The sequence below is a fragment of the Emys orbicularis genome, chromosome 12 (assembly GCF_028017835.1).
Source record: "Emys orbicularis isolate rEmyOrb1 chromosome 12, rEmyOrb1.hap1, whole genome shotgun sequence".
Taxonomy (NCBI): Eukaryota; Metazoa; Chordata; order Testudines; family Emydidae; genus Emys; species Emys orbicularis.
Genome location: NC_088694.1, coordinates 2,050,111 through 2,194,289, shown reverse-complemented (window position 1 = coordinate 2,194,289; position 144,179 = coordinate 2,050,111). Strand labels below are relative to the sequence as shown.

Genomic DNA, 144,179 nt, shown 5'->3' with positions numbered 1-144,179 from the left:
AGTAATGCTACCTTGTCTTTCATGAAGCCTGGTGTTCTGTTCCTCAGATATTTTGTGACATGGCATGGTGAGGGACCTGTGTCCAAAAAAAAAAAATGCTCCAATGGAAAAACCCTAAGCATTAATTCTCTTCAAGCCCCTCTCACTACACCCACTCAGCAGTAAGACCCAGCTCTACAAAGGTATTTAGGCTCCTAACTTATATTGATATAAATAGAAGGTTGAAGCCTAAATACTTTGAGGAACTGGGCCTAAATTCTTTGGTCAAGGAAAGTAAGATTGGAAGTGCACGCAGTCCCTAATTTTTCTCATGAGAGAGAAGTAAAGAGAACCACAGTGGTCAAGGTTATATAGCAAGATAGCTGCAAACCAGCGCTTGTGTTATTTACATTGCTTGAGAGCCTTGACATCTACAGGACAGCAATTCAGCTGATTGTAGAAGATAAAAGAAACAAGTGTGATGAGGAGAAGGTGTCTTGGAAGCACTGAATACAACCCATCACTAAAAGCAACTGCAAGCTGGCCTTGAGAGTTTGTTATAGCAGGAAGACTTTGTGGTACCAACCACTTAGTTAGAGGGCCATGTTTTTACAATTTGTAATATTTATTTTACCTTTTGAGTTTTGTTTTAATTGCAAAAATTTGAGTTTTGATTATGTATTTATAGCAACCTAGTGGATCACAGAATATAATTAGCACCCAAATAACTATATGCTGTTAATCTGTTGTATTCTAGTTAAATACTGTGGTATCAGTCAAATATTCAAACTGTTTCTCTTCTCTCCTGCCTCACCACTCCTGCTTCTCAAAGGGCATGAGATAGAGAGAGGCTTTATGTTATAAGATTACAGGGTACCGAATATATGACTAAATCAGTTCTTTAAAACAAAATTGTTTGCTTTCAAATTGTTCTTCTGGTACTTTTTCTCCTATTACTTTAACTGTTGACTTTTGGCATTGGAAGTTGTGATTTTCACCGCTTAGGGGGAAAAAATCTCACTTTTTAAATGAGAACAGGAAAAACATGATTTTTTTTTTGTTAAATGAAACAAATTTAATCTACTTTGTAAGCATATTTATTCCTCAAACATAAAAAGACATACAAAATTAAAAGCTTCCAGTTCTATAAGTAAAACACAAGGGCATATTTGTAATCTGCAGTCTACTGTTAATGTCTGTCATTTTTTTGTATCTAATCTTAGATATCAAACATACATTTCCCAACTTATTTGCTATTTTAGGACCTAGCTCATTATGAAGTTTTGATCAAACCTATGTGAATGAAGCTCTTACTGATGCTGAGTTGGCTGACCAGAAGTGCAGATCCTCAAAAAAAGGATTGTCAAAACACTGATTTCAACTGTCCTGTCTCCAATGATTTTATCTCCACAAATTTCCAACATTTTGGTGCAAAAACCTGTGACCCATCCTCCTTCACAAGTGACTAGGGACAGAAATCTGTACCTAAAATTTTGTATACTAAAAGAAAGGAACCGAGGATTACATATACTCAGCAACATTTCAACCTTTTCTTCTAGTTCTGGGATAAAGGTACAACCTATTTGGGATCGATTATGTTTGATAAATAAAGGAAAGGGTTCAATAACATCTCTGAGGGGTTTTTTTGTTTGTTTTATTTTATTTTATCTGTGCAATTCTAGTCCATCAAGCCCGATTCCACCAAGACTGCAACACAGTGCCATTTGCCTGTACTTTGTGAAGTCCCTATGAAACCACCTTCCTTTGGCTTGATAAATATAGTGCCTCTCAGTTGAGTGTCTCATTCTGCAAAGCACTTGCTCTATAAAGTCCTCCTCATATTCATCTTAAGATACTTGGACACAATATTCTATGATTTTCTCTTGTAAGGGGAATTGTTCTTTGTCACTAATGTAAGAAAACGTTATTGCTAGAATGTCCTTTTTAAACTTTGAGTGCCAAAGTCTTTCACCATTACTCTTCACTTTCCTTGGGACCAGAGTTGGAACACAAGCCTTTAAAAGACAGAGCATGTCTACACTAAAGTGCTAAGGCAACACAGCTGTAGCTATGCCACTGTAGTGCCATAGACGTTTCCTACATTGATGTCTGTGGTGGGGAGGGTGTTCACACGAGGGTGGATAGCCCTGAGTGGGGGTGTTCACACGAGGGTGAATGGCCCTGTGTGTCTGTGGTGGGGAAGGTGTTCACACGAGGGTGAATGGCCTGAGTGGGGGTGTTCACACAAGGGTGAATGGCCCTGTGTGTCTGTGGTGGGGAGGGTGTTCACACGAGGGTGAATGGCCCTGTGTTTCTGTGGTGGGGAAGGTGTTCACACGAGGGTGGATAGCCCTGAGTGGGGCTGTTCACACGAGGGTGAATGGCCTGAGTGGGGGTGTTCACACGAGGGTGAATGGCCCTGTGTGTCTGTGGTGGGGAAGGTGTTCACACGAACGTGAATGGCCTGAGTGGGGGTGTTCACACGAGGGTGAATGGCCCTGTGTGTCTGTGGTGGGGAAGGTGTTCACACGAGGGTGAATGGCCCTGTGTGTCTGTGGTGGGGAGGGTGTTCGGTACTTAGGCCTGGGATGGCTCCTAGGAGATCCTGGGGTCAGGGGAGGGAGCGGCTGGAGAAGGGGGCTGCCGCCGCCTCCCATCGGCGTAGGGGACAATGGCCGCCCCGGGGCACGGAAGCCGGGCACAGCGGGGCCCTATCAGCTAACGTGGGCAGGGCGTCCACAGCTCAAGCCCAGCATGCTTCACGACACCGGCACCCCTGCCCTTGGCGGCCTGGTGCGGGAGAGCCTGCTGGGAGATGTAGTCTCGGGGCTGGAGCGGCCCGTTCGCTGTTTGCGCAGGGCCGCGGTGGGACTACAATTCCCATCAGACCCTGCGGTTTGTTTTCCTTCAAACGGAAAAGCTACCCTCCCCCGTCAGAGCCGAGCGCGGGGGTTGGATTGTCCTGCCGAGGCCACCGTTGAGGAGGTCCCTCCCCCCCCACCTCGGAGCCCTTTGACCCCGTTGTTATGTCGGGCTTGAGCCGCCGCTGCTGCTGCATTCCATAGCGCCCGGGAGCTACGCCCCCCCCTCGCCTCGCGTCCTCCCTGCCCGCCGGCCGCGCGCCAGCCCCGCCCCCCCGGCTAACGGTCCGCACCCGCACCGCGCGCTCCCGCCTCCGAACCCCCGCCCGCGTGCCCGTGCCCCGGCCCCCAACACCTCTCTCCCCCCCACCCCGGAGCAGGAGGAAGATGAAGGAGATGAAGCAGCGGAGGAAGAAGGAGCGCACGTGGGCTGAGGCCGCCCGCCTGGTGAGGGGGAGATCCCCCCAGGAACGGGGGCGGGGAGGCCCCGCGGTTGCAGGGCTGGGGAAGGACCCTGTCCCCATAACTAGAGGGGCCCCTCTGGGTAGGGAGGGACCCTGCGGGAAGGGTTGTGAGGAGAGAGACCCCTGTGTACAGTGGGGAGGGGACAGAGATCGCCTTCCTTCGGGGCGAGGTGAACATCCCCCAGCAAACCCCGGAGGGAAGATGGGGTGTCTCCCAGAGAGGGGCCCGGGCACGTTGGGGGGCTCCCCAGTGCAGCCAGGGGAGTGGTCGCTCCATGGGCTGGCGGAGTCACAAGGGGGCTGGGCGCAGGGAAGGACACCTCACCCTGTGAGCAGAAGGGACCTGGCCCAAAGGGAGAGCTGAGAGACACCTCATGATATTGCTTAGCACTATCTGTATGAGTCCCCATCGTGGACCAGGACCCCATTGTGTTAGGTGCTGTGCAAACAAAATAAAGAGGTGGTCCCTGCGCCAAGGATCCTACAGAGAGGCCAACATCCCCCTCTCACCCCCTGCCCCCCAATAACCAGGGAGGGTAGCAGTCAGTGGACATTGCTTCTCCCATACAAGAAAAGAGAGAGAGAGCAACCTTCTCCCTATCTTCAATATGAGATGGGGAAGAGCTTCTAGAGCACAATAATACCTCCACACACATCCACCCCAACATAATCACAGGGTGAGTTCCTCGGTGGAAAGGTGGAGAGTCACAACTCCCACCATTATAACTCTTCCCGCTCCTTTTTCTGCCTCCATCCCTCAAGAGAAAGAGAGAAATTGCTAGCCTCTTTTCTCTGTATATTACTGGGAGGAAGAAAGGGAATGATTCTAGTCCTAACACATGCACACTCTGTACTGCCAGCAGGGTCTTCATTCCAAACTACAGCAGTGCTTCCAGAAACACTACCTCTACAGTATCATCTTGAGAGACTGTCATATTACATGGGGGAAGGGGCTACTGTCAGATATTTCTCCCATCCAGATTGCCAGGTTTGGGGGCTTCTTGAGAGGGTGAGAAACAGATCCTTTCACATGCTCTCACACATATTACCAAGGGGAGGGAATGGGTCTTCTAGAGAGAGAGTCTCCTTTAACCATGGAAAGAGGAGGATTTTCTCTTTGAGAAAGGTGTGAGCACACACCCTATTTATGGTGATTGAATAAGGCATTTTTCTGGAGAGGCCTTCGGCAGTTTGTAAGCATTACTTTAAGACAGATACTGAGAAACTAAGCATCTTCTCAAATGGTATGAATAGATAGTCTGATGAGGCATTGACAAGGTCTGAGGTGATTTCTTCACTGTAGAAAATGGTACTGTTTGTTACACAGCCTTTAATGTTTCTGCTTGGGTCAGTTTTACTTACAGGTCAGCAAAGTCTAAGCAGTATGGTAACCATTCTCAGTTTTGTCAGGTCCTACTTTTTATTCTGCTTTCCCTTAGATTTATTTAAACCTCCCTGGAAGGGATCCCAGCCTTCTGAGAAATGCCAGGTTGGAGGTCCAGAAAACATTATTGTCAGGAATTTCCTTAGTGGCAACAAGCTTCTCCCTGACACCACTAGTCTGGGGAAGCTAGGCATTGTAAGGGATATGGTGTTCAAGCATACATGAAAACATAAATCTCCCTCCCATCTACCAAAGGGCTTTTACTTGCTTAGTGTCTTCATGGTCAACATTTTCATTTGGTCATAAGCATGTTCTTAGTACCAAATCTGGTATGTGTGTGATGAATCTTGTGGCATATATTTTCATCAGTTTTTTTTTTAAATTCCATTCATTCAAGCGGCAGATTTCTAGAAGAAATACCTGCTTTGGTTATAAGAACATAACAATGGCCATGCTGGGTTAGATCAAAGGTCAATCTAGCCCAGTATCTGGCCTTCTGACAGTGGCCAATGCCAGGTGCCCCACAGGGAATGAACAGAACAGGTAATCATCAAGTGATCCATCCCATCGCCCATTCCCAGCTTCTGGCAAACAGAGGCTAGGGACACCATTAGTTATGTCCATTAATACCATCCTGTTGGAGCCCTGTTGTATTCTGTTGCCCATCACCATGTGGGACAAACCTGTCTTTTATAAAATAACTAAGGCCAGATCTTAATCTGGAATCCAGATGTTGACTGTAAAATCTAAAATGGAAACAAACTTTTAAAAAGTCTGTACCAAATAAGAAAATATAAACCCACCAATAAACTACAATCAAACTAAATTTTTTAAAAAAGGAGGAAAAGACAGGGGAATATGGGCCAACTGATCCAAATGAAGATTGAACTCTTCAACTATTGTCTGAACAGTTGGTGCCTTTAATACCCAGCCCCTTAACTCAGTTCTTAACACTCTCCATTTCAACTCTGTTGGAGTGGGAGAATAGTCACATTGCAAATGACACACTCAGCTTTTTGCATGCTTTATTGTGTCGATTGTTGCTGCTATCTACTTTTAATGCTGATTGGAAAAAGCTTGTTTGTTTTGTTTTGTTCCTCCAGGAACCAAAATTTCTTCACAATAAACTTTTTAAAAATAAAATCTGTGAATGCAAGTGACCAGGGAAGGCAGAGTGATCCTGCCATCTCCATATGGATACTGTTTGAGCCAAAGGCACTTGATCATTGATTTACTGGCACAAGGGCATACTTTGTGTGTAGTATATTGGCATCTATATAAATAATAAATAAATGCGTCTTGGGTTTTTTTGTTATGTGTTTTATGTGTCAAGGTTATGTACCAGACCTTGTCGACATTTAATGAGAGCTGGATGATTGTCTTGGGTCCATTCGATTTGGGTTAGCGTCCAGTGGATTCTAGTAGTTATTCTAGCTTTTTCTGAATAGGACTTGCTTGAACGCAATAGGAGATTCCCAGGGCTGACCAACAAAGAGAACATGAGAATGTTCTGACCCAGTATGGCCAATGGTCCATTTAGCCCTGTATCCTGGCTTCTGATAGGGCCAATGCCATATGCTTCAGAGGGTATGAACAGAACAGGGCAGTTATCGTGTGATCTATCCCCTGTTGTCCAGTCCCAGCCTTTGGCCATCAGAGTCTTAGGGACACTCAGAGCAGGGGGTTGCATCCATGACCATCTTGGCTAATAGGCATTGATGGATCTTTCGATTTTTCCTCCATGAATTTACCTCATTCTTTTTGGAACCCAGTTACAGTTTTGGCCTTCACAACATCCCCTTGCAACAAATTCCACAGGTTGTCTGTGTGTAGTGTGAAGAAGTACTTCACTATATAACCTATTCAGACTAGAATGTCTGCCTTCTGGTAGCTTGCATTGTCCTTTGCGTGAAAATTATTATTTTTGAGCTCACTTGACTTTGACTTTCGCTCTTCTCCTGCTCTTCAAGCTAAAAGTTGCAGTTGGAAAAAACTAGTGCCAGGTTCATCCTCCGAAGTGCTTCAGCCCGCAGCTCCTGCGCGGGTTCTAGTCTTGTAGGTGGAATCCTTCAATGTAGGCACTTAGGCTGCGCTGCTGGCAGATGACCCTGAGTGTGGGGCGAAGACTACGGTTCTATGTGCACTAGACATGCTACAGCTGTACCACTGTAGTGTAGACTCTTCCCCTAGCGAAGGAATGGGTTCTTCCATCGCTGTGGGAAATCCACCTCTCTGAGAGGCGGTAGCTACATTGAAGGAAAAATTCTTCTGTTGACCTAGCACTGTCTACATTGGGGTTTAGGTCAGCTTAACTACATCTCTTTGGGGTGTGAATTTTTCACCTCCACCTCCCCCTGAGAAATTTAGCTAGATCGACCTAACTTTCTAGTGTAGACCAGTGCTAAGTCTGCTTGCATAATTTTTCTTGTCACCCAACACACTGAACTCTATGGTAACTCACTGCTTATTGGCTGTCCAAAAAGTAAGTCTGCAACTCATCTACTTTGGCAACTCATCAGTAGTCATTTAATGGCATAGCACCCATGCTAGTTAATCCTTGCTGGCATCTGGTCTACCAGTGAATCTCTTCATGGATGTCGTTTGTTACCTTCCTCTTGGTTGGGCCTCTCCCAATGTGTATTAAGTGTATGAGGTCTCTAAACCCCAGCTTCATCTTTGTTCTATTTCTGGTTTGTCATTGGCTCAACCTCATACCAGATTATCCTCTTAGGGAGACCAAGCCTTTCCTAGCTGTTCTGGGTTGTGGGGCTCCTTTCAAGCTGATCTTAAATCCATTAAAAATAGATGTTTGTTTAGTACTAGGCTTTACCACACTCCTCTCAAAGTGCTTTTAATTTGACTCTGTTAGTATCTGTTACATTTTTTATTCCGTTAGATGCCTTCATGGATGGGAAGGAAAAGAACTTTTTGGAGCGTCCTGTCCTGTGGAGTGAATGCTTTGCACATTCTGTTTACAAAAAACAAAAGGATTTTGAGATTTAGTGTAGTACATAGAGCCACAGGGAATATTGAACAGGTGTTCTGAGGATTATATTGCTAGTCTAGTAGCAGGGTAATTGGAGGAGTAGCATAAAGGTTCACAGTTAGGGTCTTTGGGAAGGCAGGAAATGGAAATATTACAAACAACACATTCAGTTTCTGGAGGAAGTATTGTCTTATCCCAAGACATTCTTTCTGGCCAGTGCTCAAAGCTGCATTAATAGGTTCCTAATGGAGCCATGATGTCCTGCCATAATCAGCCAGAGGAGGTGTTGCTTCAGTGCATGCAGGGCCTTTCAGGGTAGGTGAAGGAATGAGAGAGAATCTTGTTGGATGCTTTCTCTTCCAACTCTGACTCTTAAAAGTAGTCATACATCTGATACAGTTGGGGGCTAGGAACTGTTCTGAGCTGGGCTTTTTATTTCTGATAGAAGTATTCATTCTCCATTGTGGGCTGTGGTTTATTTGGTTGTCATTGAGTTCAGTGTTTTCCAGATGCTTTATGGGCTGTGAAGGTTTTTCTTGATTTGGGAAACATGAATGTTCCATTTCATGCTTCTCACAGTTGACTATTGAGTGATGTGTTCTCCACATCAGATGCCCATTTCATTTGGGTGACGAAGGGTGATAGTGTCTGATGATGCACTGAAATATTGTACCCCAAAGAAAACTTGATCAGTGTGTGAGACTGTAGTGGAGCTGTACTGCCTCCAAATAAAAATGGTTTATTCCATTTAAATATAGCTTATCATACTGCTTGCAGTTCTGGCCGTCCGATCTCAAAAATATATTAGAATTGGAAAAGGTTCAGAAAAGGGCAACAAAAATGTTTAGAGATATGGAACAGCTTCCATACGAAGAGAGATTAAAAAGTCTGGGACTGTTCATTTTAGAGAAGAGACAACTAAGGGGGGGGGATATGACAGGTCTACAAAGTGAATAAGGAAGTATTATTTGCCCCGTCACATAACACAAAACCTAGGGTCACTCAATGAAATTAATAGGCAACAGGTTTAGAACAAACATGAGGAAGTACTTTTTCACACAGCACACATTCAACCTGTGGAACTCGTTGCCAGGGAATTTGGGAAGGCGAAATCTAGAACTGGGTTCAAAAAAGAATTAGATAAATTCATGAGGGTTAGGTACATCAATGGCTGTTAGCCAAAAAGGCCAGGGATAAAACCCCATGCCCTGGGTGTCCCTAAACCTATAACTGCCCCAAGCTGAGACTGAACGACCAGGGATGGATCACTCGAAAATTGCCTTGTTTTCCCGCTGAAGCTTCTGACACTGGCCACTGTCGGAAGACAGGATACTGGGCTATAGATGGACCATTGGTCTGACCCAGTCTGGTCATTCTTATGTTCTTATTTCTTGGGCTTTCATTGCATTTAACCATGGGATTCACAATTCCAAACTTCCAGTCCGCTGGCAGGCTAATGCTATAGTGCTTTGTGTATTATTTTCAGATACTTAAATGTGACATGGTGGATATGATTTGGTTTTGCTTTTCTTGAGAAATGTAGGTAGACTTTTAATTGCAGTACAACACAATTGGGGGGGAGGGACAGCTCAATGGTTTGAGCATTGGGCCTGCTAAACCCAGGGTTGTGAGTTCAATCCTTGAGGGGGCCACCGAGGGATCTGGGGCAAAATCAGTACTTGGTCCTGCTAGTGAAGGCAGGGGGCTGGACTCGATGACCTTTCAAGGTCCCTTCCAGTTCTAGGAGATAGGATATCTCCATTAATTTATTTATTATTTTATTAACACTGGAGTGTGTCATTCAGTTTGGGCTTTTTCTAGCCTTTTGGAGGCTGGGAAGTGGGGGTGATAGAGATGGTGACCTGCACTGTTTTCTTGCAGACAGTCCTGCTACTCTACCTTTCAAAGGGAAACTTCAGTCATTGGTCCCTGACATGATGCTGCAGTGACTCAGTTCTAAATGTTGCTGACATAAAAAGGCCATTCATTTTCTTCGCTCACTACTTGTACTAGTTGAAAGACAGAATCTCATTGCCAACTTCTATAAAGTACTGTCCCTGCTAAAATCAGAATTGCATGTCACTGTGGCCATTACGTTAGGGGAATTTATTAAATGATTGCCAGCAGAATATCCCAGACAGAATATCTGTTGCCATGTCTCTCTCAGGTACGTTAGGCCATATAGTGAAATGTATTTTTACATTGGAGTTGCTATATTGGATCAGACTAGTGGTCCATGTAGGCCAATATTCTGTCTCTGACAGTGCCCAGTATAAGTTGCTTCAGAGGAAGGTGCAAGAACTCCTGCAGAGTAGGCAGTTATGGAGTAACCTGCCCCTAGGGAAAGTTTCCTCTTAAATCTGAATAATTAAAGGTTGGCTTCAGCTCTGAAACACTAGGGTTTACATCTCTTCTGAAGCTTTGTTATTTTTAATATTTACTATTATAATTCTGATTATTCCTGTTATCCATATAAATGCCCAATTATTTTTTTGAATCCTGCTAAGCTCTTGGCTTCAATGATATTTTGTGGCAGAGTGTTCCACAGGCTTATTCAGCATTGAGTAAAGAAATATTTTATTTTGTCACTTTGAATTTGTCATCTTTCAGCTTAATTAAATGTCCCTTTGTTCTTGGATTATGAGACAGATGAAGAGAAGCTCCTCATCTACCTTCTCTAGACCATTCATTTTATACCTTTGTCATATCCCCTCTTACTCATCTTCTTTCTGAGACAAACAGTTCCAATCGTTTAAATCTCTCCATGCAAAACATTTTCCATGCCCCTAATCATTCTTATTACCAGTCTCTGAAACCCCTCTGTTTCTTCTGTATTCTTTTTGAGATGGGATGATCAGAACTGAATACAGTGTTCCAGCTAAGGGTGTACTATTGATTTATGTAATGACATTATTATTATTATTATTATTATTTGTAACTCCAACATGTTAGATGCTTCACAGATAAGTATGAAGAGAAAGTCTCTGCCCCAAAGAGCAAACAGTCTATATCTACTATGTTAACGTCTATTTCAGTGGAAGCCTTTGACTGTTATACATATATTAAAGGTTGTGTGCAGTAAGGGCTTTGTCTGATGTTTACGAAAGTCAGTGGGAAAGCATCCATTAACTTCAGTGGTGCAGGATCAGTGCCTAATTCCCCAGCTCTCCCCTTCTCCCCATGCTTGCACAATTGCACACTTAATTAGAGACCTGATGAAAAAACAGGGCAAGCCATTTGTAGCCCTAGAAAAAGTGCAGGGATCATGGATATATACCGTAGTCTGCTCTTGGGTTAACCTGAATTTTGTAGCAGGTTTTCTTGTGGAGATACTGACTTTTAGCAGACATATTCTTGTATTTGAATCCCAACCTAGGAAACAATTCAACGAATGTGAATAGAAAATGTAGAATGAAGCTTTGTATTTATATCTTTTCAGGTGCTGGAAAACTACTCTGATGCTCCTATGACCCCGAAACAGATTCTGCAGGTCATAGAGGCTGAGGGACTAAAGGAAATGAGGTTAGTATTGATCTTCTTGTCTATAATAAAGTGTGTGGAGTGTGGGGGAGGGTGGGTAAAAAGGGCAGGATTACTTAGTGGAGTTCTCCCTCCTTTCTCTAATCCACCTTTCTTTTCTCTCTCTCTCTCCCTCTCTTTCTGTAGCCCAATAATTTGGGGTAAGAATATACTAGCTGTTTTTCTTTATTGCTCCTGGAGGATTTCCAGTTTCTTGTAAACACAGAGTGAACATCTCTGCCTTTCAGTGGAGTTGTAGGACTTTTGTAAAATATTCTAAATGCCAAATCACGAGTCTGTCTCCGATATAAATGCTTCTCCTTTGTGTGTTTCTTCTACAAATAAATAACTACTACTGGTCTTCCAGTGTTGGGCCTATATGTAATGAGTCAACTCAGTCCTCTGTAGAGCTTCACCTCTAGAGCAGAGACTGCTCCTTTTTCTGGGGTCAAGTAATAAGTTTCCCTTATATATGTAGTATACTGCTCTTTCTACATATTCTACCATACCACAGTGTTAATGCTGCTGTATTTTTTGTGGCCCTTGATATATATCTTACAACATAGAAGAAGAGCTTGCACAGGAATTTAGGAAACTACAGGGATGGATGGAACCCCAGGTGTTGTCTTAAATTAATTTCCTGGAATTTCCATCTACTTTTGTTGAATCTAGGAGAAAGGAGATACAAAATACCTTGTAGGTCAAAGGAAGTAGATGTTTGCTAGCCATCATGCTGCAAACTCCTTAACTTGGGTTACAAGATGAAAGTTCCCAAGTTTGACTGCACACAGTAAATCAAGCTATCTTTGGCAGTTCAGCATTCATTAACTTACATGTGGGATCTTAACTCTATGCTGTTCTAACTATGCTCTGTTTTTCTTTTGGGTTTTATGAACTGTCTTCCACCATGTTGCCTGTATCCCTGTTGAACTGCTGTATAACTATAGAAGGTAAATGAATCCCTTTGGGACTGAAGCAATTCAGAATGTTAACTTGTTTCTCATCTCACTATCCCTGAAATTAGGAAACAATCATGACGGTTTGAGTAGCGAACAACTTCATAATTCAGAGACAGAGGTATAATGTGTAGGAGTTACCATTGTTCAGAGAGGGACTGTGCCAGCATGCTTTGTTCCCTTGATAGCAGAGCTGTTTGAACACCCACTCGATACTGAGGGTTCCTAACAACTAGGTTTATAGTGGGAATGGACTTGGGTGATGGTTTCACAGCATGGTATGTAAAGAGTGGAATAAGGATGGGCTTATAATGAAAAGCTCCATATTCCTTCTCTTTTAATCAGATATTCACTCTGCACTGACCTACTTTCTTTGATCAGTCCTTTTACCTAGAGAGGTATCTGCACTGTTTGAGGGTCTGTGAGCACTAGGCTGTCCTCTACTAATGGCAATAACAGGGTGTCTTTTCACTAGTGCAAATTTTCTTGCTGTCTTCCAAGCTTTGGCTGGTAACTTATCAAAATAAGTATCTAAAACCAGGCTTCTCTGCGTGTGTGAAGTTAAATCCTTCAGAGCTAAAAATCATTTTTCTAGAGATTGGTGTTTCCCTCCAGGTATATCTGCTTCCCTTCACCCAATTGTTAATTTTCTGCTTTGGGGAAAGATGGCTTTCTTACTTTATCGTATAACTGAAAGGAGCAAGTATTGTTCATAAACCCAGTGTTAAAATACAAACTGTCCCCCAAGCCTGTGATCTTGTCTAGCTAAATTGCATTGAACATTTTCAATATTTATGTGGGGCGCTTGCAAAGAAAACCTAAGTCCTGAAGGAAGTAGCATGATGACTCAAGGGACACTCTGAACTAATGCCACCCTGATTCTAGGAAACACTTAGTAGTTGGAGTGCTGTCTTCCTGAAGAAGTGCAAAATAGTGATCCCCAGTGATTTATGCAAGAGCAGAGATGTTGGGTCCAGTCTCATGGCTAAATTGTAGCTCCAGTAAATGTTTGGATGTTTCTTTTGTCTACGGTTTCAATTAGGGAAGTTAATCTTTTCCTTTCCTAAAACTTGTCCTGTGGCTGGTAATTTACTTGCAGCGTTCTGCTCAGTGCAGAGGGGGAAATGATGTGTAATTTACGGGAGAGGGAGTTGGGATTTTTCTGTGGTGTATAAAATGACACATGGTAACTTTGGCTACCTCCAAGGCTTGCAAAGAAATGCCAAAAAGCAAATCAGCAGCAAAACAAACTTAATCAAGATTAACTGAGAAGTTATTCTAAACCCAGTTTTCGAGAAGTTGAGACTCAGTAGTTCGAGCTTTTGAGACTGAAACATTGCACTTAAACCAGTTTTCAGTTTCACTTTTAATAATAGTGAACTCTTACATTGCTTTAATAACGTCCCTTGCAGGCACTAGAGGTAATGTTTTATATGTGCATGTGTGATTATGTGGAAAATCTGATGATGTGGTATGTCACAAAGGTTTCATTAGCATGAGTGTGGGTTGGATGATTTACTTACAAATGACAAACAACCACTGAGTTATGTGGACCATCCCAAAAGAGTGCTGTTAAACCCTTTATGCTACACTATGCTAGCATGTATTCTCTTTGTAATATGTATATTGAAAGAAAACTATTTCAGAAATATTTGAGTTTGTAAACATTTTATTGATAGGGTTTTTTTGTAGTTCTCCACCTATAAAGTAACGCTTCCTTAGTACCTTGAGTCCAGCTACAAAGAATTCAGAGAGAGAGAGAGCTCTCTCAAATGATAAACCTCTACAAATGACCTAGAATGGCTTGAACGTTAGTGTAAGATGCTGCTTTTCTATTATCTGAGACTTATCTCACTATGATGTGCCATGGTGGTAAGCAGCTCAGATAGGAAAGCTATAATAGTGCTCAGACTGGTTGAGATACTGTACCCTAAATCTCGTCAACATCCCTTCTACTACCTGCCCTTGATTTAAAGAAAAAAATTCTGTAGGGTTTTGTGTATTATTTAAAAATTGGCATTTAGATAAACTAAACCTCATCTCCCTTTTTCTCTCTGGTTTCAGTGGCACTTCGCCCCTGGCCTGCCTCAATGCCATGCTACATTCCAATTCAAGGGGAGGTGATGGACTCTTTTACAAATTGCCTGGACGTATCAGCCTTTTCACACTCAAGGTAAATTGTGAACTCCTGTCTTCCATGCTGGGGATGAAGTGCGAGTTCAACTTGTTACATATTGCTGTTATTGTTAATCCATCACTGGTGATCGCTGTATGAGTTTAGCATACTACCCTTGGTAACATCATGCGAAACAGAGTCTCTGGGATCCACAATTCTATACGCGGTGGTTCTTGTGCCTATAAGCTATGTAATACATTTCTGTTTTTTAACTTTTATAATTCTTAAATTACACAAGCAAGATAAACTTTCTTCTTCCAGTACATGGAATGTCAGTATTTAGTTCATGCAACCATAAAGGATAGCGCATCATCAAAATAATGAAACCTGTATGTTTCCCTTATACAGTATACTCCCGTTCATCCAAAATCCTATTACCTGAACCTCTGCATTATCCAAATCTCTTTCTTGTCCCCCATGTATCTCATGCTGGGAGACAAGAAAGGGAGGTTTGTATAATAGAGTAGAGACTCCTGGTCAGGAGTGCAAGGAGAAGGAGGACAAGCCTCTGGCTGTGGGGAAGGCCACTCTGCTGTTTAATGGATACTGCAGCAGTGCGGGGAGGCCTCTGCAGCCCCGCTGTCATGAAAGTGAGTGAACCTGGCCGTGACAGCCTCCCTGCACTGCCGCAGGTGCAAGGAAGGCTGAGGTCGTCCTGGCAGAGCTGAGCAGAGTCCTGGCTGGGGGTCTGTGCTTTGTCCTGCACCTTGCACCTGCAGGAATCAGGTTTCACTGGCCCGTGACAGTGCAGGAACCCTCTGCAGCCCCACTGTGAAGAGAGTAAGTGGGGAAGAGCAGATTTCCCCTTCCTCCTCCCCCGGCCAGGACTGTGAGGAAGATGAGAAGGTTGAGTCCCTGGCTGCAAGGGAGGCCACCCTGCTGCTGAATGGCTCCTGCTCCCTCCATTATCTGAACAAAAGCCATGTACCCATTGCTTTTCGGATAATCCGGAGCTTATTGTATACCAATCTCAAAGGGATGCAGTCAGTTTACAGATAACATTTGTCTGAAAGTTTTATATGGACAATAGTTACAAGTAACACCTAATATTACTATAATTAGAAAGTTAACCAAAAATCATTTTTCAGTTTGTTTACTCTGTGTTTGACAGCAATCTGCATAGTTCATTCTCTCCTCCTTATAGTCTGTTAGTTTGTGCTGAAAAGACCCTTAAAAACATCAACCAAGAAAAAGGAAAAAATATATAACTTTTTTGTGTAAGGAATTTTTTTTAAAAGTCAAGACATGCTGTTTAAAGAGGCTTTACCTAACATAGGTTTTTTAGTACAAGTTGACAGTCCCTTTAATTTGAAATATAGAAAAATATGCTTCTGCTCCTATATTTTTTTTAGTGTCTCAGAGATGTTCCTCCTCTCCCACCCTACCTCCTCAAATGCACCTTTGAACCTCTCTCTTCCCCCAAAAGATGTCTTGTGTTAATGTGTCATTCTGTGTTTGAAAATAGACTGAATTCCAAAATATTTTTATTTGCCATTTATATAATCAATTAAAATGAACATCACAAGTGTGGCATCTCTGCAGCCGGTTGCTGTTTGACACTGTTGTCTCTTTATCTCTAGGAATAAAAAGTGTCTAAATATTGTCGCACAGCTTCTCAGCCCAAGAAAGAATAATTATTCTGAATATTTAAAAAAAAACACCTCCATAGTTATGCATGCACAAATATGAGCAAACTGTTTTATTTTTCTCAAGTGTGTTTGAGTTACACATCTGAGAAGGGTCCACAGAGCATGCCAGTAATTCAGTTCTACTATTTGAAAAGATGGTGTGCGAGTTAACTTAATTAAAATGAACGGTGCTGACTTCTGTTCTATTAGGAGCTTGAATCTATTGAAGTCCCAGGGGATTAAAATATGGAGGTGAAAAAATCAAGTAAAAGCTGCAAAGTCTGCACTGCTGCTGTCTGTGTTGGCAAAATGGTATGAGACCAGACTAAAACCAATGGATCCTGCCAGGAAGTGGTGGGACATTGGGCCTACAGTTAGGCAAAGGCAAGGGCAGTAATGACTGCAGGAAATAAAACTGCCTGCTAGCACAGAAACGGAAGAGCAGTCATTCCTCCCACTGCTCATATTTGTGTGCTCACACACACTGCTGCTTTGCGAATTTAATTGTGGAAGAACACTGGATTTTAGACCTTAATGTACATATGAAATGTTATATCAATGCATGAGTTTTTCTCTCTTTGCAGGTCAAGGATTATCTCATATAGCCCTCGAGTTCTAGCTCCATAATTCTTGCACGCACACATTGTGCAACATATCACAGTTGGACTGTTAAAAGATATGGGGGCACTTATATGATTATGAATTCTTTAAGTTAATTCTTGCTTGAAATTTTTGATGGTTTATAATTAGGGCTGTCAAGCGACCAAAAAAATTAATCATGATTAATCGGAACATAAGAATGGCCATACTGGGTCAGACCAAAGGTCCATTCAGTCCAGTATCCTGTCTACTGACAGTGACCAATGCCAGGTGTCCCAGAGGGAGTGAACCTAACAGGTAATGATCAAGTGATCTCTCTCCTGCCATCCATCTCCATCCTCTGACAAACAGAGGCTAGGGACACCATTCCTTACCCATCCTGGCTAATAGCCATTAATGGACTTAAATTCATGGAGGTTATCTAGTTCTCTTTTAAACCCTGCTATAGTCCTAGCCTTCACAACCTCCTCAGGCAAGGAGTTCCACAGGTTGACTGTGCGCTGTGTGAAGAAGAACTTCCTTTTATTTGTTTTAAACCTGCTGCCCATTAATTTCATTTGGTGGCCCCTAGTTCTTATATTATGGGAACAAGTAAATAACTTTAACTTATTCACTTTCTCCACACCACTCATGATTTTATATACCTCTATCATACCCCCACTCGTCTCCTCTTTTCCAAGCTGAAAAGTCCTAGCCTTTTTAATCTCTCCTCGTATGGGACCCGTTCCAAACCCCTAATCATTTTAGTTGCCCTTCTCTGAACCTTTTCTAATGCCAGTATATCTTTTTTGAGAGGAAGAGACCACATCTGTACGCAGTATTCAAGATGTGGGTGTACCATGGATTTATATAAGGGCAATAAGATATTCTCCGGGATAGCTCAGTGGTTTGAGCATTGGCCTGCTAAACTCAGGGTTGTGAGTTCAATCCTTGAGGGGGCCATTTACAGATTTGGGGCAAAAATCTGTCTGGGGATTGGTCCTGCTTTGAGCAGGGGGTTGGACTAGATGACCTCCTGAGGTCCCTTCCAACCCTGACATTCTATGATTCTCTATCCCTTTTTTAATGATTCTTAACATCCTGTTTGCTTTTTTAACTGCCGCCGCAGACTGCGTGGACATCTTCAGAGAACTATCCACGATGACTCCAAGATCTCTTTCCTGATCAGTTGTAGCTAAATTAGCCCCCATCATATTGTATGTATAGTTGGGGTCATTTTTTCCAATGTGCATTACATTTATCCACATTAAATTTCATTTGCCATTTTGTTTCCCAATCACTTAGTTTTGTGAGATCTTTTTGAAGTTCTTCACAGTCTGCTTTGGTCTTAACTATCTTGAGCAGTTTAGTATCGTCTGCAAACTTTGCCACCTCACTGTTTACCCCTTTCTCCAGATCATTTATGAATAAGTTGAATAGGATTGGTCCTAGGACTGACCCTTGGGGAACACCACTAGTTACCCCTCTCCATTCTGAAAATTTACCATTTATTCCTACCCTTTGTTCCCTGTCTTTTAACCAGTTCTCAATCCATGAAAGGATCTTCCCTCATATCCCATGACAACTTAATTTACGTAAGAGCCTTTGGTGAGGGACCTTGTCAAAGGCTTTCTGGAAATCTAAGTACACTATGTCCACTGGATCCCCCTTGTCCACATGTTTGCTGACCCCTTCAAAGAACTCTAATAGATTAGTAAGGCATGATTTCCCTTTACAGAAACCATGTTGACTTTTGCCCAACAATTTATGTTCTTCTACGTGTCTGACAATTTTATTCTTTACTATTGTTTCAACTAATTTTCCCGGTACTGACGTTAGACTTACTGGTCTGTAATTTCCGGGATCACCTCTAGAGCCCTTTTTAAATATTGGCGTTACATTAGCTATCTTCCAGTCATTGGGTACAGAAGCCGATTTAAAGGACAGGTTACAAACCATAGTTAATAGTTCTGCAATTTTACATTTGAGTTCTTTCAGAACTCTTGGATGAATGCCATCTGGTCCCGGTGACTTGTTCCTGTTAAGTTTATCAATTAATTCCAAAACCACCTCTAGTGACACTTCAATCTGTGACAATTCCTCAGCTTTGTCACCTACAAAGGACGGCTCAGGTTTGGGAATCTCCCTAACATCCTCAGCCGTGAAGACTGAAGCAAAGAATTCATTTAGTTTCTCTGCAAGACTTTATTGTCTTTAAGTGCTCTTTTTGTATCTCTATCGTCCAAGGGCCTTACTTAAAAAACATTTTGTTATTACCTTTTGAGTTTTTGGCTAGCTGTTCTTCAAACTCCTTTTTGGCTTTTGGTTGAACAAGAAATAGGACTGAGTGGACTTGTAGCCATGATTATGTATGTTCCTGTCAGTCTAGCTCATAAAGCTCCAAAGGGAAGGACTCTAATCATGTATGTTCTGCTTGGCCCTTTTAGAAGGATGCCTTGCAGTGGTCTCGGAACCTGTCTGTGGCAGAGGGAGAGGAGCTGGATGATGCAATAGATGCAGAAAGCTGTGGGTCCAATGAAGCCAGCACTGTGAGTGGTGATAATGATGGTAAGTGTCAAATAATATTAATATTAGACCAGGCTTCTCAAACTTCATTGCACCGCGACTCCCTTCTGACAACAAAAATTACTACATGACTTCAGGAGGGGGGAGCAAAGCCTGAGCCCCGCTGCCCTGTTGGGGGCAAAGCCAAAGCCTGAGCCCCACCGGCCCAGGCAGGGAGCCAAAGCCCAAGGGCTTCAGCCTCAGGCCGTGGGGCTTGGGCTTCAGCCCCAGGTCCCAGCAAGTCTAATGCCAGCCCTGGCGACCCCATTAAAACAGTATCAGGGGATAGCCGTGTTAGTCTGTATCTACAAAAACAGCAAGGAGTCTGGTGGCACTGTTAGTCTTTAAGGTGCCACCAGACTCCTTGTTGCCATTAAAACAGGCTTGCGACCCACTTTGGGGTCCCGACCCACAGTTTGAGAACCGCTGTATTAAACTACAAGCCTCTTCTTCAGGGTCTGATCATGTGCTTTTTCCTTCCAGTGTCTCTTGATGAAACCTCTTCAAACGCCTCCTGTTCCACTGAATCTCAGAGTAAGAGTCTCTCCACTTCCAGAGAGAGCTGCAGAGCAGCCTCACAGGTAGGGGTGAGTGTGGGGTTAATGGCAAGGGGCAAAGCCAGGAGTGTTTATTCTTGAGGAGAAATCTCAGTGCCACATGAAGGCTGGGTGGTAGGGAGAGGGATTAGAGACCCATCAAGGTGGTCTTCCCAAGCAGGGGCAGAATTACAGAGCCACCTCATGGAGTTGGAATGAGTCTGAGCGAAAGCTGCAGCGAAAGCAGATCTGTGGTATAAGGGCTTGATTCCATGGCGGGTGGGTGGGCAGGCATGTGGAGGTGGTGCAGGGTTCTCTGCTGTTAAAGATACGTTTAATACGTGAGTACACTTGAATACTTGGCTGGTAGTTCATTTGTGGCCAGGTGGAGCTGTGTGTCTGAATTCAGCTAGGAAGAGGTGCAGTTTAGAGGGTGACCTACATGTACTTTAGCACCCTAAATAGTTTGTATCTTGTTTTTCTCTGGAACACAGACAAGCAAACAAAAGAAAAAGACTGGTGTGATGTTGCCCCGAGTTGTCCTCACTCCACTGAAAGTAAATGGGGCACATATGGAGTCAGCCTCAGGTGAGCATTTGTTGCACCTTGACTGTTTTCAGACATTTGCATGGCATGGCCCTTCAGCCATGGTTCTATACAGCTATCCACATAAGCTCTTCCTAGGCCAGGACAGGAGAAAGATTTATTTAGTGCTCACTAAACATACAAGTGATTCTAATTAATTTGTGCGATGCTACCTTATTGGATAAAAATTGTATTTAATATAGTATCTTCAGTCACCCAATCAGAACTGTCAGTGATGGAGCAATGACCTAATTTTGTTTATCTAAAAATGGGTCTGTTGTAAGCAGATCATTGTCATGTGCTAAAACCTCTCCCCCAATGGACCTTCTGCTACTCATCCATGAACCTGTGACAAATGGCTTTGCCTTTAGGTTTCACAGGAAGGCATGCTGATGGAGAGAGCAGCAGCACTTCCAGCAGCAGCAGCTCCTCTTTGGCCCTGTTGAATGCCACCATGCGCAGTAGGACAGAAATCACCAGGGATCCTCCACAGCTGCTGAGAGGTATCCGGAAGCCAGCAGCTGGTACGTGCTTCTGAATAAAGTTGTAAGAACTGGCCATAAAAACTGAAGCAAACATCAGGTGTGTCCAAGTCTGTCCCCTTCTTATGGAAGAATTCCAAGACTTTTATCCTTCTCAGTGTCTCTTCCAATGTTAAGGCTCCTCAGTATCAAACAACTGCCTCCTCACCCTGAGTGAGGAGGCAGGTACCTCCTAGATGCTATTTGCCTAATCTGAAATGTAGCATCCGGGGCCTTGGTGGTGTATATGTGAGAGCATGCATACGTAATGTGGGGTGTTAGAGATGTACTTTCCAAGTCTTTGGGAACAAATGTTTTTTATAAAAAACATTGTGATTGAAGCATAGTTTTCATCATCAGTCATTTTGTGTATGTTCCACTATGCTGCACGTTTTTATCCATGTAGTAATTCATAAGACACATTGGATTCAGTGACGTGATGCATCCAGAAATAGTGCAAATCCCTCACCTCTATAAATGGTCTAGCCAGGTGCACTGGAGAGTGATCCTTTTGGAAACTCATTAGTCCCATCTTTTGACTCTATCACAAAGATACAGGAGTAGAGAAGCATTGCCTCTTTAATGCCATTGGCCCCATGAGCACAGAAGATGCAGGGTGGAGTCACTAGCTCTTATATATTAGTTCAAAAGTGGTCTGACTGCAGGAACCTTGGAAAGGATGGTTCTGAAACATACAAGAGGATTGTGTTTGTATGCTGTGATTCAGGTATTCAGGGAACTGGTCTCTGAGGCCAGCTGATTTATGACTAACCTAATTGCCTTCTATGATGAGATAACTGTCTCTGTGGATGAGGGGAAAGCAGTGGATGTGTTATTCCTTGACTTTAGCAAAGCTTTTGATACAGTCTCCCACAGTATTCTTGCCGCCAAGTTAAAGAAGTATGGGCTGGATGAATGGACTGTAAGGTGGATAGAAAGCTGGCTAGATCGTCGGGCTCAACGGGTAGTGATCAATGGCTCCATGTCTAGTTGGCAGCCAGTTTCAAGCGGAGTGCCCCAAGGGTCGGACCTGGGGCCGGTTTTGTTTAATATCTTTATTAATGATCTGGAGGATGGTGTGGACTGCACTCTCAGCAAGTTTGCAGATGACACTAAACTGGGAGGTGTGGTAGATACACTGGAGGGTAGGGATCAGATACAGAGGGACCTAGACAAATTAGAGGATTGGGCCAAAAAAAACCTGATGAGGTTCAACAAGGACAAGTGCAGAGTCCTGCACTTAGGACGGAAGAATCCTATGCACTGCTACAGACTAGGGACCGAATGGCTAGGTAGCAGTTCTGCAGAAAAGGACCTAGGGGTCGCAGTGGACGAAAAGCTGGATATGAGTCAACAGTGTGCTCTTGTTGCCAAGAAGGCTAACGGCATTTTGGGATGTATAAGTAGGGGCATTGCCAGCAGATCGAGGAACGTGATCGTTCCCCTTTATTCAACATTGGTGAGGCCTCATCTGGAGTACTGTGTCCAGTTTTCGGCCCCACACTACAAGAAGGATGTGGAAAAATTGGAAAGAGTCCAGCGGAGGGCAACAAAAATGATTATGGGTCTGGAGCACATGACTTATGAAGAGGGGCTGAGGGAACTGGGATTGTTTAGTCTCCAGAAGAGAAGAATGAGGGGGGATTTGATAGCTGCTTTCAACTACCTGAAGGTGGGTTCCAAAGAGGATGGAGCTCGGCTGTTCTCAGTGGTGGCAGATGATAGAACAAGGAGCAATGGTCTCAAGTTGCAGTGGGGGAGATCTAGGTTGGATATTAGGAAACACTATTTCACTAGGAGGGTGGTGAAGAACTGGAATGCGTTACCTAGGGAGGTGGTGGAATCTCCTTCCTTGGAGGTTTTTAAGGCCCAGCTTGACAAAGCCCTGGCTGGGATGATTTAGTTGGGAATTGGTCCTGCTTTGAGCAGGGGGTTGGACTAGATGACCTCCTGAGGTCCCTTCCAACCCTGATATTCTATGATTCTATGTTATTTGAAATCAAGTTATCTAAGAAGGGCACTCTTATGTCAAAACACTAGCCATCTCCTTTCTCTCTTAAATATGCTACCTAGTTATGTAGTAAAATATGAATTATTTGTTTAAAGATGTTTGAGAGATCCTTCCTTTGTCCTGGAGTGCCACAGCCTGTTTTCTTGTAATTTGCTCATTTGCAGCAGCACATTCGTTTATGAAATGTTGTCATAAATAGTTTTGATTTTATTTTTTATTTGGTTTTCTGAAAACTACAGGGCAAATGAAGCGAAACAGAGGTGAGGATATAGATTTTGAGACACCTGGTTCCATTCTCGTCAACACAAATCTCCGAGCACTGATAAACTCCAGAACCTTCAATGTACTCCCCCCACACTTCCAACAGCAGCTCCTCTTCCTCCTGCCAGAAGTTGACAGACAGGTACAGGCACACAACAATCACTGTGCATCTCGTTGCTTGTTACGTTGTATCATCCCTGTTCCCAAAGAGCTGCTCTATGTGCTTTTCAACTGTTCTACTTTTGTCCTCCATAGATGGGGGCAGATGGGCTGATGCGTCTCAGTGGCAGTGCTCTCAATAACGAGTTCTTCACCCATGCTGCTCAGAGCTGGAGAGAGCGACTGGCTGATGGTGGGTAGATTTGCTGTTTTGAATGATTGGGAGAAGCCTGCTGTGTACCTTATTTGGTAGAAGAAAAATAAACTCTGGAGTTTGATTCTGTACCAGCTTTGGAGTCTGTTTGGCTACATTGCCGCTCCCCCCCTCCACCCACCCCCCCTTTTTTCTTTTTCTTTTTTTTTTTTTTAAGATTTACCGTACACTTCTCTTAGGTGCCCAGAGGCCTTAAAAACAAAGTGCCAGCTAGATTTGTGTGGTCTCTCTCATACTGCCTCTATTGGGTGGAATATGACTCTCAGACCTGTTCAAGTGTCTGTGATCACGTTGCCCTTTAGTGGCTGCAGTGTGCAGAAGCTATAATCCCTAAGGTAGGGGAAGGAAGAGGGAGGATAGATGATAAGGCAGGGAATCTACCTCTAATGTAACTTTTCTCAGGTCCTAGCTACCATTAACTTGTTTTTTAAATGTTGTTTTGGGGTTTTTTGGTTATGGCACTTTAAAGATGTCTTTTTTTTTATTATTAAATTAACTACTCAACCTTACTGTATTAAGTTGGGCTTCAGTTATTCTAAATTGAAAGAAAAATAAACAATAAAGAAACTTAACTGGGTTCTTTTTTCTCACATTTTCTCTCTGGTAGTTAATGTATAAACTGAACACTGACCTTCTTATTGTGTGACACATACATAGTGCTTATTAATCCAGGGGTTCTCAGGCTTTTCCAGATAATGGGCTCATGTTACAACAGAAAAAAATGTTGGGACCCTTTTCCCTATCTAGTCATAAAGAAAAGGTGGGTGATCAGGACCTCCCTGGGCTGTTTGTGACTCAGTTGAGAATCCATGCTCTAATCTGTGCATCTTTACTATGTTCATCTCTGTGGTATATGAGAACTTAATCTTTTCTTCCTTCCTCGCTCCCCCCAGTCGTTCCATCACAAACAGTTACAGTAAATGCCCTGTAGGAAGGGAGAATGCATATCCATTGGTGGTAATATCCCAGTCCAACTCCCTATGTACTCTATGGCAAACTGGACACCAATTTTGTAGTAAGCTCCCTGGTTTCTGTGATATGGCTGTAAATTGTGTGGCAGCTTCTGGTAAATTTAAAAATGGAAACTTACTGAGTTAAGTATAAACATGAATAATACATGCAATACAGTATCCCTGCTGCTGTTTTTTATATTTAATGTAATTAACATTGCTTGTATAATTTCAATGTCAGAATTCATCTCTAATGTGACGAGTGCGAGAATTTCACACCGCTCAAAGCTATTGTTTCAGGCTCTCTGAATTCTCAGGGAGAGAGACATCCCTGCATTGGTTACACTCATTTTACATTTTGAAGGTTTTCTGTACAACTCTGAGGGCTAGAAACTTTTTTTTAAAGGAATGAAAGATTTAGAATTTCTTGCACAAGTACAAGGGAGGATTCTGTGGCTGAGTCTACACTGCACTTCAAGGGACTACAGGGTTGTGAATAACAGTGAGCACCAAAGCACTGCGCTGTAACTCCCCCGTGTGGACAGTGAGGGCATGAACTAAATGGTTCCTAGTTCACATTAATGTTGTCCTCTCAAACAGAACTGCATTCATGCAACTAGGAAACTTTTAATTCATGCCCTCACTGTCCACAGAGGGGAGTTACAGCATAGCACATTGATGCACACTGCTATTCACACCCCTGTTGTCTGAATGGGGTAGTGTACATGCCCTGTGACAACTTCTATGGCCCCTGAATCATCAGGTTTTCTTTTGGTTTTTAATGTTACTTAATATGGTCAGATGAGGGTCATTTCTTGCAATATAGTTAATCTCTAGGGGTGAAATCCTGGCTCCACAGGAGTCAGTGGGAATTTTGCCATTGACTTGAGGCCAGAGATTCACCATAGGGGTGGGGACACTTGCTGTCAGTTGCATAAGTGTTTGGTCACAGCTGAGTATCACTCTGGAGAGGACGGAGGGGCCTGATTTTTTTCCCCTTAAATAGGTGATTTGGTGCTTTGACCACTAGCAGTATTTAACATGCCAGAATATCCCATCAGGATATCTAGAATTTCAAAGGGTAGCAAATGTACTCTCTAGCAGGCACAGAATGTGTACTATGCATGCTCTGAGTGCTGTGGAACTGACGAGTTGGCTTTGGATAGTAATGAAACTTGCATTTGCTTGTTTCTCTGCAGGTGAATTCACTCATGAGATGCAGGTTAGAATACGACAGGAAATGGAGAAAGAGAAGAGGGTGGAGCAGTGGAAAGAGAAGTTCTTTGAAGACTACTATGGACAAAAGTAAGGAATGCTACCTCATTGGTCTTGTTTTATTCAAGTCAGGTGGATAGGGAACTTCCCTTTGGTAGCTAGCTGCTCTCTGAGAAGAAGCAACTCCAGAATTAGCAACTCTTTTTGGAGTGCTAGTTATGGAGTGAATCATTCAGATTATCACTGCAATGGAATACCAAAAATTGAATTCTTTTTGTTTCCAAGACTAGTAATATTAGAGTCATGGGACTGGAAGGGACCTCGAGTGGTCATCTAGTCCGGTCCCCTGTACTCATGGCAGGACTAAGTATTATCTAGACCAGGGATTGGCAACCTTTGGCACGCGGTCCGACAGGGTAAGCACCCTGGCGGGCCGGGCCGGTTTGTTTACCTGCTGCGTCAGCAGGTTCGGCCGATCGCGGTTCCCACTGGCCGTGGTTTGCCGCTCCAGGCCAATGGGGGCAGCGTGAAGCGGCGCCCAGCACATCTCTCGTCCCACGCCGCTTCCCGCCGCCCCCATTGGCCTGGAGCGGCGAACCGCGGCCAGTGGGAGCTGCGATCGGCCGAACCTGCTGACTCGGCAGGTAAACAAACCGGCCCAGCCCGCCAGGGTGCTTACTCTGGCGGGCCGCGGGCCAAAGGTTGCCGATCCCTGATCTAGACCATCCCTTACAGTTGCTTGTCTAACCTGCTTTTAAAAATCTCCAATGATGGAGATTCCACAACCTCCCTATGCAATTTATTCCAGTTCTTAACTTCCTAACTGTCAGAGTGGTTTTTCCTAATGTCCAACATAAACCACCCTTGCTGCAGTTTAAGCCATTGCTTTTTGTCCTATCCTCAGAGGATAAGAAGAACAATTTTTCTCCCTCTTCCTTGTAACAACCTGTATTTATGTACTTGTAAACTGTTATCATGTCCCCTCTCAGTCTTCTCTTTTCCAGACTAAACAAACCCAATTTTTTTTTTCAATCTTCCCTCACAAGTCATGTTTTCTAGACCTTTAATCATTTTTTTTGCTCTTCTCTGGACTTTCTCCAATTTGTCCACATCTTTCCTGAAATGTGGCACCCAGAACTAGACACAGTACTCCAGTTGAGGCCTAATTATCACAGAGTAGAGCGGAAGAATTGCTTCTCGTGTCTTGCTTACACCACTCCTGCTAATACGTCCCAGAATGACGTTCGCTTTTTTTTGCAACAGTGTTAAACAGATGACTCCTATTTAGCTTGTGGTCCACTATGACCCCCAGATCCCTTTCTGCAGTACTCCTTCCTAGGCAGTCATTTCCCATTTGTATGTGTGCAACTGATTGTTCCTTCCTAAGTGGAATACTTTGCATTTGTCCTTATTGAAATTCATCCTGTTTACTTCAGACCATTTCTCCAGTTTGTCTAGATCATTTTGAATTATAATCCTATTCTCCAAAGCACTTGCAACCCCTCCCAGTTTGATATTGTCTGCAAACTTTATAAGTGTACTCTCTATGCCAGATTAGTTTTAGATTGTATTCTACTGTAATCTATTACAGATTAGTTTTAGATTGTAAATCCTGACATCATTTAATCGTTTTCTTTATTCCCTGTGACAGTTACCAGAAGTAGTGAATACATAAGATATTTCTTTGTAGATTGATTGAGTGAGATGAGTATCTACTTTGTAATCTGTAACGCACCATGTACTGCTCTGGTAGTACGTACTGTAACTAAACAACAATTTACATCCTTCCCAGGAAATGAAATCAGACCCAACAAGCTTGCTCTGGCCTTTAAATAATTCTGTGGTTGCTTTGCAGGTTGGGTTTGACTAGAGAAGAATCACAACAGCAGAATTCAGTGCAAGAAGATGCTGAGAACAGGACTGAGTTGTCTGTTCAGGGAGAAGCAGCAAAGCCACAGCACGGTCCTTCCACACGTCAGCGAGATGGACACTTCAAGAAACGCTCTCGGCCAGATCTGCGATGCAGAGCAAGGAGGAGCCTGTATAAAATACGTGAGCCCGACCAGACTGAGACCCCCAAAGAGACTGTGTCTGTGGGACCAGATTCCTCCTTCCATAAAGAGACTAAAGCTGAGGTGGATTTGGGAGGAGAAGATCTGACAGGCTCTTCGTCTGCATTATTGAAGCCAGAGAGTTCAGAATTGCTGTTTTCTCCAGAGGCTTCCAGACTGACCAGTAAAATGGAAGATGTGTCATTTGCAGCTGCATCTGTAAACAGAATTCCCAGTTTGCCCCAAGAAAACTTAGATCGGGAGTCAAAGGACCAGAAAAGGAAATGCTTTGAGGAGGCTGCCTCTACCTCCTTCCCCGAAAAGAAGCCCCGGCTTGAAGATCGTCAGTCCTTTCGTAACACAATTGAAAGTGTTCACCCAGAAAAGCCACAGCCTACTAAAGAGGAACCAAAAGTCCCACCCATCCGGGTAGGAGAGACACTTATACCCGATTATTACATTAGGGACTTTGTGCCCAGTAGCGCCAAAGTAATATGAAAATGTCATGTCATCTTTTTCAAAGAGGGGAATGGAAGAGTCTCTCACTGATAGTGCTGGCTAAGATCTAATTACTGCAGTGTGTTGTCTTGTTTAGACAGCCAGAGAGTAGAATGGAAAATTATTCCAAGGTCTCCTGGACAAGAATGCAGAGTAGCCTCTTTTATTATACAGCTCATTTGTAGTTTTGTGGGTGCAGATATGGCTATTCCTGAAATGGGCTGATTTAATGCAGTCAAGATTTTCAAACCTTCTCATTGTAACCTTGTAGACTCCCCACCTTCCTCCATGTGGGATGGAATCCTCCTGTCTACACTTCTACTCCCCTGGAGGTGGAATTGCAGCTCTGCCATCCTACTAATTTCAGCGAGAATGGATCACGCTTGACAAAAATCAAAACTCTCTCTTCTCCAGAGTCCAGATTCAGCTAGTGTTTAAGCCATCAGTTTAATACTTGTCTGGTGGCTAATGACATAGATGATCTCACTATAAAGTGGATTTTAAAAGATACCATGATATGGAGCCTGAGTAGAAACCTCTTGAGGACCTCATCAAGAGGCTAAGGGCAGCAGCACTACCACTGTGCCAAAAATCACTTCCTTTAGGAATCTTAACTAAATATATTGAATTTCAGTGAACTGATTTAAACTATTTTGCTTTCTGAGACTATCAAGTATTAGATTAACATCTTCTCTTCTGATTCTTTTTCAGATTCAACTTTCACGTATCAAACCACCCTGGGTGGTTAAGGGTCAGCCCGCTTACCAGATATGCCCCAGGATCATCCCCAACACGGAGTCCTCTGGTCGGGGCAGAACTGGTGCCAGAACACTCGCAGACATTAAAGCTCGTGCTCTGCAAGCCCGAGCCCAGCGAGAGGCCGCTACAGCTGCCATTGGAGGTGGGGGTGGGCCAGGAGGAGGAGGGAACAGCACCGATAAAGGAGGTGGTGGAGGAGAATCCAGTAGCCATACAGAGTACAGGAGATCAAAGAGAACTCATGGAAAATGTGCGTCAGATCTACAACGAACACAATTACTGCCGCCTCTCCATCTAGATGGCGAAAAGACTAACTTTGCTGAGGTAGCTGTGCAGGTAGCTAAAATAAATTTATCTGTACCTGCAAAACGGGACCCTTACACTCCTAATGGTGAGGGAGCCTTCATTCTTGAACATGCTGCAGATGTTATCTCAGGTGGAACAGAAGATGTTGCTCAACATACTGACGGTTTAGCTAACAGCCAGCTTGGTGATGCTTTGACTGGGCCATCTTTTGACACTGCAGCTTCTCTGGGGCAGGAGGAGAACTTTGAGCAGCGCCTCCATGACATAAGAACTGAAAATGCACCTCATATTGCCTCTCAGGAAGGGCAGAGTAATAAGAAAGAATGCAGAGTTCCTCCTGAGAATGGTCTGTTTTGTTCTCAGGTACAGGAGTCTGCAGTTTATCTCATAGATGATATCAATGTTGTACCAAGAATTGAAGATGTAGGCACTCCCATAGAGTTGAATTGTAATTCTCCTACGAAGGAAACTTTCTCCAATAATTCTAGCCTTACCCCAGAATTTTCATCAGATGGTAAAGAACCACATGAGCCAGAAATTGAAGCTAGATTTAATGGATCAAATCCACCCAAAGGAAAATGTGTAACTGATCATGATGATTCAAAAACAAATACTATTGGAATGGAGAACATGGGCTCAGAGTTACATGCCTTCAGACACCTACAGACAGGAAAACAGCATGAAAGTTCACTACAGAATGGAGAACAGAATAAAGGGTCTTTGGTGAAACCTTTTTCACTTGGTGGCTTAACTGTTCAGAATGGAATAGGTACCTCTGAAAAACTTCCACATCTGTGGGAGAGGCCATCAGGAGCAAACACAGAAAACGTGTGTCAACGCATGAGAGAGACACAAGGATTTAAGACAAATGGAGATGACGAAATCCAGAGTACGCATAGCGAAACAACAGATACCGCTTCAGATTTTGAAGCTGATCTAACTGATGAGAATGTGGAGGTGGATATATGCTTCAGGAATGTCCACCTTAAGGAGGCTACAGGAAAAGGAGACGCCACCCATAAGTGCAACACTGAGAGAGATGAAGGGATTCGATCGGACTCTTCTGTGAAAACGGAGAGTCTCCCATACGTGGTGGACTTGCCGTCAGTAACAATGGTGAGCAACATGTCTCAGCCTCAGAGATGGGCACCACACACACCTCTTCCTCAAAAACCTTCTGAGAGTCAGAAAAAGCCACCAGGCTCCACTCGGCCCATATCCTCTATTGAAGCCAACAACCCTCTGGTGATGCAGTTACTTAAGGGGAACCTTTCTTTGGAAAAGGTTCTACCAGTATCACATGCCAGCATCAAGTTGGAAATTATAGAGTCACTTCTGGACAGGCCATCAGAAAACCACTCATTACAAGTGGAGAGAAGTAGCAATTGCTGCTTTGACCAAGAGTCTTCCCAAGATGTGGGAATAAATACAAGTGACCTAAGCAGAAGTGATGATTTCCACTCTCCGAGTGCTTTAAGAGATCCTCAGAAAACACAGTGCAACTCTGGGACAGTACTGCCCAAAACAGAAAGCATGGAGAACCAGCCTGATGTTCCAGACAAGCATTCCAAAGTTGGCCCTAATTTGAGCTCTCCAAACCAACTGGCAAGTATGGTGAGTGGCTCTCAGAAACCTAAAGAGTTGGGCCCTAGAGAAAGAACATCATCTTCCTGTAGCTTTGAAGATCAAAAAGAGTTGCCCCTAGTCCATGGTGTCCCACAGCATAATCCACTAACAAATACTATTACAAGTGAAAGCCCTGAAAAGCTAAATCCACCTGCAGCACCTAGGTTTTTATCTCCAAATGTAACCTCTCTTGGTCCAAATCGGATCGGTGGAGCCTCAATTAATAAAAGTTGTGTTGGCATCCAGGGCAAAAAGCTCTTTGGTTCTGGTTTTCCCTGCAACACTGCTACTAGATTGCATCATCCAAGAGCTTTGGAGCACATTGCAACCATGGGAACCACGTCCCCCAGCAAGCAGATTCCACTAAATAAGAGCTCTGCATCTGGAGAAGGAGCACCAACTGTCAGGGAAGACTGGCCTTCAAAGCAACATGCAAACACCCTAGGAGGAATAAAAAATGAGAATGTACTGGCCTGTGGAGGCCCAGCCAAGGGTAATGTGAAGAACAGGAAGGATGTTGCACACAACCCTGTGGAACTGATGGAGCATTTGCAGAGTGTTCCCCTTGTTATGGACTTGCCATTTTTCAAGTTACCAAGGGAACCAGGAAAAGGACTCAATCAGCCCTTGGAGCCTTCTTCCATCCCCTCTCAGCTCAATATCAAACAAGCATTTTATGGGAAGCTTTCTAAGCTGCAGCTTCATTCCACCAGCTTTAATTATTCATCCAACACAACTCCAGCTTTTCCCAGAAGCCTTGCTGGAAGCGTGATGCAGCTAAGCCACAAAGCGAACTTTGCTGCAAACCATAATACGTCCCTTTCTGTGCAGATGTTTGCTGATAGCAGCAGTGTTGAAGAAATATCGCTCAAATGTTCCTGCAGCCTTAAAGCCATGATTATGTGTAAAGGATGTGGGGCATTTTGTCATGACGACTGTATAGGACCCTCGAAGCTTTGTGTATTGTGCCTTGTGGTGAGATAATAAATTATGGCCATCAGAAAAATTGTATATTTAGTGTGTGTATTTTGATAACTGACCCTAAAACCTGTACACACAATATTATTCAGTTTATAATAGAGACAATATTACACTTTAAGTTTTGGTGAGAGAGTTGATTTGCCTTCCCACTAAAATTCACAGTGCAAAACCTGTTCTTCTTACTCACAGTTACACTCCCCCATCTGTGGGTTGTGCCCTACTGGAGCGATCTTCTGCTTAACACCATCATGGAAATGTTGATTTGTGCTCTGGGCCCACATGCTGAGGCTACCACCTGACTGAGAGGCAGTTTGCTCTGGGAATCCATGGACCTTTTCTAAAGGAAACCTTTACATCCAAAGGAACTGGAACAGAGTGCTCTCTGTTTTTAAGGGCTGAGCTAGGTTAGTCCCGGCCATGCCTTAGCAGAGCAGAATACAGTCTTCCACTCTCCGTTCCCTGTCTGTGTGGGAAAAGTACTACTGTACAATAAATGTGGACATGAAGCTTCTCTGTGGGTGGTGGCTGTGCAGTACTTTGAATGCTACAGCAGAATCAAGTAACCAGTAAAACACTCAGCAGGTGGCTGAAGAGCCATATATGGGTGATGGCGCATTGGATGGAGCCAGTTAAGGGAATGAAAGAAGCAAATGGTAGTGGCTGCCAGCTTCAATGCCTTCTGTTGGACTGAAGGAAGATGTGTAGCCTGTGGAACTGTGTGCACCTGACTGAACTGTTGGACCAGGCTGCCTCTTCTGGCCAAACGTTGCTACAAACTTGTATGAAAAGCCAAGGAGTTCATTAGTGTGGCCGGTAACCTCCCCATATTACAGCCCTACAATGAGAACCTTGCCATGCCAGCATCTGACCACCTGCAAGTGTCTGGCTGTGCATCTGTGTGTGATGGTCATTTTACATTCTAAACGGTGTTTCCTTTTTTTTTATATATTTTAACTTTTCATTCTTGGATGTATAAAGTGAATTATTTGATTCTTGTAAGTATCCTCTATGCATCTGTTTGATCATGTATTTATATGTTGTACACAGTACTGGCCAATTCTGTAAATGGATGTAATGTACATAGAACATAAAGGGGTTTTTTGTTTCTTTATTTTCAGACTCTACAGCAGTATTACATTAAAGTGGTGTTAGTTACTAATCTACATCTGTAGTCAAAGCCACTGTATTCTGTGCTGCCTAATGTGAGGCTGAACCTGCAAAGGGGTCACTCTTGGTTCAGATTGCCTCCCTTTCTGCCTACATGGCATTGCTGTGGGCAGATAGACTGCAATGTGCAATCTCAAGGATGACCTGCCCTGATTTTCTGAGCTGGATGTATTTTGCTCCTCGCTCTTCTAAAAAATATTTCTATAGCAGTTACTGGTCATTGTCATAACTGGTGAGTCTCCATGAGCAGTGTTTATAGCTGCAGTGCAAAGGTGTGAAAGCCTTTACCTATCCAGAATTGATGCGAGCAGAAAAATGGACCGACCCTCCTTTGAGCGATTGCCTCTCGGGAATGGGTTGCTCTAAGTGGGGAAGAAGCAAACCTACAGTTTCATTTACCAGCTTTCTCCCACCCCAGTCCTAGCTCCTACCTACCTCTTTCTTGACTATGCTTTTTTTTTTAATTGTAGACCTCCCTGTTTGAGAGCTGTAGAGAGTGTAAAATCTGTGGGCTGCAGAAAGCTTCTTCGTCTCTGAAATGGTTTACCCATAACCCATGTGGCAGCTTGATATTGTGAAATGGGAGAGAGAGAGAGAGACGGGGGTGAATTGAAATGCAGTATTAGTGAAGTCTTGAGGGGATGGTGTGAAAACCTGCTTACCAAAGATAGGGAGCAGAGCTGGGGCAGTCTGGCTCTGTATCCTTTGGGGCCACTGTAGGGTACAGATTGAAGCTGGTCTGGTCTGCAGAGCTCTCCAGCGGGGCCCTGCTCTTGTATGTCCCTTGTGGTATTGGAAAAATAAACATTCTGTAAAACCTGCATGTGTGGTTTCAATCCTCTTCTTCTGAAATGGGCTTGGTGTTCTGGGCTCGGGAACTTACCAGTTTGATGTCATCTTGCCATAGAACACTTGTTTTTCCAAGGCAAAGTTTTTCCTTTTTGCCTTGGCAGTGTCCTCACAAGCTTTAAGCTGAGCTGATCAAAAGGGGACTGTCATTCTTGTCTGAACTTCAGTATGCCATTTATACTAACATAATTGAAGACACTGCATCAACTGCAAGTAATGTATATGAGCCAAGTGAAGTAAAAGTACTTACGGCACAAAACAAGTAGTTTGGGTTGTTGGACTTCTTGCCAGAGCAAAGTTCACTGCTGTACAAGCCCTTCTGCAATGGCATTGCTCCCGGATATTCACCTTATTGGTGGTAATGCACCACACACAGTAGAACCTACCTAGGGAATTCCTTAAGTATTCCTAAGCAGGAATATGGTCTTTGCTATTATATGGCATTTTCTTCTAATGTCTGGTTAAATTGTTGGATTAATGGGATTTTAAATGCTGATTTCAAAGCAATGCAATGATTTGGTACCAGTTACAACACTTGAAACTAGCTGTAAGCTTAGATTGTCAATACATTTGTTTCTCTTCTAGGCAGTGATTTTGGGGGGTGGGTGGAGGGAAGGTTAATAAGAGCTTTTACACTGAGGTCAGCTGTTGGATCACACGCCTCTATTCAGTAGATCCAGCTTTCACTGTAGTGGAATTTCAACAAAGCGAATGATCTGATAACTCACCTAATGCCACATTTGGAATAGATACAGATACTGCAGTACGGAAGCTAACTCTATGATTTACATTCTACAGTGCTGCTGTCTTCTGGTGGCTCCTGCACCTAATTCACTCCTAGGTAACTGCGTATGTTAGTTTCGCAGTAGTGGATTCATTCTTGCCTGTAGCTTCTTTAGTTTGCTTGTTAGAAAAAACTAAAACCAACCAGGATAGGAGGAAAGAGGAACATAGCTGAGCTTTTGCTGCTATTGCCTAATATGAGGATACATCATGTTCTAAGTGGGAAAGAAGGTTCATGTTTTAAATTGTAGATTAGTCTCACAGCACATTGTGTTGAGATAGAACTGAGGCTTACATATAGATCAAACGACAAAGCAATCCCTCCAGTAATATGAACGGAACTCTGATAGGAACCCGTTGACCTTAAATATCCTCTAAACTCTGTAAAAAGCAACAGAGGGTCCTGTGGCACCTTTAAGACTAACAGAAGTATTGGGAGCATAAGCTTTCGTGGGTAAGACTTGCATCTGAAGAAGTGAGGTTCTTACCCACGAAAGCTTATGCTCCCAATACTTCTGTTAGTCTTAAAGGTGCCACAGGACCCTCTGTTGCTTTTTACAGATTCAGACTAACATGGCTACCCCTCTGATTCTAAACTCTGATGCTTTGGCAATGTAGTGTTCTTAAAAGTCAAGTGGTTGCTTATGACAAGTTTTGTTGTGTTGTTTTTGCCATCAGTTGAAGTTCTTTGTAGCTGAGCAGGCCTAGAAGCATGGGTGCGCTGACATGGGGCCGTCCGTTAAAACAAAACTTGATCTAATTGTGAAAAATCCATAAACTCACCATTTAGACATGTTAAATATAATGGCTGAAAAACTGAGAAGTCAATCGCTTGTGTTTCTGATGGTGCAGTGTCTGACAGTAGCAGAGTTAGCTGTCTCTGGAGTAGCAGGGATCTGGGAGATCTCACAGTTGGTTTTAAGGTAAGCCCTAATATTTTTTGCTGGAGTCTCACATTGGTCTAATATGAAGAATACTTAAATATTTTCTCCATAATGTTTTTCTAGTAATAGAATTTACTTTTCAAAAAAACTGAACACCTCCTACTTGCCTTTTGCATTCAGCTGAGCAATGCTCCGGTGTGTAATCCTGTCGTAATGGGATGACTGACTAGCTGGGAAGTAACCGCAAAATCCATCACTTCCTTGAGTCAACAGAACCATTTGCAGGTGTGGAGATACTGAAACAATGACAGGTATTTTTAACTGTTCTCAAAACTCACTTGTATACACGCACAGTAGGACCCTGCTAATCCCCACACCCCATAATTAGAATGGTTCTTCACTACTCAGTGTAGATTTAAGAGTAGAGGTCTAGTATTACTAAGACTTCATTATGCTTTCAAAACACACAATAGAACATACTTACTAGTGTATATATTATGAAATATCATGAATAATTACAACTAATATAGAATTGTTAAATACATTTTAGGATGTCCTCTCCTTGCTATTTCTTATAGACCGCTTATTAATGTACAATATTCAGCCATTCACAATGGGTCTCCTGGTCACTCCCTTGCAAGCGTCCGTCAGCCAACTTCTTGTCTGTCGCTGGGGAAGCTCTGCCCATTCTGGAATCAAAGGTAGGGCAATGGAAATTATTGTTTTAGCATACAATCTGACTCTTTAAAACCTGTCATACCTGTCTTTCCTAGGCCTTCTGCCTCTGTCACCAGATCACTGATGTGAATTAGTGAGGTTTAACTGTATTGTGGTTTGAGATCCTTTAGTACAGAGGTACCATGTAAATGCAAAGTATTTATTTATTTATTATATGTAATTAATAGAGTTGGTCAGGAAACTATTTTTTATAGACAATACTGAATTTCATTTAAAAAAAAATTTTTTTTCATTGGGAAAAGCAAAAATTTTTTCCATGAAAGCAGATACTTTTAGCAAAACATTTCATTTTGTCAAAAAACAGCTTTGACAGTCCCAGTAGTGACTAGTAAGGTAGCTATCTAAAATCTAAGACTAGCAGCAGCTGATTGTTAAGGAAGAGACAGCACAGCTTGTTTTAAGGTACCTGAGTGATGAAGGTACTTTATTTATTTATTTTTTAAAACACCTAAATTTGAAAGCTGTTCTTGGTACCAGTAACAATCAAACCGACGTTCCATGTGTTAGGTCACAGACTGACACTGGGTTGCAAATCTGAGATCTCTAACGGGAACTTGGGAGACAGCTGGTGCCATATGTCTCAGTTGGTGGAAAAAGCCTTACAAGCAAGAGGTAAAAGTGACCCATAGCTGTGTTTGACACTGGAGGTCTGAGTCCTGTTTGTTATACAGTGTTTATTAAGTAGATTCAGTCTTATATATGATATACAGATTCAAAAGAAAAAAAGGATTCCACATACTTATGAAATCAGTGCATTTAGCAAGTAATACCATGGAAATAACAGCTTGATTAACAGCTCATTGGTCTTTGTTAAGTGAGGGGGACAGGGAGTTGGCCTGTGCTAATCATTCCACAAACAGAACAGAATTAAGTTGCATCACATATAATAGACACACATTCTAAGAATTAAAATATTAAGCCACACTTACTGGAAAAATCCACAGTATATAACACAAATTTTTATAGAGCTTATTGAGGAGGAAGTGCTCATCTGCTTAAAAGAGCCACATTAAGTTGCATAGGTGCCTATCTGCAAAAATATCATTTAGAAATGAATCAATTGATTAAGCAATAAAGTGTCACCTTAGAAGCTGGATTCTCTTTCCATGGTGGTTTAAGTGCCATATGCTCAGTATCTGAGCGCGCCCCCCTCCCGCCCCAATGTATTAACTTTCTAAACAAGCTGCCTCCTACTCCATTTAGGAGCTCCCGTGTCTCTAGAGAGAATACTCTCCTAGCATTTTTATTTGAAATTAACATCTTAGATGATTTAATCATGAATCAGTAAAAATGTGTTCAATTGTGCTAAAGGAAAGAGGGGTTTTCCCCTTCTCCCTGGCCTCCACTAGGCTTGAGCATTGTTCTAGACTCAACTGGACCCCTAAAGTCAGCTAGGTAGCGTTCATCTTCATGCCTGGGATGTCAGGGAGGAAAGGCAGTGAAATAGTACCATCATATGGTTCTATTTCTGTTTGGGGTCCTGGCTGTTTACGGTCACCTCACCCTCTCAGATCAGCTCTCAAATTTTAAGCTACAGCTATTTTTTAAATTGATCACTTAAAAGTGTGTGAGGCTGTGCAAACACTGAAATCTCTTGCAGCACATCCCAGTTTTGTGTTTTTTAAGGTGGTTGAGTATGTGTCAGTGTCTCTGTGGCTTTGCTAAGCAGATGAACTGGATGAGGTGCATCTTCCTCTTCAACAGCAGGTCTTGCAGAACACACAGGGGCTGGGAGTTCTGTACATGTAAACAGTACACTTTCACTGAGTCCAAAATTAGGAGCAAAAATACAAAGGTTCACATTGGTCTTAGGTAGATACAGGCGAAGAACTGAGCTGTACAGCTCTGAAACAACCAAACGAAAGTTTCTAAAGCACCACTAAATTATATAAAAATCAGACCATGGACGGATTGTAGTTGGTATTCTGGTGAAATACTATGCTACCTTGTAAAAAGTTTTACAAAAAATTACAAATCAAAAGTATATTAACCCTCTGAGTTCAAAGCAGCATTTTGTAAATGACTGGTACTAAATCCTATGGCCACCTGTGGGAAGAAGGTGGCCCTTTGGAGTGGGGAGGTACAGGTCACGTCTGCTGGGAATCCTGTGAACACTTCCCTTGCTGAAACACTGTCATTGGGAACTGAACGTTCCCTGTGTACAAGTGGTGGTGGTAGTGGTGATGTTTAAGACGAGAGGTTTATCTTCTCCATCACTGGTTTTCCAGACCATCTGCTAACCCAGTGCTCCCCTTTTGTCTCTCACAAAGCCTGGAAAGCCAGGGTATTTTGCTCCTGCTCGGTCCTTCTGACTGAGAATTGTAAATTGAGATTCTTAACACTTTAATATCTAGTGAAAACTTACGAAGATGGCTGTGAAACAGCCTTTGAGTAGAGAAGAACCACTATTGAGTAAGGATCAGTTAGAGCACTGAGATGTTCTCTGGAGATAGCTCCAAAGAAACTAAAGATGCAGTTTACATAAAACTTTCCCTGACACCAATATGTAGTGGATCCCATTTGTTTCACAACTTGTCACAGGTACTACTGTCATCAGGGCTTCAGAAATCTTTGTGCCATCCAGCTGCAGGTTAGGAACATTAGTTGATGTTACAGAGTAGGCTGTCAATTCTTCTTCCTATGCAATCATAAGTCTCAACTGTGTTCTACCAGTGGTTTAAATATGAAGAGCTACTAAACATGAAGTTCTAGGGTGATCTGGTTAAAACAGCTAGACGTTGCATAAATACAATTTTAAACAAACTGTATCTGATATTGATCTGTTATAATAAGCCCCTGGGCAATGTCTTTGTTGGTTAATTGGCTGGCAATTTATGGCTACATGTTCTTGATGGCCTCTTAAAAGGAGTGGAGGCAACAATTAAGTAATTTATATAGAGAATTCTGGGACAGCGATTGTCTCTGCCTCTCTTTAACATTAAGACTTTCACAAATGACTGTGGTTAACATTTTGTAAAAGGTTTGCTACTTCATGGTATTGTACACACAAAAATAAATATTTACATAAATTCAAAATATGGGAGGATGCCGTGGACAAATCAAGCAGGCTCGTGAAGTGCTGGGGAAAGTGTGGACCTGAAATTTGGGCTTGTGTGTGGTCATTCTGTTCTCAGATACCTTGGCTCTGATACTGACCCACACTCCCTGGAGGTTGGTCAGATTTTGTCTATTGTCCATATATGCTAAGAACCAAAATGTTAGAATGTTCCCAAAGAACCACCCTGTTGGCTCATGTTGAAATGAGGGGAATCAACTCTGATTTACAACAAAACCACCACCTTCTCCCTGTAAGGGCTGTCTGAGTGTAGAAAAGGGTCAGGAATTAAATCCCTTTTCTCCAGCAGCTGGGGAGAATTTAGGCTTTGGGGAAGGTGGTCAATGCACTAGTTAATCCCTTTTAGGGCCAGGCTGGGCAGTCCTGTTCTAGAGAGCCAGAAGCCTGGTCTACGTTACAGCTGAGAAAAGGGATAGGGCCTTGTTTTTTAGCCAGCACAGTTTTCCCACTAGTATGAATGGAAACTAATTTGGTTAAAAAGGTTCTTGAAAAACCATTTGAGGCTCAGTCCCTGCTGGAGCCCAACCTGTGCTACCTGAAAGTGTAAAACCCATGTGCTAGTATGGTTATTTCTGCAGTATGGGGGATGGGGACAGGGACAATGTGGACCACCATTGCAGAGCAGAAACCTTCATCACTGAAGTGAGTTCTCAATACATTGGTCTAAATGGAGCTAACTCCAGAGAAGGAAACCACCTGCATTTAAAATGATCAAAATTATTTTAATAGTCTTTGTCTATCTGGTGCTGCTGCTTGTGGTCCTTGCCCTAGAAAGGAGGACAGGAGAAGAATTCTACCAGCACTGACAAGGGAGAGGGTGAGAATTCTTCTCACAGATTCTTAGGCAGCAATTATCTGCTGCTTTTTATGGCTACAGACTATGTTGCATTGCTTGGCCCTGCTCAGCATCTTGATGCCCGAGCAAAGTCCCTGGTTTTAGCAGCACTGGTAGTAGGTATTGCACTGAGCAAAGGGAAGTGCATTGGTTTTGTTTTTTGGGAGAGTGGGAGTTGGGGAGAAACAGCAATGGTAATCAGGCCAATTTTCCCCCCACACTTTAGGAATTGTGAGCTTTTCCCAGGACTGTTACTGGGGAGGGGCCTGGGCCCTGGGGAGAATTTCCACCCTTTCTGCTGCTGAGAGTCTCCTAATTCTTTCCTTTTGAGTAGGAAGGACCTGGTTGTTTCACTGAAGTAGTTTACTTTTCTCCCTAAAAGTCTGCACTAGTCTTTATTATTCACGTGTGTTTCTCTAAACAGTTCTCTTGCTGCTGCCCCAGCGCTGGTTTCACGTATACTTGTGGAGACAGCCTGGGATTCCTCATTGAGGAGAGGTCAGACATCATCCATTGTGACAGTGAGCTGCTGTCCATCAGTAGTGCATGTCCTTCCTTCTCTTCTGAACAAAAAGGGAGCCAGCTTGGGTCAGTTGTCCATCTGCTGGCTTAGTTTTGACTCCTCAGTGTTCTCTACTTGTCTGCTCCCCAGTCTTGGATGCACATCATAGTCATGCACATTATGGGTGAACTGTTCAGAATCCTGGTGAGTCCTGGAAAAAGCCCACAATGAAGTGTGAGGTAGAAATGAAAGGTGAATGCATGACAGTGGTTCTCAGATATTTCCTGTTTTGCTCTGCACTGAGCTAAATGAGTGTGAGAGGTCCTTCCAGTTGGAGGTCTGCTGAGCTTGCTGAGTCTCTGCAGGAGATATTGGACCCCATTGCTGCTGCTACAGGACTGCTTAGAGGTCTAACAAGACACTCTTTCCTCATTGTTCAGCTTCTGCCTAAGCTTGCTGGAGGCCGAGCAGCCTAGGAGTTCTAGGGGTAGATGGCAAACTTGCATCCTGTGCAAAGGGGTCTCTCCCAGGAGAAGCAGGTGTAGCTGCTCAGCCATTAGTAGTGTAGTGATATGGAATGTGTTATTTCACAGGAATAAATTCCTTCTGATCAGACGGACACAAAACTGGCAATCTGTACAAACTCAAAAGAATCCATTTTCAGAAAAATAAATTACTAAGGGGAGAGGAGGGTCCATTTCTCAATAAATATGCAATTCTGCTCACCTAAGACCTTGAAAGGTAATTATCTGGGGATGGGATTCTAACGTTGGGGTCCACAAAGGTTATTCTAAATACATCTGCAGCCCCAAGCCTCCCCAGGCTCCCTTCCACCCTAAAAAAATCCCACACCCATCCAAGCTGTAGGTTTGGCTTCTTCTGCTCAGCTAGGCGCACCTGTGTTGAGAGAGTCAAAAATGTGTCCTTGTGCCCCAAGTCCCAGGTGCTCGGAGTGTGAAAGAAAACAGTTCTAGGGTTCCACCTTTAAAAACTAAATGTACCAGCTATTGGGTGGGAGGACGATGGTTAGTCCTGAGCAGGATACCAGTGGGAGCCTGTTTCCAAAGGGTGTAAATTGTCTTCTGCCACAGGAGCTACACAGACACCAGGAGTCAGTTCTGCTGTAAAATGAGGTTTTCCAGTTCATCTGCAGACCGAAGAAGAAAAGCCGCTGACTCTCGGTAGCCGGCAATCAATTGCCGCACTGCACTGATCTCTGTGGGGCTGAGCTGAGCAGCTGGCATCCCCCTGCTGGTGCTGTTAGAAGGGGCTGTACTTGAGGCCCCACCTTTCATGCTGAGATCAGTAGGACCTGCAATTGAAAAGTAAGAGGGAGGTTCAGGAAAAGACACTGGCACAGTTGCTGCCCCAAAGTGGCACATACAATTCCAACAGCACCTGCTGTTTTGATTCACAGCCCCTTGTACAACACTCGACATACATCATGTAAGATGCAGTCTTGAGCCCTACAGAACAGACTGTCAAGTTGTAGGCACCTTCCAACTGCTGCTCTGTCCCCCTCATCAAAGAGTGTGTGTCTAGGTGTATTTTGTAAACATACTGTATGAACAGTCAGACTAACCCTCTGCTCTGCGAGGAGTTAGATCAGGCACAAGTCAGACACATCTGTTTTAACACTGTAATAAAACAGGCAAGTAGGGAGGGGTTTTGCACCTATAGTAAAAAAATATATTCACTGCAGTTTGTCACGGGCTAGAATCGCAATGAAGCACTTGGGAGCTTGGCTGAACTAGCACAAAATTTAAAGGGTCAATCAACTGAGAGCAAATATTGTACCTACAGTTGTTCCAACTGACTCCTCAGAGTACTGAAACCTAAGGATTAGGGGAAACAATGTTCTCGGTTTCTGGTTCTTCCCTGCATTTGACAGCATGTGGCATGGAGTGGTTTCACTGTTTCTGTTGATGGTCAGTTGCGTAATTTTCATGCTCCTGGCATAGGTTTTGGAACTAGGAGTGCTGGGGGTGCTGCCACACCCCCACCTTGAAGTGGTTTCCATCAAATACAGGGTTTAGTTTGGTTCAATGGCTCTCAACACCCCCACTATACAAATTGTTCCAGCACCCCTGGTTCTAGCAGGGGCTCCCAAGCATGTTCTGCAAGAGGGTGTTTCCCAGTGCCAGCAGCACATAGGTGTGACAGAAATGGGAGGAGAGGTAGCCTTGAGCATGTTCTCTTTGGCCCATCCAAAAACCTCTTCAACACATAATGTGCAGCACAATTCTGGCAGTGGGGAAGGGGGGTGGATACTGGAGAGCTGATCTAGGGAGGGAGGGAGGAGGCTGGATGTAATGAGAGAAGGAAATGGAAGAATTGACGCTAACTCTGTGATTGTGAGTCTGAGGGCTGTTAGGAGAAGTTGGGCTTTTCGCTGTGTTGGGACGCGCAGGAAGAGAGAGCAGAGACGGGGAAGCTGTGAGTGTAGGCAGGGGCAGATTGAAAGCCATCAGCACAATGAAAATAAGGGACACTCCGGGAGCAGGTGAGGTCACCCAGAAGGGAGAGTATGTGGGGGTAACAGGAAGAGGAAAGGGTCCCCAAAGAGGCAACACTACAGCAGGAGTAGAACAAGCAGTGGACAGTCAGGGGAGCTCCAAGGAGCAGAGGCTTGAGGAGAAGTAGGCAGTCAGACAGCAGCGGTCCTGGAGGAGTCTGGAAAGATGACCATTAGCACTGGGGAAGGGAGTGGGGTTAGCAGCTTGAGGGGAGTTTTAGTGGAGAGGGGGAAAGCAACAGGCACCTGAGAGGGGAGCTGCGCTGGGAGCAGAAAGCGTGCTAAAGAGGAGGAAGGAAATGGGGTAAGAGGGAAGTGGGTCGGCCGGGGAAAAGGCCTGCTTCTGTGCAGAGTGATTGGTAAGAGAGACATGGAGCTGCAGCACAAACTCAGGGGCGGAGGGGATAGAATGGTGCGGACTTCATTCAAACAGGTGAAAAAAGGGACATGGATGAGGGAAGAGGGAAGGAATTATGAGAGGATCTGGCAGGAGCTCTCTTGGCTTTAAAGGAGTTGGCAAGAGCCTGGGCAGAGGTCTAAGTGGAGAGAAGCAGGATTTCAGCTTTGTGCTTCCTGCGCATGCCTGGAATAGGCAGGCCCTGGTTGGTCAATTTGGGGGTAAGGTGTAATGAGAACAGCTGTGTGGCTGGGCAGCGCCTCAAGGAACTGCACAGTGGACACTGCCACCTGTAGAGGAAGGCAGTGGAAGCTAAGGAATCCTGCTTCCCTCCTGCACTGGGCGGCCAGGAGTGCCTGGGCTAGTCTAGAAAGACAGTGTAACATCCTCTACTCTAGCTGCAAGGATTAGGTCTCAGCAGCTGGAGACTAGGGTGGGATCTTTACTCAGGGTTAAGAGGCATTAGGAAGAGATGATAACAGTTAATCCCAGACAGGCATCTTTCAGGACTCCGGAAATCACATCCTTTCAAATCCTTACTCCAGGCAGCTAGGGAGGGGCGGGGGGCGAGACCCCAGGAAAGGCACTGGGGCATGGAGCAAACAGGAGCGAGGGGCCCAATGGCAAAGATTGCTGAGGGGAATGTCTCAGGGAGGAAAGAAGTCTTGTGCTATTGGTTGCATGCTAATGGAGATGGACAGGGTCACTCGCATATACAGTTCTCAAGGGGTTCTTAGAAGAACCCAGATAGATCCAGAAGCAAAAGCTCTGTTCCTCTCTGCACACTACTCCTGGCCAGGCTCTCCAATCAGGGTTTCCAGGCATGCACCTGGGTGAGGCTGTGGAAGCGGGTCATTGCCTGACAGGTTTGGCTAGAGGGGCTCCAGCCACTACTGCTCAGGAGTGGCACAAGAACAATCCCAAGAGGCTACTGCCGAGATGCGTGAGACCTGACACAAGATCACCTGATTCCATGCTTTACAGAGGCTTCTGGTCAGGGTGTGTCTATGCCAGACAGGGCTGGCCCTCGGTGTGGTCCTGTGGTCAGGTGCTGCCCCAGCCTGGACTGATCATTTTGTTTACTGGATGTTTCACTGTCACCTTATTAAATCTAACTGATCAGGCTTGTTCTCTCCCTCTCCTCAGGTTCTTTCTTTCCCCACACCTTGCAACGCAGACCTCCCAGCCAGCGCTCCCTTTCACTGCTGCTCTCTTTGCCTGGCCTCCTCCATGCTGACACTCCTGCCAGCAAGAGGGTTATTATTTATTATCTTGTAGATTGTGACAGCGCCCACAGCATGCTCAGTGCTTTCCTAACTCACGGGAAACTGACACGACCCCTGGCCCAAAGAGCGTCCTATTAAAAGGCACATGAAGGGTGGGGGCAGGGTTGTCTCATACCAGCAAAGGCAATCAGGGTAGTGACAGGTGCCCGCCTTGGTTAATTATTAATAGGTGGTACCTGTGGTGTGTGTGTGTTTTTTTTTTTTTTTTTTTTATTTAAACTAAATTCCCTTCCCCCATAGTTCAGCCCTTGTCTTTCTCCTGTGCTGCCGTCCAGCCTTAGGCAGCTAGTTTGCTATGGGAGTAAGGGGTCCTCGGGAGCAATTTAGTGGTGGGGAGAGGGTGGCTCTGCAGACCAGAGGAAGGGGGCTGGGGTGAGCCGCTTGGAAAGCAGGAGCAGCCTCAGCCTCCCCTCAGTCAGCCAGAGTTGGAGGCATGGCCTAGCAAAGCATCATCTTTCCAGCTGCAGAGCAGGGAGAGCAGTTAGGGCCCACAAGCCCCCTGCTTGTATTCTATAGCACCCTCGTCTCAGGGATTCTTCAGACCCCATTTGAATGGAGACAGAGGGATAGAGGAGACCCAATTCTGTGTCACTCTCAAGTGCTGTGCCTCCTCCCTTCTTACCGTTACTGTGGTTCCCTGTTTGCAGTGAAGTGGGTGGCTGCAGGCTGCCTCCAAGCGTCCCATAGCCACGGTAACTGTAGTTCAAGCTTCCGTTGATGTAGACCGGATCCTGGGAGTAAGACGAAGCTGGCAGTGAATAGGAGGAGTGCGTGATGGCTGTGGAATCTCTGGAGTGCTGCTTATCCAAGGCGATCGGCTCATCCTACAGCAAGGAAAGCAAACCGATTTATTCCAGTGAGGAGACTTTCCTGCCCTTCACTTCCAAGAAAAGTGGACTGTGCTACACTCTGATTGCCTGGAATGACCTCTTGGGCCAGCCCACACCGGCATCCTGGCATCCCAGCCAATCAGAGCATAGAAAGAGCAAGGATGGCTTCAAACCTAGTTACATATACGTGACGCTCCCATGTTCCACAGCTTTCCCAGAAAATTGTGAGGAAGGTGTTTAAATATACATAGCCAAAGCATCCCTGACCCTCTCCCCCTGGGCAGAGCAGGCATGCCGAGCTGCTACTCTCTCCTTGTGTTAGGAATGAACTACTGCTCACACGTCCTAGTCAATTAAAGGAAGCATCCCTCACCCACCTCCTGCACAACAGTCCCTCCAGAAAGGAAATGTCCCTCTGCTGCTGGTTTGCTTGTCCCTGTCCTCACCTCTCTCTTCAGTCTGGGCTCTCTGAGCCTCCCCTGCACATACTCACTACCATATCCATTGTTTCTTCCTGTTCTCCAGACTGTCTACCCCCTGTCACATGTGCTCTGCCTACGATCTCCCTCTACAACAAACATGCACAGCCTGGTCTTTCCCTTTCTAGGCAAACTGTAAGCAGACCAAACTTGCACGGCTTGAAGCAGGTATTGTGCCCATCCTCAGTAAGCAAGATCTCTGCTGACCTGGTCTGTCAATTCTGGCTCATCTTCTGCCCCGACTGGGGACAGAGCAGATGAAATTGTGCCTAGCATGCACAATTACAGGGATTGTACCTGGGATGTCTGATATATCTCCAGTCGCATTCTCTTGGCTGCTTTCCGTGTTTCACTCTCGCATGCAGCTGCAAGGATATTTTCTGCCATGGCTGAGGTCAGATGTGGTGGGGTGGGTCTGGTCTGTGGAGACATACAACCAGGTAGGTCATCTTTTGGGAAACATGGACACTGATGGAAACAATCATTTCATTTGTCTTGACCATTCAGAATGTGCACTGTACATTTGCCAGGAGCATGGCAAGAGCACAGCATACTCTCAAGCTCTTAAAAGTTAATATTTAAAATCAAAATATTTAAGGCCTCAACTTTTTAACCCTCCAGTGCTTGCATCTGTTTCTCCATCCACCAGTGTCAGTGTCTCTCTGCCTTGCACACCCTTCGGGTGGCAGAGAACATGTAGTGACATTTCAAAAAAATTAGCATTGGAAGCAGGGGCACAGACAGTATCCAGAATGGATTGTGATCTGGTCCCTCTCTTCCACACGTCTGGAAGGAGGACAAGTCTGCAGGCACGAGGGAGGCCTTTTGAGCAGGAGGAATGTGAGGAAGGTAGAGCAACAAGGGCACGGAAGGCAGGGGAAGCAGCTCACCATCTCCATGCCGTTCTTCTTCATACGGCGGCAGGATTTGAGGTAAGTGCGAATGCGTTTGCGAGCTCTCTCCTGGAACTCAGGGAACTGTCGGCTGCAGGACTCGATGATCGCCTGGATTTTCTCTTTGGGCTGCTTGGAGATGGGAACCATTCGGTCCAGATTCTCATCCACAAAAAGGCGCACAAACATCTGCAAAGAGAATGGAGAGTGGTTGGGGAGATGAGACACAGCAAAGGCTTGGGACTGCTGGACCCACTCTGCCCATGCCTGTTACTCTTACATTGAAGGCCTTTAATCGCTCTGGATCCATCCCCTCTGAGTCATTTATCTTATCGTTATCTTCGTGGTCGTCATGGTCGTCGTCATCTTCATCTGCTGTGGGCGCTCTGCCAACGGTCAGGTCCTCCGGACAGCCACTGACCTCGGTCTTGATGGAGTCATAACTGCCAGAACTGTATGGAGGGGACTGAGAGAGAACAGGGGGAGTCATGAGCACCCAGATCTCAACTCACCCTCCAGTCTCTGCCGATGGCCAGGGGCCTGATTTCAAACAGGAAAAGGAACGGGGGAAGCAGAAGCCCTTTGTCTTTGCCAGTTAGCTTTGGCAGCTCTGTCTGAAAGAGAGCTTTCTCCCTGACCACATAGCTGATCCTGCTATGAAGTCATATCCTTTATGACATCTCAGTTTGCTGCCCTGGAAATGATGGAGCTGTCACAGATTCAGCATTCGGGTCATTGCACTGCAGGATCACACAAGAGGAGCAGATGGGCCAGGAGAGAAAATTAGCAAAAGAGAAACTCTGGCAAACTGTGATAAATAAGAGCATCAGAAGTTGGAAGCAGCAAAGAGGCCAAGTCCCATGGAGCCACTCCCTCTTAGATGGAGTTTGTTTAAAGGGTGTGTGGGGTCCTTCCATTACAATCCGTGATGAATTACACTGGGGCCAACAGTACAGGGATATGTCCTCTAGAAAAACCTGCGATTGGGTTGTGAGATCTCTCCTCTTGCTCCTGTCAGGGAGAGGAATGGCATACGGGAGCCCTGTGGCTAAAGTCAGGGATTAGGACTCTGCAGCCCTAGATTCAATTCTCACCCTGCTACAGATGTTGCCTAGGTGATTTTGGCCAGGTCACTTAGAGCCAGATTTTCCAAGGTCCCGAGGTGCTTAAAGATGAAGATTGCACCACATCCCATTTTCAAAATGGCCGAAGGAGATTAGGCACCTCTCCCCCATTTACATTTTCAAAGGACTGAAGGAGCAGTGGCACCTGGCCGGCTTTTGGGCCTTTTGAAAATCCCGCAGAGCCACTGTCTGCATCTTTAAGCACCTAAATACTCTGTCAATCTGGTCCTTTGTGTCTCCAGCCTAGTTTCTCATCTGTAAAATGGGGATAATTGAGAGGCGCTCCCTTCATCACCGTAGTGCAGCTAGAGCAGGCCAAAGTCCGGAACACAAACCAGGAAAGATTCATGCAATCTGTCCTAGCCCACAGCTCTGTCAAGATTGGTGGATGCTCTGGCCTTGTTACTTCAGTCATGGGCAGAGGAGCTGTCGGGGACAAGGTTTACGCATGTGTGCACCAGGTGCCGTCTTCTGAAAGTTTTGTCACTGTTTTGCAATTTATAGAGACTGATGGTGTAACACACGTGCGCACACACACACAGAGCTTCACTATGTTCACAGTAACACTCAGCCAGTTACTCCCGGGAGTGCTAACAGCCCCACTTGGGAACCTGTTCCTACAACAGCAGAGATTCACTTACTCCACCAGGCGGTGTGCACAATGTGCACTCTGCCACCCAAACTTAGTTTTAAGAAGCTGGTTTCTGTGAGAAGGGGGTTGCTGAGGCATTACAGGTGGCGGATCCATGGTTCTGCAGCAAGATTGGGAAATCCACCATAGCAGAGACAGCATCTGCTGAGACCTCCTGGGAAGACGCTATACTCACGCTCACTGTTGGCTTCGCATCTGTTATGGCGAGGGTGTGTTGGGAGAGGAGGCTGGGGGAATGACTTTCACAGGGAATGCCTAAGGGGAATTTCTTCCGTGAAACTGAACTGAAAGAGCTGGGGCTGAGATGAAAGGGAGGGAGATGCTTCTGTCTCGATTGAGGAGTGTTAAAAGCCCATTACACAGTAATGTCTTTATAGGCAATGAGAAAATAAACCTGCTCAGCAGCAGGGTCTTTGTGGAGCTGGCTGGGGGCAGGGCTATGGCTGCATGCCATGGGCCCTGGTTTCCTGGTATAATACTTCCTCTCTCCTTACCTCTGGTAACCACATTGGCTCTAGTTGGGCCTTGTTTTTACCAACAGCAAGAGCCCCAAGCCTGGAGCAAGGCCAGACACAGCTGCTCTCTAGCAGTTCCTCAGAACGAGCAGAGCACTGCTAGACAGCTTTCCCCTTCCCTCCCTAGAAGGGAATGCATTCAGCTCCCTGAGCAGACTCCACCCCTCCCAACCAGCCCCCAGGCTGAGCCCTGCTCTCTCAGCTCCATGGATAGGAGCAAAGTCCTGTGCTGCCCTCGGACATCTCGTGTGCAGTTGCCTCCATTTTACTATCAGGCTGTGGCAGGCTGTAAATGAGACCGTGCATTTTGCCCCTGCTTATGCGGTCTGTGCACCCCCCGAAGCCCCCCAGTGTTGGCCAGACCAACCTCGGCTGTAGTCTTTGCTGTGTACTTCACCCGGCTCCGCAGCCCGTCAGCACAGCTGTCTGACTGGTAGGAAGGAGTGACATGGGCAGGCGGGAGCTTGTCACACAGGTTGATGGGCTGGTCCTCGGCTGAAGCAGTGAAGTCCATGGGGGCAGCAGTTCCATTCCCGTTCATTTCTGGGAAGGTGCTGTCTCCCTGCGTGCTGCTGGAGGTGGAGGGGTTCAGGGTGGAGGAGCCGTTCCCACTGCAGCTCTCTGATGAGGAATCATCTGCAATGAGGGGGACACATTATCTCAAATCCCTGAGGCCCCTTCCCTTAAAGCACCCATCAGCCCTAGACCCCTTGGGCACCTGCAGCTTCTGTGCCCTCTCAAAGGGCAGAGGTGGCATCCTGCTCAGAACCTGCGTGGGCTCCGGCTATTTTCCAGACAACCAGTGGGCTGAGAGAGAAATGAATTGTTTATGGCCCTTAGCTCTGCTGAACCTGGGTTCCCAGAATCCCATGTGCTCCATGGGCCTGGTTTGCACACCAGACAGTGTGGGCACTGCTAGGAACAGATACTCATAAAACATAGGCCTACGCTCCAGGCCATTACACATAGGCATGATCACCCTGCTGCATGACGGATGGCAGCTTACGGGATCAGAACAGTCCTGTTCCTGGGAGGCAGCTTGACCGTGTCAAGTCCAGCCGTTTACAAAGCCCCTTGCCGCTGGGGGCTCTCCTGCTGAACAATCCCAGAAGTGAAAGAATAGCAGACATCTTCCCTTCCCTCCCACACCCCCATGGGAAGGGTAGTCCTTTCCCTTACTCACTCCACTGAAGTCAATGGGAGTTTTGCTTGCAGGGGACTGTGGAATTTCCATTTTACCAACGCGGTAGGAAAGGGGCCCCTCCTCTCCCTGTGCTTGCTCTCTGGTTTTAGGCTATTTGAGAAGTGATGTGCTCACCCATCTCATCCCCCCGCCAAGCTTCCCAGGTACTGCCCACTGCAGAGAGATTTCAGAGTCAGTAATGACCCAAGAGGACAGACCTCACTGGGCCTTTTGGCAGAAATGCACATTAGCGCAGAATGGAAGAAGCTTTATGGGACCCAGGGGAGCCTGTCGCTAAAAACGCAGGCACCCATCCCATCCCAGGGACTTCTCGCATATGTCCTGTTGTAGCAATGGCTTCTGCAGACACAACTCCTACCTGTTCCTCTGCACGAACCACACAGATGTATGGACACAGACTGACTGACCCCCCCCTCTCTCCTGGTTACCATCCCTCTTCTATCTGTCTCTATCGCTGTGGTATCGGAGCACCTGAATGCAGACTCCAGCTCTGTGCGTCGCAAAGAAACGCCATCCATTCGTCCTCCATGCACAATCCAACTCGCTTCCCACTGCAGCTCCCGCCCACTTCTCCCAGAGCTCCCTCCAATTCACAGTGGCAGCTCACTCCCTTTACCTTCTCTCCTCGGCTCGCTGACACATACTGTCTTTCCCTGCACCTTCGTTATACAGACCAGCCAGCTTCCCATGGCACAGGCACCGACACCGACACCCTGCCTTCTACCCTGTGCCTGTATAGTTCTCTCCCAGCTTCCCTGCATGCTTTCTTATGCATGTCTCTGCTTCCAGCCACAGTGCCTGCACATGCTTCCCAGTCTCCTCCCTATGCACACGCCTCTGCATATCGTGGACACAAGCTACTCCTTTATCACGTACCCCCTTCCTTTCATGGACATGGACTGTGTCTTACACTTACACACACACGCCTTCACTCCTCCGCCTCATTTACACACACATCTCCACAGCTCCCCACACCATCGGTATGTGGCATTAGTGCTGCTCTTGAAAACAGTTTGATCTTGCGCAGAAATAGCTTTCCTCTCCTGCGCACACCTCCTAGGCAAAGCAGCAGGAAGAGCCTGGCTCTAGAACGCCCAGGAGCCAGTCTCCTGGGTCAGATGTCACATTTTTAAACTCCGCTCTGTCTATTTCCCCTTCCCTTCCCCGCTGCAGTAAATCCTTGATTTCATTAGGTGCTGCTCGGAGAGGGACGGGAGCTGCTTCCTGTGTAATTGTGAGCTGTGCTTCAAACAAAGAAGCTTCACTGACTGACAAGCAGATGGCGGTCCCTGGCTTCCTGTTCCCTGTATCCTCGCTCATGCAGCAGGACAAGAGGGGTCAGACTGCAAGAGAACAAACATATGGGATTCTAGCGCATGTGCAGTGAGTCCAAAGGTGTGTGTGAAAGGAGGGGGGAAGGAAGGTGTTCTAGCTGCTGCTATCAGTCTCCGTCCTGTCCCTCTCCTCCTCCCCCCCCCCCCTTGGCTCTACAGGGAAACTTTAATGAGTGAACTTTCCTGTGACCCCTGTGGAGGCTGCAGCAGCAAGGACTTTGTATCCCTTAGAATAAACAGACTCAAGTACAATTAGGCATCTGAATGAAGCGCAAGGCGCCAAGCCGGACTTGGACTCACAGCAATGTAGGGCTGGAAGGGACCTCGAGAAGTCATCTCATCCAGACCCCTGCACTGAGGCAGGACCAAGTAAACCTACACCACTGGCTTTCAACCTTTCCAGACCCCTGTACCCCTTTCCAGAGACTGATTTGTCTTGTTTTTAAGCGAGGGCTGCGCGACTTGCTTCCAAAATCAGACATAAAAATATAAAAGGGTCACAGCGCACTAGTATTGAAAAAGTGCTGACTTTCTCCCTGTTACCATGTCATTATAAAATAAATCAACTGGAATATAAATACTGTATTTACATTTCAGTGTATAGTATATAGAGCCATATAAACAAGTCATTGTATGAAATTTTAGTTTGTTCTGACTTCGCTGGTGCTTTTTCTGTAGCCTGTTGTAAAACTAGGCAAATATTTAGATGAGGTGATGTACCCCCTGGAAGACCCCTGCGTACCCCCGGGGCTGCATGTACCCTGGGTTGAGAACCACTGACCTAGACCATCCCTGACGTGTGTGTCCAGACTGCCCTTCTGCTGGTACCAGCTATGAAACCCTTTACTTACTTGGGCACCAACTTCTAAACTGTTCCCTTCTTTTTTCCTCCTCCTCCCAAAACTGCCTGGTTTGTACCAGCCACCAGACTCTCGCCCCTGCCCTTCCCGTCACACAGTTGTTCTGATCCACTTATTTGTCTGAGCGATGACCAGAGCTGACCTAATCCTCAGTGTGGTATTTAAGTTCCACTGTGTGGCTCCCTCCTGCATGGGCTGCAGTCCTAGGGTTGCTGTTACTGAAACAGGGGCACAATTGAGCTGGAATATGTGGAATGCCGGGCTGTGTCCAGACAGGACTGGGAGCTAATGGGTGGGATTTGGCTGAGGAATGTGTCCAAGGCAGGAGAAGCTGGTGCACCACTGGAGCACAGATACGGGTGGAAGAGTGTGCTTCCCCGGAGCATCCTCTACCCGTGTCTGTGTGCCCCTTGCCTGGGCATCTATGTATGCTCGTATGTGCACTGTGCTTCAGTATGAGTTCTCTGTGGTCTGTTCATGTTGTGCATCTGCATGTGCTCAGTCCAATGTACTCCTTGCTAGTGAATGTTCATACTCCATGTAGGTATGCTTCCTGGGCCAGTGTGTTAAAGCTGCCCGTCTGCACGCATAGCGTGCCCTTGGCCAGTGTGTTAAAGCTGTCCGTCTGCACCAATAGCGTGCCCTGGGCCAGTGTGTTAAAGCTGTTTGCACGAGTAGCGTGCCCTGGGCCAGTGTGTTAAAGCTGTTTGCACGCGTAGCGTGCCCTGGGCCAGTGTGTTAAAGCTGTCCGTCTGCACGCATAGCGTGCCCTGGGCCAGTGTGTTAAAGCTGTTTGCACGAGTAGCGTACCCTGGGCCAGTGTGTTAAAGCTGCCTGTCTGCACGCATAGCGTGCCCTGGGCCAGTGTGTTAAAGCTGCCCGTCTGCACGCGTAGCGTGCCCTGGGCCAGTGTGTTAAAGCTGTTTGCACGAGTAGCGTGCACTGGGCCAGTGTGTTAAAGCTGTTTGCACGCGTAGCGTGCCCTGGGCCAGTGTGTTAAAGCTGTCCGTCTGCACGCATAGCGTGCCCTGGGCCAGTGTGTTAAAGCTGTTTGCACGAGTAGCGTACCCTGGGCCAGTGTGTTAAAGCTGCCCGTCTGCACGCATAGCGTGCCCTGGGCCAGTGTGTTAAAGCTGCCCGTCTGCACGCGTAGCGTGCCCTGGGCCAGTGTGTTAAAGCTGTTTGCACGCGTAGCGTGCCCTGGGCCAGTGTGTTAAAGCTGTCCGTCTGCACGCATAGCGTGCCCTGGGCCAGTGTGTTAAAGCTGCCTGTCTGCACGTGTAGCGTGCCCTGGGCCAGTGTGTTAAAGCTGTTTGCACGAGTAGCGTGCCCTGGGCCTGTGTGTTAAAGCTGTTTGCACGAGTAGCGTGCCCTGGGCCTGTGTGTTAAAGCTGTTTGCATGAGTAGCGTGCCCTGGGCCAGTGTGTTAAAGCTGTCCGTCTGCACCAATAGCGTGCCCTGGGCCAGTGTGTTAAAGCTGTCCGTCTGCACGCATAGCATGCCCTGGGCCTGTGTGGATGTTGTGGGGCAGAAGCCCCTTGTTTATTCAGCCACGGCCATGAGGCAGTAGCGCAGAAATCAGGCGGGTTGCTCTTGGGGAGCTGGGAAGGGCTGGGGATCTCTCCCCTCCTCTGCCTGGCTGACAGTTTGAGACCTGGCCCTTCCCCTGCTCTGCTTCTTCCCTGCTAGACAGGGCTCCCAGAGGGAGGCTGTGGCCTTATCCAGTGATGCCTCTCAGAAGGATTAAGAAGAATTATTCTGTGCGCAGAGGCACGAGCCGCACGACAGGCCCTGCTGTAAGCCTGGGCATCGCCACAGCAACAGAGCTGCTCCTCTCAGGGTGGCCAATCACAGACCTCCCTCTAGGCCAATGGGAGAAAATCTCAGCTGCCTTGGGACCTCTCCTCGCTGATCTTTTTCTCCCTAGCTTAGAGGCAGCCCCTCACCCCAGGCTGCAGCTGGAGCTGGAGTGTAGCACGCTTGCTGGCTGTGCTCAACCTACCTGCCCTCCTTCGTGCAGCGACCAGGCCTAGCTGAGAGCTCACGCTCTCTGCACCATGACTGCACAACTGGCCAAAAGCACAGACCCAACCGTTGCTACTTGCATTGGGGTGGAGAAGGCCTAGTTTCCAGGATCTCTGCTACCTACAAACCCCACAGCACTTAGGGTGGTAGTTAGCATTATTCTGGCCGAGGAATAATTTGAGAACGTGTTACAAAGGTGTCAAAACTCGTACTGAGGCAGATGCATTGCAGCCTTGCTCCTTGCGTGCAGGTATCCACGCCAGCCTCCATCCCAAGGCTGGAATTACCCCTGCTGATGGTCAACCTTCCATGAATGCCCAGTGTCCCCCCATGAGCCCACAATTCCCATCCATGTCAAAACCCACCAGAACCTCCACTGCCCAGCTACTCAAACACCTATCCACCTCAGCACGGCATTCCCACTGCTGTCTAAGGATAAGGTCTAAGAGGCCATCTCTAGGTCAGCTGTCCACACCAAGTACCCTCCACCTTCCCCAGGGTCTTGCACTTGCTTTTGCACACCATTTCAGGCATGCAGAAGACGCACACTAGCTGAAGATTAAATTTATATCCAACTCTGGTATCACAATCTTGGGTTTGTTACGGACAAAAAATATGAAGGACATTCCAGAAAACGTATCAACCTGTACAGATGTAATAAAATCCAATGGCAGACTGAAACAAATGCCCAGTAGCTACTGCAGGGAGAACGTATTTGATTTCAATCTAGAATGAATGAAAGTACTTACCAAAGAAATCTGCAAACAAATTAGCCACAGTTTATACATTTTTATAGGCTGTGCTGCTCACAGCACCTCTCTATATTAACAGAGTGTCCAATTCATTCACTTCACCAATCCAGACACAAGATACTCGAAGGAAGTTATGGAGAAGCTGTTTCAAATACAGATAGAGATGTCTTTGGATCAGGATAAGGAGAGCTTTAGCAAACTTGTGAATGCAGAACTTCACTCAAATCCTGGCTTCCTTCTGCTCAGGACCTACACGCGAGGTTATCGCAATAATTCTCACCAACACAGGGGTCAGTCAGCAAGCCTGACTTGCCTTGCACTGTGACTGGACAAAACACAGAGCAGGGAGTCCCTCAGGCCTGCGTGAGGCAGATGGAGATCTTGTGACCAAAAGCCAGGGGCTCTGCTGGCAGGGCCGAGGTCTCCCTCCCAGGTACAAGCGGAGGCTTCTCTAACCAGAGCACGAATGATAACAGCACCAGGACTCCCTGGGCTAGAGCACATTGAACACACAGGTTTCGCCAGTGCCAGCCCATCAAGCTCTCGCCACGACGCTGTCCTCAGAGCAGCACAGCAGGACTGAGCATCGGTGAAACGTAAGTAGCTGTACAAAGACTGAGCTGCCCCACGGCAAGGGGGTCGAGGTACCATTTAGCCTTTTTTCCTGCTCATAAACCAATCCCAATTTTGTTATTTGTAACCATTTGCCAGATCATTTGGCTGGGGAAATTCCAGCCCTGTGGGGTGTTTATGAGTTCTTTGCGTCAACCAAGCTATTTTGTGTTGCGATTGGTCGCCTTGTTCACATGGGCCTGTTGCTGCTCTCTGGCTGGATGACCAATCTTTTTTAAACAGGAGAATAGCTAGTAGTGAGGGATGCGCTGCCAGTTTGAATTCTCAGACAAATAATTGTTAGTGTTAAAAAGTGTGAAACTTTGGGGATTTGTGCACGTTTCCACAAACAGTTGGCGAGCGCCCGAACACACACAAACACCAAACAGTACAACTCTGTGAACAGCAGGGGAGCAAAACCCAGGCTATGCAGCCATGAATATATTAATTATCCCAACAGCACGAGCCTCATGAGCTCTCTGCTCTCGGCTGGAGTTTGGCTAAGTGAGAAGCCCCTCTAATGAGGATAATTGGAAGCCCCCATGCACCCCGAAGCCCTAATTGAGGCAGATGGAACTGTAAAAACAATGTAACTTTTAACTGTTCTCATCTTTCATTCAGAAAACAAAATATTTAAATTTCACATGTAATCTTTGGCAGCTGGGATTCCGCTGGCAGAAGTTCTGATGCTGAGAGACACTGAAACCCGTGAACTGGAATGTAACAGGTCCAGGTTGGCAATGCAGGCCTGAAACAAGACTGAAAATCGACAGGGTCTTATGAATCCAGGCTTGTGCAGGAAACCAGCCTGACCACCAGCCACATTTGCACAGGCCTTGTTTTAACGTGCTGTAGGCAGGAGCATTGTTCTGATTGCATACATGCTTGGCTGCAAAGTCAAAGCTCCCTCCGCCATAATTATGAGCATCCAAGGGAGCACTGTGTGGCTTTTGGAGCGAGGAAGCTGACAGCAGCATCTCCAATCTCTCTTCAGCTTCACCAATCCTAGGAAAGGGTCAAGGGAGGGACAGGCAAATGGCTCGTGGCTCTTCAGGAAGGCTCGAGTGGGGGGATCAGTCATTTACTAAATACATTAATCAGGGCTCAGCATTTTCATTTGGAGGAGGCGCCTGGATTATCCTTGATTTCTGTGACGCTGGATTTGCAGAGATCAGGAAGGGAAGGGGAGATTTCCAACACCTGCTCCCTGTGCGGTTTTATGGCCGGGAAGTGGTTGGGTTTAACGTCTATTTTAACGTAGGGCAATGTGCTGCCGTCCAAAGAGGGAATTACAGATGAATGGGGCAAATTGTTCCTCCGCCTGTCACATCTCCAGCATGGAGACAAAACCCTCTTTTGACTCAGAAAACAGTGAGCTTATGTAAAGGCCAGCAGCCCACGGGAACCTCCCAGCAATACAACAGCACTACTCAGTCACAGTTCTGTGACAGCCCACCAATCACCACCCAGAACTTTGAAGGACTCTAGAATAATTGACCAATTGCTGTGCAGGACTTTCAAGGGCTCTGCCATCCTCCACCAGTCAACACGCAGGACTTCCGATGGCTTCGTGATTATCTACCAGAATTAGAAGCAGTTTGGGTCAGTACCACCAGCTCCTGCTCTCATGGGATCACACATGATCCTGTGATATAATAACCCAACTGCCCATCTGGAGTCTCCGTGTTGAGGCCATTGCCTCTGACACAGATTCTCCCCTTCACCAGAAAAGGAAACACACAGGTTCCACATTGAAATGTCACCAGCACAGTTCAAAACTTTACATCTAGCTTTAAAACGACTGTCAAAACTGTTCAAAGCATCCCACCGACGTTTCACTGTAACAACAGCCGGGAAGATGAAAAGTGCCATAAATTATTCACTCACAAAAGAAATGAGAAGGGGGAGGAGGGGAAAGAGGAGAGGCTGCAAAGGAGAGAGACTCAATACAAATTAGAGAGACAGAGTGAGAATAGGGGGCCTCATGCAGGGCCATTGCTGGGAGGGAGACCAACATTAATTAAAGGCAAATGAGCAGCCTTGAAGGACTCCTCCTCACCCAATGACCAGGAACCTGTGAACTCCAGAGGAGGGGCCAACCAGTGTCAATCTGCTTCGTTCCAGCCCCAGCTCCCACTAACAGGCAGGGACAAACACCCATTACCAGGAAGCCCATCTTCTCTAGTGCCTGCCTGGCTGATTTCTTTTGAGATGCTTAAAAAAAATGTTCATGGGAGCAGAGCAAGTGAGGCTGGTGAAGGCGTTCTATTTCCTGTCTTTTTTCATTAATGCAAACCTCGTGATACCCAGACAAAGTGTCCATCCTCCACCCCCTGTGACTGTATTCTGTCAGTGTCTTCACTGAGCCAGACATCTGGTAATGCTGGACACAATGTGTGTCTACTGACAAGGGAGTGCTGTTTGCTCTCTCCTGTATTGTGTAGGAAAGGTGTCTCCTCGTGCTATCTCCCAGCCCATCTTCTCCCTCTCCCCCCCACTGCCAGCGTTATGGCATGAGGCGAACTTTGCTGTACAGACAGAGGGAGGGGCTGGCTAGAGCACAGCTCAGGGTCTGTGAGGGATGGAAGTTTTCCCGTTTGCCTACGGGAGCCAAAGCCCAGAAGCCAACACAGCAGAACAGCAGCATCTCGACAAGCAGTCTCCTTGGCCTGGCCTTCCTCTTCCTACTGCGATGGCCTGTGCCATCCCCTCACGCGCCATATTGTGGCCCTCCCAGCACTATGCTTCCCTCGCCACCGTGCAGCCAAGTTTTGCCCTTAGGTCTTTTATTAAGAGAGATTTTCTCTTTCCTTTTCTAACAGGTTTTAGGCTTGGTTTGTTCTAAAAAAGAGTCTATGTTTGTGTCTGGGAAATGAGGGCAGGGCTCTAGGATGGGGAAGGGGTTAGGAACGGGAGACTGAGCCTTTCGTCTCTCCATTGCTGGCAAGCCGATTCAAACCCAGCCAATAGGGACCTAAGGCGGTTACTGTCTGAGAGCCAGTCAGTGCCGCCAGTCGTGGTGGGTCTAAGCACAGTTCCTAGTGGGCAGATGTACATCATCACAACTGACACCAGCTGCTCCCCTCATTGGCTGTCAATGGCTGAATGGGCTATGGAGACAGAGCTGCCCTCTTGACCCCACAGGTGGGTACTTCTTGGGTGAGGGGGAGTCATATAGGCTGGGTGGCATAGGAAAAACTCGCCAGGCTGGAGCCTGTGTTGTGGTTAAGTCGGGGACTTCTGTAGCTGGTGAATTCGGTCAATAAAACCCCAAATACCTAAACTAAACAGTAACAGGGAAAGGGGCAAAAATTGCCATCAATTAGCTGGCTTAATCTGCATCCCCGCTTAGGCACTGGGAGGGCAATTTAGGGCAAGCTCTGCTTGATTTACATGCAGAAAGAGTTACCTTCTGGCAGAAGACGGTTTTTAGTTAGAAGCAAAGGCAGGTACAAGCCAGGCAGGAAGGAAGGAAAGCCTGGACAGAGAGTGTGCACAGGCTAGCAAGGATGTTTCGGGAGCAGCTCTGGATTGCCCAAACCTGTAGCAGCAGCAAGAGAAAAGAGAAGCTGACCGAAGAGGTCTGTGACTGGTCTGGAAAGGGCCTAGGAAAGAGAACAGCTGCCCTGAGAGAACTCTAACAGGGTGGGCAGGATTTACTGATCCCTGCTGCAAGGGCTGTAGCTCTTCTACACTCATGACAGATCCAGGAGGGCTGGAAGGGCACAGAGGCAGGGAGCCTGAAGAGAGATGATGGGCCACTGGATGAAATCTGCAGGAAGCCAGCCAATGGCCCAAGGCAGTGCTCACTGGACTGTGATTTGAGAGGAAGCTCTTTGGTGGTTACCTGCATGGGAAATCAGATGTGTGTGCTTGGAGTGTCATGGAAATGCCAGTTTGGCTGTCAGTGCTCTATGGGTCAAATTCAGCCCTCAGTTACATCCCTGCCTGCAACCCCACTGAGTCCCTGGGGTTGCGCACGTGTGACTGAGAACAGAACTTGCCCCTTCTCTGGAGGGGAGCTGGGCCTTTAAGAGGAGCTCAGGCCCAGTCTCCACACCTGTGCCTGGGTTCGCTCCCCAGTCATGTGACTGAGAGGCAGGGGTGCTGGGAACTATAAAGTGCAGCCTCTCCAGTAAGTGGTGGGAGTGGCAGCAGTTTGCAGGTTGGGGGTGTTCACTCGAGTGAGCTTGGGAAGCAAAAGGCCTGGGAGAAGACAGGATAAAAAACTAGGAGGGGCGAATCCAGAGGAGGAAAAGGTCTGAAGCAAGGCCTGGTGTGGGTACAGGTCCTTGTTTAGGGGCCCAGGCCAGGCCTTGTGGAGAGGATGAGAGGCACCCTACCCCCTTCAGCCCTTTATCAACATGGGGGAGGCTGGGGCAGACCCTGTGAAGGGTGCAGGATTATGGAGCCCGGAGAGAACCCAGGAAGGAGGCATGCTGCCTGGGGGTGGTGAATGAATGTCACAAAGGCTCTGTGTCCATGGAGATGAAGATTGTGGGTGGCCAAGGATGCATTTTCATTCCTTACCCTGGAAGGGGAGGGCTCTTGCTTTGACTGGAGGGCCCAAAAGCACCACAATGACCACGGATGGACATTACAGCCTGGAAGGGAAATTGAGGAATGGACATGCCACTGGATGTGGTAAGTGACCCTGTTATAGCCCTATATGTATAAGCAGAAACATGTGCAGCACTCTGAGGGGCTGGGAGATAAGCTTTTGGCATGTCTGAGGGGAACACGTAGCATCATGCTGGAGGCTAGTACCAGGTGTGACCTGGGCACCTGAGAAGCCTGGAAGCTGGGGGCATAGCAATGCTGATAGCTAATGGTGAACTTGCTGCATGAATGTAAACCCCGGTTCCTGGTACGTGCTGAGCTCTCCTGAGAGCTCCTCTCCAAGTAGAACGTCTAGCAATACACTGCTTAGGAAGTCTAAAGCCTTGTGACACACCAAGGTACCCATGTGCCACAGCGCACAAACGGCACCAGAAAGGAGGTGGGTGTCTGGGGACGTCCTGTGTACTGCCTTCACCCCTCACCCAACCCACCGTGGTCCGTCCAAGAGATCTCTGTGATACCCCTCCCAGGCCCCACTGGAGGAGCATGTCCAAGGAATACCCCCAGTATCTGCCCCATAGCTGCCTCCTTAAAACATTCTCAAGGGAAATGCCTCCTTCCCTTGGCCTTGAGGAATATCTCCAGGGGACATCCCTGATAGGTTGTTTGGCATTAAGCAGGTTAAGCACGTCCTTCCTCTTAGGGCAGGCATTAGTGACAGATTCTGCAGTGGCCCTGCCCATCAAACACTGGATCAGTACCAAGGCAAGCCTTGGCTGAAAGGGGATCTGTCCCAGCACAGTGACACAGGAGAATGCTGGGCTGCCCACTCCCTGCGGTAGGGAAATGAGTCTGTACTCAAGGGCTGGTTTTCCTTACAGCCTGTTGTTGTTTTTTAAAAAGGGATGGGGGGATGAGTTAAGATCCCTTCTCCCTCCCCCATGCTTTGTGCTGAGAGCACCTGCAGCGTGATCCCTGACTAAGGTAGCTGAGTGGTGACAGCTCTTTATGTGGCAATGTCATGGATTGCAATGTATTATCCATTTTGGGGAGAACTCCTAGAAAACATGGTGGACCTTTGCTGTTCCGTACTAGCCCCAGAGAGATTATCAGGAACCAGTTAGCAAGTAAAAAAACACAATAAATACACATGATCCAGGGACCTGCTTCCCTAAATGCTTGGTATTTAGTCTGAATGATTTGTAATCTGTAATCTACTAGTAAATGCACCATAATGCAGTATGTAGAAATACAAGGTCCTAGTGCCATGATTCACTGCAGCATCTGGTATTACTGTCTTGCTGAGATGGGGAGAGACCAGCGCAATGGATAGATTTCACTGTACTTCTCTATGGTTGACACAGACGAGTTCTGCCAGATGGAGAAGGCCAGAACCAAAACTAGCAAGAAAACGGTTCACTCCTTGTAGTGAGGTAAAGCTCCCTGTAACCTCCTGGGACACTAGAAAGCCATGAGGCCCATTTGCCTAGCAAGTTTCTATAACTTGTGTTCTGTTGGACTGGATGATTGCACGGGATGCCTGGAGAGGAAAAGGCAAATGCTGCACTGTACACTGACACTGTACTGGGTGGGGCTACCATGATGATCTCTTCTTGTTCTCCACTATGCACATTGACCCCAGCAAATTAATTCCTTGAGGCTGTCCTGGAAAATGGCTCTCACAGTGGGTAGTAAAAAGTTCCCATTCATCTTTGCTCCGGCTTTGGGCATCCAGTCACTTCCTTTTGGGCAACTTAAGCTATGAGTAAGATTCGAGTTGGGCAGGGAATGGGCGAGAACCTCACATTTCCCATTGTGGGAGCAGCAGAGTAACACGCACAAGAAAACGGAAGGAGCTGGTTCTTGTTCCATTACTGTGCTGTAGAGATGCACAGTATCTGTGCAGTATCCCAGAGTCTGTGCACTGTGGGACCCCATGGCTCACTCTGTACTTTTCCGCAGTTAGCAGTGTCAATCCTATGTGAACACCACCTCTGCTGCTGATACAGTACCTCTGAAATTCTCCCAGACAGCGTCTTTTACTATCCCTCTTGGTACGTACCAAAGTCATTAGTGCTAATTGGGTCCCTTTGCTGTTTCAAAGGTTGACACACAGTTTGCAGCAGGATAATAGCAGGCCAAGGTTTCTGGGCACTGAGACTGAATAAGGTGGTTTTTGTCTGAGTCACTTATTGCTCCCTAAAGACTTAGCAGACACCTACACCCCAAGGCAAGACAAACTTGCCTGTTGCGCACCCTCCCATCACACACACTATCACACTCAGAACAGGTTGTCAAACCGATCGGGAGGTTCTGTATAGCATTTCCTTATCGGGCTCTTCAAATCATGAAACTTGGTGATTAGTCCTTAAAATAAAGTTTGAAATCTGTATCTTCAGTTCATGATCTCAGCAGTGGGTCCTCTGATTAGATGGTAACTGTGCATTACAACTTTCTTTTGTAAAAAGTCTTTCATAGAATGTGTATTACAAACACCTTTACAGCTAAACAATAGCAGGAGAGAGATTTTCAGACACAGAAGAGGAAGGCTAGGAGTGTTTTCTAATGAGATGTAGCGAAAAGATGAAATGTGCCTGTTCCCGTGGGCAGGAACTGCAGAGGAGAAGGTGCTCACACACCACTGGCATTGGGACTGTGGGAGCAACAGAGAGAAAACTGAAACAGACACAGCTCATGAGGCACAAACAAGGAGGGACTCTGCTCCATGTTGTGAGATACTTGAGGAGAGTGCTGGTACCTCTTTTCCTATTTGTCAAATGAAATATCTGACACCCCCCCTCCCTGCCAACTGCTCCAGCTGTGCATCCTGCCTATTACTGACCCAGCCAATGACTTGTTTCTTGTGCTTGCTGGAGTAATCCCAGGGCCAGAGTTTTGGAGCCATTATCAGGTCTTGAAAACAGCAGCCCTCACTATTCAATGCGAAGACCAAAGCACTCACTCTGGCTCCAACAAGGCCTGGCACTTAAATGCAAGGTGTGTTTACATTGTCCAGTTGCAATTCCTGCTGTAGTGGAGTGTTTGTTCAGGGAGTTGCCCCCTTCACCTGCTGGCCACTGAAATCCAGCCCAGGGCCCTTGTGACAGAAAGCTGTTAGCAGATGGCCTCGATCCAGTTCCTAGTGGACAGATGTCCATCACAAAACCCCTTACAAAAATGGGGACTAACTGGTGCCTTGTTGGTAGTCTCGGCAGAGAGGCTAAAAGACTGAATGGGCCTGGCCACCCACCCAGCCTGGGGGACGGAAAGGGGGCGTGACCCCTTCAGGTCAAGGTCAAGGTGTTTGGCAGGGTGCTTGCATTGCCACTCTCCGTACTGTCCCTGGACAAATAGACAAATTTGGGCAATTAAAAAAAAGAGCCATGTCCACTCTACAGCCGTAAGGAGACAGCCCCTTGACCCAGGACTCCAAGGAACTGGGCATGGTTTAAAAACTGTGGCTCATTAAATTCTCTCTCCCTTTAAGCCCCACTTGCCTCTCCATTTCCCCCACGCTCAGCAGCTGTTCTCCTGGACTATCCCTCCCACCATCGCATCTTCCTCACTTCTGGTTTGTCTCCTGTGCCTGAAGCATCATTTCATTCCTCCCCTCTCAGCCCTTCCCATCACACCCTCTGGCTGCTTCCGTCCTTGATGTTGCTGGCAACTGGACTGGCCAAGGCCTTCCATCCCAGTGGCACCAGTCCACATCCTAGAACTCACTCCAGCATGTGACATGGGCCATTGGTATTCACTGGAAATATGGAATCATCCCTAACTTAGTCAGTCCTATAAAATTCCATAGTATCGGCCAGTCTAATGGAGACCCCAATCATCTGGTTTCAATTAAAGTGTCCTCCACAGCCAGCATGCTTATTCTTTGGCTCTATCACCTCTGATCTGCTACTCCCGTATATTCCATTCCTCTCCTCCCCCTGACCCATATGAGAGAGCCCCTGAGCCATGTGCACAGACTCGACAGGGGAGAAGAAATCACATGTACAGTTTAAACTCAGCCCCTGAACCGAATGAAAGGAGCTACAGAAGAGAGGGTTTCTCTAGGCAGAAACCATAGGTGTGGAGCCCGATTGAAATGGAACACTTAATGTTTAATGAGTGATTATAAACCTTCTGTGCAGGGGCGGCTCTAGCTTTTTTGCTGCCCCAAGCACGGCAGGCAGGCTGCCTTCAGTGGCGTGCCTGCAGGAGGTCCGCCGGTCCCGCGGCTTCGGCGTACCCGCCACCGAATTGCCGCCAAATCCGCGGGACCGGCAGACCTCCCGCAGGCATGCCGCTGAAGGCTGCCTGACTGCCGCCCTTGCAGGGACCGGCAGGGCGCCCCCTGTGGCTTGCCGCCCCAGGCACGCGCTTGGAGTGCTGGTGCCTGGAGCCGCCGCTGCTTCTGTGCCAAAGAACTGCAGCCCTTCCTCCCCTTGCTCTATACTGACACCTGCACTATGACAGCCCCACAAAAATACATCCTCCAGGGTGTAGAGATTTGGGGGCTGTGCGTCCTTGAGAGAGGATACTCGCCCTTGGAGAGAGAAGTGTTGTTCCCATGATACTCACAGTTTCCAAAGTGGGGGAAGGGGAGCCAGAACTTTAGTCTCAGTGAAGAAATCTTAAGCTCCTGCCTAAAGCATTGTCCTTTTGCATACTGCAGCGTTGGGGAAAGGGATCCAAAGCATTTTATTCTAGAGCATTCATGAGTGACAGTGCTGCATCACAAACCATGGGCTGGGAAATGTTCTCTGTCACCAGAGCTGCAAAGTACAGTGGATGTAGAGAAATACCAGCCTAGAACCATAGCTGTGGCGGGTAGTACGTGCTGAAGAATAGAGTGCTAAGTGCAATAGATGATGGCACAGCCTGATGCCAAGCAGCCAAGCCCTTCTAAGCATCACTTCTGAGGCACTTGGGAAGTGACAACAAGCTGTGTTAACCTCAACGGGTCCTTCCACCGACCGTGCTGCAATTGGACTGCACAGCGCTTGGCGACGTATTCATAAGGAGAGGAGAAGTGCTAGACTGTCTGCTACCACTGACACCGGGACGCCCTGCAGAGCAGGCAAGTTTCACATCCTCACGCAGGCAGCGGTAAGACTACTGGCCAGGCGCTGCTATCTTTAAAAACAGCAGTTTCTCAAAACGGCAGCTTTGCAACATAAACCAAACTTGCCCCAGTGTATCTAAGTGGAGAAAGCACCAGGGCACCGACACTCTGCCTCTGGCCATGAGTGGCTAAAACCCACGCCAGGCAGATATGCTGGCACAAAAGCCCTTTCTTTCCTGCAATACAGGGTGGTTTTCCAGTCCCTCCTCTTAAAGCAACACTAACTTGATCTGAGTTGCCCCAAGATACATCCACTTCCTATCCGCTCTCAAACTGCCTCTGCACAGAGCCCTGTGGAGACAATGAGGGATTCAGACACTTGAGAACTGGGCAGAGTCAGTAGTTTGACTCTCATTCTAATACCATGGAGATGAACTTTGACCTGAACTCAGACTTCCACCCCTTATTTACTTTTTTAAAGCTAACATGTTTCACGGAGCTAGCACAACACCCCTCCTTTCCAGCCTGCCTCCTCCCACACATTCCATGCTGCTCAACTTTGACCTTTCTTAATTACCTGCACTGCCCAGGCAGATACCCCCACTTCTCCCCTGTGCAGCCCATTCTCACTGCTGAGTATCCAGCCTCTTCTTGGATCAAAACCACTCCGAAACGTGTAACTCAGCTGAGTGCTTCTGGCTGAGAAGCCCATATTCCAGGGCCTCACCATGCTCCCTTGTCCGTCCCTCTGCACCTCCTACATCTTAGAGTGAGCACTCTGTGGCAGATTAAATCAGTGCTCAGATCTTGTATGTGATGTAACTTCTGATTCTAGCCCTGCCAATGAGTTCAGCTCTAGGAACAAGTGTGTCCAGCGCATGTCACGGTGACTCCGTTGCCTCTTGTCGCAGGAAGAGTCTCTTATCTCATTATCTGGATTCATGAAAAACTTAGAACAACATTGCGGTGCCCCAAACCACAGAGCCCTTATCACAACCAGCACCTGCAACAGAGTATCACCAGACAGGTACCAGCAGCACAGAGAGATATGGAAAGTACGCTCGTTCCAGGTGGTACCAACAGGAGGGGTCTGACTCCAGTGCAGTCCCTGTGCACGTGCTGCTATGAAATCCAGCCCCCAGGTGGGACACCTGATCGAAATGGAGCAGTTACAGATGTGCAAGTCCTCCCTTCCCCTGCCCCACGGGCATCAGGAGCACTCACCATCCTCCTGGCTGTGGAGATTCTGAGGGCTGCGCATGCTCTCGTCCTGACTGGGGCTCAAACTGGAGTTAAGATGCTGGTCAGCCGAGATCCATGTGGAGTCATTCATATCAAAATCCTCGCTGCTCACCGACGTCTCATCCTAAAAGCGAACAGGAAAGGGTTAAATCTGCGTTGGTTTTGAAGCTCCTGACCACATCCCTTTGGGGGTGCAGCAGCTCCTGCATCCCCAAAGAAACGTGTTCACCTCCTGGCATTCAGGGACTCTGAAAATAGCCCTTCCCAGCATGCTCTGGGCTAGGTAGCATTTCCCCTGCGGAGAGCACCGGTGCTCTGCTTCCTGTTTGAAGCCGTGCCTGAGGAATGGCACAGTCTGTAATTGAGGACAATTAGAAAGAGCTCGCATCCTGTAGGAGCGGATGGCTGAGCCCTGGAGTTTACCCTTTCATCTCCATCGACACTGCAGTGTGTCCATGGCAGATAAATGGCTGTGCCGGTGGCGCAGACAGGGTGTGACTTTGTTAAAATGGTTTTGAAAAGTACTAGACTGAACGTTGTGTTTAAAAACAAAAAACGCACACCCAAACAATATCACCACCATTTCTCTAACGGAGCAGGAAGGGTCAGGCCAGATCAGCCACTGGAGAAAATCTGCAGACCAGCTCTGACTTCCATGGAGATATGCCCACACACAGCAGCAGGGGATATGCCTATAGTGTGGACAGGGTCTAAGAACCTGCAGCCTACCGGCTTAACCCCTGGCTTTCAGCATGAAACTAGGATCTTCAAGGGCTTCACAGGCCCTTGGATCTGCCTGAAGATTCCTGGGACTTTTCAGCAGGGCCGGGGCCAGAGATACCAAAGAAGCCACAGTATCACCATGAAAGTGATGCAAACGGGACCTGGGGGGGAATAGCGAGCCCAGGCACAATCCAGAAACATCTGTAGAACCCCCATTTTCTGGGGTCCTCTACAGGAAGGGATGTCTAACAACAGAGAAAAACCCATGGAGTTGGGTAAGCCAAGATGTGACCTGGAGGCTCTTCCACTCTCCAGTACAATCATGTATGAACCACATGCATCACCACGATAGAGTGAAATGCACCCTTGCAATTTGCGCCAGGAGTGAGGCCTGCATTTTTTTTATTACAAATAATGCTCTACTCACTAGTCCTGCTGCTCTGAAAACTGCCAGCTCTGAGGAGGGAACGAGCCATTTCTGAAGTCATGGACATCCTCACTCAGCAATGCCACTGCCTTTCCTATGGCATAGATTAAATTCCTCTCTCCCACTCCCACAGCTGAAAGGACATTCTTTCTCTTCCTCCTTTCTAACCTTTACTGTGCTTCAAGAGACAGCCTTTGGATAGCTTCCAGAGCCAAAAAGGTCAGCCACTGGATTTCAAAATCATCATCCTTATAAAAGCAGCAGTGAGATTCTGAATGAAAGGAGCAGCTAAGGAACCTCAGAGCTGGGCCTTCCAAGCCGAGGCCACAGCCACACAGTTATGAAGGAAGCACCGATAATATGGGGATGTGTAACGCATTTGCTGTAATGGTTCCTCTATCTGCCTCTTCTCTTGTTCCCTCCCAAAATAAGACAGAGACCCCATCCAACACTGTGGGCTGGAGCCACATGCCCAGAGCCACTTTCTGCTTTAGCTACTATTGCCTTGTATTTAAAACAACCTTTCACGGCTTGTAGCCTTTCCATTTCCCTCCAGCGTTTGAGCACTGGACAAAATACCAATCCCCACTCCTCTTCCTTGCACCAACTGAATGCCCCTCCAACCAGCACCTGCACCTTGGAAAGCTGCTCTGCCTCCGGCAGACCTTTTTTTTTTTTTTTTTTAATTGTGAACAAACTTCTCTAAGAACAGGTTTGAACTTTCTTCCTTCCTTGTCCCTGAAGAGCCATCTGCTCACTCAGGGCAGGAATTGCTGCCTGCTCCCTCTCCCAACCCCCTCCTCACTGAGTTGTGCCTCAGAGGGAGTTTCCTGGAATTTACAGCTTCTGTACAGCCTCAGCTTGAACACTTGTAAAATCATACACAGGCAGACCTACACCGTATAACCACATGTGCACTCTCGCACTATAAGGACACAGGCACACTCATGCTCACATGCCAGTGCTACAGCACACAACTTTCAACCAAGCATGGGCATACACTAATAGAACCCAGGCAGAAGCATGCTCATGCTTACAAACCTATGGCAGCTTGGTTTCAACAGGACACACACAGGGTAAACAGAGCACTTTTTCTCGGCATTTTGGCTAAGAGCCATACAACTTTTCTCTCTCTGTCTTCATTTCCAATTCATGGTTATAACATCATTTTTGACAAATTCGGCTGGGGACTAATAATGCCTATTCAACAATGTATGTGTTCTATGACTTTAAATATTCTCTAAAAGTTTTAATCTGATACCCTTAGTTTCATGATAGGTAATGTATGTCGACACTGCAAAAAAACAAACCAGAACAACAACAACCCTCTGGCAGTGAGTGTCAGAGCTGGGGCTACAGACCCAGATAGGCAGGGCTCACACTGCAGTGTAGATGTTCCTGGTTGGGCTCTGAGACCCACTCCCCTCCCTGGGTTTCAGAGCCTGGCTCCAGTCAGAGCAGGAATGTCTACTGTGCTACCTTTAACACTGAGTAGCTGTAGACTCAGGCTCTGAGAACTGCTGCCATGGTGGTGGTGGTGGGTTTTTTGTTTTTTTTTCCAGTATAGACATACCAAAAATATCCTCCTCTTACACACAGACTGAACTGGAAGGGGATCTTCCACTGCTAATGTTTTATATATATAAATTGCAAGCATTTATAGGGTGCCCATCACCATGGTATTTGGGCATCCTTACAAAGCTTAACCTGGAACAATTACCTTAATTAGACAGACTAAATGCCAAGGTCTCCTGCTGCTCACAGCTTCCCATCCGGCCAGTCCACTCCACATCAAGAGAAGGCCTGGGCCCAGAGTGCATCTTGCAGGGCTGAATGAAAATGGCCAGGCCCATGCTTAAGAAAATGTCTTTAAGGTGCAAATTCTAGAGGAGACTACCCTGTCTCAGCACCCACAAGCTCACCCACGGGATACTGGGTTCTAGTACATATGTACAGATGTATGTTTATGCACACAGGAACATATAGCATCTTTCCTATCAGTGTATTGTGAAACACTGGATTACATATAAAATCCCCTCAGTACAATACATTGGCCTGTTATCCAAAGCATTAATTTACCCAAGAGATATCGAGCAAGAAACTGACCCAGCTGTAAATGACTGAAGTCCAATAAGACTCAGGGCATGATTAGCAGTCTCTAATATGACCTATCAGCAAAACGAGCATGCTATTGAGGTGGAACTTTGCAGAGGCAGGCATCCTCCTCCATTAATTCTATGCTTATCTCCGCACCTTTTTCAGCCTGGACCTGCTGCATAAGACTCCAACTGGGAGAACAAGAGCATTTACATGTAAAGACTCCCACAGGATTAACTTCCTGGCAGCAGTGCCCCGTTTCCGCAGCATGCAGATCTAGCAGTGTGACCTGCAGCACGGCGGTCCCCCATCAATACCACACCGAAAGCCAGCAATGGGAACTGCCTCTTGGTAGTGTCCAATCAATACATCACCCAAAGCGAACTTGTAACAGTGCCCCATCACAACCCCACACAATGGCCCGTGATACGTTCCTTACAGCAGCACACAAACAATGCTGCCCTCGGTGCTCTTCCAGTCTTTCTCTAAACTGCAACACAGCCCAGAGTCATGGATGTGAGATGTAGCATCTTCCTTTGCTGCCTTGCTAACACAAGTCCTGGCTTTAGCAATTGAAGATGCCCCTTAGCAGTATCCTGTCACTACTAGCTACTACTCCAACTGCCACCCGTGCAAACTTCCTCATCAGAGTATCCTGTCAAAGCAAATAAGGCCCAGAGCTCTGTGACTTCCTTGCAATGCCCTATTAATGCCAGCAATGACTCCTGGCAGTGCCCTCCTTATGGCAGCGAAGATTCCAGTGATTTGAGGCCCATCCAACAATACCCTACAGCTTTTTTCCCCAGCTATGACTCCAGTAATAGCACCAGCTACAATTCAGAGCAATACGGTAAATATACTCTGCCCTTCCACTCCCTTTCAGCCTGCGAGTCAGGCCGCTCATTCTTTTCCTCTCCGGATTCTCAGGAGAATTCTCTCTGCTAATTTCTTCTTTCCTGTAAACAAACTTCAAATGAAACTTTCATTATAAAAAGAACACAGTCCATTACCACAGCCTGGCTCCAGATTTGCCTTCTCTTCACCCGTACCATGCCAGTCATGACACAGATGAAAGCGACAGCAGCTGCCCTAATCAGCTAGCACAATCTCTTTTTCTTTCTCTCTCTCTCCCTCCTTCCTAACCTAACCTTCCTTCCTCCCTCCCACTCCCTTATCCCTCCCCTTTCCAGCTCTCAGGAGAGATCTTCTCACACTGCAGTAAAGTTCTATTGCTTCATTTCTAGTGTTCATGGGATTGAATGATTAGGGGTCATGAAATATTCGTGCAGCTTCTTTTCTGAAAGGCAAAGCAAGTGCCTGTCGGGTATATTCACAGGGCCACACCCAAATATGTGAACAAGGACTCCAGGCACAGCAAGGGACTTGGAAAAACATCACTACTACTCTCCTTATCTCCAGTCCAATATTCACAGCTGCTCTACAGACGGATTTGGTCTACACATGTATTCTAGTTAGCAAAAGAAAATGCATGTGCAATATTAATAATACTTTGCACATCTATAGTAGCTTTCATTCAAGAATCTTCAAGCACTTTATAAGCATTCGTCAATTTTAAGCCCCACCATTTCTCTTTGAATTAGAGCAATAGTATTCCTATTTCAGAACTGAAGAAACTGAGTCACCAACAGCTGCAGTGACTTGCTGAAGATCTCAGAGTGAGTTGGTGGCAGATCCAGGAACAGAATCTAGATCACAGAACTCCATCTTGTGCTTTAATCACCAGACAATGATTCCCTTTTTCATGAATAACCTTTTCTCTGAAGAACTTCTTAGAGAACAACCTTTCACACCACAGGCTGAAACTGAGCGGGGTAGGAAAGCTTTTCTTATAACCATGCCTTGTAAATATATGCAGGCGATATCAGTAACCTGCTTATTTTACAGGTAGGCTCAGTTTCTCTGGAACTGGTTTGCAAATGCCTCCAAAGCCAGTTACACCCTCTATATCACACTTTATTTTACAGGATCTGAGAACCGTTAATGCGGTGTTGCTTATTTTCTTTTTGAGGTTATCTGGTTTTATTTAGAAGTATATCCCTACTTTTTTGCCATGACACACTACCCTGGCCTGTTCTTTCTGTGGACTCCAGAAACCAAAATCTAGGGTGGTGATTGTTTACTTTAAGGGAAATATCAATTGCTCAACCTCGATCAAACAGGTGACCAGCACAGCCACCATATGCCAGTGTTAGTTTGACAGTAGAGTCAGCTACCTTTTTAGAATCAACTAAATGTGGCATGACTGCCTGCTTTTGTAGCTGCTTTACCTGTACACATCAGCAGCAGCAACTTGGGAGAATGCTACCAGAATATTGTCTTGAAGGACGGCACCTCCTGTGCCCACCTTGAAGGTAGTATCAGTCTTGGGGAATACTCTACCAAAGGGGTAGCCTTCTCTCCATGTCAGCAAGCATTAAACACAGCCTTCTGAGCATGCCAAGAAGGTATTGAACCACATCTGACCCTAACTTAACCACTTCAGTCCACAGAAAGGCTTAATAATGGAAGATAAAACTCCTCAGGTCAAAGGCACTGTATATTGTAGCAGCCAAATAATGCACCACAGAGCCCAAGAAAGCTAAAGTATTGTTGATTCAATTCAGTTTCAGAGTTAGGAATCTATGAGATCTGGTGCCTATTTCTGTACATTACAAACCAACACTATATTACGAATGCCCTTCCTAACAGGTTGACTAGAGTTCTTATTTACAGTAAATCCTGTTATTCTCTATCACACAAGATCATTCTCTTCTAGGGGGCAAAGGGAAGGAAGCTGCTTAGCCCTTGCTAGGACATGAAAAAATAAGAATTCATTCTTACTAGTTCCCCAAATCAGGTGAGACAAGACCTAGCTGAATATTTTACATGAAAAGGGAATATTCATGAGCTCTGTTGTCTTATGTTTTCCCTCCTTCCTAAGATCTTGCTTTTCTTCGGGGGAAAAAGACCCAAAAGAGAGTGTTACTAAAGAGCACATGCACATTCCAGATGTCATTACCCAAGGCAAGGAGGAGCAGGCATTCTTGCAACTGAATTTCTGCCCTCTGGGTTGGGTGAAATCTTCAGGTGCTCTTGCTGTTCATTTGGGAGGTGCTGAACAAGGAGTATAGGACAGAAGTTGTCAACCTGTCCTATACACCTTCCTTCCTTGCAGAGTTCACATTTCACACTGCAGTGTCAACCTCGGGATCCGCAGACTATGTCTAAGATTTCCAAAGAGGTCTGCATCTCCATTTGAAAATTTGTAGGGGTCCGCAAATGAAAAAAGGTCGAAAAACCGCTAGTATAGGATACTGAGGGGGAAAGTGTGAATTTTCCAAGTAACTACAGCTACTGCCAGGTACTATTAACATTATATATTTCTGAATACTCTGTTGAAGGTGCAAGTCTTCAATCCACCTTCATGGAAACAGACCTTGGTCAAAATCAAACTAGCATTTGATTTTATATGAAAGGACATGATTAAGTCTCCTAGCCCATCAATCCCTCAGAATGAAAGGGTACTTTAGTCTTCCATGGACACAGTAAAAAAATATCAAAAATGTGATAGTCTGAGTATATGGGTAGTAAAGAGATGTTGCCAGGTCCAATCTAGACCCACAATGAAAGTATTGTGAAAACATATTTTTGCACAAAATGTAATCAATAGGAACATTTTGGTCAATATATTTTCATGGCAGTGGCAAACAGGGCAAAAACAGATTCCAACAATCCTTCCCCTATCCCCAGTTTCCCACCAAAACAAGGGAATATTGGCCTAATGCCTGAGAGTGTAGAAGTGAAACTGGCTAGGAACTATGAACAAGTGAAATTTACTATCCTTTTTCCATTGTATAATATGAGCCAAATACAGGAAATAAGCAAACTGCCTAAAGAGTGAAAAGGTTGTTTATTTGTTTGTAACATTATTTCCAATGTAGTGTCTGCACACACAGGTAGGTCTCAGATCTATGCAGGGTGAAATGTGAACTCTGCAAGGAAGGAAGTTTCATTCTTTCCATTTATACTGATCCAAATATATGTAAATAAATAGATCAGTAAGGCAAATCCGTCTGAGCATGTGTGTAAATAGCTCCAGCCCTGGCAGGCAGGGGTTCAGCATGAAGCAGGGATTGACCCATAAGTAGGGCTTTACCTCTAGGGAGAAAGCTATTTTCAGCACAATCCCTCACCAGAAATGGGAGGAAAATCAGGCGCAGAGACAGCGACATGTTAGAGCCCAGAGCCCCTTCTAGGTGCAGTAGCGTGATATTATTCTTGTGCCCTCTGCACCAGGGAAAGGGAAAATCGATGTTTCAGAGAGGGAGAAAGGTTCCCTGTGAATTAATGGGTCTGTAGCTTCCCCCATTGATCTGCCTCCTCCCACTTTCTTTCTGTGCTTTTGTGCTCTTCCGGGGAAGGGGGAGGCTGCTCTCCCGATAAGGGAAGGACGCTCTAACCTTAACCTTTCTCCAGGAATAATGCTAATTAGAGACGCTAATGAGAACTTCCCGGGAAAACGGAGCAGGGAGGGAGGAGCAGCCCCCGCCAGCCGGGTTCGGTTTGAAACCGGGGCAGATGGAATCAGAACGCAGAGGGGGAGTTTAAAAAACGGCAAAATCTCTTTCCCCCCCTCCCCCGGCACAAACGGGACCACGCTATCTGCCCGCCCCTAGGCCGAGCGGTGCACCCCCCCGGAACCCCGAAACCGGCACAGGACACTCGCCATGCGCCCCGCAACCACAACCGTACCCCGCAATACCCCCCCCGCGCCAGTCCATGACCCCCGCAGTGCATTACTGTGCACAGTGCAGGGTGCACCCCCTCCCAGAGCGCTCACCCCCCTTCCCTGCAACCCCCTCACCACACGGCACCCGCCATGAAACCCTTCCTCCCAAACACCCAACCCTTCCTGCCAAGCCCATGCAACCACCTCACCCTCAGCCCCGTCCAACCCCCAACGACCTGTGACCGTGCACCCAAACAACCCCAGGGACCTGAGCACAGGTACCCACCATACCCCATCCCATCCAACCCCCGGTGCACACATCCCCAGCAACCTTCCCCCATCATCCAATCCCGGGTCCTGTGCAAACAACCCCCCAACAGCTTGTGCACACCCCCAACAAACTCGCTGCAACTCACGCCAATGAGCTGTGCACCCCCCAACCCAAACACCATCCACCCCACTGACCTGTGTGCACCTCCAACCCCACAGTGTAGTGCGCAACCTTCAAATAACACCACCCAAACCCCCTAGTGATCTGTGTGCACCCCCAAACCCCTCCAACTCCCAGTGACCCGTGTGCACCCCCAACAAAATCCTTCCAACTCCCAGTGACCCCTGTGTGCCCCTAGCAAACCCCTCAACTCCCAGTGACCCCTGTGCGCCCCCTCCACACCCCCTCCAACTCAGTGACCCCTGTGCGCCCCCAGCAAACCCAACTCCCAGTGACCCCTGTGCGCCCCCTCCACACCCCCTCCAACTCAGTGACCCCTGTGCGCCCCCAGCAAACCCAACTCCCAGTGACCCCTGTGCGCCCCCTCCACGCCCCCAACAACCACCAGCGCCCGCTGAGCGCCCAACCCCAACACACTCCCTTTCCCCCGAGGGCCAGGGGCCCCCGGAACGACGCCTGCCCCCCCAGCCGGCGGGGCACCCCCCTCTCTGGGCCCGGGCAGGGGGCAGTTGTGTACCCCGCCCCACGCCAAACGGGGGGTTACAATCTAAACCCCCCCCCCGGCCCCCTCTCCCCGCGGGCCGCCCGCTCCGGGGAGCCGGGCCCGGCGCCTACCTGCTGCGGGGCCGGGGCCGCGCCTGGGGCCTGCCGGCCTGCGCCAGCCCGGCGGCTCGGTGCGGGGACGGGAGGGGACGCTGGCTTGGCCGCGCTCCGGAGCGGCTGACAACCAGCTGCTGCCCGCGGAGAGGGGCTGGCGCTGCGGAGCGCGTCACTCCCGGCCCGGGGGGAGCGGGGGCGCGGGCGGGGGGGGGAGTGACACACACGGCGGGGGGGGCACTGGGGTGAAGAGGGACGCGCTGCAGGGACAGACAGACGGACCCGGGCGGGCTGGACGGGGGGAGCCCCGCTGCGCATGGGGGGCACACACCGTGCGTGGGGGGCAGGCAGTGACACGGGGGGTGGGACAGACACACACATCGTGGGGGGCGGGACACTGGGGGGGGGGACGGGGAGAGACAGGCGCTGTAGGGAGAGCGGGTGTGGGGAGGAGCAGAAAGAACCCATCCATTTTCTAACGAGAGAGACAGTCCGCCTGGGCAGGGTGCATTGTGAGAGCCCAGGACTGTAATCCGAGAGGACGAGGCGGTGTCCAGAGAGAAATCCTGTAGTTTTTTTTTTTTTTTTTTTTTGGGGGGGGGGGGGGAACACACCTCCTGAACAGGCAGCATAATACACACACAGCGGGGGCGTGAGCCTGTGCAGAGAGCGATACAATAACCGGGGAGAGGCTCTGTGCCGAAAGAGATACAGTAATACTGGGGGAAAGGCACGGCTGCCCAGACTTGGACAATAACACTGGGAAAGGGCCAGAGGGAGGGGACTGGCCAGTGAGAAACAGTAACATTGAAATATCTACTACCTGTTAACATATGGTTATTCAGGAGAAAAGACAGGGGTACAGTCAGGAAGAGTGTGTTACACAGAGACTGTAACCATGGAAAAATATAAAGCAGCAATGAGATACATTCCAACAGCCATCCTGGGGGGTGGGGGGCGTACTCAGGGCAGCCTCATTCTATAGACTATTACATGGTATAGTCTTGTGAACCAACCCAGTCTCTTCCTTACCCAACCTTTCCCACTGCAATCTCCATCTCTTCTGGTTGTCCTGAGAACCACCAGAAAGGGCTCCCCAAGTTACTGGGGTCCATGGATCCAGTCCGATAAACACTGATGAAAGTAACATATTACATCGGGGGGGGGGTTTGAAAACTTGTAGGTGAAGTAAGAAATCTAGGGTCACTGCCTATGTTCTGCAAGCGAAATGATCCTGGTGACAAAATCAGACAGGAGCAATGGAGCACCAGGGCAAGCTACCATTTCAATGGAGGAACCTGGAGTAGGCAGTCACAGCCCTATACGTGGGGGCAGGACCAGGGAATCCATCCAAGGGATGCAATGATCCAGTGCTGGATCCATGCTGCCTCTACCTATTAGGCCCCTGCTGGAATTTAAAGCTGCCCTCCCTTTGCGGAGGGCAATGGGAATACTACCACTTGTTTTTCCCCTACCAAGTCCCTTCTTGGAGATTGCTGCCCCCACAAGCGCATCAATATTTGTGGGGGGAGGCGGGGGTATGGATGTGGATGTAACAACCCCTTAGTTTGCAAGGAACAGAATGATTCACATCACTTTTTAAATGTACAATCTCAATTGTAGCAGTTCCTCAGGGAAGGGACCTTGATGCAGAAACAGCCTGCCACTTACAGGTCTCAATTGTACTTCACAGGCCTTGCACTGGGTGTATGTAGCCACAGTGCCCCACCACAGCTCTGGGAGAGGTTGTGTCTCTGGGAGAGCACAGCTGCCCCACCATGCCTTAGGATGCTGAAGTGTGTCCTTCTCCCCACCTACAGTCTCCCTTTACTCCTTCACATAACACAAGAACCAGGCATCACCCAATTAAATTAACAGGCAGCAGATTTAAAACAAAAGGAAGTACTCTTCACACAGCGCACAGTCAACCTCTAGAACTCGTTGCCAGGGGATATTGTGAAACCCAAAAATATAACTGGGTTCAAAAATTAATTAGATAAGTTCCATGACTATTAGGCACGATGGTCAGGGACGCAACCCCATGTTCTGGGTGTCCCTAAACCTCCAACTGCCAGAAGCTGGGACTGGACGATGGGATGGCACTCAATAATTGCTTGTTCTGTTCATTCCCTCTGAAGCACCTGGCATTGGCCACTATCAGAAGACAGGATACTGGGCTAAATGGACCATTGGTTTGACCCAGTATGGCCGTTCTTATGTTCGTTGCCCACCAGGCAGGATTCTAACTGGCCCAGGCCAGTGACCCGTTACTTATTTTGAGACTGGCAGCCTTGTGCTCCAGAATCTCAGCTTTCCTTTTTTATTTTTTGAAGTCTTCAGCTGTTAGGGTTGAGAAAAAATCCTTAAAAACTTGACCCAAGTGTGATGATGTCTGGCTGAGTCTGCGAACAGCCCATAGCACACTGAGAGGTATGAATGGCTACATTATTCTCAGTGGAGTGTTAACAGTGTTACATGTCCAGGTATGATGATTTATATTTCAACATTAACTATTTCACTGCTGAGCAAAGCATGTCAGAAAGGAGAGAGACAAGCTTATTATGAAGAGCTGCACAATTTACTGATGACTCTTTTTGGTGATGCAAGTGGATGTTGCTTGGGAGGCACCACAACCTTTTCCCCCTCCAATCTGACTTGTAGAGCCAAAACGCCAAAATAAAATCAACCTTCTGTTGATGGCATCTGACTCAGATGATGAAAATGAACATGCGTCAGTCCGCACTGCTTTGGATTGATATTAAGCAGGACCCATCATCTGCATGGACGCATGTCCCCTGGAATGGTGGTTGAAGCATGAAGGGACATATGAATCTTTAATGCATCTGGCACGTAAATATCTTTTGACGCTGTCTACAACAGTGCCATGCGAACGCCTGTTCTCATTTTCAGGTGACATTGTAAACATGAAGCGGGCAGCATTATCTCCTGCAAATGTAACCAAACTTGTTTGAGTGATTGGCTAAACAAGAAGTAGGACTGAGTGGACTTGTAGGCTCTGAAGTTTTACATTGTTTTATTTTTGAGTGCAGTTATTTTTTTTGTACATAATTCTAAATTTGTAAGTTCAACTTTCATGATAAACATATTGCACTACAGTACTTGTATTAAGTGAATTGAAAAATACTATTTTTTTTTGTTTTGTACAGTGCAAATATTTGTAATCAAAAATAATATAAAGGGAGCACTGTACACTTTGAATTCTGTGTTGTAATTGAAATCAATATATTTGAAAATGTAGAAAATATCCAAAAATATTTCAATAAATGGTATTCTATTATTAACAGTGTGATTAATCATGATTAATTTTTTAAATAATGCGATTGTGATTAATTTTTTTAATCGCTTGACAGCCCTAGTTCAAATGCATCTCACATGGCCCTCAAACAAATATTTGAGATTGTCTCTGGTCATATGAGAACTCCTCTTTCATACCAAACCTTAATCTGGGGCCTAAACTAGCTGAAAATGGGTAAAATTTTCAAAATACCTATGCGATTTAGGAGTTCAAGTCCCCATGAGATTTAGGCTCCTAAGTCACTTAGGCATTTATCAAATTTTATCTAATGTATCTTTAGGCAGCGATTTCTGGATCCAGGGGGAAGGGGCAGGCAGTTCGATACAGGTTCAGTAACAATAATCCCTGAAGTAGTAAGGATCAGGAGTTAGTTTTTAAAGGATTTTTAAAAAAGGAAACAAGTAAAATCGTAATAATTAAAAATATTATTTCACATTGCTTCCTTCTCGCACTCCTTTTTGACTTGTTCATTCAGGCCTGGCAGCTGAAAGCTATTTCACATGGGTACAAGAAGCCACCCCTGCAGAAACCTTGGGGCTCCCCACTGGGGTTCTCTTGCCTGGAACAGCCTGTAGCATCGGAGCTTTAGCAAAAGTTCTTCCCAACAGGAGCTGTGTTGTGCTTTTTGTCTGTAAAGCACCTAGCACACTTGTGGGTGTATATATGCATATTAAGTAATACACTGACTACATCTTTCATAGTTTCCCAGGGCAAAGTTCCACAAGAACTACCAGGGCGGCTCTCAAATGAAGGTACAAACTACAGTCCGAGCCCTTACCCAGCAGCTTCATTTAACAGATATGTTTGTTGATTAATATAGGTCCTGCATCTAGTGACTAGTGCAAAAGACTGAGAGCTAGGAGGATCTTGATTGTCATCCCAGAGCAGTCACTGACTCACTGTGCAATCTTGTGCAAGTCACTTGATGTCCTTGTGCCTCTGGCTAAGTAGGCTAAATAAAAAGATGGACCTCACTGCATTAGATTCTATATCACTACTGAACCCTCCTAGAGAATTAGCTTTAAAAAATGCAAACCTTTTATGAATGAAGTCAGTAAGGAAAAGGGGGTGAGAGTGTCACTGGAAAGCAAGTTGCTGAGAGATAGCCATAGTCAAAGAATACTAGCAGGATAATCTATTTTCACATCATCCTTGTAGCTGAACGTCTATGACATTCCATAGCTTAGGGAAGTCAGGAAATAGAGAGAGAGAGAAGAGCCGTGAAACTTTCTGGTGGGCTGTGGGTTGCATCACGTGCTTTAGCTTGTTCACCCTTAGTTATAATTCCATCTTTCTTTAAAAATAAGAGTTATTAATAAATAATCATAAAACCATCAGTTCTAGGAGCTAAAATAAAGAGATACAAAGGAAATGCAGCTTCATCCTCCAGGGCACAAACTGATCACCATCGTCTGAAAGAGGAGGGAAAGGATTGTTTTGGGGGTGAGGCTGCCTTCTCTGGAAATATCAGGTATTGGGCACTCCCAAAGTCTCAGGGCTATACTATAAGAACCAAGGGTCTGAGCAAATATGGAAATTCCAAGTTCCTCTGTCTCCTATCAATTTCACTCTGAGTATTCATGCACACCACCTGGTGGTATGTTTACATTGTGATAGGGACTGACAAGGATAGAAGGACTCTTAAATGGTGCCGCATATTTCTTGGCCACAGAAAATAGAATCAAGTCGTTTCAACACAGTAGCTATTAGAAGGTACGGAACTGAATCATTTAAGGCCGACATTTTAGCCAGTCCCAAGCCACATTCTGGTTTTGAACGTTCCCATTTGTAAGCACAGCTTATTACACAAAAGTGGCTGCACAGTCGTTTTATACATGTATATAAGATCATTTGGTGCTTAAATTTCATGGTGTGTGCAACTGACCCTGGTGCAAGCCTACTTTAGTGGGTTTAATAGATGCACATGCAAAAGTGAGTGTGGAAATTTAAAGATCAGGGTTAAAATTCTTTAATACTTTGCACTTTTAAACCACTTCCATGCAAGGCTCTCAAAGAGCTTTACAAACATTAGTGAATTTGGCTTCACAATCCCTCTCTGAGGTTTTGTTATCTGCATTTGAGAGATGGGGAAACTGAAATATACAGAATCTATGTGATTTTACCAAGATCACATAGCAAGTCTACGGCTGAGCTGGATACAGAGCCTACATAGATTGATTGGCTATGAAGCATTTTGCATGTACTGGACACACTGCATTAGATACATTAAGCCCATTGTATGGAAAACATACCATGTAATAAAAAATAAGCAGGGGTGTGTTGTAATTTTGCAGCACCACATCTTTACAGATTTGTTGACCCTTGTGAAAGGCTTTTTTATAGACTCACTAAACAGGTTGAGATCTGGATTTGTTTAGGATTTTATTGGGGGGAGAAGTTACATGCTGTTTGTCATTCTATTGGGAAGAGTCCGTATCCTGACAACAGCAGACTGAACACATTCAGTCCTTTGATTCACACGTGGTTCACCATGGTCAGGAAGAAATGTAAATTAATAAAGGCAGAAGTATATGAATTTTGGAGGAATACTGACCCCACTTATTCAGTATGCTCAGTTCCAGGCTAAAGCAAGTGGGCCATATTAGCGGTGTGCCAGTGGTTAATATGCACCAGAGACTAGGAGTGTGTTCACTAGCACTGACAATACTTTGCACTTCTGAATATCTCCAAGCACTTTACCAAAAACAATTAAACAAGCTGCACAACATTACAGTGAAGAAGGGTACCAGATAGCTAGAGATCGGCCTCTCTTGGCACCACTGCTGAGCTGTTTAGCAGCACACAGCAACCTAACACGACAGTTTGGGACAGGAAATAAAAAATATTATGTTCAACTAAAAACACAGGAGGAGTTTAGGGAGATAGACTGTAATTTGGCCAAGGCACCAGGGTTAATACCTTTATTCTTACATAAAGTTCCGTGTGATCGTCAATAACAACAAAGGGTTAGGGCCTCGTTTCACATCTCCTCTGCAGCATGGTTTGTCTCACCCAGCCCAAGTTTTGGCATCAAATTGTTTTGTTTGTACTTGGACAGTGCACTGAGCACACAGTGCTATCTTACAAAGCCTGGGAAATCTACTCTGGGAAAAAATGTTTGTAATGACCTACCCAGTCTAAAAGCTTTTAAGATTCATTCCAGTTTTTACTATCCTCAATGTTACGGTTAATTATAATAATAAACAAAAATACATTCATTCAAAGCACGCCATTCATACAGTCATCATCCATCTGATTTCTGATATATCACAGGCCATTAAATGTCTCCGTTACCCCTGCATTGAGCCCAATTACTTGTGTTTGCCTAAAGCATCTGCCAGAAAGGCAATTCTTGATTTCAAGACATCAAGAGATGGAGAATCCACCATTTCCCTTGGTATTTTGTTCCAATGAACAATCTCACTCACTGTTAAAAAAGATGCCTAGTTTCTAATTTGAATTTGTCTGGCTTCATCTTCCAGCCATTGGTTCTTGTTATAGCCTTCTCTGCTAAATTAAGGAGCTCTTTAATCCCTGGTATTTCTCTCCCCAAAGGTACTTATACCCTGTAATAATGTCACCTCTCAGGACATGTCTATGTGACAGACACCACAGCTGCAGTTACAGCACTCTAGTGCTGCAGTGTAGACCTCTCAACACGCAGTAGCTAGGCTGATGGAAGATTTCTTCCATCGACCTAGCAGTGTCTACACTGGGCTTAGGCCAGTTTAACTACATCTCTCAAGGGTCTGCATTCTTTACATCTCTGTGGGACATATTTAGATGTAGGTCAGGCCTGAATCATCTTTATGATAAACTAAACAGATTGAGCTCTTTAGGTCAGATTGAACTCTGTAAGGCATTTTTTCCAGCCGTCGAATAATTTTTGTGGCTCTTTTCTGCACCCTCTCCAGTTTCTCAACAGCTGTTTTAGAATGTGGACACCAGAACTGGATGCAGTATTCCAGCATCTGTCTCACCAGTGCCATTTACAGAGGTAAAATCATCTCCTTACGCCTACTCCCCTGTTTACATATCTAGGGATCACATTTGCCTTTTTGTCATAGCATCACATTGGGAGGTCATGTTGACTTGCTTGTCCACTCCAACCCCTAAACCTTTTTCAGAGTCCCTGCTTTCCTGGATACAGTATCTCATTCTGTAGGTATGACCTGCATTCCTTGTTCCTAGATGCATAACTTTACTTTGGCTGTTAAAACACAATTTGTTTGAATGGGCCCAGCTTACCAAGGGACCCAGATTGTTCTGCCTGCCTTGTCTTCATGATTATTTACTACTCCACCAAGCTTTGTCATCTGCAAATTTTATCAACGGTGATTCTATATTTCCATATGATTTGATGAAAATGTTGAATAGCATCAGGCCTAGTACTGATCCCTGTAGAACTCCAGTAGATACACCCTCATTTGACGAACAATGATGAATTAAAGGATAGGAATACAATTAATGCCAGTCAACATAATTTTAATGGAAAATAGGGCTTGTCAAACAAACCTGATTTCATTCTTTACGGAGATCTGTCAGTTTGCCAATTCTTAATCCTTTTAAGATGTGCTTTATTGATACTGAATAGTGCTAATTTTTAGCCGAACCACCTTACAAAAGTCTATTACACCCATGCAGCTAGCTTTATACACTACACCTGTAATCTCCTTAAAGAATGAAATCAGGTTTGTTTGACAAGATCTATTTTCCATAAAAATTATGTTGACTGGCATTAATTATATTCCTATCCTTTAATTCTTTATCAACTGAATCCCGTATCAACTTTTCCTTTATTTTGCCCAGGACTGGCCTATAGTTCCCTGGATCATCTTGCTTGCCCTTTTTGAATATTGGCACAACATTAGAACTCTTCTAGTCTTTTGGAATTTCCCCAACATTCTAAGATTTGTTAAAAATTAACATCAGAGGGCCAGACATCTCCTCCACCAATTCTTTTAGGACTCTTGGATTCAAGTTATTTGGACCTGATGATTTAATTTTTTTATCCCTAGTAAAAGTTGTTTAACAACCTCATTAGTTACTAATGGACTGGAAAGTACTTCATTATGTTCATGTGATATAAGTACATCAACCTGCTTCATTCCAAATACAGAACAGAAATTTTTACTGAACCCTGCCTTTTCTGAATCACTATTAACAATTTTACCATCTCCACTGAATAATGAGCCTATACCATTGTTAGGATTTATTTTGTTCCTAATATACTTTAAAAAAAATCCTTATTGTCCTTAGCCCTGCCATCCATGGATTTTTCCCTTTGCTTCCCTTATCAATTTTCTACACTTCACATCTTCTAAATTATATCAATTGTTAGTTATTTCCCCCTTTTTCCATTAGTTATGTGTGGCTTTTTTATTTTTAATTGCTGCCTTCACTTTGCCACTTAACGTGGATGGTCTGTTAACCAAAGTTGTCCTCTTTCTTGATTGTGGAATCATGGCTTTTTGGCCATCTAATAAGCTCTTCTTAAATAACTCCCAGTTTTCATTCACATTTTCCTGTATAAATTTTTCCTCCCAACCAAATTTGCTCATAATTTTCTTCAGATTTGGGAAATTAGCCTATTTGAGGTACCAAATCTATCTATTGTTGGTTGGGATTGTCCTCTGTTTGCCCATGTTGAATGTAATCAGGTTAGATCACCGGTTCTAAGCAACCACCAACTTCCAATTCAGTGATTAATTTATCTTTATTCATCGTAATGAGATCCAAAACAGTTACCTCATGTTGGGTGCAATACCTTTTGTGTTAGAAAATTTATCATCTGTAATTTTTAGAAACTCTAATGATGATTAACTACTGGCAGCATGAGACTTCCAGCATATGTCTCCCAACTTGAAGTCCCCCATAAAATGCCAGGAAGGTTACAGATGACAGGATGGGTATAAACTGGTATGAGAGTACAGACCGAATACAGATATGGCTGTAAATTTCAAAGGGCAATATAGTTTAAACCACACAAATACAATCCTGAACACTGCTCTAATACAGCTTTCACCAAAACACCAAGGCAATAGAGATTGTGACTATGAACTTATCTTGAGTTCTTTCCACAAAATAATTCACAAGTGGAGGCGGGGGGGTGGGGTGGGGATAATACATGAAAGGAGTGAAATTCTTAAATTTAGAACCATTTTGTCCCCAAATATTATTCACTGGATAATTTTTACCATCGTTAGAGTTTCAAGCCAATATTCAGAGTTGAATCAAAAGGCTGGTATACATACCAACTTGCACCAATTTAATGTAATTGATTTCCTAAAACCAATTTAGTTATTTCGCTGAAAGTCTATGGGCACGTCTTCACTACCCGCCGAATCGGCGGGTAGCAATCGATCTATTGGGGATCGACTTATCGCGTCTAGTGAAGACGCGATAAAATCGATCCCCGATGGCTCTTCCGTCGACTCTGGAAATCTACCGCGGCAAGAGGCAGAAGCGGAGTCGACGGCGGCGCGGCAGCGGTCAACTCGCCGCCGTCCTCACAGCCAGGTAAGTCGACCTAAAATACGCAACTTCAGCTACGCTATTCACGTAGCTGAAGTTGCGTATCTTAGGTCGACCCCCCCACCCCCGTAGTGTAGACCTAGCCTTAGTGTCGATAATTACTGACTTTAGCTAAACTGACTTCAGCCTTATTCTGAAATAAGCGTGTCAACACAGAGAATTGCACTGAAATAACTAAATTGGTTTTAATTCACAGCTATTATTATTTCAGTGTAAGTCTGTGTGCGTCCCAGTCTTATGTGAGGCTAGAGAAGAGCTAAGTTGTGGAATTTATACCTTTTTCTGATTCCCTTGCTACTTGTACCAGCCACTTCAGACTCCTTTGGCTCCCTTTGACTTACACCCATTTGCCAATACATAATTTGTATTTGTCTCTCAGTGCAACCTCTGTTTTTCTTCTTGGCATAGTATTTATCAGCATTTAATTTAGGAACCAAAGGAGGTTCTTCTCCAGGGCAGAAGAGGGCAACAAATATCTCTGCAAAATAACATTTATTTTCAAGTGACTGAGTGAATGCAGTGCTCATGAGAGGAAGGGATAAAAGTCCTGGCTACAACCAGGCAGCACATGATATGTTTCCCTGTACAGTTTTGCCAAATACAACTTTCTCCAGTACTGAAACACTCTGTTGTCCCAGCTCTGGGTCCCCCCAGACAGCTCAGTCCAGGCACCTTAATCCTGACCTGTGACACCTTAGCCCAGAGCAGCAGCTGCCAATCATGGCAAATTTGATGTTGGTTTTGTGAGTTGCACAAAGGGATGAGACTACGAAACTCACTCTCACGTGACACAAGTCAGTTTTGAACTAAAGATCTCGAAGACGAAAACCTTGCGTGCTACGTAGAGCCAGACCTACTAGCAGTACCAATATTGCCAAGACTGCCCCAGATTTTAGAAACCCTGTCCCAAGAATGTGCATTGCTGATCAAAGACCCTAGGCTACGCCTTTCTCCTGCTACCCGGGGCTGCTCTGAACGGTGGGGCAGGCAAACGGAGAGGTTAGCAGCGGACAAACTTCTTTCCCAGCCAACCCAACTTAGCTCTCTCTGTGCCTCCACCTTCCCCCAGCTCCAGCTCTGCTTGTCTCATTGCAAGCCCAGAGTTAAGAATGGGGGTGCATCCCAAGCAGGCTGGCTGGGGAGGGGTCTCGGCTGGCTTGATATAAACTCTCCTAGGATGTCTGAGGGGAGTGAACTTGATTAATGGGTACAGCATGGAGAAGGCAGAGGAGAGGGAGCGAGGAGGACTCAATATTGCATACAAACTACTTTGGACAGAAGGATCCTTTCATTCCTTAGTCCCCCAGCTGGGGCTTGATCCTGAAGGGTGTTTAGCAACCTCAACTCCCCTTGACTTGAGTTGGACTGGAAGGTGCTCACTACCTTTCATGATTATGCCTCTGATATGGAGAAAATGTTTCCTGAAAACCTGTTCTGATGTCGGCAACTGCATACTCCTTATCCTGCCCTCCTAGCACATCTCAAACTACCACTGGAATGTGTAAGGAACGCAGGGCTGGGCCGGGCCCTACCATTCCTCCCAATCTCTTAATATAGCACAAGTTAGTGTGGCAAAGCCCCAGCCCCAGTAGAAAGCTTATGCTAATTCAGCTCCAACAGCAGCTCCTGCCATTGGCTCATTATATTACCCCCTGGCCCGTTTCTGTATCATTTATACCTGGTTACCAAACCCCAGACTGGACTGTATTGAATCTGCCAAAACAGCAGCATGTCCAGATCAGAGGGAGTCAGTTTGGCATTTCAATTTAAAGATTTGTTCCTTTTAATGTCTTTAGAGTCTGCCAGCCATTGTGTAAGATAGGAGGCCTTAATGGAAGTCATGCTGAATGGCCTAGTATGAACCCTGAAAAAATAAATTCAGGACTGAGTTGGAATTAAACCAGAAGGAATAGCTTGCCCAGAGAACAACTGCCTTAAACTTGGACTTAAGCATTTAAAAAATGATAGTATTCATCATTTAAAAATTAGGTGGTAGAAGCATTAGGGCTAAACAGCAAACATTTTCTTTTTGCTCTTTTTAATTACTAGCTTGTAACTAGTTCAGGAGTTCAGAAGATAGTTTAGTGCACCAGCAGTCATCCTACAGTGAGTTACTTCTGCATAGTGTGGAAAGTGTAAAGGGCCTGATTCTCCTCTCACACCTGTGTGAATTTGTTTAAAACCAATGTGAGAGGAGACTCTGGCCACAGGAGACTCTGCATGTTCTTGTGACCTCAAACTAAATTCTGCTCTCAGTTATGCCAGAGTAAATCTATTGACTTCAATGGAGGTATTCCAGATTTTCTTAGGAGTGAGAACAGAATTTGGTCTGGGGTTTTCAGAGTAACCTCATTACTCATGGGGAGCTATTTTGGAATGTTGCTTTCCAAGGTCTGTACTCTCTGCAGGAAGCCCCTTCTTGTCATTTATGAAGGCTCAAGTAGAAGTTCCTGATTCTACTGTCTTCTTTGTTCCTCAGCACAGATAAAACATTCTAACACTCTTCCAGTCTGTGCTTCCTTTTGGACACACTGCTGTTTTAATATTGGTGTGTCTAGCAGAACCAGTAAATCATAGACAAGGCACACAATTTTTCCTGGATAATGAAGTTAAAAGGCCATCTTGACATCCATTCATTTAATGGTTTCTGTAGATCAGTTACCCCAAGAAAAGTGAGTTCCCCATGGTGCTGCTGGGCACAATTAATCATTTATGGCAGAAGCCAAGAGGAACACAAGTCAGTTATTTAATTTATTTCTATTAGTGCCACCAAATGCTAGTTAATTGCATGGCAATAAGGTGACATTGCTTTAAAGATGAACTAGAAAGCAATAAATAATTATTTAAAACCGTGTTTGGGATGTACAAAAAGAACCTCAAAATGTGTTTGCTTCCACTTCTTCTTAGAAACAAGTCCTGATTCTTGGAGGACTTTTGCAGTCCTTGGGGCATCTGGAACATCACAGCTGGAGACCAGAGCTGTAGCTTTCTAATCCTAAAACTCCACATCCTCTCTGCCTCAATTGGGGACTGGGAGAGCAGCAACCGCCAGCTGTGTTTCACATTCCATGTCTTCCAAAGATTGCCCAAGTCCTCCAGAAAAAAGAGCAAGATCATTACCTGATGTTTCTAATATAGAATACAAACAGGGGGGAAATGGGGGGGAGAGGGTGACTGAGGCCTTTTTTATTATTATTCATCACACACAGCAAGATCACCTTTACAGATATTTTCTACACAGCTCTAGGGATAGTGGGGAAGAGAAAACATGGGTTTCTTGAGCTCTAGCTGGCAAGCCAGACACCTGACATTGGTGGAAATTGTAAGGATTTGCCCATCAGCTCTCCTGTCCTTCAGTCCCCAGTCTCTCCAAGCTAAAGTTGCCATGAGACTGCTTCCTTGAGGAGATCACCCACCAATCTGTATTCTGCATTCAATGTTCCAGGATGCAAATCAGCCTCTTTTTCCTTAGTCTTTGGATTCTCAACTCAAGTAGAAATTCCAGTTGAAAACTGGTTCCAGTTGGCCAACTAGGTTTTGGAACAAAGCAATGGCTCTGTTGGTTGTGGGGGCCACTGGTCCTTGACAAACCAGTACAAAGCAACAGAATCCAAACGAAAACATTAGAAATTAACAGAGACCAGCTGAAGGACTCAGGCCACACAGGTCGGTCTTCTTCAAGGATTCTAGGATCTTCATATTTTGCAGAAAGCATGGTTTTTCATGTTGCAGAGTTGCCACTGGAGGTGGAAGATTACAGTCAAATCCATGGTGCGGGGTAACATTTGCAGACCTATTGTGGCTAACCAAAGGCCCAGCCCTGCAGAACTTACTCATGCTAACCTCCTATTGAAGAAGTCAGTGAGGGTGGTGGTACTGGGCCCATACTTATAAGTTTTTGTCATGTGATGTGGGGCCATTTCTGGAAACAGTAACTCCAAGTAGACATAGAAATGCCCACTGTTAAAAGAGATGTTAAATATGGAAGAATTAATAGTGTTACAGCATCCAAGGGTCAGTTTGGCAAATATGCTTTCCTCCTTTTATAAATATTTTGTATTGACTTTCACATAGTTACATAATTTATCTAAAGAGGGAAACACTTCATATCATAGTCACAGGGCTCAAATCCCATGGAATACATGACACTCCTAGGCCTTATAAAATGGTCTGATCTGGCACCCACAACATCACTGCGAGCTTTGTCATTGACTTCAGTGGAAACAGGTCAAAGCCTTAGACTACAGGCTTTTTGGAGCAGGGAACAGGTTTTATTTATATAGAGCCCAAACTTGCAAGGCTTGAATAACCTTCAATTCCCACTAAATGTGGTGGGTGTTGAGGACACCCAGCACCCAGCTAGGGCTGCCAACTCTCTATGCGCACAAAACTGAACACCCTTGCTCTCCCCCCTGCCCCACCCCTCCTCCAAGCCCTGCCCATTCTCTGAGACCCCGCCCCCGGCTCACTCCAGGCCCCCTCCCTCTGTCGCTCACTCTCCCCACCCTCATTCACTCACTCATTTTCACTGGGCTGGGGCAGAGGCTTGGGGTGCGAGAGGAGGTGCAGGCTCCAGGGTGGGGCCAGAAATGAGGGGTTGAGGGTGCAGGAGGGGGCTCTGGGCTGAGGCAGTGGGTTGGGATGCGGAAGTGGGTGAGTGCGCTGGCTGGGGGTGCAGGCTCTGGGGCGGGGCTGGGGATGAAGGGTTTGGAGTGTGGGAGGGGGCTCTGGGCTGGTGCAATAGGTTTGGGTACGGGGGGGATGAGGGCTCCAGCTGCAGGTGCAGGCTCTGGGGTGGGGCTGGGGATGAGGGGTGTGGGATGCAGGAGGGGATTCTGGGCTGGGACCGAGGGGTTCGGAGGGTGGAAGGGGGATCAGGGCTGGAGCAGGGGGTTGGGGTCAGGGGTTCAGGCTCCAGGTGGCACTTATCTCAAGCAGCTCCCGGAAGCAGCAGCATGTCCCCCTTCCGGCTCCTATGCGGAGGCGCAGCCAGGTGGCTCTGCGCACTGCCTCATCTGCAGGCGCCGCCCTCGCAACTCCCACTGGCCGCAGTTCACAGCCAATGGGAGCTATGGAGCTGGCGCTTGGGACAGAGGCAGTGAGTGGAGCCCCCTGGCTGCCCTTGTGCCTAGGAGCAGGAGGGGGGACATGCTGCTGCTTCCAGGAGCCGCAGGGATCCACAGCAGGCAAGAAGCCTGCCTTAGCCCTGCTGCGCCACCGACCGGACTTTTAATGGCTCCGTCAGCGGTGCTGACTGGAGCTGCCAGGGTCCCTTTTTGACCGGGCGTTCCGATTGAAAACCGGACACCTGGCAACCCTACTCCCAGCAGGATTGAGCCCATGAGTTTGCAAAGTGTTGTGTAAATATACAGAACTACAGAAAAGCTTTATACAAAGAAGCTTAACATGAGGCAGAGCCTCAGAATAACTATGTGCTCTATGAAACTTTATTTGCATACATTTAAAAACCAAAAGCCACAAAAGGAGTTGCAGTTGCTCAGCATTGCTCAGAATTTAGCCCTGAGGCTGTATAGCCTGATCAGAATCTCCAAGTAATTTAAATAAATGCCGTTAGCACCAGTGAAATAAAGAGCATCCATTTGGGGGAAGGGGTGAGCCAGCTAAGTGGATGTGAAACATTAGGATTTCCTTTGAACATTAAGCATGAAGATTTAAGTCACAGCAGCCTCTCAAATTAGCCACCACATCCTTGGGCAGAAATTGGTAGTCGCAGGACCCACTACCTTCACACAGCAGAAATGGCATGGATAAGTTACAAATGTAAGATTAGAATGGATAATACACAAACATTTGGTTCAGCCCCAGGCAGGAGGGATCCAGGGAGATTACTCCATTTTAACAGATTGCCCCTTTGTCACTTTTTCCACTCTTTCCATCCTGAGCAAAATGATCCTCTTTAATCTTTGTCTGGCTGATTCCATATCCGGGAAAGATGAAAGTTCTATTATAAACAATATGACGCTTTGTGGGAAACTGAGGTGTAGCATCAGCTCCATAAGGTCTAACCTAATACCGGTTAACACCTTTCTCCTGCTCTGAACCACTGGGATAAGGTCAGGCAGAGGAGAACATTGTACTGGTACCTGATTTCCTGTTTGTTTCCTTTAATATGTGCTCTTGATCCATCATGTCCAGATGCATCACAGCTAAAGTTGAGTAACATTCATGTCTTCTTCCCACTACGGCACGCTCCCTCAAGCCCCACCCTCCCTACCCCCCATGGTGTGCTCCTCCCTACCACCCAACCTCCCCCGACCCCAGCCTTGACACACTACCCTCTGCCCCACACCTCATCTACTCCCAGCCCCAGGTACAGCAGGCTCCCCTCTGCCCCACCCTGCCCCCACAGCTACGGCCACAATCTCCTCAAGCTTTCAGAAGTGTAGGTTATATTTCCAAATATTGTACGTCCTATTTACAATGGGCCCTGCCTGGCCTGACTTCAGGGGGATTGCATGAGTGCAAGTGAGGGCAGGATTTGGCTAGTGTGTCCTGCTTTAAAAAGAACCTAGTACATTATCCATGACTGGAAACGGGCTTGAGGACTCTTTACTGACAGATATTCAGTATAATCATTTGGACGTATCTTTCTACTAACAAAGGAATTTTTTGAAGTGGTTTTAACCATGATGTGTGACCTTGGGCAAATCATTTAGGGCCATTTTCAGAAGTGCTGAGTACCTCCAGCTTCCATTGACATCAACTATCTACCTGTCCGTCTTAGGAGTTCATTGAGCTGCCCATCAAACTACTATTGGAGTGTCTTCCGCAGAAGATTAAATTGGCAATAGCGAAGTCCCTTGTGAACTTCAACTGGAGATGCAGGTGCTCAGTAATTCTGAAATTCAGACCCTTAACCTCTCTATGCAGCATTTCACCCGTCTGTAAAACAGAGATAATAATGCTTACCTATGTTACAGTGGTGTTGTAAGGATTAATTAATGTAATCTTTGTATAGCGCTGTAAGATCCTCAGATAACAATTGCTTCCGAAGTGCATAGCATACATTACAATGTTCTTCTTGTTATGCCTGTGTTGCTGTTCCCTGTTTCCTGGGCCGTGCTGAGAGAATCTTGCATCTTTTCTCTCATGAACTAGTCACTTATCAGGCTCCTCTCCACCTGCCTGTGTCCTCATGGTGATAACTCCTAATCTCCCCTCCAGTGAAGTCTCTGATGTATTTGCTTTGTATGTCTATAAACATAAATATTCTAATAGTTTCCTTATGGTGCAGTGGTTTCAAGGTACCTCTGTTTGCAAGTCCGAGCTCAGGACCAGGGCAATGGAATATGGCATCTGAGAACCTTATGCTGTTTTCAGCTAATTAGTTTATTTTTTTGTTCTTTGGCATTTATCTCCAATCACCTTCTACTCCTGAGCTGGCGAGTCAGGGAGAGGGTTAGATTCAGAAAGGGAAATAAATTCAGTTAGTAAAATCAAATAGCTCAGTGTGTTGGTCTGCCCAGCAACAGCCATCTTGTTTGCAGCTTTCTACTCCCCACATTGGACTGTTTTCGAGGCTCAGTTAGCCAGATGCAAAAGCATTTCTTGGTAGCAGTACATTTCCTATACATCTTTTTAGTGACAGGTCCAAGAACAGAACTGAGGACACACACTTGCTATTGCTGTAATTTATTGAGAAAAAATTCCAGACACACACACTCCTGAACTCCAGAGTTCAAAACTCAGGTCCTACATCAAATTCTACTGATTTCCAAGGTTTTGGGTTTGGCTCATTGTAGAGGTAAATTCAATATGGAAATTCAGATCCAAATTTATGACTTGGATCCGGGATTTTGGTTAAGATTCATCACATATTTTTAGTTAATTGAGTTTTAGAGACCAGGAGAATGAAGTCATCTCTTTCATAGAACAGGTAAAGCACAAGCAGTGATTAGGCAAACCTCCCACACAACCCTGCTAATATGCCTCATCCTTGACGTGAAAGGACCTCTTCCTGCGTTGAGATAAGAGTTCAGTCTCCATGACCCATTTGGTCCATAGCCTTGCAGTAAAAAAGTCAATTATGGTGGGAGTTTTTGTAGACTGAGACCCACCAAACTCATTTCACATAAGCCACTGAACAGTCAGCAAGTGTTAACAACTTTTGGTCACCCCATCCAAGGATGGATATAGAACCAGTGATCAGATTCTTTCTTTTGGTACTGATCCCCTGAGCCATCCAAGCCCCTTGAACTGATCCAGTTTAGAATCCAATTTTCTCATGATGTTCAGAGACAGTTTCTGAGGAAAAGAGATTCTAGGTTGGTGAAGATGTAGAGCTGTCCATAATTCTACAGCATCAGACTCCACAACTGATTGCAACATCATTAGATCCCCAGCTTTTCACAGTTCTAAAACTCTAATATTACCCACTGGACAGAGACTGTTAAACTCGGGTGTCCAGCATGTGCAAGGAAAAGCTATGCTGAAGTGCACCCTCCAACATGTAATTTAGCCCCAGAGTAAGGTGTTTTTTCCACTGACCCAATGAAAAGATTCAACATCTATTTCCTCAGTCCCTGCAAATAACCGCGATCTGACACTTTACTTACACCCCTGCACTGAGTTCTCTCTTTAGGCTGCCATCAGATAACAACCATCCATGTACTTCAACTTCACCATTCAAGTTAACAATTAACCAATGCCTCCTGCTTGCTACAACACACACACACACACCCCTCCTCAGCTCCTGGTGGTAATGGGAAGGTAGGGAGAAAAGCATAAGGGGATCAGACTCCAACCTCTATTTGGTGGGAAGAAAATCTGACACTTGGTTTCTGAAGTGCCAGCAATGCAACTTTGTGGGGAGTCAGTAAAGTGTATTCTTTTTATAGTCTGTTTCCATGGTGCATTGAGGATCCCTTGGCAAATTCTGCAGCTGCAGAACACTGGAAAATTCCATGGCCTGGGTATAATCATGTGGCAGTCTACCCTCTCCATTCCCAAATCAAAATCCAGAGGCATAATATTGTCACCAAACAGCTGAGCCTCTTCCCAGCTGGAGACAAGAAGGAAGTGACTGGAGCTGACTCTCCAGCAAGATGCCGAACAACTCGAGAAAAGAGAACACCTGAGCAACGGAAGCAATTCTAGGGATCAGTCCCGATCTGCTAAAGTCCTTAAGCAGTTTGGAAGGTGGCAGAGAAATACATTCCTCTTCGTCATGGATATTTTTATATTAATTTCACTTAAAACCACCATATGTCTAAAGAATATGCAGATAGTAATGAACAATAACTGCACTGAATACATTTCTGTTCCTCTCCTCCGTGCCCTTTCGGCAAAAACCCTGCATGGATTTTTAGAGACAGACTTTCAAAAACAAAATGTTGCGTGCACGCAACCTACACACAACAACACTCTCTGCAATTGTGCAATTCCCAACCTGCACGTGCACACAAGCTAGACATGTGCAAAACTGTTCCTGTGAAAATCTGGCCATCACTACTTTGAGATGCCAAGCATCAGCCATTCACCCTACCCCTTCAGTCTGGACAGAAATCTGCTCTGCACCTGGTGCTGCTCAGACCGACTCTGTTAGTCAGGAAGAGAGCGACTCACCTGCTCCTGTGAATTCATGACCCGCAGCTTCATTTGCTTCAGATAGGTGGAGGTGAGAGGCATGTTGTAGTCAATGATTCCAGAGACCAAAGAGGAGGGTGGCTCATTTTCTGAAGTAAAAAACAAAAGGAAAGCTTTTAGACGTGGGAGCCTGGCAGCACAGACCTGATGCTGTACTGCTGTCAGCATTATTTAATATCTGAATTGCAGTAGCCCCCCAAAGCCCCCATTCAGTATTGGGGCCCATTGTGCTACAGGCTGCATAAAGGCCCCACCCTGCCGGGAATTCCCTGTCATTGCAAAGGAACCATCCTGTGTGGAAACGGTTACACATAATGTAACATTTGTAATTTGAGTCACTAAACATGAAACGCAGAATGAAACATCTAACCCTGCCAGAAGGCTCAAAACCACCTCTGGCCAAAAGGAACCCAGAGAGAGTTTCACAAACAACCCGATTTTTCCAGCCAGTTGTAGTGCTGCGAAGTCGCACCCATTGTGATGGGGACTCCTTCATTTTGGGGTGAATGTTAAGGCAGTTTTGGAAGTACCTCCCTCTTGTGATGGAGATTGTGTTTCAGTGAGACCATTAAAATAACCTTTTTATTTATTTATTTTCTTAAACTGTCCCTATTGACAGCTTTCTATACATCCACATGAAGACTTAGTGATCATGAGAAAGTCAGATTCAGACCACTCAAGCAAACGGTATTTCCAGCCAGTCAAGTAGAGTCCACTGTAAAACGAACTCTTAATTATTTTCTAGACCTTATGTCATCTCTCCCTTGTCTGCTAGGCCATAGGCGCCGACTTCCTGAGTTCCCAGGGCGTGCTCAGTCCCAGGCCCCGCCCCCACTCCACCCCTTCCTGCCCCGTCTCTTCCTTCCCCCGCTCCTCCCCCTCTAGGGAATTAGCCCCAAATGTGAGAAATAGACAAAACTTCAAGAATGCATTCAGGGCAGCAGCCACCTGATCCGAGAGCAGCCAGTTGGCCATAGTGGAGCAGCCATTGTCCCAAAGTCCATTTTTTATAAAATACTGTATCTTCATTTTCTTTCTTTTGGATGGCTGGATGTTGCCCTTCTCTTTCCCTGGCTTTGGCCAATAGATTGATTAACACTTCCTTGCCTGCATGTCACAAGCACACAAAATAACCCACTATCCTATGTGGGATAATGTTAACTAGTGAAACAAAAACTGCTAAAAACCCAGCGCAGAAGGGGCTCCTACAAACTGGTTGCAGGAAAGAGGAGAAAGCTCCCAGGGACACACGTCATGTCTTTGCCAAATGGGACTAAAACCGATTCAGAGCGTCGTAAGGTTCAAATAAATAAATCAGCAGCATAAAAGCTGTGCTCAGATCAGGAAGTCTCAAGCAGCATTAATGAAACAATGAAAACTATGACCACAGTGGGGTCTATGCGGTAATATGATCAGGCACCTGACTGGAGTTCCTACAAAATACTGTCTCCTAGCACTTGGTGACAGAACTTAGAAGCTGCCACTTGCTCCAGAGCATGAACTGGACCTGGCAAAAGACATTTAGAAAGAGCACCCAGCAAGGCTGAGCTTGTAGCCTCTTAATGTAATGGCAAGACCTGATTGTAGAAGAAAAGACAGAATCTAAGAGGACAGGTGGAAAAGAGCAGTGACTTTTTCAGGGAAGAAGGAAATACTGCACTTGCATCTGTGTGTGTGGCCATAGAATCCTGGTGGACCCTATGGCTAGTGGGTTTTGTCTTCCCAAGAGCAGTCCCGTGTTGTGAATCCAGTTTTAAGAAAAGAAGACTCATGCACAAAGTGAGTGAAGCATGCATTATGGGTTTGCAGCAGCTATGGAGCTGGTATGATGGGGTACAGTCCCCACACAGTTGAATGAGGCCAGGTAGGCCCAATCAGCCAATTAAGCTGTAAACAGAGGAGATGTAGGATGAGTGGAGGCCACTAATTAGAAGGAAGCTCACCTGTGAGGGAACAGGGGGCATCTATAAAGCTATGAGGCTGGAAACAATGTGAGAGGCAGCAGTGAGGAAGCCCACAGTCTCTCTCTGAGGCAAGGGAGAAAAAGGGCCGCTAGGAAGGTTTTACTTAGTAGGCCTAAGGGAGAGGGGTCTGACTAGGAAGGCTGATGAAAAAGAAGCTTCAAGGAGCATGGTAGGAAGTCATCCAGGGGCAAGAGCAGTAAGGTTGGTGAAGTCCCTGACCAACTGCTTGCTACAGGGCCCTGGACTGGAACCCAGAGCAGAGGGTGGGCCTGGGTTCTCCTACCATCCACTGCAGAGCGGTATTGCTGGGGGCAGTGAATAGGAAGATTGCTGGAGTCACTGTGGGCATGACACAGGGCAGTGAGAATGAGGACTGCCTCATGCTGCTGGTGCAGAAGGACTTTGAAAGACTCCCTGGGAAGGGGAAATCAGGGTGTGACTCAGCCAGAGGGCTGAGTCATGAAGCAGCCGTATTGCAACTCCGTGAGCAAGAGGAGAGCTGCAAGGGTGGAAGACCAGAAAGGGGGCACTGAACTGGGTGGAGCTAATCTCAGAACTGCCAGAAGGGGGCACCCCCCAACAGTGAGTAGAGCACCCTGTGACAAAGCGTGTTGTCATATTTGGGCCAGATCCTCTTTTCCCACTGCCCCAAGCATGAGGGAAGGTAGGTCTGTGTGAGATGAAAAGAGAAAAACCTCTCCCTCTAGGATGCTTCATATCCACTGCTGAAGCCCTCAGGCTGAAGTAGCCTTTGCTGCTCTTGCATTTCTGCTCTGCAGGGATCAATGGTTAGTGGATCTGAACATACCTGGGGGGCTTGTCTTCCACCCCTGCTCATATCCCAGCCTATGGGGCGATGCATAAGGAGCTGGGCTGTGTAGTGTCCAGAGGGTGGGGACTTCCTGTGCTTTGGCAGAATCCCAGCTATGGTGGTACGAGTAAGAGCAATGGGATGCAATTCTTACTAGCAGAAAATGGAGGCTATCAGGAGGGGACAGAAAGGTCTATTAGTCCCCAGGAGATGTGGTGCAAGCTCCATCACCCTGGGACTTTTAAAACTAGTCTGGACAAAGCCCTCCTGCATTGTAAGGGGGAAGGACAAAGTGGCCTTAAGGGTCCTTTCATCCTCTAGTGTCTATGATTATACCTTCCATAGCACTACTACTATATGGTGGGGCGGGGGGGGTTCAGTATGTTGCTTTGCTTTGGTCGTCTTCTACCATCTCTCTATATGAAAACAAAAAATAGCTTCTAACTTTCTGTGAAAAGTCACCATACAAATATTGGGGTGTTTCTGTCATTATGACACTCTTTCTGCCTTTGTTTCACTGGAATCAAAACTAGCTGAACCTCAACTATTGGGAATGGGCCACATCCAGCCTGATTGAATTGGCCTCATTAGCACTGACCTCCCCCCCAACCCCACTTGGTAAGGCAACTCCCATCTTTTCATGTGCTGTATATTTATACCTGCCTACTGTAATTTTTCACTCCATGCATCTGAGGAAGTGGGTTCTAGCCCACGAAAGCTTAGGCCCAAATAAATTTGTTAGTCTCTAAGGTGCCACAAGGACTCCTCGTTGTTTTTGCTAATACAGACTAACATGGCTGCTACTCTGAAACTCAGTTACTTTAGAAATTCAGATAAATGAATATTGCCTGTCCTTAATAAGGAGTGAGCATAGCGTGCTTATAGCATGTCAGCAGCAGTCTAGGATTAATCTGCTCTTCGTTCACAGAGGGCTGGTTTCTGGGGTTCCCCCAAGGACTGTATGTCCAGTAGGTTTATTGGTATTCTAGGGATCTCTCTCCCCTAACTGTTCTGCTAATGTATACAGAGGAAGTGAACTGCTAATGACAAACACTCTGCCCTCCAAAGAGCTCTGCTGCTGGCAAGAGGAAGCAGCCTGAAAGCAGCTGGACCTTGAAGACCTCTGCTGTCTGACTGGGCGGGGTGGCAGTTTGAGGAGCACAAAGTGATATCCCCAGAATATCTCAGTAGCGTGAGTCGGGGAAGGAGGAGGGTGTGTCCGCAGTGGCTTCTATCCAAGAACCTATGTGATCTGAGTGGGAGAAGAGCTTAACAGTAACCTCTTTCCAAAGATTCTTGCTATTCAGGGCTTAAGGCGAGCAAATTGACATCAGCTGACCCTCAAGGATCCCTGCTTTGAGGGCCAGTAGTGGCTTCTCAGGAGGCTCTCTGCCCCTGCAGAGCCTGGTGGCAAACACTACTTCTCCTGGCTTGTTCCCTACTTCCCGCCAGGCTTCCATCTTTCACATCACAATTGGGTGCTGAAGTAATTAATGCAGTTCCACAAATGGGGGATGATGTCATCAAATGGTGAATAAGCAGCAGGAGCCGATGACTCTGACAGTCAGATTCTGCCTTCAGTTACATGGTGTGAACCTGGAATCATCCCATTAACTTCAACACCTTTACTGTGCATTTACTTCACTGGGACTCAGATAAGAATCTGGCCCTATAAAAACAAAGATTTTTTTTTTCCCAAGCCAAAGTATCTAGTAATAAAAGATAGGGAAACCTTATTTTAAAAAGCCCTGCGGGGACTCCACATTTTATAGTCCTGCATACTGAATCCTACCAGGGGGCTGCTGCACTGGTTTATGCCATTATTGTAAAATACTGTCATAATATTTTTATAAAGAGAAAAATACACTAACTCCCCCCATGCCCGAAAACTCTATATAACACAGGCAGAATTGTTTAGACTGGAGCTGGCCTGATCCTAATTCCACATCTACGTAGCTCCAGCGGAGTTACTTATTTATACCAGCATCACTGAGATTATGAAGAGGCTCAGTGTTGTTCCAAGTTTCCTATAAGCAAGACAATTTGTTTTCATGCATCACATTGGTGCCCTGCAGAGTTCAGCACAAGACCCATTTACTTAGTCAGGGATTTTTCTGATCGGGAATGCAGCGAGGTGAGATTTGTTTGACAAATGATGGAGGTGAGAACTGGAAGGGAGGGTTCTGATTTTTTTCACCCTACTGTGAGTTACATTTTAGATGTGGGTGTGTAATCTTTCACCAAATGCCAATGTGATCTACTCCAGATAAATTCCCACCTAAATAAATATCAGTGGAATTAGCCAATGTTCTTGATAAGAGTTAATCTAATCCATCTATCTTTCATAGGTTTCTAGGTAGGCTCTGTGCCCTGCACAAAATTAAAGAGGAGAAAAGCTCAGAACAGAAAGGCATTTGTCTCTTTCTGCCCCTCCTGGCCGAGGAGCAGTGTGAAAGATTTTTTTTTTTTTTGTCTGCTTGGTTTATTTTCGAAGAGCATTGATTTTGAGGGAAGGCTTTATTGAAAAGGTCTCTGTTACACTTTGATCAAGACAGTCAGGCTTTGGCTCAGTGTAGTCTCTTCTGACCACGAGTTCCATAGCCAGGGTTCAGTTACTGAGGATGTGTAGCACCCAGTGCTGTCTGGCCAGAATCAGCCTGTGCAGCTGCAGTGTCTCTGGGAAACACAGCTATTTCAGGAGATCAGGGACAATAAGGCAGTCTCTGAAATAGCCAAGTCCCATTCCATTAAGGGCCTGGAAGAACAGGGTCATGGCCTATCTCAATGGTGGGACAGACAGCTCTGTTGGTGCTAGATGTTATTCAAGTGCTGTGAATTGGGTCTAGGGGACCCCTTATCAGATTATCCTATAGTCCAATGGTCAGAGCACTCTCCTGAGAGCTGGCAGATCCCTGTTCAAATCCCTACTCCCCCTTGGGTGGAGAGGGAATTTGAACTGGGGGTCTTCCGCATCCTAGATAAATACCCTACCACGGGGCGAAAAGTGATGAGGGAGCTCCTCCCTCCCCCCAAACCCTGACCTCTAGCAAAGGCACCTAACTCCAAAGTGAGTTTCCAGTTGACAATTGCTAGCAGAGATAAGTGCCTCTCTGAAGTCAAGACTTAGGTGCCTATCTCTGAGAGAGGGGTGGTGTTTAGTGCACGCCACTAGGTTGGCATCTCCCCTTGTCTGGCTTAGGCGGCTTCCTGACTAGAGTACTGGCTTTTGTGAATGACAGTCGAAAGCACCTCTCTCCCCATTCACTGTATAGGGAGCCTAGGTGCCTAACTCAGGCTTTGTGAATCGCAGGGTGTTCCTGTGATTTTTCTAGGCACCTAAGAACCTTTGTGCATCCAGGCCTGAGTCTTTAATCAGCAACATGGGAATATGCTGCAGTAATGAAGCATAGGCTAATAAATGTCACATGCTTATTTGGGACAATTTCTAAAAAATATACTCACCGCAATGCCTTTCAATAACTAGCTATGAATAAATGGCACACATAATCCATTTAATTGGAACCTCTAAGGCTGTCCATAAGTCTGCTCACAGGAGTTAACTGGTGGGAGTTGGTATTTAATAGGAGAAATTTCCTGGTGTAGGGCACTTTTTTCATTTTATTTTGCTTCTCTGCTGGATGAGAGTTGCCAAATGCATCACATTTGCCTAAACATTTTAAAAATGTTTTAATTCTCTGTATTATGGGTTGTGTTTTTAATTATTTTTGTTCAAGAAAACCTCCCTGAGACAGTTTTATGTTTTGTACTTGGTAACACAAAATAAAAGTTTACAATTCACCATAACAAATATTATAAACACTGACTTCAGTGGCATTTTTCCCTTTTACATCAGCAGAGAATTTTGCCCAGGGTTATGCATTGTTTTTGTCTTTAAACGCCAAGAACTGATAAGCTTACAAAGGAAGGATAATGAAACTAAATACCGGAGTTGTGGTGATAATTTGGTGTATACATTTACGTAGCATAATCTTGAATATCACAAACACTCTCTGTTATCCAAAATAGGGTCACAACCTGCATGTCTATTAAGTACTGCAAATTACTTCATTATCAGAAACTTCAGTTATTCAAACTTTTCATTATCTTTCATTATGTAACTAATAGTTTAAAGGGGAAATTTAAGATCAAACTTGTTCAGAAATATAAGTTTTGAGGGGGGGTGGGGGGAGGAGAAGGCCTTGCAAAATCTAAAACCAACAGAAATATCTGCAGTGTTTCTGACTCAAACATTAAGGCATGGTGCTAGTGCAGGAGAATCAGAAAGTGAAACTGACCAGAAAAAAAAATGAAACTGCCTAGTCTATTGTCCTTGTCCAATTTGAGAAAAGGTAAAAAACAAAACCAAACAGCATATAAAGTGAACAGTAAATTATTTTTGCACAGTTCTTTCAGTTTTAATATATTAATGTATTATCAATAATATAGGTAATGAAATTCTTTTGGAAAAGAAATACCACTGCCAACCACACAGTGTCCTGATATCGATTCAATGACTGCATTTCAATGTGAAATGCCTAGAGTAGCGGTTCTCAAACTGTGGGCCGGGATCCCAAAGTGGGTTGCAACCCCTTTTTAATACGGTCATCAGGGCTGACGTTAGACTTGCTGGGGCCCGTGGTCAAAGCCGAAGCCCGAGCCCCCCCACCACGGGGTGTCAGGGCTCTGGCTTCAGTCCCCCCTCCTGGGGTTGTGTAGTAATTTTTGTTGTCAGAAGGGGGTCGCGGCATAGGCGCCGACTCCGTGGGTGCTCCGGGACTGGAGCACTCGCAGGGAAAAATTGGTGCTCTGCAGCTCCCTGCCCCAGCTCGCCTCCGCCTCCTCCCCTGAGCACGCCGCATGCCCGCTTTCCCCCGGCCTCCCCCCCCCCCCCCCCCGCTGTTTCACACAGCAAGTGCTGGGAGGGAGGGGGAATGCGGCACACTCGGGGAAGAGGTGGGGCTGGGGTGGGGATTTGGGGAAGGGGTCCAATAGGGGCAGGGAGGGGGTGGAGTTGCGGCGGGGACTTTGGGGAAAGGGTTGGAATGGGGGCGGGGCGGGGAAAGGGTGGAGTCGGGGCAGGGCCAGGGGCGCGCAAGCACCTACCAGTGCCGTGGAAAGTTGGCGCCTATGGGTCACGGTGCAATGAAATTTGAGAACCCCTGGCCTAGAGTCACCTATGCTGGCAGAACTCATTTGCATTTACCTTTGGGCTCCAGTCCATTGGAGTTAAAATGCATCCTCTTCTGGCACTCAGTGCAACTCATCAGGAACCTGGTCACAGCTTCTCTTGGAAGGAAAGCATAGGTCTCTGCAATCTGGGAAAACAATGAGATGTCTGTGTATCCTAGATAAGAGAGACTGCTTAACACACGGAACCAAAGGACATGAGTGATCACAGGTCTTGTCCCACTTCACCTTGCTCAGCATAGGAAAGAACAGTATTAACTCAGAGTGAGACACTCCTTTAGGGCCCTATCCTGTGAAGTGCACAGTGTGTCCTTATCACCGTAACGGTTATTGGCGGAGCACAGCACCTCTCAGGAGGTGCTCTGCATATCACAGGATAAGGCCAACAGTGACCTCAACTGACAAGAACAGCCCTCTGGACTTCCCATACAGCTGGAACTCCTATGCCATCTCCTATAATTACTCCTAGCAGGAAAGGCTGAGAACAGTGTAGCTGTAAGTTCTTAAACTGAGTGAGAGTGAGGTCTCTGAGGTTCTTGTTCTGTTTGCATTGTTAATTACCATTATACCAGTAATTGGAAGAATCCATAACTCTTTTTAGGAGAAGTTATGTCTTTTCCACAATGAAAATCAGTTATTGTTAATAACACTTTGTATTTCTATGACACATTTTATTGAGGGAACAGAAAACATTTACAAATATTAATGAGAAATTAAATTTCTCAATACCTCTGAGGTAGGTATGAGTTACCCCTGTTTTACAGATAAGGAAACAAGGGTACAGAAAAGCTAAGGCCAAATTTTCCATACTTTGGTGCCTGAAGTTAAGCACCGCTATGCATATTTAGGCACCCAAATATGCAGCCTGATTGTGAAGCTGGGCACCCACTACTCTGAGCTGCAGCAGGCGGATCAGCACCTCTGAAAATCAAGACACTAGGTTTTAAAATTTTGATTAGTAGATTTTAAGGCCAAAAGGTACCATTAGATTATCTAGTCTGACCTTCTGGATAACGCAGGCCAAAGAGTTTCACCAAGTTACCCCTGTATTGAGCCCAATAACTTCTGTTTGACTAGAGCATCTCTTCCATAAAGGCATCCAATCTTGATGTGAAGATAGCAAGAGACGGAGAATCCACCGCCTCTCTGGAGAGTTTGTTCCAAGGGTTAATGACCTTCATTGTTTGGTCTGAGTGACGTATCCTCGCAAGGGAGTAGAGGATTCAGGAAGAGAACCCAGGAAGTCCTGACTCCTAGTCTCATGCTCAGATCAAAGGAAGCACTTCTTCCATTTTGTTTTGCTAAGGAAAATGGGAAACACGTAAGCCAGAGAGACAAGGTGGATGAGGTGATATCTTTTACTGGACCAACTTCTGTTGGTGAAAGACAAGATCCGACCTGAAGAACTCCGTGTAAGCTCGAAAGCGTGTCTCTTCCACCAACAGAAGTTGGTTCAATAAAAGATATTACCTCCCCACTCTGTCTCTCTAATATTCTGGGACCAACATGGCTCCAACAACACTGCAAACAACTTTAAAAATCCAAACATTTTATATCCTTTAGGTAAGGTGAGAAGGGTGAAGTGTGAACATGATGAAAAAGAGAAAAAAAGTCTTTTAGAGCAAAGGGGGCAGTATTTTGGTTGATAATGGTAAAAACGGATTTCTGCAAGCTAAAGTTATCATGGGGAAGAGAGACGTTTATCTCCACTAAGTGGCAGCATAACCCCAGTTTTACATGCATGCTAATAGCAGATGGATGGAAAGTTCAGAGGGATCTTGTCCCAAAGCTTCAAACTGGGGATGCAGAGCCTGGATCTCATGGGATTTTCCTTCAATCTCTCTAGACAAAGACCAATCTTGCTCAACATCTTTTATGGCTGAATAAGTGTCTTTGCTTTTCAAGGTGTCTGTCAGACATTCAGTCATCAGGAACTCTCCACAAAAGGACTACAATTCAGGTACATGAAGAAAGCTGCTGGAAAACATGAGTATCTGAAGTGTACTGTGAACTTGCCCCTTAGCCATCCCTGTAGGACTATGACCAGTTCCCACCTCTCATTCACTCCAGCAGCCCCATGGTGTCTGCTGCAAATTTCAGCTAATTTTAGTGATACAATTGTTATTTCTCAGCTGATTTGATGCTCTGCAGAGCAGACAGCTTCCTTGATGAGTTATCTCCCATCCAAATTCCCTTTCTGATTGCCTCTCTCTGGAGGTCATGGACAAGGGCAAACTCTTCAGTGACTCTCTGATTAGAGATGGTGGAGAGAGAGAAATAGCAGGGGACACACTGAATCTTCTGGAATTGTCCATCCAGACAGAACCCCTTTGTGCATCAAGCCACCAGGATCTGAAGCTGTATTTAATACAAAGTATTTCACATCCCAAACCTGGCAGCAAATGAATTCTAGGGAAGCGTGGTGGGGCACAAGGGAGAACAGACAGTCGAGTCCTGCCAGGTCAGAAGGGGATACACACTGTTAATGTGATGATCTCAGCTCAGGAGGGAATCTGAGGGGTGGAGCATGGAGCTAGCTGACTGCTGTTAGCAGGCCTGGGAAAACAGACGGATTCAGCCTGGTCCCCTGAGGCTGTGCAGTGCACAGATTAGTACTCCAGAGAGCTGAATTGAAGGAATTAGGGGAGGGTCAGAGCGGTCTGCTGTGGAAATGAGCGGAAAGTTTCTGAATTATGGTCATGCTGGTGGAGTTGCCCTCCTTAATGAAGGAGAGGTCATCTGCCTCCAGCCAGAGAGCATCACTGTATACAGTAACGCTGCAGGGACACAAGCACTGGGGACATGAGATGTACACAGAGCTCTCTGCTCCTCAGCAGGGGCTCCAGCAGCACACAGGTCCTGCAGGGGGACTGGGCTCCACCACAGGTGCTCAAGGGATGTGCAGAACCCTGTGGAGTCTGGAGCAGGGACAGGAGCATACTCAGCAGCCTGTATCCCAGTGGGGACTCAAGTAGCATGCAGAGCCCTGCATGATCCCAAGCAGAAGGTAGGCTCATTGCAGGGACCAGGGCAGCATGTACAGCCTAGTGGAGTCCCAAGCATGAGCCTGAAGGGTGCATACAGCAGAGAACAAGCTGCTGCTGCATGGCCAGTCCTAACAAAGAAGGAATTTTCCAAGTGGCCAGGTCCTCAGGCCTCCAGGATTCAACACAGCAGCAGGAACTTGGAGAGTGAATTCAGTGCCCCATGTAAAAGAAACAGGACACACATACTTGTGTTGAAAGAATATGGAGAGGAAGGAGAAATATTAACCTTTGCTAAACACTCTTCTGGACAAACTCATTCCTGGTCTAAGCTCCTGGGCTTCAGGCTGCATAGACAGAAATGTGGTGCTCTGCACTCTAGGCAGCACTTTACAAAATGTCCCACTCTCAGGTGCCTGGCATGGCCTCAGTTTTGCAGATGAGGAAACTGAGACACAGAGTTGATGTGGTTTATCCAAGGCCACTCAGCAAATCAGAGCTGGGAAAAGAACAGCGGACTCCCAATCTCCTGCTCTAGCTATGCCCTTTCCTTCAGCGATGCTTCTCTACAACTGAGGGGGGAAGAGAGGCAGATGGCACAGAGCAGGAAACACAGGGGGTGGGTAAACATCCCCTCACCTGAGTAATGCTCCAAGGTCAGTAAGGGTCTAAGCCTTCCGAGGATTTTTTTTTCTGATTATGTGTAGAGTTGCGTTTGTGTGTTACTGTTGAGCTGTGCACTTCCCTGCCACTGTACGCTTGTGCCACTACCCCCCCCCTCCTGTGTCCTCAACACAGCTGCTGTGCCATTATACCACTCTTTCACACCACACACGCGTACGCACACACAGGCCTTTCACTTGTGCCCACTCCCCCCCCACATCAGACCCATTCCTCATTCTCACACAGGAGGCCTTTCCCCTTGGCGTCTGTGCCCCCTGCTGTCTGAGAAATGCAGGAGGAAGTCTCACCGCTCGATAGGTTTTCTTCTGGCCAGCATGTTTGGGTGCTTTGCCTGGCTCTGCTGAGCTCTCCACATGCATCGAGTAGATGATGTCAAAGAAATCTTCCACCACAGCAACGCGTTTCAGAGAGATGCCCTCAGGCTCCGACAGTCCATCTGCCCCCTACAACAGCACAGGCAAGTTGAGTTAGTATCAGTGATGGGTGACAGGGGTGATGAGATGGGCCTCGGGCTAATGTGGTTAGAGGGGGGACAGGCACAATGTTCCAACCCTGAGCTGCCTTGAGCACACAGGATGAGGGGGGATAAATTAAATAGTGCTCCAGGGAGGTTCCTACCAGAGCCAGGGCAGTGGCTGCTGCTGCTGCTGCTAGTGTGCTACTAAAGCTGCCAGTGAAAATGGACCAAGAACAAAAACAAGGGAAGAGTCCGGAGTGGAATTTTAACCAATTGAAAATTTCAGTTTTCATAATTTAGAGCAATCTCACTAGGCTGGGAATAGGCAGAAGAAAGTCTTTGGCCTTGCACACGGTACCCACCCTTCTGGGGCTGGGGGATACTAAACAGATGCAACCCCCACAGACTCAGACCAATTAGCAGGGCTAGCTTTTACTGTGATGCCAGGATGAGGTCCCTGAAGAACAAAACTGAATCACCTTCCTACCCTGCACTGACCTTTCCAAGCTCACTCTCGCACACACAGCAGCTGAGCGCTAGCAACACCATCACCGCTCTTTGTGTGTTAGGATGTGCTGAAGAACATGAGGCTGTAATCCTGCCACATGGCAGTGGCGAGACACTGGTGGGGGTGGAAAACGTGGTGAGCACTGTACCTCTTATCTGACTGGCAAGAATGGTGTCAACTCAGACTGGCAAGGTTTGCCAAGAAAAGAAGCGGCATCCTTCAGTACCCAGCAGCTGCTAATGTCACTCCATCAAACAAAACCAGGCGTATTGATGGGAGATGGTAGGGATATCTAGTCTAGTGTAAAAGTAAGGGTAGTTATTCTAGGAGTCAGGTTCCTGGAGAGAACATTCAGCCTGCTTCTTAAGAAAATAGAATTATTGCATATATATGTGTATATATACACATGCACTTAGGTATTATTATGGGCCTGATTTCCAAAAGGTTAAGCATGGATTTGTAAGCCCAATTTGCATATGAAAAGATTGTGAATGCACATGCAAGTTGGGCACTTGTGTATGTAAATGACCCACAACTCATCTTTTGGATACCCATTTTGCATGTGCAGTCACAGTAATTACACATACAAATTATGCATACAGTTGCACATCTATTTTTTTGTTGAGTCTTGTGTACACGTTTACTATATTCAAAAAATGAACCTTATTCTTAAGCAACCACTCAAGGGACTGTCAAAAATCACTTGTTCAATGGAGATGGCCTTCTAATAAAGGTTATATTCAATATAGATTTGTAGATTCCAGGGCCTGAATGGACCATAGTGATCATCTAGTCCAGGGGCACTCAATAGGCGGACCGCGGACTAAATCCAGACCGCCAGACACTTTTGAACGGACCCTGAAATCTTTTAATTTACTTATTATTATCATTATTTCTTTAATTATTATTTTCTCTGGAGTCTGGACCTGGACTATAGCTAGACCAAGAAATTTGGACCTTGACAAAAAAATAGATTACCCCTGATCTAGTCTGACCTCCTGTAAAACACAGGCCATAACACTTCTTCAAAATAATTCCTAGAGCAGAACTTTTAGAAAAACATCCAATCTTGATCTAAAAATTGGCAGGGATTGGGAATCCTTTCAACTCTTAGTAAGTTATCCCAATGGTTAATTACTCTGTTAAAAATTTATACCTTATTTTCAGTCTGAATTTGTCTAGCTTCAGCTCCAAGCCATTGGATCGTGTTATGATTCTCTCTGTTAGACTGAAGAGCCCATTATTAAATATTTGTTCCCAGGCAGGTACTCATAGGCTGTAATAAGTTACCCCTTAACCGTCTCTTTGTTAAACTAAATGGATGGAGCTCCTTGACTCTCTCACTGTAAAGGCCGGATTTCTAATCCTTTCATCATTTTTGTGGCTCTTTTCTGAACCCTCTCCCATTGATCAACATTCTTCTTGCATTATGGACACCAAAACTGCACACGGGATTCCAGCCGTGGTCCTACCAGTGCCAAATACAGAGGGAAAATATCTCTACTCCTACTAGAGATTTCCCTGTTTATGCCTCCAAAGCTCACATTAGCCGTTTTGGCCACAGTGATGCACAGGGAGCTCATGTTCAGCTGATTATTCACCACGACCCCCAAATCTTTTTCAGAGTCACTGAGACACACATATTATATCAACACTGTTACCTTTATAAACCAAACTTGTAATCTCATCAAAAAATATCAAGCTATTTTGAGAGGATCTATTTTCCATAAACCCAAGTTGACTGGCATTAATAAAAAAATAAAAGGAGGGTAATATAATTGAGTCCTATATCAGCCTCTCCATTATCTTGCCCAGGATCGATGGCAGGCTAACAAGCCTATAATTCCCCAGGTCATCCTGTTTATCCTTTGTAAATATTGTCACAACATTATTTTTCTTATAGTGTTCTGAAACTTCCCCAGTGTTCAAAGCCTTATTGAAAACCAACATTAATGGTCCAGTGAGCACCTCAGCCAGCTCTTTTAAAACTCTTGGATTCAAGTTGTGGACCTGCTGATTTTAAAATGTCTTAAACTTCAGTAGCTGCTCTTTAACAGCCTCCTCAGATACAAGTGGGATGGAAAGAATGTTGTTATATGATATGATGACATCATTTGTTTTCTCCCCAGATACAGAACAGAAATATGTATTGAACACTTCTGCCTTTTCAATATTATTATTATTGATATTTCTACCCTTTCCATCTAGTAATGGACCAATACCATTTTGTTCCTGATATACTTAAAAACTGAGGCTGCGTGCAGACCAGCAATCCTCAGTGCAGGGTCAAAATGGGGATAATTACAGCAACGGGACAAAGGAAAACTGCACAGTGTGAAAAGCACAGACATGACACACAAAGACCTCTCCTTCCCTGAAAGCAATCCGTTTGAAGGGGTTTATAATGAACTCCACAAGCAAAACATCCACACCCAGGGCCAGCCCTAAACAACTATTCAAACCCTCATCCTTGCGCCGCCAGGGGCTCCATATTCATTCCAGGATCCAGTTCAAAACTGCCCTCCTTCCTTTTAAAATGCTCCATGGACTAGCAGAACTCAGAGCCTGGGTGTCTAGTTATACCTATCCACTCACCCAGCACCAGCCTCTTACCCATCCCTTCCCACTGTGGGTATGGGAGTCACCTGCTCTGCAGCTCTTGACCTCTGGAATGGCCTCCCTGCAAGCTCTCGGCCTCACTGACTCTCCACCCTGCTTCCACGCTTCTCTTCCTTTCCTATGCCCCTCTGTGTTTATTTAACCCTGTGAAGCATGCTGGGATGCAGTTTGTATTGAAGACACCGGATACAAAAGGAAGTTAGCTGGATTGGGTTTATCCCTTTACGATTTAAGGAGGTTTAGAACCAACTCATATTCTGACTACCACTCAAAGAGATCATGGAGTCATTGTGGATAGTTCTCTGACAACATTCACTCAATGTGCAGGGCAGTCAAAAAAGCAAACGGAATGTTGGGAATCATTAAGAAAGGGATAGATAATAAGACAGACAATATCATATTGCCTCTATATAAATCCATGGTATGCCCACATCTTGAATACTGCGTGCAGATGTGGTCGCCCCATCTCAAAAAAGATATATTGGATTGGAAAAGGTTCAGAAAAGGGCAACAAAAATGATTAGGGGTATAGAACGGCTGCTGTATGACGAGAGATTAATAAACCTGGGACTTTTCAGCTTAGAAAAGAGACAACTAAGGGGCGATATGATAGAGGTCTATAAAATCATGACTGGTATGGAGAAAGTAAATAAGGAAGTGTTATTTACTCCTTCTCATAACACATGAACTAGAGGCCACAAAATGAAATTAATAGGCAGCAGGTTTAAAACAAACAAAAGGAAGTTTTTTGTCACACAACACACAGTCAGCCTGTGGAACTCCTTGCCAGAGGATGTTGTGAAGGCCAAGACTATACAGGGTTCAAAAAAGAACTAGATAAGTTCATGGAGGATAGGTCCATAAATGGCTATGAGCCAGGATAGGCAGGGATGGTGTCCCTAGCCTCTGTTTGCCAGAAGCTGGGAAGGGGCGACAGGGGATGGATAACTTGATGATTCCCTGTTCTGTTCATTCCCTTTCGGACACCTGGCACTGGCCACTATTGGAAGACAGGATACTGGGCTAGATGGACCTTTGGTCTGACCCAGTATGGCCGTTCTGATGTTTTTACCAGGTTCGAGGGGAGGCGTGCCCTACAAACACTTCAATAAACCACCCCTTACAGGGCCTGCAGTCACCTCCTCTCTTCCCTCCACCCCCCAGTATGGCTCACCACAAGTGTTCAAAACCATGAGCCAAGCCCCCATAATATCATGAGACTGACTTAAAAATCATGAGGGATTTTTTCCAAAAATAATTAAATTGGGGTCGGGAAGGTTCGTATTTGCCTTCTGGTTGGTTGGTTGGTTGGTTGGTTTTTGAGCTTTTAGAGGGAAGTCACTCACCCTCAAAGTGCATGTGTACATTACAGGGACAGATTCAGCCTGCAAGGCACATTAAAAAATGCAGGACATGCTGCTAGCTGCTTGGAAGGAGCAGGAACTCTACTTGCCAACTCCTAACTCCTGGGGTGGGGAACTGCCATTCCCTTCTCCGTCCCCCTCTGTCATCGCTATCCTATCTCTCTCTCTCTCTGCACCATCCACTCTCCTCTTCCACTTCCATTCTTCCTCCCTCTGCCTGCAAAGTCTCCTGGCTCCGGCCCACTTCTACATTCACCTGCTCCCAATTTTTCCCTCCATAACCTTTACAGCCTCCTACCTCTCACACTTTCACTCTGCCCCCTCCCCACCATTCTACAGACCTCAAGATCCTCCTGTTCCTCCCTGATCTCCCTCCCGCTCTCCAGTCTCCTCATCCTCCCTCCTATTCCCCACATTCCTCTGTTCCCCTTAGTCTCCTCCTACCCCTATATTCCCCTGCAAGCCCTCAGTCTCCTCACGCTTGCTCAGCACGCTGCCCCTTCAGTCTTCCTCCTCCACCTCCCACATTCCCCTCCGTCTGCCTCACGCAGACATCTTCGGCCTCCTCCTGCACCCCACCACCATCTTATACTCCCCCAGTCTCTCCCACGCTCCTGAGTCTCTCTAGCCCTCTGCACCTTCCTGAGTCTCCCCCTGCACCTCTTCAGCCTCTTTCCTGCTCCCTACAGTCTTCTGTCTCCTCACAGTTTCCACTCCAGCCCCCTAACTAAAGCTCAGTAGCCATCTTACCCCTAAAGGCAGTCTGGCTTCAGTGTCCTTGAACACAAGGGAAGGTGGGGGCAGTGAGGGCAGTTTGGCTTCAGCCCCCTTGATAGGGTTGCCAATTATGGTTGGACATATTCCTGGAGGTTTTTTTCGCATGACATAATCCTTAATTCCTGGAGACTCCAGGCCAATCCTGGAGGGTTGGCAACCCTACCCCTTGAAAGTAACAGGAAGTGGCAGCCATTTTGAATAAGGGGAAATTCATAAGTTTTAAGTCAGGAATTATGCGATCGTGTGAAACTTTAGAAAACACCAAATATTGCAAAACTCAAAATAAAATCATGAAAGTAGGCAACACTTACCTTCCCTCACACAGGGTCTGTGACCTTGCATCCTTGTCCTCTTTCCCATTTTTGGGGCCCATAACCATATAACCAGGTCTACTCCCCTCTTTTGTGGTGCCCCATTCCCCTGCTACCCCCTCATGGGGCCTGTGCTCTCTTCTAACTCACTCTCCACACAAGGCCCCTGCCTTTGCACCCATATCTTCTCTCCCCCCTCTTAGGGCCCATCTTCCCCCTCATGGGACCTGTGTGCTCTTTCTCCCTGTCCTCCTCGCCTTTGCCCCCAAGCCTTCCCTCTCCCACCCCTCCTGAGGCCCATGCCCTTTCTCCCGCTCTCTCCCACTCCTGGGACTAGTGTTTAGGGTTGCCACTGCTGAGGTACAAAAAAAATGGGACATCCGGGATGATCCTGAGCCCATAAAACTGGCCAGCTGGCAGCGTGCACTGAGCACCCTTAAAGATTTCCCGGAACAGCTACCTCATAAAAAGAACAATCCTTGGAAAACCTGGACAGGTGGCAACCCTTTTGGTGCCCCCTCCTCTCTTCTAGACCTATGCCCCTTTCCCCTCACAGGGCCAAGCCCTTCTCCTCAACCATCTCACGAGGCCCACACCTCCTCTCCCTCTTTCTTCACTCACTGGGCCCATGTCTGTTGCCTTCTGCCCCCCGGGGCCCGTGTACAATTTCTCCCTGTCCTCTTCATGGAGCCTGTGCCTTTGCACCCACACCCTCTCTTCCCTTTCTTGGGCCCTGGGCCTTTTCTCCCCCTTATGGAGCCAGTGCCCTCTCTCCAGTCTTACAGGACCTGTGCTCCTCTCCTCCTCCCCGCTCTCATGAGGCCTGTGCCCTCTCTACCTCTCAGGTGACCATGCCCCTCTCCTCTCTCCACTCATGAGCCCCACGCCTCCTCTCCCTCGCCCCCTCACGGGACCCATGTCCTCGCCCCTATGGGCAGGGATTTTCCCTGTGCACCATGCGAACTGCAGCCAACTCTGCAGCCTGCCTGATGCAGCACAGTTCCCAGGCTGGGGGAGGGGTGAATCACTGCCCACATTGGCTAGGGACACGGTGCTAGAGCCCTGCTGCCAAGGACCCTGCGCCCCGGGTGGTGCTGGCAACCTGGCTTCGGGATCTATATAATAGCAGCAGAGCATCTGAGTCAGGCTCCGTCCCACCCCGGCCCTTGTTCCTCTCTAATAACCACACCATGCTCCCCGCCCTCCCTCTGCAGGCAGCCAGCGTGGCCTGCTGCCAGGGCTTGGTGCCTGAACCGCCCAGCTCAGGCTGGGCGCCTTCCCTCGCGAGTGTTAATGACTGTTGACAGAATACAGAGGCTGCCTCGGTGACATCTGCTCAGTTGGCTGCGTGCGGCAGGGTATGACCCGGACTCCTCTCAGCACTAAGGTTGCACAGAAAGAAAAGGACCCTCCCTTCACCCCCCAGCCCTGGCCTCCCACCCACCGGCCTCCCCAGGCCCGAGTTTAAAAGCCCTGTTGGAACCACCAGCGCCTCTTCGTCAGGCAGGTAATGAGGGTAACCATGGTAACCCGGCAGAGGAAGTGTATTCTGCAGGAGACGTTAATCCGCGCTCCCTCGAGCTGGGACAGCCTGACTTTTCATTCTCACACAGTAATTAGATACCAGCTGTCAGTGCAGGGGGAAAGGCACAGCGACTAGGGGCTGGCGGCTGGCGGCGAGGGGGCAGGGAGGAGGGTGTTAAAGACACAGGGGTCCTTTTCATGGGACAGGGAGGGATCCCCTTGCCCCTATGCATCCGCATGAGAATGAGTGGCCGCCACAGCATTTGCCCTGCCTCGCGTCCAGCTCCTATTACACATTCAAAATCCCTCCCATCCCATGCACACCTGCCGCAACCATACATTTATCCCACCTGTCCTTTATTCCCTCCCTAGACACACACGCCATCATGCACAAGCCTGCTGCCACCCACTCACTCCTTACAAGAGATGTGACTTCTCTTGTTTGTTGCCCGCCCCTCTATCATCCCTCCTTTATTGCAGCTCCAAACACCCCACTCCATCCTACAAAGGCCTGGTGCTGCCCTGCTCGCTGCCTGTCATATCTCTCACATGCCTCTCAATTCAGATCTGAATCCTCCTCTACCCTACAGACGTCTGCTGTCTCTTGCTGACCATTAAACCTCAGGTCTACTCCTCATTATGGTTGTAAATCCTCATCCTCTTGTCCAGCACTCTCTCCCGCCTATTACAGTGTTACTATCAATATAGCTCATTAAACCCACTCTTTTCATTCAGCAGGCCACATCCTCACATGTGCCTCTGTCCCATTCTAATCCCCCATCATGACTTGGGTCATCACCAGAGTGCTCTGCAACTATTGATGGTCCATCAGAGGTCCACTGTGTGATGACCACTGTAATCAGAGATATGTGTAGCATAAACTTTAGAGGAAGGAGCAGCATTGAAAAGTAAAGCTTGTTGTTTTTCCTCAATGTGATGTGTCTAATGCAGCCAGCTGCCATCTGATCCCCTCTATGCTGCCATGCCAGTGACCTCTACTCTGACCCAGTGCAAGTTACCACCCTCTCCAGAAGTAACCAGACACTCCCTTCTCCATGCTGAATGAATCCAGTCTCAGAGCATCTCTGAAAGAGACCAAATTATGAGTGGTGGGCTTTGTGTTGTGGACCACTAACTATCCATCGGCAAGTGCATCCAGCCCAACCCCACCCCCGACTCCAGTTAATCTGAGTTGCAAGCAAAGGACCCAGTCCTGCAAGGTTCCACGTACTCTCAACTCCCTTTAAAGTCAATGGGTTGAGGATACTTGGCCCCTCTCTGGTGTGGGCACAAAAGGAGTACAGGGACCTGAAGCTGTGAACCCCACATAGGCCAGAAAGAAGAATCCCTGCCTGTTAAAATGGAGCAGGCAGCTCTTTCTAAGGACCTGGAAGTGAAGCTCTCCCCCAGCTCTACTTCTCCATGGAAAAGTAGCAAATTTTGGGGAGGGACAACGTTAGCCCTAATGTACAAGAGGCTCATTCGGGGCGGGGGAGCTTGGTACTTTCCTGTCCGCTCTGTTTGACTAAAGATAAATGCTCTCCTGGCCTTCAGACTAAGGGCTGATACCAGCTGAATTCAACTTCCTGTCAATAAAAAGCCACTTCCTGCCAATGAAACGCTGCCTGATAATGGCAGAACTCTTATTTTCTGTCCATACAGCAGACCCTCTACCAACATTCATTAGTTTCCATCTCTCCTATCTCTGTGTCTTCCCCACACACTGCAAAAGGGCCTGTCTCTGTCCCTTTCACTCTAAGCACCACTCCCTTTGCCCCATATTGGGAGGGGGCCATCTCTGTCATTCTAACTGCTTGAGTTCCTGCTGTCTCATAGTGGGGTGGGGTACTGCCAGTACGGGGTGTCACAGGTCACTGACCTTCTGTCTTGTTGTTACATTTGTATAACTTTCCAATGAAGTGCTACTGAATTGACCTGAAATTGAGTTCCCTGAGTTGAGTCCTGACCCCATAGTGAGAAATGCTGTTTCCATACTCCTTACCCTTCCCCATCCCACACGTGGAGGTGCTCTGTGTCTGCCAGTCAACAGTCTGTCACTCCTTACTACATACTCCCAGTGGTTCTGTCTGGCCCTGGTAAAGGAATTCTGTCAAACACCTGTTTTGGAGTTATTACGCATGATGTTATACACTTCATCTCAGGAAGTTTTGCTTCTCTCTTAGTTGGATTTCTTTTCTTTTTTTTATTCCCTACAAGTTTTATTTTATTTTATTTTTCAATCATTGTCCTTTAGGGAAAAACTGCCTGTCAGCACCTGGAATTGGGAATTTATTGAGAAACACTTACAAGCCAAGCTATCACCCAGAGAAGGAACTGCAATTTATAGTGCAGAATCCAGTCCTGTCAAATCTGGACAGCAGAATTCACTCAGCAGACCCTGTCTGGTGTGCCCTCAGTGTTCTACACCTTGAATGCAAACTGCTCCAACTGACTTCAAACTCAGATCCCCCAAATCTGTTATTTGCATCCTGACACTGGGGAGGTATGTGACTAGCTGAAATGTAGAGTGCACGGGTGAACAAGCCCAGCTTGACAATTATTAATTCTTCACACCCTCCTCTCATAATGAAAGGGATACCGTTTCCATATGAACTCTTGAAACTTTTGTCAAAGAAACTGTTCCTGGTACTAGTGCATTTATGGGAAGCTGGTCCTTGATTGACTTCTATATTTAGACTTCTCTGGGGCTTTAGGAAGTTCACTCCTTGTGGTATTTAGGTGTAGGATAAAAGCAGCTTTTGCAGGGGATATGTTAAATCACAGCAGGCTCCCTCTACTGATGCTGCTATGAGCGAGATGTTCTAGCTCCCTAGAACTTCACTCTTCCTTCTAGTTTACAGCGCATTGGACACAGGTTGTGCTTTAGGAATATGGGCCAACATTAAGGTGAGAGAAAGAGAGAGAGAAAGAAGATCAGGTGGTATCAGCCATACAGCAATAATCAGAGATAATCAAAAATGTGGAAAAATGTTCATGACATTTTTGTTCTTTTCCCCTGTTTTTCCCTGAAAATATTTTTTCTAAGAATATTGGGGAGGGGAGATAGCTCAGTGGTTTGAGCATTGGCATGCTAAACCCAAAGTTGTGAGTTTAATCCTTGAGGAGGCCACTTAGGGATCTGGGGCAAAATCAGTACTTGGTCCTGCTAGTGAAGGTAGGGGGCTGGACTTGATGACCTTTCAGGGTCCCTTCCAGTTCTATGAGATAGGATAGGTATTTTCTGATCATCTCTAGAGCTGGTTGGAAAACAGAAAAAAATTGTTGCTAAAATTTTCATCATATTATCCCCCCACACACACACACACCTAATAAGCACTTGTATATCACTTTGTATTTTCAAACCACTATACAAACACTGAGCCCGATCCCGCACTTACAGCTAGACCCCCACTGACTTCAATGGGAACAGTTTGGGTGTATCAACCAACTACTCTTCACTACAGCCAGATGAGAAAGGCAAGTATTATTATACCCAGGGAGAAACTGAGGCAGAGAGAACAGGCAACTTTCCCAAAGCCACACAGTGATTTAGTGACAGAGCTGCAGGATTAGCAGTCAAGAGTTCCTAGGTTCCAGCCCTGTTCTCAATGCACTACACCACATTGCTTCTCTAACTAGAGTTTTACACCATACTTTTTTCCAAGGTAAATACTTATTTGTGAGGGAGAGGTGGCTACAATTTTTGGAATGCAAAGTTGCATAGATATATTCCTTCTATGGGAGCACAAAGGTGAAATCCCAGCTACTGGGAGAGATCCACTGTTTTTAATCTGTCACAGGGCAAGCAAGGCCTTTAAGGGAAATTCAGGCCTTAGCTCTGAGCTTGGCCTATTTCCCTCCCAGATCCTGAGTCTGAGCTGCAGTCTGTAGGCTGAAAGCAAGGATTGCTGAGAAGGGGGAAACAGGAAATTAAAGGCAAGTCCTCTTCTCCAAGCTGGAAAGAGAGATTTAGGGAGAGTGGTGTAGGGAAAGCTTTACAGGGTTCAGGACTGAGTCTGTGCTTGGGTTCTTGGCTGAAAGGCAGCTGAGAAAGCAGATGAACAGGATAGGAAGTAGCCTGGGGGAGGGGTGAAGCAGAATACGGAGGCTGGAGTAGATAGCTCCACATGGCCCTGGGCCTGCAACCTGAGGCAGAGGGACTGGGCTGCCCTTTACCTCTGTTCTGCTACCTGGAGGTGGTGGGCAGAAACTGCTGCAGCAAGAGGCCTTGTTTGTTTGAATTCCTGTTTGCTCTCGGAGGGGGAGGATTTTTGGTACAGCTGGAGGGCTAAGCCTCCTCTCCATGAGGAGACTGTGAATTGGTGGAGGGAAACGGAGGCTGCAGACACACCTAACAGCAGAGAGGTAAGTGTCACACTCACAAAATCAACATGTTTTTATGTATTTGGGGCTAGAAACAACTGGGCATCTGGCTCTCCTGCACCAGAGCTGGTGTCCTCAGTTAGGAGAGGTGAGCGTAAGATCGTAGAGCGGACTATTTCAGAGGTAATCAAATGCCAGTCCGTTTGGGCTTTGGAACGACCTAAGTTGCTGCCAGAGGGCTAGTTCTGTTGCATTCAGGGAGAAAGCTGATGCTAAAGAGCACTGTATACACAGCAACTGCACATCAGTAATGGCACTGTGGTGTCAAAGTGAAACTACAGCAGAGGGGTAACACTGCTACAGCAGTTCAACAGTCCAGGGACAAGGACAAGCAAAACTCTATGTAAAATAAGTTACCAACAATGCTAAAGCTAATACAAACTGACCAAGGTCAAGAAACCGTGAACTAAGACTACACAACATCCTTAACTCAGCCCACAGTTCCCCGGTAATGCAACATACATGGGCCATTATTGGAGTCGCCATGGGAATGGCAAGATGTACGTCTAGGGAAATGCAGACTTCATCAGCTTGCATTAACCAGATTGTGAAAACTTTAGCCAACACCTACTAGCACAAGGCTTAAAGCTTCTCATCAGCCTTGTTACCTACTTGCTGACCAAGCAACCCCCAGCTGCTTAGGCCTAAAATCACCAGTCTCCCACTAAATTAATCTATGCTGGCCCCACACACAGTCCCCTGATGGGGTGGTGGTGATGTCTGTGGGGGGTGTTAGACTTGGGCTGCCCTTGCTCCAGGGGCTGGGGGTGCAGTCCTCTCTCTGCTCAGTCAGAAAACATGTATTGTTACACTAGGTTCATGTTTGGAAGGCTTCACAAACATAAAAGATGGACTTAAAAGTCATATTGTGTGTGAATGAAAGCTTAGATTCTGCAGAAGTTGGTGGCACTTTCCAGGGATAGATTCCTAATCAATGTGGGCAAGTTTGTGTTTCAAGTTAAAGGAGAGTTATGTAATTAATGCAAATCAACATAGGCTTATGGAAAATAGATCCTATCAAACTAACTTGATATCTTTTTTTATGAGATTACAAGTTTGGTAGATAAAGGTAATTGTGTTGACATAATATACTTAGACTTCTTGAAGGCATTTGACTTGGTACTGCACAACATTTTGATTAAAAAACTAGAAAGATATAAAATTAACATGGCACACATCAAGTAGATTAAAAACTCGCTGACTGATAGGTCTCAAAATGCAAATGTACATGGGAAATCATCACTGAATAGGTGTGTGGCCAGTGGGGTCCTCTAGGGAGTGTTTCTTGGCCCTAAGCTTTTTAACATTTTTTTCAATGACCTAGAAGAAAACATAAAATCCTCACTGATAAAGTTTGCAGATGAACCAAAAATTGTGGGAGTTATAAATAACGAAGAGGACAGGTCACTGATTTAGAGCAATCTTGATTGCTTGGCAAACTGGTCACAACCAAATAATATGCATTTTAATACAGTTAAATTTGAATATACATATCTGGGAATAAAGACTGCAGGCCATACTTACAGGATGGGAGGACTCTATCCTGGGAAGCAGTTACTCTGAAAAAGATTTGGGGTTGTGATGGATAACCCGCTGAGCATGAGCTACCAGAGTGATGCTGTGGCCAAAAGAGCTAATGCAATCCTAGAATGCATAAACAGGGAAGAATCTCAAGTAGGAGTAGAGAGGTTATATCATCTCTGTATTTAGCACTGGTACAACCACTGCTGTATTTTTGTGTCCGGTTCTGGTGCCCACAATTCAAGAAGGATGTTGATAAACTGGAGAGGGTTCAGAGAAGAGCCCCAAGAATGAGTAAAGAATTAGAAAACCTGCCTTATAGTGATAAATTGAGCTTTTTGAGTCTATTTAGCTTAACAGAGAGAAAGTTAAGGTGCGACTTATTAAAGCCAATAAGTACATGGGGAACAAATATTTAATAATGGGCTCTTCAGGCTAGCAGAGAAAGTTGTAACACGAACCAGTGGCTGGAAGCTGAAGCTAGACAAATTCATACTGGAAAGAAGGTGTCAATTTTTAACAGTGGAAGTAATTAACCATTAGAACAGTTTACCAAGGGTTGTGGTGCTTCTTCATGACTGGAAATTTTAAAATCAAGACTGGATGTTTTTCTAAAAGATCTGCCCTAGGAATTATTTTGGGGAAGTTGAATGGCCTGTGTTATATAGGAGGTTAGGTTAGGTTAGATGATCACCATGGTCCCTTCTGGCCTTGGAATCTATGAATCTATACATGCTAGGCTAAGAAGGTGGGGAAAACAGAATTCTAGCATGCTACACAGTGCTGACTGCTATAACCTGGTAATCCATCTATAAAGACCCCTTCCCCCAGATGTGAAACACTCCAGTGCTGTGGGACCATATTCATGCAACGACTAAGCCACAATATGGTAGGCACATGGGCTGTATGGCTTTTTGTGAGGTTTGTCTTTGAAACATTACTGTTATTGAGAGAAGGAGGTAGAGTATGAGGGGGAGAAGGCAATCCAAATGGGGAAGAGAAGACAGACAATTACAATAATCTGCCCTCCCCATGGAAAATAAATTGGCAGCTGACAGGTTATACTTTGTACAAACAGAAGCTTTGCAGGAGAAGTGAAGACTCCAGAGGGGCCAATTGGCAGGTTAATTAGGATGAAGCAAGGGATTAATGAAAATGTTTAAGAAACAGGGTTTGAGATGCAAAAGACTCTGAGAAATACTTGCTAAAGAGGAATCACCTCTGGTTTGGGGGATGGAGGAGATGGGAGGGTAAAATAGCAGAACAGAGAATGACCAATGCAGATGTCTCTGAGAACCAAGGAAGGGAGGGGGGATTCCCAAGGAAGGAGCAGGGAAGTTCAGGGAAGGACCCCATGATGTCTTATTTTTCTAGAAATAAATGGGCTGTGTCCCTCCCCCAGTCAGGGCCGGCTCCAGGGTTTTTGCCGCCCCAAGCAGCCAAAAAAAAAAAAAAAAGCCGCGATCGCGGTCTGCAGCACTTCCGCTGCGACTCTACTGCCGCCGCTTCATTCTTCGGCGGCAGGTCCTTCCCACTGAGAGGGACTGAGGGACCCGCCGCCGAAGAGCGGGACGTGCCGCCCCCTTCCATGTGCCGCCCCAAGAACCAGCTTGCTACGCTGGTGCCTGGAGCCGGCCCTGCCCCCAGTAAGACCAAAAAGGCATCAATAATGCAGAATAACCGCTCTCCAGGTAGCTGGCATACAGCCTCCCACGGCCAGCCAGTAGGCTATCTGTTTACCTTGAAGAGACAGGGCAGGAGGAAAGCAATTAAACTGGAGCTTTGATTAGGGCTTGCAGACAACTGCTTGTGTTAGAAATGCCTGAGCCTCTGCAACTGTGCTGGCTGTGGCTGAGGCAGGCCTCCTCCATCCCCTGCTCAGCGCTTTCCTGGTACAGCAGAAGCATGACTGATGCTCTCTGTCCCACACAAGCTCAGCGAGCTCAGAGGTAGGAACCAGTTGCTAAGAGACAGGACTGTACTTTCCAGCCCACATTCAGACCTTTGTCACCAGCTCAAGGGCTTTTGCTGGATCAAAACACACTATGCAGGTGAGAAAATGCAGGCAGCCTTTCTCCACAGCTAGTCAGATCTCATGAAAAATCACATGGTTCCAGTTAGGGGAGCCACTCCACAGGCATCAAAACTGATGATGGGAATAAAGAATCTTAAAGCGTTGGTAAGGAAAGGGATGGGGGTGGGAGGGTGCAGAAACACATATAGCCCTGCAGCAAAGCTGGCTTCTTATTCCTAATGCTGCAAGATTCAAAACAGCAATGCTCTGCTGCCCGCTGAAATGCAGGATCAAAGGGATGATACCCGCAGCACCAGAACCTAGAGGGCTTTAGATATCTAGACAAGACGGGTACCTGGATGACTCTAGGTAGTGGGGATTCATAGATTCATAGATTCTAGGACTGGAAGGGACCTCGAGAGGTCATCGAGTCCAGTCCCCTGCCCTAATGGCAGGACCAAATACTGTCTGGACCATCCCTGATAGACATTTATCTAACCTACTCTTAAATATCTCCAGAGATGGAGATTCCACAACCTCCCTAGGCAGTTTATTCCAGTGTTTAACCACCCTGACAGTTAGGAACTTTTTCCTAATGTCCAACCTAAACCTCCCTTGCTGCAGTTTAAGCCCATTGCTTCTTGTTCTATCCTTAGAGGCTAAGGTGAACAAGTTTTCTCCCTCCTCCTTATGACACCCTTTTAGATATCTGAAAACTGCTATCATGTCCCCCCTCAGTCTTCTCTTTTCCAAACTAAACAAACCCAATTCTTTCAGCCTTCCTTCATAGGTCATGTTCTCAAGACCTTTAATCATTCTTGTTGCTCTTCTCTGGACCCTCTCCAATTTCTCCACATGTTTCTTGAAATGCGGTGCCCAGAACTGGACACAATACTCCAGTTGAGGCCTAACCAGCGCAGAGTAGAGCGGAAGAATGACTTCTCGTGTCTTGCTCACAACACACCTGTTAATGCATCCCAGAATCACGTTTGCTTTTTTTGCAACAGCATCACACTGTTGACTCATATTTAGCTTGTGGTCAACTGTAACCCCTAGATCCCTTTCTGCTGGATGGAGACTGGTATTAAGATACGGAGCCTTTTGTTTCTAGGTCATTCACTCAAATCCACCCCAGACTAGTACAGTCACCAACAAGTTTTGGGGTTTGGTTTGCTTTATACTGGCTCGGGAGATGTGGGCTTGATGTCCACATTGTGAAACAACCACTACATCTAGCAGTCTCACCAGAGAGCCACGGACTGAATGGGCCATGGAGACTGAACTACCCTCTTCCGCTCAGCAGCGGTCCCTCCAGATCAGGATTAAGGTCTGTAGGCAGCCAGTGTGGGGGAAGCTAGCCTAAAGGCTGTCCATGCTACTTCTAGTGTGTGAGCAGAGAACCTTGTCCTCCTGGACTGTCAAGCCAACACTGCACAGTCATTGAAAGGAAATATTTATATTGCATCTATTCCTGAATCCTCGCACTCTGAAGTGTCGTGCACCATGGTGGTAAAACTTAACCAACCTCTTTTCAACTCTGAGTTACTGATGGATGTTCCCATGCTATACAATAAAGGAAAATGCTACTCCATATCCCTAAAGCTAGTGACACTCCTCCCCACCCCCTGCACACACGCATGCACACACACACGCACACACACACACTGCAGCTATTTTCTTTTTAAATAAATTGCTACTGTTTTGTTGGCAACCATGCTCAGAGTGGAAGTCAGCAGTGTTCCCATAAAGAAGCTGATTCTGGCCAATAGGCCCCCTCTGTACCACCCATTGTTACAATCAGCTAATTAGACTGACAGGACACTGAAACTCAGTGGTGGCTTTGGCCCATCCTCAATGCAGTTCTCCAGGGAAGGGCACAGCTAATATGAGAGCAGAGAAAGGTAATTGCTAATTTGTGCTGAGAAAGAATCCAAAGAGAAATAAATACACATTTTGCTGTCAAAGCAATGCAGACAAGTTTCTATGAAGCTAAAAAGTCAACACAGGTGGATAAACGGAACCTCCATTAATATCCCTCCATCCATCTTTGTGCCTTCTCAGACATTTGTTTGTCCACAAAGTAAATTTACACACTGTTCATGTCTGCTCTAATTTAACAGCAAAAACAATGTCATTTCTTTTGGTTTACCTGAGAGACTCATGTTGATAATGGTTTGGGCAAACAGACCCTGAAAGGGCTCCCCGTGAAACAAGTTTTAGTGGCCTCTGCTGGGCTTTGCCGCCATCCTGTACCAATGCCTGAATCACCTTCCTGCTTAAAATATGGGAAAGCTCCTTTGAGTCAGGAGTCTGGAAAGACTGAGTGGAGAGGGAGGCCTGAATTATGCTTATATATTGAGGGTCTCTTCTTTCCTATTGCTTCCAGCATGCTCAGTCCCCTTTCTCCCTTCACGAACACTGCCTGTAGCTTGCACAATTTAAACAATGGTGTTTCTGATTGGAGCTGGATTTTCTTTCTCTTCATTTTAACTTTATTGTAACAGGCCTTTACAAAAGTTTTGTGCTTGGTTGCTTTTTTTTTTTCTTTAAATCAATGCAAATCAAGAGCCGTAAATCTGAGAGCAATTTTGTTGTGTTAATTTCAAGTGATAGAACCAAATGACTTGACTAGTTTTGGGGAGCCTGGGAGGGAGCTCCTTGTCTCAGATCCAGATCCTGCCTGTTATACCCTATGCAACACCAATGAAATCAATGGAATTGTGTAGGATGCACAATTTAGATAAGGGTCTGTATTTTTCTTTAAAAATTGTTCAGTCAGTCAGAGCTAGAGGACTGGATGGCTTAGTGAACTAATGATGGGCCACAGAACCTTTCATTTGTAGGTTGCAAGTTCACCTGTAGCCCAAGTTGGTGGTAGTGACCAAAAATTCTTACCACCTGATGACTGTTTTGTGGTCTCTGATGGGAACTGGACCATATCCATGTCACAAAACTAACCAACTCAATTGCTACTAACAGGGAACCTGTTGGAAATCTTGGCAGAAATGCCAAGGACCGAATGAGCCATGGAGACTGATCTCCTAGTGATTCAGCAAGTCAGGACTGAGGTCCAGTTGGCACTGCCACTAGCCATGTTCACTCTTATGGATAGAGAACTTCATTCTCCAAAACTGTCAATTCTCTTTATACACACACAGAAAGCCAAGGCTGTGTAAATTCAGCCTGCAAAATATATCAGAGACTATTGCTGCTCACCAGTGAACTTTAACCAAGAACCCTGAGAAACTCACCAAGAGTGAGTCCTTCATTAACGTGACTCTTATTCCTGAAAACTGCTGAGGGTAAAAATTGCAATCGATCCTGTGCAGACACAAAGAGAGCTGAATCTGAAAGTGTTATAGGCCGGTATTCTGGGGTCACACTGGACTTGGCTTACAGGCTCATGCATTTTGTCAGTATTGTGCCAAACTGTCAAGTGCACTTCTAAATGTAAAGCTACTCTCATCAATTATTTGGGAAAAATCAGACCCACAGTGCATCCTCACCCTCAGACTTTTCATGGAGGGTGAAGACTCTGTGTGTTGCAAGTAGGTTTGTGTTAAATAATAGGCCATTTCTCAGCTCATGTCTTGGGATCCATTTGCACCACCTGTCTTTCATTTCAATAATCTTTGTTGTTGTTTTTTAATCCAGACCAAATGAAGATCACAGAAAACCTGAGCTGTTAGCTATAACAGTGAAAACTTTAGTAGACTAAAGTTCTCAAAGGTTATGCCAGTGTGGATTTTTGGGGGGCACCAAATGACAACTTTAGGGAATACTTGTACCAAGAAAAAAGTGACCTCTATTAACCATTAGGTCTGCCTCCTTTCTTCAAGGCTGGCTTCCTAAATCTAGCTTGTTCTTACTATGCTGTACCATCCTGAGAGCTTCTGTTTTTTAGTTTTCATGCAGAAACTAAGACGTTTTTAGGCATATGTTGTAATGGTCGGCTTTATAGAGTGTCCACAATGATTTTTCTGCTGTTGATGAAAGGCCGCCATCCATTCCCCTCTTGGTCTCTCACATCTATTTATTATGCTTCACTCTTAGTCTAATATCTTTCTTGAGGGGTCTCCAAATGTGTCATTCTGAGATGATTTCAAAACACCTCTACTTTCTGTGGAGTCTGCCTTGAAATATCTAGGAGGGCTCTGCGTGTAAGTCAATAAAACCCCACCATCACAAATGCCCTCAGCCTTTTATTAGTGTCTGGAATGAACCCTGGAACCGTATATCAAGCTCTGCAGGGGTAAGAGGAGGCAAAGGAGGGGAAAAGCAAATGCACGTACTGCCACAGAGCCTCCCAGAGCCCTGTGCAGTGCCCAAAGGGTCAGTCTAATGTGAGGCTTGCCCATGTCTCGTCTTGCAGTCCAATTTGACTCACTCTTGTAGCCCATATCACAGGCTGCCGGAATGAATATATCCTGCTAGGTTGGCCAGTGTTCCATAGCTGTGACAAGCGCACACCATGCAGGGTGAAGTATAGCACTGATTTACAGAGTGTGCATATCCACTCCTGCAGCTAATGCCCAAACCAAAGGCTGGGTCTAACCTTTTCCCTAGCACCCGGTGCTACATGAAAACAAATCAACACCTCCAGCTGTCACTAAAAATGTCGTATTTTTCCTTAAACAATATCAACATACATCTGTAGGAAAACTCCGTCCAAAGGATGCTAAATACTTGGGTCAAGAGAAACATGAGACTATAATAAAAGCCACATTTTAACTCCCCATCATGAACAGATACTCTCATGGTTTTGAGGCAAGATCAGAGATATACAAGGCCAGCTGGCTAATGGACGCTGTGGTTCAAGCATTGCTACACTGGTACTAACATACCAGCAACAGATCAGCCTATTATAATTTATAATAGTTGAGCAGTGCGAGGGTGCACTTAGGAATTGCAGGATACCTGTTGTTTGTATTGCAGTAGCACACTGAAATCCCATTGTGCTAGGCATTCTGTATGGATATTTTTTAAAGTCCCTGCCCAAAGAGCTTACAATCTAACTAATATCTGAACAGGCTTGTTATGCTGCCAGTAAGGTACCAAATTTCCTACACTGACTAGAACCTCATTTCTTTGGTTTTTGTTGTGTGTGTTAAATGACCTGAATCTTCAGGACACTCATCTGGGAAAGGGAAATCCAAACTCCCTGTGCCAGACCTCACTGCTGTCTCTATTCCCAACCCATTCGTCAATAAAAAGACCACCATCTGCTGTGACCATCACCTAAGGCAGATGCCCCCTTCTCACTGTACAGTCCTATTTTTCAAACCACCCAAATCTGATTAGGCCTGCTCTGATAAGAGGCCTGAAGGAGGGCAAGGGAAAGTTACTCAAGAGAGAAAAGAACCACACGTTAATCATGTTTTAGCCACAATTGCACAGAAAACACTTATGTCAATTAGGAATAAACAAGGTCAAAAGGGACACTAATAACCCCCCATCCCTCCCAGAACAGGAGTGGCCCTGACTCCATCATTAGAAGGAAAGACCTTAACCCCACTAGTGCCCTCCACACATTCTTTAGCTCTTCTCAACTTTTCACTCACGGTACTTCATATTTCCTGTGACAATCTGCAGATACTGTATAGCAGCATGCAGAATCCCCTCCCCCTCTCACCCCAGCTGCATTTTGGCTATGCTTATTCTTTCCCTGGGTCCCAAGTCTCAGGACAGTCCTGAGCACATTAAGTCTTTGACAGATACACTCGGAGAAGGAAGATGGGACAGAACAAGAGGTGTCAGATAGATGAGTAGCATGATGAGGGGAAAGCCAATTGAAACACCAGCCCAGAAGTGTTTGGAAAGAGCAACAGAATGAAGATAAACCAGAACATGCACTTTATTGTTGAGCTGAATGCTAGTATCAGCTTCATAAATTATTTGACTGCACATACGTGAATAATGAAATGCACCCATCTATACAAAACTAGCAAAGCCCACTGAAAGATACAGAATCACTGAATTATCACCAACTAAAGAAAAACCCTGTCAAGTTATTTTTAAATTTTCAGAGATGTTTCAAACAAAACAAAAAATAGCAAATGCATCAGCTCAAAATTTTTCACTGGATTTACAACATAATGGTTCCTCTTAAGTAACTGAGCCAAAAAGGGCGGGGGGGCGGGGGGGGGGGACAAACAACTTCTACAGACTTGATACCTTAAGATTTAAGGGGGAGCAGCAGGGATGGGTCTTTCCTGCAGCCAGCGTCTCTTTACTGTGCCCCCAGTTTTCACTTCTTACAGTATTACAGTCTCTGGCCAATGTGCTAGATGGTCCCGTTGACAATTCAGCTTCTCCCGAGGGTCTGCCTATTTTTTGTTTGTTGATTTATGGAAGTCTAGGTGTGTCTAGTATTTGTAGCCTGTGGGGACTTAATAGAGGAGTTGGGGGTCTAGATACTCTCCCTGCTGAGACGTCATCAGGACATGAGGCTTTTCAGGAGCCTGGTGCCTGCACTGGTCTCGCGGAGCCATCAGGTGTAAGGACCTGGTTGTGCACCACAAAGGGAAGGGGCGTCTCTCTAATTAACAGCAGGGTCTAGGGAGTCTGGCATGGCCTCTCTGGGGTACCATGACTCTGCAGCATTGGAAAGCTCAGGGCAGGTACACTGAGTAGCTAGTGATATTGAGAGGCTCTGGGGGAGATTACTATGTGCACTGCCTGGGAGGGGGTGTTTCTCACTACCTCAGCCAAAGCAGGGTTGGGTGGCTTTGGGGGGGAGGGGCTGTTGTGCGGAGTAGGCTGACTCCCAAAAATTAAAGAGACATTTGGGGTGGAGGGGCCAGAAAGAGAGAAGAAGCCTCTCTGCCCTACGGAGGGGAAAAGAAGCAGTGCTGACCCTTCCCCCTCCCGCAGGAGTAAGGCAGGCCAGATGGGAGGTAAATAGTGCGTTTAGAAGCATTTGCCACAGATGGGCTGCCCTCAATGGCAGCATCCTCCAGCCCTATCAATGCTGGAGTCTGTGCGTGTGCACGGAAAACACTGCACCCTCAGAGCAGCAGCAGCAGCAGCGAGGGGGGAAAAAACCCAGCCCACACCACCCCGAGCCCAGCTCTGCCCACTTTCCTCCCCGTGGGCAGGCCCGGGAGCAGTGTCTCCCCGCGCGGGGGCGGGGGCCACACGCCCCAGTGCACTTTAGTAACCACAGCCCCCCTGGGCTGCCAGGCGCCGACGCGCTGGGGCAGATGGTGCAAAGGACGGGGAGGGAGTTCCCAGCGAGCGAGCCCCATGGTGCGCCCCCCCCCCCGGCGGAGCGGGAGTCCCCCCCCCGCCCACAGGGGTCACCTCCTGCTCCCACCAGCTGGGAGTGACATGGTCCCTGCAGCGGGGGGCGGGCGGGCGGCGGCTGGCGCGCCCCCCGGCCGGCCAGGACAGGGAACAATGGCTCCAGCGGGGCTGGCTCTTCCCCGGGACAGCAGCCTGCTGGGAGGCGGGGGGAGGGGGAGCCGGGCTCTGCCCTGCGCCGTCGCCCCAGCAGGGCAGGGAACAATGAGGCTCCGGCGGGGGAGTTTCCCGGGACAGCAGCCCGCGGGCAGGCGGGGTGGGCACGGCCCCGCTCCAGGCTCTGCCCCCCCCCGGCCCGGGGATAACCAGCGGGACAGCAGCTTGCCGAGGGGGGAGGGGCGCGCTCCCATGGCCCAGCGGGGCTGGGCTCCAGCCTGCGCCCGGGTCAGCGGGGGCGGGGGCACGCGGCCTGGCCGAGGGAGGCGGGGGGGGGCGCCTGCCGCCGCCCCCACTCTGCCCTTGGCTGCAAAGCGGCCTGCGGTCACGGGGTGGGTGGGAAATGCAGGGCGAGCGTGATCGGGTCGGACCTGCGGTGGGGCTGGGGGGGGGTGCAAGGGGGCTCCCGCCCCGGCCCCCCTGCCCGCCGCGTGGGCTGCACGGGAGCCGCAGAGTCTGGCCCTCGTTTGCACCCGCCAGGGACTGACACCCAGCCCGGAGCTCTCTGCTAGTCTGCACCCATCGCGGGGGGGAGGGGGGGCAGGTGCAGTGGCCTGGGATGGGGGAAGGGATCTCCTCCTCCCCCCCTAAAAGGGGGAGCTACCGCCCCTCTTCTTCTCTGCTCAGCAGCTGGGAGGTACCGGCTGGACCGGATGGGGCAGGAGGGGGGAGGGGAGGGTGCGTGTGGGGTTTTCCTCCCCCGGACTGGGTGTCTGACCTAATCTGCATCCTCCCCCCGTTGCTAGACCAGCTGCTGGGAGACAGGCTGGCCCTGCCCAGCCGGGGCTGGAGGGTTGGCTGGCCCGCGCCTAGCCGCGCATGGGTGGGTGGCGGATGGGAAGCTCAGGTTGGACGTGATCGGACAGGGGTGGGGAGGGGTCCGCCTCAGCTGGACCCGCCACCACCGCCCCATTCAGCCCCTGCGCGGCGGCTGGGAGGGGCGGCCAGCCCTTGCTCTGCAGGAGGCTCTGCCCCACGCCCCCCAACAGGGGGGTCTGTCTGCAACTCAGCGCACTGGGGCGGGGGGGGGGGGGTTGGCTGGACCTGTCCAGACAGGGGCGTGGGGCGGCTATTTTCTAATGGGGCGCACGGGGTGGGTGTCTCGCCCCCCATGGGGCATGCGCGATCATTTGCACCCCGCTGTGTGTCTGGGATGTGCCAGCTAGTGCTGATGGGACAGGGGCCGGGATGGCTGGCTGGGGGGGGGGGTGATGCTGGGGAGGGGGGCTGCCCCACATCGGGTCTCTCCCCTGCGCTGGGCCCCAGCCCCTGGGTGCAGGCTGCGGGAGGGAAGGACACACAGACACAAGACAGACAGACAGACACCGAGCCCCCGGGGCACGGAGCGCACTAACCGTTCCCGTTTTCACCGGCACATACACCACTTGACCCATCTTCGCCGCCTCCCGGGTGCCGCTTCCCAGCCGGAAGCCCTTGGACCGGACCCAGAACTGGAACTTGCCTTTCTCCCCCCCGCCGGAGCCGGTGCCCGAGCCGGCTCCCCCCTGCAGCACCTCGGCGATGCGCTGGTACTTGCTCCGGGTCACCGTCTTGGTTTTGGCCGAGTCCCCGTAGGTGCGGAGGCACCAGTCCCGGAACTGCCGCCCCAGCTCGCTGTCCCCGGGGCGGCTCCCCCGCAGCAGCAGCGGGGGCTTCGGCATCCCGGCCGGAGGCAGCGCCCGACCCCCTGTCCCGGGCTGGAGACGGCAGCGAGCCCGGCCGGCCCCTGCGCTGCGCCCTGCCCGGCCCGGCCGGCGGGGATGGAGTCGGGACGGGCTGCGGGGGCGAGTCCCCGGGAGGGGCCGCTGCGGGGCAGGCGCGGAGGGAGCCGGACAGCGACCCAGCGAGCCGGGCAGAGGGAGGCACCGGCGGCGCCAGCAGCAGCAGCAGCCGCTCCTGTCACAGGATCACAGGCGGCTCCGGCTCGTCCCCCTCCCTCCCTCCCCCCGCCCGTCCCTGCCTCCTCCGCCCCCCTCCGGCCGCCTCCTCCTCTCCGCGGGATCCCACCTGTTAGAGCCGCGGCGCGGCCGCCCTTACCGCCCCCCCCGGCCCGGGGGCGCAGGGGTCGGCGCTACCCGCCTGGGGCCGGACCGCGGGCAGAGGCGTGGGGGGAGGGGGGGGCTGGGCAAGGCGGCACATGGGGGAAGGGGGCGCCCGGGGGCCGGGCAAGGCGGCTCACAGGGGAACGGGGCGCCCGGGGGCGGGGGGAGGAGACACAGGGGGCGCTTGGGGGCCGGGCAAGGCGGCACATGGGGAAAGGGGGCGCCCGGGGCCGGGGGAGGAGACACAGGGGGCGCCCCGGGGCCGGGCAAGGCGGCACATGGGGGAAGTGGGCGCCCGGGGCCGGGGGAGGAGACACAGGGGGCGCCCGGGGGCCGGGGAAGGGGGCGCCCGGGGGCGGGGGAAGGCGGCCGGGGGAGAGGGGAACTGGCCAGCAGACTCAATAAAGAGCAGCTTCCTCTTTCGCAGGGGCGCACGTGTCCCTGCCCCAGGCTGGGCCGGGGCAGAGCGCGGTCTCTTCGGGACACGGGGCGACTGGGGAAGCAGCAGGCACCTGTCGAGCTTCTCTGGCTGGGACCCTGAGCCCACAGGCAGACGCAGAGCCTGGGATTATCAGGGTCCCTAAATTCTCTAAAATAATCCTCTCAAAACAATGGGTGACTTCCCTGAACCTTTGGGGGTCCTACCTAGCCCAGGGCTTCCAAACTGGCCCTGGAGACTCACGGACAAAATCCAATCACTAATATTTGCCTGGTCCTGCCCTAAATTGTCCCAGGGCATGGACCCTTAAACAGACCAGGGATTGCCCGGCACATCCTGCTTTTCACCCATCCCCTGAAACAGTCCTCCTTAAACTATGTAGTTCACTGAATCCAATCTCCTTGCACCAATCAAACTGGGACTGAAATGGTCAGTCTCTCCTTAGCTGGAATTCGCCTTTCTTGGTACATTCCTAGGATGAGCTCAGCTCTCCTAGTTATTGTGATCAATTGATCAATGAAATTGCCAATATAATGAAGATTACTGCCATATTCTGCCTGGTTTCTGTTTCCTGTGTCAACCAGATGGTCAAGAAACAAAGATCTGTTGGAAACCTAGCCCTGCAACTTCATGCCATATTGCTCTAGGGAAGAAAGACGGTGTTGTGGTTAAACCACAGGACAGAAAGTCAGAAGCCTTGCTGTCTGTTCATAGCTCTGCCACAGACTCAGTGAGTGACCATGGGAAAGTCACTTAATCTGTCTATGCCTCAGTTTCCCCATTGGTTAAATGAGGATGAGTACAGGTATCTCACAATTTGTAAAAGGCTTCAACTTGGTGGAAAGTGCTGTAAGTGTGTACTTTATTACTATTTATCTGTATCATAGACTGCCCACAACTTTTTGATATATTGAGACAGGACCAGCCCTAGACCAAATGGTGCCCCAAGCAAGGAGTGTCTTCTGTGCCCCCCCCCCCCAATTTGTTAAGCTTTAAATACCTTATTTTTTTATTGCATTTGTAGCCCATTTCACAACTTTGATGCACGATTTGAGTGCATGATTTAACCCTGTCATATAAGACGATAATTTTTTACGCTAGGATCTGTACATCTGTGAGCCCAGCGCCAACCAAGCCCAGCACCACAGGTGGTTGCCTGGGTTGCCTGCCCCTAAATCCAGCCTTGCATTGAGACTTGGCCTGGGTAATTAATAAGACAGGTGAATCGATATAAAGAAGACCTGGCCGAAATGTAGCACAGAATCAAATTATTATAAGTTTGGGTCTTTAGTCTTCTCCCTCCCCCTGATCTTCAACAGGCCTCTTATGGCGCTTTTGCTGAAACCCAGATCTGAGTCTTGGCAGGTTTGTCTATCTCCACCAGGCCACCTGCTGTTTGCAAACTTCATAAATTCTGGGGTTTCTCTGGGGTGAGAGACAGCAATGTATTACTGGGCATCTCTGACCCAGAAATAGCCACCTAAAGCACTGACCTCAAAGACCCTTTTGTCCCTCTGTTATGATATTGCAACAGTCTGCAACCATAGTTGCCATTATGCGGCACACCATGGGCATTAGCAACTTTTCAGTCACGAAGAGGATAGAATTCAGATCGTTCTGCTCCAGAAGTGCAGGCCTCCATCACTTGAGCTAAAAGACAGTGCTATTTGTTGGACCTGTGACACACATCTGAATTGTTCTAATTCTAGGCTGTAGAGGCCAGTGGTACACATATGCACTAACTAGTCATTGTGTTGCTATCAAAGGTAGGGGTGGGCGAGGGAGATGGGAGCTTGTTTGGAATCTGGAAAATGAATTTGGGGTATCAGAGAACCATTTGGGGCACATAGAGATTGAACTGGAGGTGAAGGGAACAGAAGGAGCTGGATGGATTGGGAGGAGCGGGTGAGTAGAAAAGGGGAGAGGAAAGAAGAGTTTTGGGGAGGTTCAGATAAGCATTAAATACGGCGAGGAATTGGGAAATGCTAATTGGCCCATTCCAAATGTGGTGTGACAGAATAAAAAGCAAAAAGTAATTATAGGTCATGCATGTGTCCATGATTACTAGAAGCTTCTTAAATCAAAGCACCTAGAGTCAGTTGTGAAATACATAATTACAAACATTGTTGATCTGCACTGTGTGGGTCTCCATGCATCACTGACTAAACTCCCAAAGTTCTGTCCCACTGCACCAGACTCAGCATCAAACCTGGAATGGGTATTTGGAACACAGCCTCGGTTAAGGTTGTTCCAAAGATGCACAAGATGGGAAACCTGGAAGGGAAGTCCTCAATACACCACAATATTTTCATTGGTCACTACAAATAAAATGGACACCTTTTCAAAAATCAACAGACCATAGAAGTACTGCTTTGACCAAGTGCCAGTGCTGCCAGGGACAGCTGGGATGGTGGAAGCGGCAGGAAGGCATCATGGAAAAAAGTATCTGCATACTTATGACTCAACAACCAACCTCCCTGCAAAGAACGTCTTGCATCCCAAGTCAAATTCAGCCTGCGAAACACTGAGCAATAAAGCAGACTGGCTGAACTCCGTGTCAAGGAGTGGCAAGCACAAAAGAGAAAGATAAGAAAGAAAAGAAACCCTTTTTATAATTTGGCCATGGGAGCAGGTATGGTGGTAGCTACTGGACAGGAAAGTAGTGTTTAGTTGGAAGGGGAGAAAGGAGAAACTTTACTTTTATTAATACAATTAAGTGTATGTGTTTGCACTATGATGATAACAGGAGGGGTTTTTCCATTCTTAGCAATGATCAAACCCCTTGATTGAGATAAATTGCTTAGTTTTCTGCCTTGCAGTTTAACCACTTAGGAGCGGGACTGTTGCCAAGGAAAAAAGAACCCCCCACTCCCACTTTTTATTCCCATAAATTATAAACTCTTGTCTGAATTACCTTTGGAGAAAGGGAATGCACAGAAGTCTTCTCCCACCCCTGTTCACCCACTCCAGAGTGTGCTTAAGAGTTAGCATGGCCATAGAATCTGGTCATTTTCCAATCAACTAAACTAATTTGTAATTTATGATTGCCAGTTCATGGCAAGCATCAAACATATGGGCTCCATCACCAGGAAGTGGGCTAATAAGCATTATTATTATTTATTATTAATAGACACCCTTCTTACATCATAGACATACATGGCACTTTGCAGAATATGGAACAAGGCTGAGGCTCTGCTCTGAAGATCTTAGGGCTTGTCTACACTACGCAGCTTTTAGCGACAAGGCTGTGTCACTAAAAGTCAGCAGGTGTAAATGCTCGCATAGACAGGACAGAACACAGGGCACCAGATCAGGTAAAGAAAGGATGGGGGAGATGAATAGTGAGGAGGATGGTGACAGGTGCTAAGAAGGCGAGAAAGGGGGCTTCAAGAGGGGATTTGAAAGAAGAAAGGTCAGTGGGTGGACAGGAAGTGGGACACCATGTCAAGTGTAGTGAGTGGGCAGCTTGAATAGAGGTGTGAAGCAAAGAGTGGGACAAGGGGCGCTGTAAGGGGGAGGGTTGAGGGAGACTGGACACACATTATATTGTACTAATTATGTAATTATGTTATATTATTTGCACTAGTAATTATTACTACTGTTTTAGCTCTTGTTCATTTGTACAGTGCTAGTGGTGTGCATGGCACTGCAGAGACAAATCAAATAGCATGTCCTGTGGAACTCTGCCAGAGGATGTTGTGAAGGCCAAGACTATAACAAGGTTCACAAAAGAACTAGATAAATTCATGGAGGATAGGTCCATCCATGGCTATTAGCCAGGCTGGTCAGGGACGGTGTCCCTAGCCTCTGTTTGCCAGAAGCTGGGAATGGGCGACAGGGGATGGATCACTTGGTGATTCCCTGTTCTGTTCCTTCCCTCTGGGGCACCCGGCATTGGCCACTGTCAGAAGACAGAAGACTGGGCTAGACCCAGTGTGGCCTTTGGTCTGACCCAGTATGTCCGTTCTTATGTCCTTACCCGCAAGGAATTTACAGTCCAAGGCCTCACTCCCGTAAAGTCTTATAGAAGAAACTTTGACCATGGAAATAAATAGTGATAGTCCCATGTGTAAATTTACTCCCCAGCATAAGACTTTGTAGGATTTACACTCAGGAGTAACTCCACTTACATGTGAGTTCCTATTGAGCTCAGCGATATTATTTGTATGAGTAAAGTGGTTTGCATAACTCTTTGGAGGATTGAGCCCTAAGGGCTCTGTCCAGCAACCACTGACACACATGAGTAATGTTACTCACATGAGTATTCCCATTGGACACATAAGACTAGTCACCTGAACAAAGGTATCCCTGTGCATAAGGGTTTGCAAGATCAGGGCCTAAATGTATAGGTGATATTAGCAGGATGTAAGGACCAAGAGCAGAGATGAAGAGGGGGGCTGAGATTATTTAGAGCCCTAAAGGTGAGGAGCTTAAATCTGACATGGTGAAGAAATAGGAATCCAGTGAATGAATGAATGATTTCAAGGAGGGAAGTGACATGTTCGATTTGCTAGCCAATCAGTCACAGATTCCTTTAGAGACCATTCGCAGTCAGCATTTTGTTTGGGTAGGGTGTAGGCTTGAAATGGCCCAGTCTCTGCACCAGGCACACCATGACAGTGGTTGATGGAAAGGAAATACTTAATGGTCTTCTCCCTGACAAAGATGGACCCTGAAAGAATGGATCTTGCATGGAACATGGCAGTATTTACACGTGAATGTCCGTGGATCTGATGTGCAGAGCTGGCTGGGCTGGGATGTTTTTTTAATTGTCTAGATTTTGAGAATCGTGTTCTGTTTGCATTTTCATTTGACCAGATTTTTCTCTCTTCTTCCATCTGGTTTGATTTGTTAATTGTTCCAACTAGCTGTTTTTGCCTGCTCTTCCATATGATGATCTGAATCTGTCTATTGTTTCTAATGAGTGGGTTTGGGGCTTTACCCAGGAAACGATACAAAGGATCTTTCCCCTGAGAGTCCGGGGCTGAGTTGTTCTGATAAAACAGAGGCAGCACATTAAACAAAAGGAAGGAATAGCATTTTCTGGGTGAAGATTTTTGAAGGCCATTTCCATACAGGATCAGCATACAGATCAATAGCTTAGGCCTCAATCAGAACAAACTCACACATGGGTTTAACTTTAAGCATGTGAGTAATCTCATTAAGATGACATGCTAGTCCATAATAATGCATGTCATTGGGACCACTCATATGCTTCAAGTTAAGAATGTGTGTAAGAGTTTGCAAGTGCTGGGCCTTAAACTGTGAGCTCTGGAGAGTAGAGATACGGAGCTTTGTTTAGCACATTTGACTTCTTATAAATTGCTGCATGCATTTCATTCTATCAAACTAGATGCATTATTATTTACATGATATCAATAATTATCATGCGTAGTAATGTCTAACAAATGTAGATTGGACATCAGTTTTTTTTTATAATGGCATTCTACAAATTCATGGTACATTTTCATCTGGGATACTGTGTTTAGTTCTGGTCAGCCTCTATCAAAAAGGATAGTGCAGAACCAGAGGAAAATCAGAGATAGGAGATGAAAATGCTTAAGTGGAAAGACTGGAACAGTTTAGTTTAGAGAGGAGATGAGTATGAGAAAACAAGACAGAAGTTTACAAAATAATGAATGGTACAGACAAGGTAAATCAAGCAACTTATTTACCTTTTTTCATAATGCAAGAACTAGGGGCCACCGATGAAACTGAAAGGCAGCAAAACTGATAAAAGCAAAAAAAATGTGCACAATTTATGGAGTTAACCTGCAGAATTCAATGCTACAAGATAATATCGAAGCCAAGAGCTTCATAGGATTCAAAATTTGGATAAGAAAAAGTTTTAGCATTCCAGGGGATTTTAAAAAAAACAGAGGCATCTAAACTGTCACACTTCAGGGTATGCGTCATGGGTAGGGAAGGAATTTTCCCCTAGGTGAGATTGGGATTTGTCCCCCTTCCTCTGCAGTGTGGGGCATAAGTCACTTGCTAGGATTATCTGGGAATCTCTCACTTAACCAATTCCCTGCCATTGCAGAGGCCTCACGCATTGATGAGCTGGATCCCTTCTGTTCTCTGCCTGTGGCACACAATAGTTTAGTATCCTGAGGGCTGTAATACTTTGCTCTAGTTCTGGTTGTTGGGCTTGGTGGGCCAGTGGCTGGGTGGGGGCAGCCTGGGATATACACAAAATCAGATTTGATCTGGTGGTCCCTTCTGGCCTTACACGCTCTCTAAGCCTAAAACTTATTGCCTAGGATTTGGAAGAAACTTTCCTTATGGATATTTCATTCCACAATCATCCACTAAGCGTTTTTTTTTTTTTTTTTTTGGACCTTTCTTTGAAGTCTCTAGTATTTGCTCGTGGCAGACACCACATTCTGGCCTGGATGGGCTGACTGAGCGTGGCAATACGGCTAGTCCAACGTTTCCTACGAATTTATATCCACTTCTAACTCTGACAACAACTAAACGGTGTTAACTGCTAATCCTTGTCAGGGTCCATGCAGTGAATCAGTGCTGGTCTAAGGGCTTAGCTCATCTCGTGAGAGCTGAGAAGCCTCAACTTCTAGACACTGACTTCAGAGAAAGTAGCGGGCCCTTTGGAATGGGAGTGTTCCAAGCAGTGAGATTAGTTTAATTTTCCTTTGTTAAAGAGTGTACAGGAAAAGGGAATCAGGTCAGTTCATTGAGGGAAAACAGCCTGTTTTGTGTTGCCACCTTCTACAAGCCCCTGGCTGATTGTCAGGAGCTGCTCAATGAAACCTGCTGCTCAGAGTCAATAGGAAGACAGAAAAGCTACAATTTCTCATTTGAGTGAGAATGTGTTTTTAAAATGCTATGCCAATAAACAGTACCGGGGCTCTAAAACACTTCCCTAGCATGGACTGCATCTTAATGGAGAGATCGTGTTGTGGACACTTTCTATCCCACACAAGATCCCATAACAAGTACAACTATTACTTTCATGGAAAGGTGATATGAGGAAGATACCTATAGTATTTGTAGCTGTTTTTAAATGCAGTTTAGCAGCTGCAAATAGGGATAGCCTGCATCATCTAAAAGTCCAGTCTCCACTGGCCACCAGCAAGTGCTTCATGGATCTCAGCTTGAGAACAACTGACTTGTACAATAAAAACTAGGGCCTGAGGCTGCAGTGGGTTATTTTGTTTTTATTGCTCAATATCTGGATTGATATTCAGAGTTGGAGCCAAACTGGAACCATTTATGTGAAGTTCCTGAACTTTGCAGGGTTTGGATAAAATAGGAATTTAGTTTCAGGTCACCCCTGGTTTTGGCAGACTGTGAATCTAAGGCTAGGTCTACACTACCCGCCTGAATCGGCGGGTAGAAATCGACCTCTCGGGGATCGATTTATTGCGTCCCGTCGGGATGCGACAATCAATCCCCGAATCGACGCTCTTACTCCACCAGCGGAGGTGGGAGTAAGCGCCGTCGACGGGAAGCCACAGAGGTCGATTTTGCCACCGTCCCTACAGCGGGGTAAGTCGGCTGCGATACGTCGAATTCAGCTACGCTATTCGCGTAGCTGAATTTGCGTATCTTAAATCGACCCCCCCCCCCCCCGTAGTGAAGACGTAGCCTAAGCAATGAGGCTTTACAAAAGCAAAAGAAAAACTACTCCCAGGTTTTCCCCAAATCTAATGCAAACCCAGGTCAGATAATGAGTCAGGATAGTTTTGGGTGGAGGGCCAAGAGGGTGGTCTTATTCTTGACTGTATTGGATTTCTGTCCACATCACAACACCAAAACCCAATCTGGTCTGGCTGGCCTCAGGAGAGGCCTGGGATTACAACAGGCAGAGGTATGGAGCCCGAATGGCAGAACTAGCTTAGTAGCTGCTCATATGTTTTCTAGATCTAGCTCAAAACCAACAAGGAGTCTGGTGGCACCTTAAAGACTAACAGATTTATTTGGGCATAAGCTTTCGTGGGTAAAAACCTCACGTCTTCAGCTGCATAGAGTGAAAGATACAGACTAACACGGCTACCCCCGATACTAGATCTAGCTCAGCTTACCTTCCTCTTTAGTCCAGGACTTGAACAGCTCAAATGCTGGTTTGAGGTGCATTGGAAAAGCTGAGGGGGCTTAACCTGAAGGACTGGAATAGCTGAGATGCTTTGGTCCTCTGGACTGAAATACCAGTACAACGCCTGTGTTGGGATGGGGGAGCCTGAGACTGGAACAGCCAAGACATTGTAGGTCAGGATTGAGTTACATTTCCAGAGCTTATGCCACCCATCCCTCATTTTCATGATCAGCAAATTCACCCCCTTTCTTTTCAAAGCAGGAAAGTCTTATGATCAAAGTCTGGGAGCTTCCAAGGATAGGCTGTCGATGGGGTAAGAGCTGCCATCAGGAAACCTTGAAGAGACAGAATGCCCACTTGGTAGATTTTTTCATAGTCTGAATGGCAGAGAGCAAAAAAGGAAGTAATATGGATCAAAAATAGTTCTACGGTTTGGGAAGTGAAACCTTGTTACTGAGACCTCTTGCATTTGCACTAATTTGCAGGATGGCAGGTTGTCTCCCTGACCCAGCCCAGGCACAAGGTTTGCCTCAGTCTCTCCAAATGTAACTCATTCCTAGCGTTACAGGCGTTTGGTTTTCTCCTTTCTAAATATCCCCTCATTTCCATCTTCCTCTTTTGAAATCCCCGCCATGGCCCCGCACTGCAGCAGCCTTTGTAGCTGCAGACATCTGGGCAGGACTCTCTTCGGAGCCGCTTAGTGCTGCTCCTCGTTTGGCCAGAGGGATGGCTGCAGCGTGAGGTAAGGAACCCCTGTCTCCCCTCTGTAGGGGCCCCAGCTATTGCTGGCATGGGAGTGAGAAATCAGACCTTTTAAGGGCCAGTCCCTCAGTCAGCAGAGCTTGTTCACTTCAGTGGAGCTTTGCTGATTTATACCAGCTGAGGATCTGGCCCTTAGTTTCGCAAGTTTAAACTCTGCTGCTTAATTTAATTTTTAGGGTGGGTGTACAGGGCTAACGGGGCTGCCCTAGGCACCTGTGGACCATGTGGCTACAGAGGGCTGCCTACTCCTCAGGGGCCTTCAGTGGACACTCAGTTTAAAGTGGGTGTCATTTTCGTTGCTGTGGAGGGCATACAGGCCCTTGTTTCAATATTTGTGGGTGGGCCTCACATCAAGATGGGGCAGCCTTGAAAACCCTGCTTAGCCATCCAATATAGTTTTCATCCGGGTGAACCCGCCCCCTAGTATCTCAAATGCTTTGGCACGGCTTTTAATGTCACACTGGTTGCTCCTTCAAGTGATTTCCCTGCCCTGTTTGGATGCACAATAGAATATCGTGTGTGACCACTATTTAGTTAATGACCACATCACTGCCGAGCATGGAAAGCTTCATATGTTATTAACAGACATCCCCAAACGGACACCTCTTGGTTCATCCACCTTCAGGTACTTGCTGCCATCAGCCTTCAAACCAGACCTCAAACTGCCGCCTGGCAAATGCTTTATCTCACTGGAGCCGCTCCTTACTCTACAGGTGTCACATTGCCTGGGTCTGACTCCTCACATCAGGCACTGCCCCTGCATTTCAACCATAGTTTTGCAGTGACTCATTTGGCCTTTTCCCTATTTCTGGTTAGCAGTGCAGAGACCAAAATTGTCTCCTCCAAGTGATTCCTGCCCCCCCCCCCAGTCCCCCATGTGGGTCCACAGCAAAATATCTTTTGTGACCACTATGTAGTTAGTGACCACGGAGAATAGAAACCTTCACATGTTATCAATACACATCCCCAAATGGACACCTCCTGTTTCCTACATAACCTCTAGAATTACACATTCAACACCTGATCCTGCAAGGGGCCAACCGCCCCCCTGGGAGATACTGAGCATCTGTCGTTCTCGCCGACTTTCGCAGGAGCTGAGGGTGCTCAAGTGGCTCACAGGTTCAGGCCCCTAGTCACCTGGTAACCAGAGGTTGCCATAGGATATTAGCTTCCTCCATGTCAACTTTTGATGAAGTATCATGACTTGGTGAATGTGGGGATGTTTTATTTTATTTAATTATTTATTGTATTGCTTTTTTGTTGTTGTGTCTGTTTTCCCAGAATACACTAGAAGATGTCAAAGTCCTCTCCAGTCCAGGAGTAAAATGGATTCCTTGAAGTCTTGGGCTTGAAGAGGTTAATTTTTGTGCTTCTCTCCCCAGCTCACTGCCGGGCTCTGGCTGGGACAGAACATCTGTCTGTTGCTATGGTTGCAGTATACTTGAAGGGGATGACTGGATAATTATTGCAAACATCCATCCTGCGATGCTGTTCCTGGACCCTCTCTCGCCAAAATTAAAGGCTGATGGACAAAAGGTTCAGAGTGGAACTTCTGTTACAGGGATCCTATCTAGGGATGGTGTGTCTGCAACACCTTTCATTTGCATAATTCATGAAGCTGAGGCAGCAGGGTTCCTGGGAACTAGAACATGGACTCGCAACAATAAGGTGGCAGTGAGGACTCCAGCCTCCTCGTTGGCTGCCTAGTGCTCTGCACTCCGCTAACACACAGTGCTGCACCCCAGTGTGGAGCTAGAAGGGGAAACATCCTCCAAGTTCCATTCAAAGTAACTGTGAGATAAACTATGAACTGATGCCTTAGGGCCCAATCCTGCAAACACTTCCTACCAAGCAACGGACTCAACCCTGCCAGCTGATGAGCCGTCTGGCCTGATCCTGGGATGCATTTAGGCCTGTGCTTAACCTGAAGCACAGGAATAGTCACATTGTCTTCAGTGAGATTACGCACATGCTCAAAATGAAGCGTGTGCTTACATGCTTTGCTAGATTGGGCCGTAGGTGCTGCTCCCTTCCTCCGCCCAGAAGGTGAAATCTGTCCTTACAGCAGCCAGCCAGGGGTGATGAGCAGATACACTGGCAGGTGCATTTCCTGCATGAGGAATCCTTCCAGCACAAGGCAGGTTGTTGTGATGCAGTGAGAGGCACTTCGCTGGTCCTCTGGGCATGAGCAAAATCCATGCCAATCCTCTGCCAGCTCGTGCTTGCTTAGACACCAAGGTGGTAGGCGCTGTAGAAATACCATAGATCAACAGCAAATGTGCTAGCCAGTTTGGGGCAAACATGCCCCTCTCTCGGCAGACTATACCTCCTTGGGTTTGTGGCAAGGCCCACATGTTGGGCACTCCTGCCTGTGCTTTGGGGAATTATTCTGCCCAGCTGCTTGTATGGAGAGAGCTGAGTCACAATACCAAAACCACCCCTGATCTAGAATTTGCAGCTGGCCTCTTTTTCTGTGAGGCTTAAACTAAGACTCTTGATCCAACTCCCTGGGAACTTTGGGATGTTTGAAATCCAGATCTGGACCTCACATTTGCAGCCTGGCTCCCTATCAGCCAATTTCTGCTGTCATCTCCAGCATGCTAGTGCAAAGAATGGTGCAGAAGTTCCCCTTTTTACTTGCTACTGTTGTACCATTTGTTTCACTACGTAACTTCAATACATCCATTATACAATTACATTTTTCTGTTTATCCACAAGTGGTAGGTTGGTGAGTCAGAGAATTGAGCTGGAATCACAATGAACGCAGACCTTGCACAGCCACTAGCCCCGTGAAGGTGAAGGGCCCTCAGCCAAAGGCAAGCATTATCTCCCAAGAAGTCTAGGTAGGCTACGGGGGACGAGACTGCTCCACACTCTCCAAGCTACCTGTAACAGCA

At 46.7% G+C, this 144,179-nt stretch overlaps 2 protein-coding genes across 2 annotated transcripts; one reads left to right on the top strand and one right to left on the bottom strand.

Moving 5' to 3' along the window:
• The first annotated feature begins 3,227 nt into the window (after nucleotides 1–3,227).
• Nucleotides 3,228–31,798, top strand: ASXL1 (ASXL transcriptional regulator 1). The gene is made up of 13 exons (XM_065414536.1): nucleotides 3,228–3,287; nucleotides 11,114–11,196; nucleotides 12,141–12,143; nucleotides 14,214–14,322; nucleotides 18,980–19,100; nucleotides 19,581–19,684; nucleotides 20,128–20,221; nucleotides 20,590–20,742; nucleotides 22,990–23,153; nucleotides 23,267–23,363; nucleotides 25,534–25,639; nucleotides 27,405–28,029; nucleotides 28,810–31,798. Exons 1-13 carry the CDS (start codon nucleotides 3,228–3,230, stop codon nucleotides 31,771–31,773), a joined length of 4,683 nt encoding a protein of 1,560 aa, XP_065270608.1. The 3' UTR covers nucleotides 31,774–31,798.
• Nucleotides 31,799–41,716: 9,918 nt separating this feature from the next.
• On the bottom strand, nucleotides 41,717–131,644 carry NOL4L (nucleolar protein 4 like). Its single transcript, XM_065414528.1, has 11 exons — nucleotides 131,339–131,644; nucleotides 107,335–107,490; nucleotides 103,396–103,507; nucleotides 95,397–95,506; nucleotides 66,920–67,061; nucleotides 49,663–49,931; nucleotides 47,285–47,470; nucleotides 47,002–47,193; nucleotides 46,409–46,531; nucleotides 45,425–45,626; nucleotides 41,717–41,916 (listed from the first exon to the last, which is right to left on the bottom strand). Exons 1-11 carry the CDS (start codon nucleotides 131,642–131,644, stop codon nucleotides 41,717–41,719), a joined length of 1,998 nt encoding a protein of 665 aa, XP_065270600.1.
• Between the last annotated feature and the right edge of the window lie 12,535 nt (nucleotides 131,645–144,179).

Coding starts and splice junctions, on each gene's coding strand:
- NOL4L (XM_065414528.1), bottom strand. CDS start 131,644: ATGCCGAAGCCCCCGCTGCTGCTGCGGGGGAGCCGCCCCGGGGACAGC. Junction 49,932..66,919: donor TCTCCACAGCCAGGAGGATG/GTGAGTGCTCCT, acceptor CCCTCATTGCAG/ATGATTCCTCATCAGAGAGC. Junction 46,532..47,001: donor AGAAGAACGGCATGGAGATG/GTGAGCTGCTTC, acceptor ATGTCTCCACAG/ACCAGACCCACCCCACCACA.
- ASXL1 (XM_065414536.1), top strand. CDS start 3,228: ATGAAGGAGATGAAGCAGCGGAGGAAGAAGGAGCGCACGTGGGCTGAG. Junction 14,323..18,979: donor TCAGCCTTTTCACACTCAAG/GTAAATTGTGAA, acceptor TGGCCCTTTTAG/AAGGATGCCTTGCAGTGGTC. Junction 25,640..27,404: donor GAAGACTACTATGGACAAAA/GTAAGGAATGCT, acceptor GTTGCTTTGCAG/GTTGGGTTTGACTAGAGAAG.